This window comes from Canis lupus, chromosome 3 (assembly GCF_048164855.1).
Source record: "Canis lupus baileyi chromosome 3, mCanLup2.hap1, whole genome shotgun sequence".
NCBI lineage: Eukaryota > Metazoa > Chordata > Mammalia > Carnivora > Canidae > Canis > Canis lupus.
Window position 1 is genome coordinate 47,289,656 of NC_132840.1, and position 108,206 is coordinate 47,397,861.

Consider the following 108,206-nt stretch of genomic DNA (forward strand, 5'->3'; position numbering starts at 1 on the left):
AGGCGTACTGCCCCCTACACGCCAGCTCCACAACCCCAACAACCGCAATCCCACTCACAAACAAGCGCACACAGATCCACAATAGCCTCGAGACACAATCCTGTACACAGCACCTTACACAGGCACACAGCCCCTCGGACACACGCACCCCACATGGACGCAGTGCCACCCACGCAGTCACACAATCCCCCATAAAACGATCGCGCACAAACACAACTCCACGCAGGCACCGCATCACTCAGTTCCTCCGAGACCCAGCAACACACTCACAAGCTCGTAGCCAGGCCCCCAAACCCCATGACATTCACACGTAGGGCAGACTAGATATACACAGCCACACCGATGCACGCACGGACCTAATCGCGCAGCCAAGAGCTCACCCACGGGCTCGTAAGTCACTGGAAAAATATTAAAGCGTTTCCCTCCCTCTTCTTCTGTCTCTGACACGCGCACGCGCGCTCGCGTATACACAGACACACACACACGGGGACACTCACCCCCACCCCCAAAGCGCCTTGGAGCCTCCAAGCCGGTGACCCCGAGCCCCCGCGGTGAGAGCCGCGGGAGCGTCTCCCCGGCGCCCCCTCCTCCCGCTCCCTACCCGAGCTCACCACTCCTCCCCTCGCCTCCTCCCGCCCTGTCCCCTCCTCCTCCTCCCCTCCCCCGCGTCTGGGGCGCGGGCTGCGCGCAGCCAAGCCCCCTCGTCGCGCGCCCCTCCCCGCGCGCACCCCGCGCCCGCATCGCGCTTGCCGAGTGGATGCGGCCACGGGGCGGTCTCTAATTACCTCCTGTCCCCCGGTGGCCCGTGAATAATGGCTACTGAGGGCGCTCGCAGGGGCTGCTGAGAAGGAAACGCGGGGCGCGAGAGGCGCGGCGCGCGCGGGAGCGCGAGGGAGAAAGGAGCGAGCCCGGTGCCGCCGCGAGCGGCGGGCGGAGAGAAAGGAATCGTGCGAGCGCTCACATTTTTTTCTCCCAAGGATCTCATCTGGCCGCCGCGTTCTGGAAGAGGCGAGGGGGAGAGCGCGCGCGAGAGGAGGAGAGAGAGACGGCGCGGGGAAAGGGAGACGGCGAGACGCGCAGCGCCGGCGCCCGGGAGATCCAGGAGGAGCCCGCAGGTATTGTTGGCGGCAGAGCTTTGTGTCTTCTGGGGGCCGTGCCGGGGCGCGAGGGCTCCCGGAGCCCCCGGGCTGCCGCCGCGCTCGAACCTGCCCCGAACCCGGGGCCGCCCGCGGTGGTGGCCGCCGGCCGCGGGCACCCCTCCCGCCGCGCCGCGATCCTGGCTGGAGTTGCAGATTTGCCTATTTGGGGGTTTTCCACGCCAGTTGAAGGAATCGGTCTCGAGAGAAGGAATTTCTTTCTTCCCTTTTTTTTTTTTTTTTGTTTCTTTTCTCTTTTTTTCCCTCTCCCTCTCTCCCTCTTTTTTTTTTTTTTTTTTTTTGGTGGCCGCAGTTTGGTTGTGTTGGGGACTTCCCCCTCCCCTTGCCTCCACAATACACTGGTGAGAGGTGTCTTGGCGACTGTGGCATGGTGGAAGGCAGGAGGCTGAGATGGCGGGGCTGGTGGCCGCCGATGGGAAGGTGAGGGACGCCGGAGACGGAAGGAGTTTTGCTCAAGTTCGCAATCTGCGCGCTGGAGCCGGTCAGGCCGGGGAGGGCCGTCTGCGCACCCTGTCCTGCTCCAGGCAACCGGTGGGAAACTTCCCGCGAGCGCTGCCTCCCCGGGGACTTGGCGCCCCCGACGCCTCCCGGCGCTTCCTCCGGCCGCCGCGGCCCCTCCTTGCCGCCTGCGAGCGCTTAAGGTCGCGCTCTCCCCACCCCCGCCTTCCTCCCTCCCCCGGCGGCTTCCGGATCTGGACAGAACTGGAGGAGCAGCTTCAAACACTTCCCCTGGAGACCCCTCCCCACTCCCCGCGCCGTAGCCTGCCACACAGCCCCCCTGCCCTGCACCCCCGCCTCACGCGCGCCTGAGTGGCCAGGCTGACAATGAAATCTCGCGCCTTGCTGTCGGGGGTGGGGGTCGTAGCTGGGTCTCTCTGGGGGCTGCTGACCCAGGGCGGGGGGAGGGGAGGGGGAGGGAAGACTTCTTGGGGGAGGGGCTTGTTTGGGTTAGAGACGTTGACGTCGGATGGCGCTGTGCGGGGGAGGGGGCGGGGGCAAGGTGGGGTTCTGGGCCGGGGGTCGTGGATTCTAGCCCCTCTTGGGCTTGCTGATTGGCTGGTGACTTGAGGCACGTCGGAGGGCCCCCCCTAACCTCAGCCTCCTCCCCGCAACTCGGCCTCCTCCCCTTCTGTACAATGCGGGCTTCAGAGGTGATCCCGAGGGTGATGTGTGTGTGTGTGACGGAGTGTTTGTCTCCTGCGATCCACAGCAGACGCTGCTCCGGTGACCCGGAGATCCGGACGCCTCGCCCCCTCCCTCCGCGGTGGGGGCGGGGAGGGAAAGAAAGGGGGAGGGGAGTGGTGGGAACTTCTTTTCCCACTGGGGCCCTGGGAGGGGAATGCTAGCCCAGAGATTTTCTGGGGACCGCAGTCCTGGAGGGGGGGGCGCACAACGCAAAGTAGGGGTCGCCGGGTCAGAAGCTTCTCGGCACTCAAAGCGCCTAGATCCTTTTGCTCCTTTCGTGGGAGGGGGGGTTGTGGAGCGGGTGAAGGGGCTGGTTGGAACAGGAGTGGGGACCGAGAAGAGTCGATGGAAATCTGCCTTAATTGGATTCCCAGGCGAGCATCGGAGGGAGCCAAAGGGGGCTCCTCCTCTTTCTCTTCCAGGGACCCCAAGCTGGCAACCCAGGCAGGAGAAGGAAATCCTTCTCCCGACTTAAAAAGGGGATTCCTGGGGGAGAGGGGATGCACCTTGGGGAGGGGGGCGGTGGCGGGCTGCTTACAGGCTGTTCTGTGGCTCGGTCCAGGAATATAAAGAGTTAACCCTCCCCAGAAATCTGTCAGCCCCCACACAGCAGGGACACACTGTCGGACCCTTTGACGTGCTAACAGCGTGACACTGGCTGACAGGAGCTAGCAGATTCCATACTCTGTGCTTCCCTTCTCAGCAGCCGCAGGCAGCGGGACAGGACCTGGCTGGGTGGTGCCTCGGTCAGGGGCCTCGGGGGAAGGAGAAATCAGAGCCAGGGAGGGTACAACAGCCAGGTAGCCGCCCTGTGGCCCTGAGGGGAAAGGAGTTAGGGCCCAGGGTTAGGGAACTTGAAGTGGAATCACCCTGGGGTCTGGGGAGGGTGGTTCACACTTTGCCCGGCTCCCCACCTCAACTCTTCCCACCCACAGCTGGAGGGTCGGCGTTAAGGGTGCGTTTCTAACCCACAGCCTAGACTCTGAGACCCTAGCAGTTGAGGGCAGGTCTGACCGAGGCCAGGGAGGAGGCAGGGCTGAAACCGGCAGAATTGATTTGTGTCCCCTCAGAGGGCCCCATGACCGGACAAGTGCCTTGGTGTCTAGTTATTTGTGGGGCTGCCTCCCTCCCTCCAACCCCCACCACACACTCATTTGTTTCCTGCAGGTGAGAAGCGTTCCCTGCAGATCCGAGAGCTCTGGGGCCTGGCACATGCCCGGGCACTCAGCTTTGGCAGGACAAACGCAGGAGTGAATGAATCAGTGATGAATGAATGAATAAATGAATGAATGAAAAAAGGGGAAAGTTTCTCAATTGGAGGCATTTAGCCATTAAAAAAAAAAGAAAGAAACCTCTCCGACATACACATTTTAAAATGAGGTTCAGAGAAAATCTGAAACAGAGAGAAAGAGAAACAAGGTTACTTGACAGCAGGCTATGACAATGTTAATATTTTGATGTTGTTCACAGTCCCTGGTTGGTTTGTTTTTTAAAGACATTGTAGCCATTCTCTGTATTCAGATGTATATCCTGCTTTCTTCCTTGGCGCTAACAGGAGCCTTTTCCTGTTTTGTAACCAACTCTTCATAAACACTCTGGTTAATATCTTCAGGCTTTTCCAACTGGGGGGGATGTGCCATCATTTACTCAATATTCCCCTTTTGTTCAACATTCTGGATTCTCCTGATGAACGAGGTAGCGATTATATTTTGCACAGAGCACTTTTTTTTCTGATGTTTAAGATGATTTCCTCAAAATGACGTTGCTGATCCTGAAGACTCCGGCATGCCTGCAGTGGAAGAAATGGGCTTCTCATTTTTCCAGAAGTGGGAAACTATTCTCCTTCCTCCCTCCCAATCTAGAACCTTCTGTCAGAACTGAAAAAGAGCCTTGGCAATGAATCACCTGTGTGAGCCTCCTCCTTTGACAGAGGAGGAAACCAGGGCCCAGAGAGGGGAAGTGAGTCCCAAGGTCACACAGCAGTTGCTGGGCCTTGCAGCAGCCAAGAGCCAGCTACTAATCTGCCATTTTGATTTCTACTTGTGGGAAGAGCTCCTAGGGATCTTTTAGGCTGACCTGATCTATTACACAGATGAAAGGACCCCAAGAGAGGAGAAGCACCCAGCCTGCCCATGGCATCACCAAGTACAGCACCAGATAGGCTCCTAAGCCTGTCTCATACTTTGTGTCATGCACACTGGCCCTGTCCATGGATTCTGGGGCCACCAAAATCACTAGACTATGGTTGGCCAGCCATGGGCTTCCTGTTGTACCTCCTCAAAACAACTCCTTCCTCTTTGCCATCCCATTCTCCAGAAGGAGAATAGAGGATCCAAAGTAGGTGCAGTAAGAGGGATGGGACTGCAGATCCCAGTGGTTGTCCCCTTATGCCTGTGCCTCAGTTTACTTTTCCTAGTTCAGGGTCTGTTCAGGAGCGAGGAGCAGGTGTTGGCACAGATAGCTACCATGGAGGAGTGGGGAAGGACCTGTGTCTTCTTAAACTTTTTCTGATCTTAGATTGACCTCAGGAAGGCCCCTGGGGAGGAAGGGGAGACAGGGAAAGGGTAGAGAGAGAGGAACAGAAGGGGAGATGGGGGGGATTAGAAAAGTGGGAGGGGAGGTCAGAAGGGAAGAAAATGCAAAAATGAAGAAAGAAGAGAGCAAGTACCCTCCCCCCCCAGCCTCACTCAGTACCCAGAGGTGCCCCAGAGGGTGGGGGGACAGCCCTACCAGTGCACCTGTCAAGCTAGCCTGTGCTGGGTGGCCAGGAAAGGCTGGATGTCCTGGGTGAGCTCTGAGGGCTGAGTGAAGCAGCTGTTTGAGGGGCTCTGGGATCAGAAGGATCCAGACCAGGTGGGTGGCAGGGAGGTAAGACTTTCCATCCAAGGAGAGGGACCTCTTCCCCACTGCTGGCACACTGGCTGGCTGTCGTAGTTAAGCACAGACCTCCCATGAGCATGGGTTGTCCGGGCATTTCTGTGGTGTATGTCCGTGTGTGTCTGTGCTTGGATGCATCGCTGTGCATGTGTACACATCCATGTGTGCCTGTGTGTGCCTATGTCTGTGTGTCTGATCCTGTTTGTGTGGGGGTCAGTTTGCTGCCAGCCCGGGTGTGTGCGTGTGCCCATGTCTGTATGCCTTGGACCCTGTTTATATATTCCTTAAAGGGTCTGTGTGTCTTCCAGCCTGGGCACGTGTGCATGCATGCATGCATGCATGTGTTTGTGTGTGCACGCGTGAATCTGTGTGTATCCCTGCATGTGCTATGTCTGTGGGTGTGTGCATATGTCTGTGAGTCTCTGCTCCCATTTGTGCATTTCCGGTGGGGGGAGAGCGTGCCCTGGAGCTTGGGCACGTGGATGTTTGTCTGTGTGTGAGCACACACTTTCCTCCTAATGGCCCCAAGAGGTATCCAGGCAGCAGGCTTTTGTGCTGCTTTCAAGGTTGCGGCTGGGTGGGTGAAGAGGGGGGGCGGCCTTCTACTGGGAAGCTGGGTGGGGGGGAGGCAAAAGAAAATCTTAAAAGACCGTCTTCCCTCTGGTCTCCAAGGAGATCAGCCTGTGAAATGATCCGCACGTTAATTAAAAACGATTATATCCTGATTGAGCCATTCCTGCTCACATCCCCCGGCTGGGAAGGCTGAGACTGAGACCAGAGGATGGAGAATGGGACAGGGTCTGGCTGCAGGGCACAGCCCCTGGAGGGGAGCACACCTGGGGAGGGAGGGGTGCTGAGGGACCAGGTGTTGGGGGTATATGCCCAAGGCAGATTTGAGTTGCTTCTTTGAATTTTAAAGGCTGCCACTACTACCACCCTGCCTCCCCCAGCCCCCAGGTGGTGCTCTGTGAGGTCCTGGGAGCTGGTTGGCAGCCACCAGGTTCCATGGATACCTACTTGCGTGCTAGGCGCTGGTCCTGTTGTTTACCAGGTCCTGAAAGTCAGCGTTTGTGGTTCTGGTGTTAAAGACGAGTGACCTGGGATCCCTGGGTGGCGCAGCGGTTTGGCGCCTGCCTTTGGCCCAGGGCACGATCCTGGAGACCCAGGATCGAATCCCACATCAGGCTCCCGGTGCATGGAGCCTGCTTCTCCTTCTGCCTATGTCTCTGCCTCTCTCTCTCTCTCTGTGACTATCATAAATAAAATTAAAAAAAAAAAAAAAAAAAAGACGAGTGACCTGCATGAGATCATGGAGCCAGAAGTTAGGCACCCCAGGCTGGACCCATCTCTGACTCTAAGCCTGAGAGCCCCCCTCCCTAGCTCCCAGCTGCCCCTGACTCCCATGATGAGGGGTCCTCCCTCTGCAGGCCCCTGGGGAGCTGAGATGTCAGCTCAGGACAGGTCTTCTCATCCTCCATGGCACCCCTGAGATTATTCCTTTTTGAGGTCCAAGCCACACAGGGCATAAGGCCGTGGTGTCCATGTGTGTGGGGAACTGGATGACTCGCTGCCCCTGGGCAGCTCTGGTCTGATGCTTGTCACCTTTGCCATCCTAGGCAGGGCCTCCTCCCTCTCCGTCCCACTGTCCCCCATGAAGTGGCAGGCAGTTCCATAGCAGACCAGCCACAGGTGCCCCTTAGTCCCTGCTGGCCACTGTGTACTCATACTCCTGGGTATATGCCACCAAGAACTTTCTGGAAAAAGAATCTGGGCCTGGTCACACTCTGCCTTCTCTGGTTATCTCGCCCCCAGTCAGCCTCGCAAAGACTGCAGTAGTAGAACATAGCCATAAAAATAATAAACCAGGTGGCCCTCAACTTACAGCCCAGAATCAAGTGTTGTCATGGTTCATAAGTGATAGGTGCGTGGGTGAACTGGCTTAGCTCAGCATGTGTGGGGACTCAGCTGTCCAAAAGCATGGCTCACTGCCCTCTCCCTTCCTGTTCGACACTGCTGTTTCCCAGGCCAGGCTTCTCAGAGAGGAGACCCCACTTCAGGTCAGCCACACCCAAAAGCACACGAGAATGCTGGCCACAAGCAAGGTCTTTGTCTTTGTCTTCATTGCCTGAAAAGATCCCCTTTGGGTAATGGGGATCGTGGTTCTTTCCTAACAGGACTGTCAGAGGAGTAAGGAAAACCAGGTCAAGTTTGTTCAAGTGTCTAGCAGCTTCGGGACACACAGAGGGGCTCATTAAGTGTTCATCCATGCGCCCTGTCTGTTTAGGGCACCTGTGTGTTGACACGGCAGGGGCCTGGGGTTTGCTGGCTTCTAGGGAGGGAGACATGCTGTACTCTTCCCATGCTTTCTGGGAGACATTCTGGGGTTGAGGTGACTGTCATTTCAGTAGAAACCTCCAAGGAGCTAAGAATTTCATAGGACAACCCCCTGAAGCATGATCAAAGGTAGAGTGTCTGGGAAGAGGGAGGGGATGTTCCTCCTGGAGCAAGTTCCACATTCTTAGGGGGACCTTGACCAAGCGGAAGGTTCTGGGACCAGAAATGATGTCATGAGGAATTAGAGAGGCAGGTGGGACCCAAAAAGTCAGCATCCATCTGTTCCCAAGGTCAGAATCTGAAGAGAGGCAGGCAGATGTTGCTCATCCCACAAAAAGCCCCTTGAGCTGAAACAGACAGAGACCCCAGGTCATCCCTGCAAGGTGCCACCTCCCAGGGGCACCTTGACCCATAGGATATCTGCTTTCCCAAAAATCCTTTCCCAAGGCCTGAAATGACTTCTTTGGTCACAGCCAAGGGTCAAAGCACTGAAAGCCTTGCTTAAAATGCAAGCCTATTACCTCGCAGTAGTGATCAGAAGCTGTACTCATGTTTGCATAATGCAGGGGCCGGCAACCTCTCAGTCCCGCGGGGGCCAGTGGGCAAAACTAATGAGGGTGTGGGGGCCTGGCTGGCCTTCGTGGGGTACAGCAGCTCAGCTCCACCAGGGCGGCAGATGGAGATGCAGCCCAGGGTGCCCAGGATTCAGATGTTTACATCACATTTCCTGGTTTGTTCCTCTTGTCGCCGAATCTAGTGACCCACCTGTGGCCAAATTCACACACACACACACACACACACACACACACTCCAGCCACTAGTTTGGAGCCTCTCAGCTGAATAGCTGTTACCCAGGAGCCACTACACCTGTCCTTGAACCTCAGCCTGCAGGGCCCTGAGAACTGTGCGCGGTGCCAGCCTCACCCTGGCCCTGGCTAGTGGTCTTAGAAGTGAGAGTATGAGAGCAGAGGACTCACGCACAGGGGTGCGGGGACTCGACTGGAACAGGTCAGCCTGACCCTGGCTGTGTGGCTCACCGTGGCCTGACCCGTCTTCTACACGCATGGCTGAATTCCCACAGCTGCTGCTGTTGCTGGGGCTCGGTGGGGAGGGGGAGCAGCGGGCATCTGACGGGCACCTGGTTTATAAGTCGAGTTTCATTACTTCAGTCCTTCATGCAGCACTCAGCAGATGTTCGCTGACAGCCCAGGGGAGGCACATTGAGGCCAGGCCCAGGGAGAGTCAGGGTGGGCCTCCTGATGGAGAGAACATGGGCCCTGGCTCTGGAAGGGGAAGCATTTGACCCCAGGAAGGACTGCAGTGCTACACAGCATGCCAGGAGGCCTGGAGGCATGAGAGAGCCAGGAGAGCTCTAGAAAGTCAGAGGTTAGAAACTGGGGAGGCAGAGGCAGGAGTGGAGGCTGAAAAGGAGTCTGAAGCCTTGACTGCCAGGAAGGGAGAAGTGGGAAACGTTTTATCCTGAAGGCAGGGGACACAGCTGGAGCCCAGGCTGGAGGTGGAAAATGAGCCAATGAGGGGAAAAGCTGGAGAGAATCAGAAAAGACCCCAGGTGGGGCTGCATGACCTTTGGCCTTCGGTGAGCATCTCAAAGGCCCAGTGTCCTCTCTCAGAACTGGGGCCTCTGATTCTAAATGCTGGGGCCCAGACAGGACAAGAGCATCCTCCCTCCTTGCTCAGAGCCGTTGTGGGACCTGCTCCCGGGAAGCTGGGGCCTGGTCCTGCTCCCCAACTCCTGCCTGGGCTGCAGCTCCCCAGGCCTGCAGTGTCTGAACCCTGGGAGGGATTATTACCTCTCGATGGGGGAAGAGGTGGAATTCCTTGGGGACCAGTAATTAAAGCCCAACAGATTGTAATTCCCTGAAAGAAGGCTCAGCACAGAGGGAGGAGTGGTACCCAGAGCCCCACAGAAGACAGGAAGAGGAGCACTGGGGACAAGGGCAGCCTGGAGTCCGGGGTGACATGAATAACATCTGGAATCCTGGTATTCAAAGCGAACTTTCAGTGAGGCCTGACCCCCACCCCCATGCTGGGCCCTGAGCACTTTATTATTTCCAATCTTCAACCCTTTCCTGCTGGGGGAAGATCCCGCCATCTCCCATTTCAAGATGAAGAAATCAAGGCTTGAAGAAGTCAATTACCTCTGGCTCCAGGCCCTCTGGGCTCTAAAAAGGTGGGCGGGGATGAACCCAGGGCTGTGTTTGAGTATAGCCCTCCTTGCTGGATGTTTGTGGTGGAAGGCCCAGCAGGGCAGACCTTCCTGCACCCCTCTTGACATTCCTCATGTTTGGGGTCTTCTGTTTGTGGGAGGAGCAGGAAGATAGTGGATCCCACTGCCTTGGGGAGTGGAAGTCTGGTCATCCCAGACTGACGCTGTCGTTCACTTACCTGGTTGGTGATGCCAGTCAAGAGCTGCTCTTCTCAGGGCATCTCCTCATCTGTAAAGGGCTCAGATTATGTTAGGGTTCCTTGTAGCCCCAACAGTCGGGTTGGCCAGTAGGACAAATCCTGACAGTGGAGGTAAGTAACCCTTGAGAATTCCCTCGCCCTCCCTCATTCATCCTAGAAGTACCTTGTGAGCACTTTGTTATGTTGGGGGGGCTTCAGCTTTCACATGCTAGAGGAAGGGCTCTGGTATCATCTTTGTGTGACACAAGAGCACACAGAGGCCCAAAGAGGTCACTGCCCAGCATTCACCCCTGCCCTAACTCCTCTACTCCCCATTTCACTACCTCTTCCATATGCTCACCTCCCTTCCTCCAGGAAGAGGTGGAGAGACCAGGGCTTGAGACCCCAAACCAGAGACTGTTGGCTGATGCCTCCCTCAAATGGGCACAGTTTGACCAGCACATGGTTTTAAATATTTATTTATTTATGAGAGAGAGAGAGCGCATGCGGGGTAGGGGAGAAGGAGAGGGAGAGAGAATCCCAGGCCGACTCTGCCCTGAGCCCCATGCGGGGCTTGATCCCATGACCCTGAGATCATGACCTGAGCCGAAACCAAGAGTCAGATGCTCAACCAGCTGCGCCACCCAGGCGCCCCAGGGTTTTAAATATAACTTGAGATTTCACATAAAAATCCTACTCTTCGCATCTCTCAAACTAGAAATCCACATGCCCACAGGGGGCTGCAGGCAGAGCTGAGATGGGCTGCCACCTTCTGCCCATTTCTGTGCAGTCCCCATGCCATCAAGTCTGCCCCGCCCCCTGCATAGCCCTCGGTTCTCATCCTGGCACCCCTGCCCACCAATCTTGGGCACATTACAGGTTTGGACTTCATCTGTGAAATATCAGAACCAGGGAACTGATTCCAAACTGTGTTTTGAAGATGTTTTCCAGAAATTCTCTAGGCAGGAAAAAAAAAAAAAAAAAAGGAAAGGGTGCCCCAGGTGTAGGAACTGCCTGGGGAAAAACAGGGAGGTGCAAGGAGGACACAGAGTACTTGAGAAATACGGAGGTCTCCTTGCCTGCTACCTATGAGCAGGCTGAAGCCTGAGCGATGACACCAGTTGGACTCTGCTGGTTCCATAACAAGATTCCTTCATTCCAATCGTTCATATGCCCCTCAGAGCATCCCTGACTAGAGCACCATTGTGGGGGCTTTTCTTCTCACGCTAGTGGACGGAGAAAAGCGGAGGGCAGAGAGGTGAGGTGACATGCCCTGGGTCCCAGCAAGGCCGGGATTCTGACAAGGATCCGATTCTTGACCACAGGTCCAGTGCACATTCTGATCTAAAATACCATAAAAAATGGCTCTTAGGTGAGCTGCCTTTTCCTGTGCATTTTTTAAAAAATGCTCTTTTAGTTAATATGCGGGAGGGATTTCGATGTTCTCGTACATAACCTTTTGCTGAAGCGACAACGTGCTATAAAAGGGTCCCAGGAGAGCTGGTGTAATTTGGGCTGTGAGGGACGGAGAATACCAATGCAGACCTCTCCAGAAGGCCCGCTGCTCCTGGGAGCTGGGATACCTGGCAGGGGCAGGGCGGGGGAGGGGGGGCTCGCCTCACCTCACCATGCTGAGGCCAGGCCTGCAAGCTCTTTCCCATCCTGGGCCCTGGGACCAAGTGTTCATTTGGATCATGCTGGACTATTTGGCTTTTTTTATTCCCTCACGTTTTTGAGTGAAAATCTCAGTTCCTAGAGGAGGAGGTCTAGGGAGAGAGAGGAACAGTGTCCTGGACCTAGAGGGACTGCAAGCAGGATGGGACAGACATGGGAGCCCCATTGGTAGGCAAGAGCTGGCCAGTTGACGAGATGGTAGACAAAGGGACCCGTGCTGAGGGCACATCGAAGGGCACCTTCAAGCTCTATTCAGCATTTGCCCTTGGGCCCAAAGGATCCCAAAAGGGGGCTCGGGAGGCTTCAGTTAATTGAGGCTGATTCTAAATCGGGAGGCTTAATAAATGGTAATTACTGTCCTGTGGGAGCAGACCAGAGCTACCAACGCTGCTGGGAACACAGATCATGGATTCAGGGCCCCTTTTCCCTCCCACATACCTAGAGGCTCTGAGAACTTCCACCCACAGAGGTGTCAGGGACAGACCTGGTAGGGACCAGGGGCCACCTCCTCCCTTCCTGTGTGTGCGTTCAGGGCATGGAGGTGTAGTGTGTGTGTGTGTGTGTGTGTGTGTGTGTGTACACGCATGCTGGTACTGAGTCACCCTCCACTCAGCCATCTCCAGGTCCCCTTACCTCCCTGCCTGTCAAGGGGCAGAAAGAAGAGTCTCCCAGGTGGCGTCAGCAGGGCATGGACTTTGTGACTCCAGAACACAATGCTGTGGGGACAGAGGTGACAGTGCAAGATTTTGGTCCTATCCAAAGAGGAACTTCTGTCATTTAGAGTAGCTGTTCCAAGGGGCAAGGAGTGTCCCATCTTAACAGCTTTTTAGTAGAGGCCAAATGTGTACTTTCCTATCTTTTGCAGTTCCTTCTAAGCCCAAGTCTTAGCCCTGGGAGTCACACACACACACACACACACACACACACACACACACCCCAGTTGACATGCAGCAATCACTGAGGCTTCTCCATCTTGCCAATCTAGACAGGCCAGAGGGACTGACAGCGGGCTTCTGCACCTTGGTGTCCCCGGAACTTCATTCAGAGAGCCCCAGGGAGTGGGGATGAGGATGGTAGTGTGTCACAGTGTATGTGGTGTGATGGTGGACTCATCTGTGTGTCTGCATTGTGTGTATGCACTTGTAGATGTTCTGTGTTCTTGTATGGGCAGGGCTGCAAGTGCTGAGCGTGGTATGCATGTTGAGAGTGTGTAATATGTGTGGCTCAGAGTGGCAGGAGGCAGGCTGGGAGTATGCGAGTGTGCACTGTGTGGGGATTGGCCATCAAATGTGCATGAGTGGGATGTCTGAGTGGCTCAGTGGTTGAGCATCTGCCTCTGGCTCAGGGCATGATCCCAGGGTCCTGAGATCGAATCTCACATCAGGCTCCCGGCATAGAGCCTGCTTCTCCCTCTGCCTGTGTCTCTGCCTCTCTCTGTGTGTGTCTCATGAATAAATAAATAAAATCTTAAAAATAAAAACCAAACAAAAAAACAAATGTGAATGAGTGCACTTGGGTTGGTGAATGTGTTTCTGGCCAGGGTATATCTGTTGGGGGGCTGTGCCAAGACCCCCACCAACTCCTTCCTGGTCTCCCCACCCCAGACCCCCATCACCACCTTTGCCCCAGGCCAGACCTCAGGGGCTCCCAGTTGCCCCAAACCCTGACCACCAACACCCCCACTTACAGGAACTTGACCCCTACCAGTCCAGGTCTTGACCTCATCCTTGCTCCCAGCACAAAAGCAGGCCCAGCATGTGGCTGAGAGATCCCCAGGGGACCATAGGGATAGAGGAGGGAGAGCAAGAGGAGGCCTCCTGGTCACTGCACAGCCCCTCCCCAGAACATCCTGCACGAAGTGGGTTTCTAAGTTTCTACAGCATCTAGGCCAGACAGGGAGACCTTTCTGGAGCTGCCACGGGCATTTCCAGATACAAGCAGGGACATTTCTAGAGATGGAATGTCTTTAGAACATGAAACACAGCACGGCTGGGGACAGGATTAGGACATTTCTAGAGAGGAGATGGAAAGCATTTCTGGAGGAGGAACAGTTTAGAAGATGAAATGGCATTTTGGGAGATGAAGTATGAACATTTCTGGAGGGGGGGAGGGCATTTTCTGGAGTAACGATGAGGCCTTTCTGGATTCCAAACATTGCTAGAGATGAAACATTTCTGGAAATAGGCTATTTCTAGAGGTAAACTGTAGTACCTCTGGAAGTGTAGTGTTTTTTAAGATGATGCAGGAGTATTTCTGGGAATAAAATAGGGCATTTCTGGATTTGAGGTATTTTTGGAGCTGAAATGGAACATCTCTAGAGATGGGATGTGATATTTCTGGAAGTGGAACATTCTTGGAACTAAGATGGAGCCTTTATAGAGAGCACTGGCATTTGTGGAGATGGATTGTATTTGAAGATGAGAGAGGATTTCTGTAGATAAGATGGGACATTTCTGGAGATGGAACGTTCTGGAGCTGAGAATTTCTGGATTCAAACCAAGCATTTCTGGAGAGAAACGTGTCATTCTCAGGAAAGGATTGAAGATGGGATATTTCTGGAGATGGTGTTTTCTGGGAGATGAGGTTGCCATTGCTAAATAAAGCTGGCTGTTAGCCTCTTGAGTAGTAGGTGGGGGAGGGTCTCATGGTGGGCCAGGAACACCCCCCTACCTGTGACCCTTGTCTTATAGGAGATGGGTCTGAGGTCCAGAGGGGACTCTCCTGCCCAGGCCCACTCCTCCTGTAAGGGGCAGAGCAGGCCTTCTGGGGACCTTCCAGAGCCACCCCTTCTGGGCCTCTTTCGGAATCCTCCCCAGGGGAGGACAGGGCCTGTGAGTCCTGTTCTTGGGGTCCCTGCCCCCATCCGTGTGGGGGCCTGGCAGCCTCCAGGCTCACTGCAGGAACAGGCAGTGACTGAATGGTTAAATTTAATTTAATTCAATTTCTTTGGAGCCATCTGAGGCTTGCTCCCCAGCCCCCTCTGCCAGGAGCCTCCTCCACCCTCTCTCAAGCCAGTATCTGCCCCCACCACCACCTCCCACCTTGGAGCAGCCCTGAGGTTGGCCTTGCTTTAACAGAAGGGAAGGGGGTTCCAAGGCTGCACGTGGTGAAGGCCCAGGTCCCTGCTCAGGCCCCAGCTGACCTCGGGGGTGGTGGGGGGTGCCAGGGCACCTCCCCCCAACTCCAAGGAAGCGGCTATAGAGGCCTGTCGCCACTTGAGCCGGCCTGGAGCCCCAGAGTAATTATTTCTCTTCCTTAATTGAAATTTCAGCCTCAGTGATCCTGCCTTAGAAGTGTGAGGTGGGGGAGGGAGCCTGGTAGGGTGGGAGAGGGAGGGGAGCCCCCTCCTTGGCCCCTAGAAGGCCGGAGGCAGTGCCAGCCTACAGGCACCAAACTCTGGTGGTGGGCACAGGGTGGAGGGCCGCCTCTCAAAGAGATGAGGGGCAAGGGTGGGCTGTGGTTTGGGTCAGTTCTGGCAAACTGCAGTTAAAAAGCTGAACCTTTCACCTGACGGTCTGAGAGGAGGTGGAGAGGAAGAAGATGGCTCGAGGCAGGTGTACCATTGGGGGCAGCCTGTGCTGGGGGATTGTGAGCCAGGGTAGCATGAGGGAGTGGGCAGCCAGGGGAGCCACTGCCTCCTCCCACATCTGGCGGGGATCCGAGGAGGTGGCCTGGGGGGCCGTGACTCAGGCAGAGCAGGCCACAATGGCGGCAGGCCCAGTTCCTGGTTCAGGGCTGGGTGAGGCAGCTGGCCTGGTGGGGTGGGGTGGGCTGTGGCTGGTGGGGGCAGCTGAGGAGGCTGTTTTCCCAGCTGCGGTCAGGCTGGGCGGAGCATCCGGGCTGGGCGCTGGGTCACCACACACACACACACACACACACACACACACACAACACACACACACTACCTCTCCCCCCTTCTTCTCCCTCTGTCTCTCTCTCTCTCTCTCTCTCTCTCTCTCTCTACCTGGGTGGTCCCTGCCACCCCACAGGGCCTGAGGCCTGTCTGCTGGTGGAAGCAGAAGACTCCAGGGGCCAGTAGGAAGCTGGGAAAAGCCATGGGCTCCAGACAGGCCAAGGGTCCAGCCCTCCGTGAGCTTCTGAGTGGCAGCTCTGAGGTGCTCGGACTAAATGTACAGGCTTCCGTCCAGACTCAGGCCAACTCAGGTCCCATCACACAGGAGCAACTGTGTTCATTCTGTCCCTTCACCCCCACCCCTGCTGCTCCCAGGCCCTGGTGCTTGCCCTCAGGGTCTCAGTCTTCCCCAAATGAGAAATGGGATTTGTGGTCAGCTTGATGGGAGTTTTCAGGGCTGAAATAAGCTGCCAGGTGCTCAAGGCTGCAGGCCCAGGCTGTCCCTGTCGCTGTGGTTATGAATAAGTGTGCTGAAACCTGAGCAGGCCCAGGCCAGCACCCTGCACGCAGTAGGAGCTCAGGGAATGGCAGTGATGTCAGTGTTGTGACTGAGACGGTGCTTTCCCAGCATCCAGAACTGTCTGTCAGGGGAGCTCCCTGCCTGGGGCCTTCTCCACCCCTGGGTGGCCAGGTTTTGTGACAAGGTAGACTAAGGCCTTCTGGAGTAAACACAGGGTGGGGAGAGGGATCCAGAGGTGGCTGCCTCCTCCACACATGCGGCTCCCACGCACACACACTGAGCATCACACATCCATTAAGAGCTCTCTGGAAAACCCATTGAGGTGAGAGCCATGCTCAACGAGGCCATGTCACTGCAGCTCGCCAGACCCCTGGATCTCGAAGCTCATGCCCATCTTTGGAGGGAAGGGTGGGCTGCGGGTGCCCTCCAAGGAGAAGAGGGACAGAGATAGATTCATGGAAGGGACAGGTCAGCTCCAGGAGCTGGGGAAGAGAGGAAGGCACCAGTGCATTTGTAGTCCTGTGACTGGAGGGAGGAGAGGAGGACAGACACGGGGAGGGATGAGGATGCCAGAGATGATCTCGCAGCCAGAATTGGGGGGCCTTGGGGCCTGAGCTTGACCCCATTGAGAATGTCAGCCGCTTGCCTGGGCCGAGGCCCCCTCCGCCTACAACACTTAGGGAGCTCTGTTCTGGCTCAGCTCCAGACATACTCCAATACCTGCCCCTTCCCCTGACCTCTCGCTGCCACAATGGCCCTCCTTGCCCCACTGCTTGGGGATTTTGAGGCCTTTGGCCACCACCCGCCAGTTGCTGGGCTTGGTTCTCTGGGCAGTGGGGGTTGGAGGGGCCTGGAGCAGCAGCGAGGGCACCCCAGAGGCCACCTGGGTGGGTCCCAGGCGCCAGTCCAGCCCCTGTCAGTCGGCTGCTGAGCTGACCTTGTCACCTCGGGTCCAGAGGGAGGGCAGCCCCACCCCCACATGCACAGAGCCAGCAAAGCTGACATGACTCACCTTACTGTGCAGACAACTCCCTTTCGCCACTGGGGGGAAACAGGAAACCTCCTGGTGCTGCAGCCCTCAGCCACTGGGCATTGCTCACCTACGTGGGTCAGACCCCGTGCTGCCCTGGTGTCCACCTACAGCCTTGGGAGACCCTTTGGGACCTCTGTGTTTAGGAGGAAAGGGGGTGTACAGAAACATGCAGACTTTTGCAGTCCTGGGGCCAGGGGCTCCCAGCTCCTCCTCATCCTGGAGAAACCCTGGGTCCCGGGGGCCAGTGCTGAGCTCTCTTCCTCTGAAACACCTTCCAGAGGCTCTGAGCCCTATCATGACTGCCCCTGGAGAATTGGGGTCATGGTCCCCCCACACACACACCATGCTTCACATCCACTCTGTTGGAAAAGTGGAATGTCCCCTCTCAGCCCTGGAGATGGCCAGCCTGGGGAGAGACCTGATACTGCGTCAGGGGCTTCCTACCTCTCTGCACGTAAAGCAGGAAAGCCTGGCCAGAGAGTAAAAGAATTTGCACTAGGCACATGGCCATCAGTGGCCAGGCTGGGATGCGGACTGGCCCCCTCAGACAACAGCTCCCAGGCAGAGAGGTCCAGGCAGCACAGACCTCTGAGACAATGCTATTTTTTTGCAATTATTTCTGACCTCCTACCCCTTTGCCCACTTTGACAAGCCTCAAGGCAGACCCTCTCTGGGTTTTCCCCAGAACAAAGTGGCCACTACTAGACAGGCCAAAGCAAAGACTTCACTCAGATCAGGTGAAAGGGAACTCCATGTCGGCCTTTTGTTACTCAAGGTGGGAGCGCAGAGGATGGATCTGCCCTTGGCCACAGCCAAGAGAGGAAGCGGAATGGGCTGGGGGGTGGGGCTGAGGGTGGGGGGCATGTGCTCAAAGATAGGGCAGGAGCAGCCGCACCTGAGATGAGACCTTGAGGTCCCTACCCCGAGAGCATCAAGAGCCAAGACAGTGGTGGTCATTTTAGTATTCGGCGCGTGCAGGCGCACAGACACGTACACACACACATACACACACTCAGACGCACTCGCGCACTTGCATCTTCCCCACCACCCTCTGAGGTCCCCTCCAAGCCAGGAAGCAGAGGAATAAAGGAGAAGAAAGGGAAAAGGAGAAAAAGAGATTAGGGGGAAGAAAATCCGATTCTGGAGTTACCTTAGTTACCAGCTCTAATGACTCGTGGGGCGGGTTCGGCCACTTTCCTGCGCAAGAGGACCCTCCCTCCTGGGCCCCTCCATCACCCCATTAATAAGACGGGGCCCCTTGTTCCTGAGTTCTGCAGCAGAAAAGGAAGAATCAAGGACTTTTCAATAAGAGAGAACTCCCTGGGTGGTTTTGAATAGTTGCTTTTTGTGTGGCAGGGAGGGACGGGTCCTCTCCACCGCGCCCTGCCCTGCCCGCCTCCCTCCGCTGCTCCGTCTGGAGCCGCCTGCTCCCAGGTCTCCAGATGGATGAGCTTGTTTCTCAGGAGCCTTGTCCTTTATTGTTCCTGCCTTTCTCTCCTGACACCGTGAGCTTAGAAGAGGCCACGGGCAGCCTTTGCATCTCAGGAAAGCTCAAGAATCCCCAAGGTGATTCTAGAAAGGCTTAATCCCAGGTAGTGGGGCTCAGCACAGAGCACCTGGTTCCTGTCCTGTGCCTGGGAAACAAAGGCACGCTCCCCACATCCCTTCCCCCGGGTGCTGGACCTCCTGGCCTCCCCCAAGCTCACTGCCATTGCTTCGGTGCCAGTAGAAGAGGAGTGAATGGAGGCGAGGCTGGCCAAGGGGAGATGACGGTGGAAAAGGAGAGAGACAAGCAAATCCGTTTTATCAGACGCTGCATATCTTAGGAAAGCACATTTCAGCTCTTTTGGCTTTTGGCAAGCTGGTCCTACCCTTTAATTTTCTAATAAAAAGGAATTACGTTTGCTGAAAAGGCAGTAACCAGCTTCGTGTCAGTGTCTCTTGTAGAGACCATAATTCCCATCTTGGGTGCCTGCCGGCTTGGGAATGGGGGGGGGGGGCTCCTGTGGCCACAGGTGATGCTGCTGGGCAGGGACTTTGGGGCAGACCGCAGGCAGTGCCACGTGGCTTTGCCCTGCCTGCCCTGCCCACCCTGCCCTGGGCTGGGGGTGGTTCCAGGCTCACTACTGAGGCCCCAAGACTCATAGCAGACACTTAATAAATATTTGTGGCATGAATGAAAGCATGAATTCTTAGTGCTCAGGCCTGGGGTAGCTGGCAGCATGCTCAGAGGGTTGGATCTTTGTCGACTGAATGAACGCATGACTGCATGCATGAATCCATGCTCTCCAGAGTCTGAAGTCACCTATCTGGAAGGATTTACAAACCCCGTCCTGCTCCCTGTCCCCCCACCACCACCAACCACCCCTGGCACTGGTTTCACTGGAAGCTTGGCCAAGAATCCATCTCTTTTTAAAATATGTGTTTGTTGTTGTTTTTTAAAGCAAGACAGAACAGAAGTGTGTAAAATTGGGAGTTTCTGTCCCCACAGCTCCACGCCTGAGTCCCCAGAGTCAGGGGGGCGGGGGAGGGGGCATTCTTTAGCCCTTCCTCTTGTCACTGGGAATTTTGTGCCATAGGTCCACTTCGGACTTTAGTCCAGGGGGGACCCTTCCACACACACTGCCCTATAGCACTGTGGGGCTCCTGAGTCATCCCCCCTGCCTGCTGTCCTACCTGGGCCACGGAAGCACGCAGTAGGGCCTTACATAAGTGCCCTGTCTCTGTAGGGTGGACATGGGCACAGCATTTTTTGCTGTTACAAATACCTTCTCTCCAGTCCCAGTTTTTAAGCAAGCTCATGTAGGCAGAATACTTACCATAGGTGGGCATGTGATAAATGGTAGCCTTTATGATTTGGAAGGACTCTATACTTGGTTCCATGCCCCCAAACATCCCTTGTTCCCCTTCTGTGTGCCAGGGACCCCCACAGTTCCAGTGTTGCTCGGGGGTGAGGAGGCCCCCAAGCAAATACATGCAGGGGCACAGCTGCCCTGCCCCCCAGCAATTTGTCACTGCTGGCACCTGGGCACTGTCAGACTGATTTATGCCACTGGAAATGTCAGGGCATGTAGGATAGCAGATCTCACACACAGCATGCTTTCTGGGGCTGACCCCAGTGTGGAGGCATGGAGGCAGCTCCCCACCCCTCCCGCCCCTGCCCCATGTCCAACTCCCAGGCACTGTGCCTCTGCACTTCAGCCAGCAGATGTGGGAGCAGCTTGGGGCTCATCCAGTTGGGCACTTGGGAAGAGACACACAGAAATGCCCAGCATATCGCCCTTGGGCCTGCCTGAATCACACAGTCCCTGGGGGTGGTCAGGATTTGGAACTATAACAAGCCCCTCGGGTACCACTGTATGCCATCCAGGACTGGGAACCATTACCAGGCTTAGCAATATCAGGGACGTTCTTTAGGCTGGCTGGGGGGCTGGTCCTTTCTGCAGCTGCGCAGTCGGAGAGCTGATGGGCTTGGGGTGGGTAAGGGAGTGAGAACGGGTGAGGGGATCAGCAGGAGAGGTTGGTTACTAAGATTCTCGATTGAGCAGTGAGATAGGTCACCTTTGAGACATGAATGACTTTATGGATGGTGGCACTTGTGCCCGTGCTGACTTTGGGGTCCCTGTGGGCCTGCCAGGATCAGCCCCACTTTCTCATTGACAGCCAACTTGTCTGGGGTAGACCCAGCTGCAGTCTGGGGTATCATGGGTTTTAGGTTCCCCATGGTTCAAATGCCAGCTCCTCTGCCCTGGATGACCTTCCCTGCCCTGAGCCTCTGTTGGCTGCCCTGTAACCTGGGCCAGATCATCTTGGCACACCCAGGGTGGCCAGGCGTGTTAGCAGCCAGGAAGGCAAGCCCCTACAGAGAACAGGTCCATACCAGCTCATGTCCCCAGAGTGGGCTTGGTGTGGTTCTCATTCCAGATCATTTTGGAGAGGGACACCTGGGTAGCTCAGTGGTTGAGCATCTGCCTTGGACTCAGGGTGTGAGTCCTGGTATTGAGTCGTGCATGGGGTTCCCCACAGGGAACCTGCTTTTCCCTCTGCCTGTGTCTCTACCTCTATGTGTCTCTCATGAATAAATAAATAAAAATCTTAAAATTGATGACAAAAGGAGAGACATGATGGTTGTAAATAGAAAAGGAAGAAATGTGGGAGGTACACGAATAGGTCAGAGTCCGTCTGCACTGAGGTTTCCTTGGAGGCCAATACTTTTCCTCGTGTAACGTGGGCCTTTGAATTCTGTGTGCTCGTGCCGGAGCATTTGTGCGCACACACACACAAACTCGTAAATCTTCATAGAGCACCTACTGTGTGCAGAACTCCTAGCATTTAGAGACGACTCAGGCCTCGGCTCTGCCTTTAGGGGGCGCTCTGGGTTCTGCTGGGAACCTGATAAATTACCCTTTGATGAGGTGAGAAGGGGTGCACAAAGGAGTGAGTTAATTGCCAGGGTCGGGAGTCAGGAGGGGCTCGACAGGGCCGTGGGGTTTGAACTGGGCCTGTACGAACGCTTGTAAGTGTTAGGGAGAGAAAAGAAGGGGAGCAGGAAATGCACTCGAGGAGGGGGGGTCGTTGGGGAACAACAGGCGCTTGGGGATCCCGGCAGGACTGCGAGATCGAAGCCACCCGTGAGAGCTGGGCGGCGGCGCGCAGCGTGTGTGCGCGGGGGGCGGGGGGGCTGGACGCCTGGGCCGGAGTCTACTTGCTTCTGTAATGGGAGCCACCGCGGGCTTGAGGCCTAGAAGTGACCCGGCCCGGTGTGGGTGGTTGGCCGCGGCCGCCGCCCAGGAGACCTTGCAGCAGGGGGAGCGGGAGGGGGCAGGGAGCCCCCACAGCCTCCCCCCGCCCCCGGAGACTCGCGCGGAGGTCGGGGAGCCGCGGAGCGCCGGGGGCCGGGACGTGGCCGGAGGGGAGGGCGGGCCCGGCGGCGGGGGCGGGGGCGGGGGCGGCTGCGCCGGCGGCGATTGGACGCGGGCGGGGAGGGCGGGGCCCGGGGCGCGCCCCCGGGATGGACCGTGCGCGGCTCCTGACGTGGGCGGCCGCGCGGGGGGGCGGGGCCCGCGCCTCTCGCCTCCCGGCCCCGCGGGCTCTCGGCTCGCCGAGCGCCGGCGCCGCAGGCCCGCGTTCCCCCTCTCCGGGCAGCGCGCCCTCCGCCAGCGCCTGGCGACCGGCGCTGCACACGGCAGCGAGCGGAGGCCTTTGTGCTTTCCAAGTCCTCCTCCGGGGACGCGGGTGATGACCGAGCCGGCAGATGCCCCGCTGGTGCCACTGCCGCCACCCACCACCCTCTGACGCTCAGCTGCTCCCCAGAAAGAAAGACTTTGTCACAAAGGGAGGGAGGGAGAGGACGCGCTTCCGCGACGCGGCCCATCTGGGAGCCAACGTTATTTTCCTGATTCAAGGAAACATCTGTTCATGCCTCTCCTTTCAGAGAGAGGCAGGCGGCCGACCCAGGACGAGGGAAGCCGCTGGTTTTGTCCCTGGCGCTGGGCAAGAGGGTGGAGCACGTGGCTGAGCCCAGGACCCCTGTCCTACACCACCGTTCTCTGCCCGATGCCCACCCACCTGCTGCCGCCTGGCCGGCCGGCCTGCCTCTGTCTCTCTATGGACTTCTGGTCACCCCCTAGATGCCTGTGGCTGTCACCGCCCCCCCCCCTCAAGTACACGGGCTCCTAAGGGCAAAAACTGTAGCCTCCCCCAGAGTGACATATGTGTTTATCGAGGGACCCCTTCATTATTTCTTATACACACAAGCCATGTTTTTGAAAGATACCGCTGCCAAACAAACTGCATTTATTATATAATGATTAATTCATTGCCCCCATTTCTTATTAATCAAAGACATCCATAACTGCCTATCCGAGCTTTGGGTGGGGAAGATAGCCAGCAGGGCCTCGAGCTGACAGCCTTCTGGCCCAGAGCAGGGGCGCTGCTAGATTTGTGTCACTGTGGCCTCATTTGGGTAAATGCACAGTACCCCTGAGGTTTCTAGAAGAAATAGAGACAGCTCATGGACCCCACACATATCGCCTCTCCAAGCCCCTGGGGCCACCTGGGATGTTTTATCACCCCCTCTCCAGCCAGCCCTGAGCTCAGGCTGGCTGCTTGGCACTTGGCCACTGGCTGACCGGCGGCTTGGCAGAGGATGAGGGAGAAGGAGTAGGCTTGTCCCCATCCCTGGAAGCTGCCATTAGTGGCAACCCGGGTGGGAGATGGGAGCCTGGGGTGAGGTCAGAACTGCTCTGGGCAGAGCTGGAGGGCAGCTTGACAGAGCAATGTCCTGGCAAGCTGGTCCTAGGCACAGATGCTGGCAATCTTGGGGTTCCGGGGCATTTGAGATGCTTATCCTCTCACCTCCCAGGGGCAATCTAGGCTTGTTTTTAGTTCTTGGGATACATGAGGAGCCTGAGGTTGGGCCAGTGCCATCTACCCCTTCTTTACCCACTCATCCAACACTGACCTTGTGGCCTGGCATCCACCAGGGATGCCCCTGATCTGAAGGTGTTTGCAGTCTATTTGGGCATCTGGGACACAGGCAGATGCCCAAATAAGTCGCTGCTGTACTGTGTGGTGTCAAGCCACGGGTTGCCCGGGAAGGTAGGGACCAACAAGAAGGCACCTAACCCAAACCAGGGTGTGTGGTCAGGGAAGCCTTCCTGAAAGAGGTGCTATTGCTAAGTGCCACTGGTTAAATTTTTTTTTTATCTGCTTTTTAAATAACTGCTTTGTGCCACATGCCATTAGGTGCTTTTCACATACGTTGTCGTGTTTAATTTGCACCAACAACTCTGTGAGGTAGGAAATAGCTTCCGCATGTTCTCGATGAGTAAGCTAAGTATCAGAGGGGAGGCTGCTTGGCCAACTCACTCAGCCAGGATTAGAACTCCAAGTGGTTCTTAAAAGATGACAGAAAAGATGTTAGAGGATGGGAGGCGAGTCTGGCATGCCTGGCAGAAACAGCAAATGCAAAAGCATGGCAGTGGGAGCAGCTGGGGCATGAAGGTCTGTAATGCTAGGGTAAGCAGAGGTGGGCCTGAGTCATGGAGAGCCTTGAATGCTGGCAGCAGAAAGCTAGGGAGCCACAGCAGGTATGTGAGGTGGGCTGATGTCCCACTGCAAGGGGCTCCAGTGGTCTCACTGGGGGCTCAGCTCCCCTGCCCACACTCCCCTCACCTTCCACCCCCAACTGCTTGTCTCTAGGTACCTGGCAACAGGCATATTTCCAAGATCTGGTATGTGTTTTCTTGCTCCTGACCCTGGGAGACAGCAGTCAGGCCGGCATCAAGCATCGGGGAAATGCCCAACACATCAGGCCCCGGGGGCCTCCTGGACCTCTCCACAAATCCTGCAATGCACATCTCAGTGTCCCTGTCCATAAAGAGGTTGAATGGCAGCCAGCATCTGCCCGTCAACAGAGTTCCCGCTCTTAGCACCAGCTCACTGAGCTGCCTCCCTCCTGGGACAGTCCTGCCCGCCTCCCCAGAGAGCCAGCACTTTCACTGCTGCCTAATGGCTCTCCCGGCTGGAGACATCCTTGATATTTAGCCCGAGTAGCAGGAGCTTTAATATCAGCAACTCTCCCTCCCTGCTTCTGCCTCCTGAGCCCCAGAGACAGCCCTGCTCAGCCTCCCTCCCGCCCCCAGATATCAGGCAGAGGCCTTTCTGCCCACTGTCAGTAATATCCAGAATGAACAAGCACCCAGCAGAACCTTGCCTGTGGTGCTTTCTCCTCTGAGATCCAGAGATGCCCTGTGAGAGACTGTTACTAGTGTGGCTTCCATTTTAAAGATGAGAATACTGAGACTCAGAAGGGAGTCGATCTTTCCTCCTCTCTGTTCCAGGAAGTGGCCTGTGTTCCCTTACACCCGCAGGACCTTCACCACTGCTACTTTCTCTACCTTGAGCTCTACCCTCCCCTCTCTTCTCTCTTTTAGATCTCATCTAAGGAAAGCCTCCCTGTCCCAGTATCCCTGCCCTTAGTATTTACTGAGGACAGCCTTCCTCTGCACACTAAGTAAGCTCCACAACGGCAGGACTCACCACCCCCTGCATCCCTAGCACCTAATATGTGACATACAGGCCTTCAAAAATACTTATTAAATGAGTAAATGAGCAAATGGGTAAGTGAACCCCTGTCCTACTTAGAATAAGGCTGGTTGCAGTAACAGACAAACCTTAACATTTCTAGAAGTTTATTCGCCATGCGTGAGGGTAGCGAGAGTTTCTGGTTGGTGGACGGTTAGCCCCTGGGGTGACAGGTCTTAGCCTTCCCCTGTGACCTCACCATGGTTCTCAAGCCTGGAATAGGTGCGTCACTCCTGCTCACATTCCATTGGCTAGAACTGAAGTCACGTGACAATGCCCAGTTGCAAGGGAGGCTGGGAAATGTAGTCCAACTGTGGATCCCGGTTTTGATGACTCCAAAGCTTGACGTTCGGGTTACTATATTGGTCTCTAACCACCAGAGCCAGCCTTTACTGAGTCGTTACGGTGGTCTCACACTGGCACATTTAGTTTGCATAACAACCATGCCAGGCGAGTATTATCATTGTTCCTGTTCACAAATGAGGGGGCTGGGTCTCAGATGACCCGTAAAGGGCTAGAGCGGACTCAAGGAAGTCCGAAGTACTGTCCGAAGTAGGTCCTAGAAACACACCACCGGTGTCTCACTCCCAAGCCTCTGCACAGGTATTTAAGTGAGCAGGCCAGTGTCCAGAAGAAATAAACTGCCTGCAAGCTGAGTAGCAGTTGCTGGCTTCCCTTTGTCCTGGTCTGTGAAGGTTTTGCCCTTGCCCGGGGAGGTGGAGGGGTCCATCCCTCTGAGGGCTCAGCACTCTTCCATCACTTTAGCTGTCCATTTTTTGGAGGGCTTCTGTTCCTCACCCCCTTCCCAGCTCTGGACCTCTGCCAGGCCCCATCTATGGCTACTGGGGTAAGGCAGGACTGGCCCTCCCACACACTGGGAAGACACACACGTGGCTACCAACTATTGGCTGTCCACTCTGGTTTTGTCTCTCAACCCCTTACAATTGGCAGGTGCTCTCCTGCTGGCCTTTCTGCCACTTAGCACCCCCTGCTTCTCACATCATGCGGAGAGAGGACAAATGCCCCTAATGGGAAAGTTGCAGGGGGATGTTGGTCAGTCCTGCGATCTAGTCTGTATGGAGGACAGCTCTGGGGAGTGGCATCTTCCCAAGCCAGGTAGCCCAGGCTTCCCGGAGGTGACATTTGATTGTCCCTAGAAGGCTAAGGTGCTAGTTTTTCAGATTGAGAGATGGGAAGGGCATTCCAGGCAGGGGTAACAGCTTGTGAAAGGCTGAGGAAGTCTGGCTTCTTTGCTCCTGTCTCTGCCTTTGCCCCTAGAGCCAGGTTTGTTGCCCAGACCAGTGACCCAGGTCCTTCCAACCTATGCTGAAGAGGGAATGTCTCCTAGTCTGTGGAAGAGGAGAGGAGGCATGGGAAGAGAAGAAGAGGAAGGAGGAGGAAAGGACATAAAAGGAAGAAGGTGAGAAGGGAAAAGGAGCAAATATTGACTAGTCTTAGCACCTGCTGAGGCCCTGAAGGGGCCTGGATCTTTTTGCTGTCACCTCAGGCCTCGTCTCCTCCTTTCCCGTTGTTCACTCAGCTGTGGACACCGTAGCCTCCTTGTTCTCCATCATACACACTGATGCCTCAGGGCCTTCGTACTGGCTGTTTGCTCTGGCTCTGATTCCAGTGCTCTCACGGCAGGTAGTCGTGCAGCTGATTCGCTCTCCCCTTTAGCCTACCCTTAAGTGTCACCTCGATAAGACTTACCAGATCACCCTTTTTAAAACTACAAACCGTCTCCGTCACATTCCCACTCTTCTTACTCCAATCTGTTTCCACCAAAGCACTTAGTCACCTCCTAATGTCCTGTACACTTTACCTATATATATTTTTGCTTATTGGCTGCCTCCTTCCCTCCCGCCCCTCCCACAGTATAATCCCACCCCAAGATCAAGAGTCACGAGATCTACCAGCGGAGCCAGCCAGGTGCCCCAGACTTTTTGTCTTAAGCTGTCCTGTGTAGGGATCTCTGGTGGATCTCTAGATCCATACAGTTGGTACTCAGTAAGTGTTGAGTGAATTCAGCCCTGGGCAGACTGTGACCCGGAGGCCCCGGGTCCCGCGGCCACGTGGTGGGGGGCGGCCCAGCGGAGTGCGGGAGGCTCTGTGCCAATCTCTAGCACCCTGCACTCACTGTCGGAGGGCCGGTCCCACGACGGGGCGCGGGGCGGCTCGAGGGCGCAGGTAGTCATGGTTACAGCGCCAGAGACGCCTTGTATTTCCTGCCTTTTGTGTTCGCACGAGCCCCAGCCCCCAACCCGGGCCGCCGTCCCTGATTAGCCGTCACGCTGCGGAGGGGCGGGGCCGCCGGGAGCCCCGCCCGGCTCCGGAAGTGGGCGGGGCCAACTCGCGTGGGCGGGGCGCCCGGGCGAGGCGTGTCGCTCCTCGGGCGCGCGCGGCCCGTGATTAACAGGCCGGCGCGGGCGCGGGCGCGCGCGGCTGGAGAAGGGCGGGGCTTCCGGAACCGCAGCCCCGGGAGCTGGGTTTGGGGGTGAGTGCGCCATGATGGCGGCCCCCGACAAAGGGCGCCTCGTGCCTGCGGCTGTAGTTCCCTGTGGTCCCCCCGGGGCTGAGCGTGAGCGGCCCGACGGGGCCTGCACGTGGTGGTCCAGGCCTGCAGACCTGCCCGGGCCCAGGGGCTGACCACCGTCCTTAACGCCGGCCCGCACCCCGTTCTCTGCCCCTCGACTCCCTACTTCCCTTTCCCCGGCTCATTCCTCCCTCCGCAGGGAGCTTCCCAGGTACACCACTCGCCCAGCCCAGCCGTGTTTAACAGCTCCTCTCCTCTCCTCTCCCTCGCACTTGTACCTCTGTCTGCACCTCCTCCTCCCACACGGGACACAGGGCGTGGGGGGGGGGGCGCGGGGGCTGCCTGCGGCCTGGCACACAGTAGGTGCTCAATTTGTATTGTTGAATGAATTCATTCATCGGCCCGGCCCAAAGGCCTCCTTGGCAGGCCCAGTGCTGGATGCTGGGACTTGGGAGACAGGGAGACAGATGCTCCTTCACTCCCAGACACAGAAGAGCTTGTGTCCAAGGCCAGGCCATGGGGTGAGTGTCTGGCCTGGACCCCAGGCCGGAGGAGCCTGGGTTGGTGTGTGCCCCTGGTGAATGGCCCACTGTGTTGGCCAGATGGGGAGCCCTGGGGCTGGCCCTGGGAGGCAGGCATGAAACAGACATGAGCTGGTGAGGGCTGTGCAGCACTCCTTGGGGCCAGAAACTCCTGGGAGGCCCAGCCATCTGACTTCTCCTTTGTGGAACTCTCACCATGCCCTTCCCTGGCTTGAGGGGGTGGGAGCGACAAAACCTCCGAAGCTTCTACCCCACTCCGGCAATGAAGAGGGAGTTGAAGTCACGGATTGAGTTACAGTTATCCGTGGATATCCTTTGTGGGGTTTTAATGGACTTCAGGGTGTATATGTTGTTCCCTACCAATACCAGAAGAAAAAATAACAACTTACAGCAGAGCCAACAAGCTGGTATTAAATCAGAGCCTCAGCAGCTTTGGAGTTCGCATCAGGGGCAAATTCCTGGGGTCGGGCCACCCCAAATCACATATCTTAAGGGGTGGGGCCCAGGAATCATCCCTTTTCCAAGACTGTGGTTTTGATGCTCAGAATCTTTCTTAAGTCCAGGGTGGCTCAGTCAGTTAAGCATCTGACTTTTTTTTTTTTAAGATTTTATTTATTTATTCGTGAGAGACACACACAGAGAGGCAGAGGTTAGAAGCAGGACTCTGCATGGGGCTGCACCGGGGCTGTCCAGCATCTGACTCTTGATTTCCTCTCAGGTCATGATCTCCAGGGTTGGACTCTGGGCAGAGTGGCATGGAACCTGCTTATGATTCTCTCTCTCGGGCAGCCCCGGTGGCGCAGCAGTTTAGCGCCGCCACAGCCCAGGGCGTGATCCTGGAGACCCTGGATCGAGTCCCACGTCAGGCTCTCTATATGATGCCTGCTTCTCCCTCTGCCTGTGTCTCTGCCTGTCTCTCTGTCTCTATGAATAAATAAATAAAATCTTAAAAAAGAAAAAAAAAGATTCTCTCTCTCCTTCTCCCTCTGCCCCTCCACTCCTTAAAAAAAAAAAAAAAAAAAAAGATGAAATCCTTAAAAAAACCTTAAGTCAGTTTTTGAGAAACAGAATGACAAACATTTGTCTCCCTGAACACATTCAAATTCCTTCCCAGGCTCTAGCAAGACTCCTCTATGACTCTGTATCCCAGATCCTGGACCCAGATTCAAGTCTAGGAGTGGAGACTCTAGGGACTCTGAACCCTTTGAGAATTAGGAAACAGTTCTGCATCGTCTTCAGAAAAAAATGTGCTTGTGCACCCACATACACACAAACTTTGCATCTGATTTCAGGAAGCTCTGATTTCTCACACCTGGTTTGAGTGGTCTGAAAAGCAGGACAGACCTGTTTGGGGAAAAGCCTCCATGTTGACACCTGAACCTAGGGCCAAAGGGCACAATTGTATGGGTTGTACATTGCACAAGGGTTCCTGGCAGAAATCCAGCCTATACTCCACTAGCTAAGCTGTGCAGCCTGGTACCTGGGATGTCTTTTCCTATTTTGTACAAAAGCATCATGTGGCACACACTAACCCCCATCTTCACTTGCCCTCCTGCCTCCCATGACAACTCAAGTTAGTAGCACTAATGAAGTCACAAAAATTATGCACGTTATTGCTGACTAGAAAACCTTCCATAAACCTCATTAGTTAAAGCCACAACGAATGACCCAGCAGCCCTCACCCACTGAGGCTTGGCTTTTGGTCCTTCTAGAATCCTGGGCTTTTACCAGGTGTTGGGGGTTGCCTACAGGCTTCAGTTGGGATAGGAAAGTGGTCAAGGCACCTGGGCCTGTGTCTCAGCACAGAGTAGGGGAGAAGAATAGTAGGTAGGGGAGCACCTACTATGTAAATATTTACCCAGTTGACCTGAGTGACTCATTGGGTCCATTCTATATGCCGGGAAAACAGAGGCTCTGAGGCAGCTGGTACTAGGAGTCGAGATCTACCTATCAGGCCGACTTGATGAACAGAAGCTCGATTGGGACAGAAAGGAGGCCAAGGAGGGTGAGACGCAATCGCTCAAGCCATACCCGACACTACCTCACACCGTGCAGCTGGCCTCCTGGAAGCCTTCCCTGACCTTTGGACTGGTTAGAGGCCTCCTCTCGGCTCACAGAGCCTGGGCTTTCCTGTCACAGTGCTGCCACCCTAGTCTGGCAGGCCTGAGGATGCACTGTCTCCCCAACAGCCTGGCAGCACCCCAGTGCTGAACTGAGAGCCCTAGATGCAGGGCCTGGCAGCGTAAAATGCAGCTTTGTTGAATGAAGGGACACGTGATGAGTGGCTGATGAAGTGGGCTCTAGGCTCCTAGCGGCTCTACTTCTAGACCACCATAGGAGTGGGGTGGGTGAGAGCAGCAAGACTGGGAGGCCTGGGGGTGGGAGGAGCTGGAGCAGGAAGGAGAGGCGTAGGCCTGGGGTTAGACAGACAGGCCAAGGGGAGCATCGGCCCCTGGAGCCGACTCGAAGGGTGAGTTGGCATTTCCTGTTTGCCAAGGTCCCTGCGGCCACCCTCGGTGACCTGCCATCCCAGCTCAGGCTGCCAGACACTGAAACAGAGCTCTCCACACCGGGGTCCCCTCTCCTGGAGACCCTCAGACCCTCCCCACCTAATGGGCCACACACAGCCTCCTCAGGGACCCCTGCCCTCTGAGGACAAAGGACCCTGAAGATGTCTGGGGTCCCTGATCGCTTAAAGCCCCCTCCCCAAGCAGCACTCTCAGGGGGTGCTTTCCTGAGCCAGGAAAGGGGCATCATCCCCTCTCCCATCTCCTTTTCTGCTCATCCCTTTTAGCCTGAGCCTAGCCATGCTGTCCCCCAAGCCCTTCACCTGCAGATATGACTGAGTCACCTTGTGGTTCTCCAAACAAAGCCCAGCTCCTACCCTGCACCTGGCATACCGCAGACCTGCCCCACACCCTCTCACACAGATAACCAGTGTGTCTCTTGGGGTGCCCTCCAGCTGGAGGCTGTGTCTGGTTCCCACAGGGCCTGGCTCAGAGGAGGGCCTTACAGTATTTGGTGAGTGAGTGATACCCATAGTTTCTGCAGGGGCTGACTTCCTGGAGGAATGTGACATGGGGGTAGGGCGGGGTCCAGCCAGACAGAGCTTCTCTCCCAGGCAGGCAGGAGGCCTACCTCCCAGGAGAAGCCTCTGCCCCCAGGCACGGTGCCCAGCAGCGCTGCCAACCTGGGGAGCCCTCCATGCCCCCAGTCCTTGCAGGAGTCCCAGCAGCTCTGGAGGGTCAGGAGGGCCAGGGCGGCCTCCATTTGCAGCAGAGGTGATTATTTCAGAGCCTGTGGGTGGATCTGTGTGCCCTGGCTCCCCTTGGGATGGCAGTTCCAGTGTCCCCACTTGAGGGCACTCTGGAGCCTGGGACACTTGAGAGCTCAGTGCAGGCACTGGCGTAGGGGGTGTCCAGGGACGCCTGGGTGCAGCGTGGGTGCATGCATGCAGGATGAAAAAGTGCTGGGGGTAAGGGGCAAGCCCATGTACCCAGGCCCTTGCACCCTGCTGCTGAGCCCCATGCCCTCAGGCCGGCCCTGGTTTATGTGAGGGCTCAGGCAGTGTTCATTCCTTTCTTCCTTTCTTTATGCATTCAGCTCAGCGCCTGGTGAGCACCTGCTGTATGCCAGGCTATCCCAGGTGTTGAGGGCACAGTGGTGGCCAATACAGACAAAAACCCTTGTTTGTGAAGCTCATGTTTGAATGAGAGGCACTGACAAAAGCAGGTGAGCCAATCAGTGATGAAGCAGGGAGGCAGGATGGGGGCTGCTGTTGATGTGGTTGGAGCAGGCCTCTCTCTGTGGGGTGAGGGGCTTAGCCAGTAAGGATGGTTTTCTGGTCACAGTTATGATTCTTAACAGCATGCCCACAGCTCCTCAGAGGTTTTGGGTCCTCACGTGTTGCCCCAAGAGGATGTCTGTGGGGGAGAGGGTGTCACTCTGCTACCGGCCCCATGGCTGCCTGTGGGTCCGCACCAGGCCTGTGGTGAACACAGGGCACCAGACCCCTGCAAGGGGAAACAGAGGCCAGAGAGGGGCAGGCTTCTCCCACCTGCTTGCAATGGTGGTCAGGGTGGGCTCCCGGAAGTGTTCAGGGCCTGAGGAATGAGCCCAGACACACCTATATTTCTAGGTGGGAGATGACATGACTTTTGAGGGCAGAGCTGTCAAGGTGAGAGGGTGTTGGGGTGCCCAGGCCCAGTTTCTCTGGCCCTCAGATCGGGGGCTTGGAGATCCAGGGAGGAGAGAGCCCATCTGGCTGCCGAATCAGGAAAGATTTCCTAGCCTAGGGTGAGAGGTCAAAGAGGGTTAGGACAGGCATGAGAGAAGTCTAGATGAAAAGACCAGCGTGGGCAAAGGCTTGGTGGGAAAGCCCAAGGGGAAGGCACCCTCTCTAAAACCAGTTCAGTTTAGGGTCACCCCAGCAGGGGAGCGGCCTCGCCACAGGTGGGGGTGGCCTGAGCCCACGCTCAAGTGCGTGTGCGGGTGTATGTCTGGGGGACTGAATGGCAGACCCAGTGGCCACAGAGGGGCCTGGCCTCGTGCATCAGGAACAGCCCCGCATGCCCTTGCCCCCCTCCTGGCTCCCCTCTCCACCCCCCGCCAGGCTCTGAGGAGCCCAGCAAACGGGCCCTGCTTCCTGCCCAGCCGTGCCGCCTGCTCTCTGAGGGAGGATATTTTTCCCCCGACTCAACAACAGCCGCCACTTGCAGCTAAGCAGAAGGGAAGTTGGGACTTGCATTTTGCCTTCCTAGCGCCTGTAATCAGCCCCACACAGCCCCCGCCACAGGCGCCCATCAGTGCCGCTTCCGGAGACTACTTGAGATACACCTGCTCGCGCTAAAAGGAGAAGCAGTAATCCACCAAAACAACCCCAGGCGCAGGGCGGGAGGGGCTGAGACTTAGTTTCTCCTCCCGTGGACCGGGGCAGCGTCGGGCATCTGGATCCCGGGGCTCCTCCCCGTGGGCCTCGGCTTCCCTCCCGGCCTGGCGAAGGTGGCGGGGACATGAGCTCCCGGCTCACGCCTCTGGGCCTCCTCCGTCGCCCCCACCCTCAGCTCTCCCTTTCCAGAGACATTATAAATCAAACGGCTTAGAACGTAAGGCATCAAAAATTCTGAAACCTTCATCTATTATTAACGCTGACAGTAAATTCCCCCTCCGAGCGTTTTACATAGCAACTGTTACCAAGACTCACTGGTGGAGCTGCTCCAGCCCTCCGCATCCCACAGCTCCGGGCAGGCTGGCGGCCTCACCCCAGCCTCTCCCTGACCTGGCCCCACCTGGGCACCTGCCGGCGGCTCCCTGGGGGTGGGTGGCAGCCCCCTCCCCCCCACTGGGGAAACAGCTTCCTGCTGAAAGGGGGTCCGGGCCGCTCTCGGTGAGCCCTGCGGGAGGTGCCCGGCAAACCTCAACTTCTGCCCTGGCCATGAGAGGGGCCCCCAAGGCCCTTTAATGCAGCAGGAGCCTCCCTCCCCACCGCCCTGGCGAGAGGAGCCCAGTGAGATGGGAGGACGGGAAAAGGCTTCGTAAACTGCAAAGGGCCGTGCAGATGTTGTTTACCGACTCACCCACCTGTCAGTGAGACACTCCTGAGTGCCTATTTGTCTGCAGGCGGTATCTGGGCACCGGGGATTTAAAACAAAGACAAAAAGGCCCAGTCCCCGTCGCGTCCGGTTTGGTAGGAGACAGACTTGTCAACCCCTAATTGCATTGAGTGCGATAATCAATGTGTGTTTGAAGAGCAGGAGCAGGAGGGGCGATTCACCAGATCTGGGGCAGGGTAAGGGATCAGGAAGGACTCTTCACAGGAGCCGCCACCTGAGCAGGGTTTTGAAGGATGAGTAGGGGTGGGTCTGGCTCTTCCGGATAGAGAGACTAGCATATGCAAAGGCCCAGGGGCATGAAGCAGACCCTTTGGCAGGTGCATTATAGGCTGACCTGTTTTGGTGGAGGAGAGGACCCGGGGAGGGACCAGGAGCCAGAGGGTATAAGACTTTAGTTGCAAATTTGGGGCAGGGGGGTTTATTTCAGGACATTGGGGAGCTATGGGAGATTTAGACTGGGGAGGAACAAAGACAGATTTGGGCTTGCAGAAGAGCCATAGATGTCATCTCTCTGGTTCCAGTTTAGGGATGTTGGGGTGGGCAAATCGCTACCGTTTGCAGATGCTGTCGTTAGCACACTCATTGTCCCGGAGAGGTGAGACCACTCACCAGTCATGAAGCAGAGGCCACTCTGTGCAAGCTGTTATTACGCACTTACTGTATGCCCAGCCCCATGTTGGGCCTGTGGTCTCTGCCCTGGGGAACTTGTGGTCACAGTGGGGGGCCAGATGAGTACAGGCTCCACGTGGGAAGCAAAGCACTGGCAGGATGTGAGGCCTCTGCTCTTGGGGCCGGTGAGGGCCCCGGTGAGGGTCGGGTGAAGGACAGACCCCCAGGCAGGGAGCCTGCAGACCCCTTCCTACAAGTTCTCTCACTTACTCTGTGCTGCTCCAGAAAGCAGGACACAAACCGGGACGCAGACTTCAGCCCAGCCAAGAGGAGGCGTCGATTGGCAGAAGTCCCCCCTAGTGACGAATAATATACGTTCATTGTGGAAAATTCAGCAGATAGACAAGAGTTGCAAGAAAATAAGGCTCCCCTGGGATCTTACCACCTACCAATGGCCGGGTCACATTTTGGGCCTAGTTGCTCCAGAACCAGGCAGTTATACATTTTTTAAGACAGAAGTGGCACCATATTCCTTCTGCATCCCTGTGGTGACCTGCTTTTCTCACTTAATGCATTGGGAATAGTTCCCCGTGTCCTCACATATCCAGGGGTGAAGTTTGCCAAGAGCTGAGCCACCCGGAGGGGACCCAGCTGACCTAGAATGTTGGTGCTTGTTCTGGGGCAAAAGCCATGGCTGTCCTGCTGCTGCACCCAGCACCCCGCACAGAGGCTAGCACCCAGTAGGTGCTGAATGAAGAATTAGAGAAAGAAGTGAGTACTCCATCCCCAAAGGTGAGTGAGCCGAAGTTGGGTGGAGCCCACAGGGATGCTGTGATTTCGCTCTCTGGGGTTAAATTGAGACTTGAGGTGAGATCTGTGCTTACTAAGGGCTCCCACTGGTTAGGGTGGAGGGGGTAGGGTGTTCAAGGAGGGCTTCCTAAGGAATGCCTGGGTGGCTCAGCAGTTTAGCTGAGTCTGCCTTCGGCCCAGGGCATGATCCTGGAGTCCTGGGATTGAGTCCCACATTGGACTCCCTGCATGGAGCCTGCTTCTCCCTCTATGTCTCTGCGCCTCTCTCTCTCTCTCTCTCTCTCTGTCTCTCATGAATAAATAAATAAAATCTTTTTTAAAAAATAAGGAGGGCTTCCTGGAGGAGGCAGCCTGTGCAACATTACAGAAGGGAAGTAAATGCATAACGGTCCGTTCACTTATCTAACAGACATTTGCTAAGGGATCCCACCTGGTCAGAACCCTGTGTAGGCAGCCCTGGAGATCTTGATAGGGTTCTGCCCCACAGTGCTGCCATGCTTGGGGGAGACACGGACAAGTGCTCAGGACATGTGGGTATGTGTTCAACACTACAATGATCAAAAGGTAGGTGGGCAGCCTGGGTGGCTCAGCGATTTAGCGCCGCCTTCAGCCCAGGGTGTGATCCTGGAGACCTGGGATCCAGTCCCACATCGGGCTCCCTGTATGGAGCCTGCTTTTCCCTCTGCCTATGTCTCTGCTTCTCTCTCTCTTTCTCTCTCTGTCTCTCATGAATAAATAAGTAAAATCTTACAAAAAAAAAGAAAGAGAAAGAAGAAAGAAAGAAAGAAAGAAAGAAAGAAAGAAAGAAAGAAAGAGAAAGAAAGAAAGAGAAAGAAAGAAAGAAAGAAAAAGAAAGAAAGAAAAAGAAAGAGAGAAAGAGAGAAAGAGAGAAAAAGAAAAAGAAAGAAAGAGAAAGAAAGAAAGGGTAGACAGTGACAGCCCAGCAAACCTGAGAAAGGCTCTAGAAACCAGAGACCCAGAGGAGGCTTGGCATCAAGGCCAAAACCACTCAGACTATACCCAAAAGTTTGGCTCAGTCCAGTACCCCTTGGCCTTTTGGGAGCTTCTAGATGCTGAGGGTTGACGGCAGCTCTGTCACTGGAGAGGGGCCCATGCAGCCCAGTGCCCACTTCCAGAGCCCCCACCCCCACCCAGAAGCCATATGACTTCTCAGAGCCAGAGTTGGGATCCAGCTGTGTGTCCAGAGGCAGATCCCTTAACCTCTCTGAGCCTTGGTTTCCTAAGGTGCCAAATGATGGCTCTGCCCACCCTGTGTGGCAGCTGCCCAGGGCCATACTGAGAAAGGCTCCAGGAAGAAGCCCTCACCTCCCAGAATTTGGGGATCGACTTCTGGGAGGAGCGGTTTAGCAACAAGGTATGTCTGTAGGCAGATGGCAATAGGAGTTCAGGAGGAGTCCTGTGCCCAGAGCCCCTGGAGTGTCCTAGAACTACGTGCTTGGATGGCAGTGGCCCACGGCATTCTAGAGCACATGTTTTGGAGTCAAACAGACCTGGGTTCAAGTTAGGGCTTCCCCACTTCCTGGCTGTGTAACCTTGGGCTGATGCCTCGTCCTCTCCGTGCTCAGCGTCCTTATCTCTGCATTGAGGGTGGTGACAACACCCGTGTTGTCTTGAGTGTTGAGAGAGGGGATCCATATGTGAACAGCCTGAGCACAGTGCCTGGTGCCTAGCAAGCTCGCAAAAGCTGTCCCATAGGTCCCTGGCACATGTCCAGCTACCAGCATCGGCCCCTGGAATCACATGGCACCAGTCCAGCCACCCGCCCACGTCCTTGGCTTTCTCTGAGCACCTACTGTGCGCCGAGCACTGGGGCATAGTGAGGGAACTGGAAGCTGCAGCTCGCTGGAGGCAGACAGCTGCAGATCCTGACAGGCGAGTGACCAGCGCGACGGTGGGCAGTGGCAGGGGGCTGGGAGGGAAGCCAGGAAGGTGTCTGTTGCAAAGTCACAGCGAGAGTTGAAAGCCGCTGATCTTGAGCTGAGGTGAGGAGGCCTGCTAGCATTTTGCCGGGCAGCCAAGAGCAGGGAGGCACACCCCAGGATCGCAGCCACTATGTTCGAGGGTTGGGGGGCATGAAAGAGCCCGTAGGTGCAGGTAGCTCCTCACGGTATCGAGGACCCTGCCTCGTGGAGGTTACCATCCTTGGGGCAGACAGACAAAAAGTGATTCAACAAATACCCAAGGGAGGGCAGCCCGGGTGGCTGGTGCAGCGGTTTGGCGCCGCCTGCAGCCCAGCGTGTGATCCTGGAGACCCAGGATCGAGTCCCACATCCAGCTCCCTACATGGAGCCTGCTTCTCCCTCTGCCTCTCTCTCTCTCTCTCTCTCTCTCTCTCTGTGTGTGTGTGTGTGTGTCTCTATGAATAAATAAATAAAATCTTTAAAAAAAGTGAGGGCCAACAAATACCCAAGGGAGGTGATTTCAGAGAGTGGTAAGAACTATGGGGGTAGAGGGCTCCCTCAGGCGGGCTCAAGGAGGGCTTCCGGGAAGAGGCAGCTTTTGAGCAGAGAAAGATTTAGGGACCTGGGCAGAGGGAAGGGTGTATGCAAAGGCCTGGAGATAGGGGCCTGATGTGCACGAGGAGCCAATGGGAGCCAGTGGCTGAGAACACGTGGGACAGAGTGGGAGATGAAGCTGGAGAGGGGTGGCTTCCCAGAACACCGCAGGCTAAGCCATGGGGTTCAGTCTGGTCTGAGGGCAAGTTCTACGCCCCCGGAAGCCAGGGAGCCCTCTGCCAAGGCGGGAGAGCCAGCCCACTGTAGTAGCTTTCCTGTGTGATTTAGAGCAAGTGGCCCACCCTCTCTGGGCTTCCAAGCTCCCCTGTGGTAACACAAAGAAAGACAGGTGCCTGCTTGGAGCCCTCCCTGCTGTGACTGGCTGGGCGTTTGGGACTGTGGGGAGGAGAGCAGGTGGAGACAACTCAGTGGATCCAGAGCCCTAGGGACACAGGGTCCAGGAGGCCCTTGCTTCTGTGGCCGACTGGCTCCCTGATGCACCCCCAGACTCCTGCCCTGTGTGGCTCCCGTTCAGCCCTCTGCTGTCACCGGCTGGAGCAAGATACAGCTGAGGTTCCCCTAGGGCTACCCAGTGATTGGCCACTCCGAAACCCTGCTGCTCTGGGAGGTTCCCTGGCAGCATTTGTAGCTGGGAATCCGAGGCGGTGCTGAGCTGGGATCGCTTGTCGCTGAGCTGGGATCGCTTGTCACGTGGCCTCAAATGGAGGCCTGGGGGGGGATGTTCTTTCCCTGGGGTTCCAATCTGTATCATGTAAAATAGGTTAATCAGCAGCACTGTTTCCTTCCTTGTACCCCAAACTTCCCCCAACCAGCAGGAGGCCCTCAGGCAGGCAGGGGTGGAGGAGGCCTGTAGAAAGGTGAGTAGCGGGGAGGGGTGTAAGACAAGCCGCCCCAAGCGGCAGGAGTTGGCGGAGGAGCTTGGACACTGCTGGAGGGGGCCTAGAGATGCACCCGGCTCCGGCTCCCTCCCGGCTGCACCTGGCTTTGTGATCCCTCACGAGGGAGCCGCCTTTCGCGTCCTCCTGAGGAGCTGGAGGTCAAGCCTGTGTGTCTTTACTCCCCTCCTTGCTTGTTTTTGTGGGAAATAATGATTGCTCACTGACTCGACACCTGCCTTCAAGGAGCCGCTGACAGCAGCAAGAGGGGGTGATTCAGCTGGGGCCGCGGGATCCAGAAGGGGGAGCTGCCACAAGTGGCAGTCAGCCCCGGAGGCAGGACAGGGGAGGGATGCCATGGAGTGCCAAGGGCATAGGACATGAAAAAACAGGGTGCATTTGTACAATGATGTCCCAGCATGCTCACAGCCAGAATGTTTCTAAACCACAAAGCCAGAGAGGTTGTTGGGACAGGCTACAAAGAGCCTTGAACGCCTGGTATACCAGGCAGGATGGGCTAGTTGTGCCGCATAACGAACATCCCCCGAAAGATTAGCACCTTAAAATGGGGCTTATTCCTCACGAGCGCATTGTCTGTGACCAGGCAGCAGAGGGACTACTCACTGCTGTCACCGAGGGATCCAAGCAGACGGAGCAGCAGCCTTCTGGAACACTGGCACGTCACTGAGGGAGAGACAGAGCCATATGGACTTGGGCAGCTCTTCCCTAGAGCAGCACTTGTCCCTGTCACTTGAATTCCACTGACCAGAGCGGGCTGCACCCACCCTGACTTATGGGGGGCAGGTGCACATGTCACCCGTGGCCCAGAGGACCAGGAGATAGATATTTGCTGGTGTGCGGACATTGACCACACAGGCCAAAACGGATCCCGTGCTTCACCCCACGCCACGTGAGGAGCCTCAGGAGGCACTGAGGAAAGGAGGCTGAGGTCTCCTCTGTTTTAATGTTGAACTTTTTATTGACTGGCTTAGAGAAGGGCACAAATGAACAGGCAACGAAATGCTACAACCTGAACACAGCTTGTATATCACCGGCACTCACGGCAAGAGAAAGAGCAGTACCAGCTCCCGAAAAGCCCCCAGAGCCCCCACCAGACATGGCCTGCCCAGGATCCGTTCGTCAGCTTGCAGATTTCATCCCTAGGCGATCTCATCTGCCCATGTTCTTCCACTCGGCAAGCGGTCTTGCCCATGTTGCGTACAGCCCTCGTCTTTGCCATTGCTGTATAGTATCCCGTTGTGCACAAGTGCCAGGGTGTTCATGCCTTCACCTTTGGGGACCATTTGGGTAGTTTACAGTTTAAAGATCTTATGAGTAAACCTGCCATGAACATTCTAGAACATTCTGTGTGGCGGGGGGGGAGGGGGGATGTGCCCCTGCATAGCATTCACACCAGCCGTTTGCCTGGAAATGGAATTGTAGTGGTCTCGTATTCATGGTGGCTCCTGTGGGCAGCAGGGGGACCCCAAGAGAGTGAGCCAGGCCAGGAATGAATAGAGGTACAAAGGGTGGGCCAGGCCCTCAGCCCCCTGAACCTCAGAATCCGGAAACGTCCCCAGTGCAGCCTCATCGTCTGCCGGACTGGGCCGTCTATATTGTGAATGTAAGGTGAAAATCCTGTATTGTTGGTACCCCCTAAAATCCCGTAAAAAAAAGGCCTCCCCCATGCCATGGGGCCACGTGCTCAGCCCCAGACGATAGCCTGCAGGCCTTAGCCATGTGAGTCATGCAGTGACATAGCACGTTCTAGTATGCAGGCAAGAATAATCGTATCATATTTTAGCGCATGGCACTCACATCTGCCAGGCGCATGTGTGAGGAGCACCCCTGCCCCCCAGTCATCCAGTTGTGCCTCCTTGCCCACCTGATGCCTCCTCGCCCACCTGACATGCAAGAAGCCTGAGGCCATCCAGTGAGTCAGCAGAGGGAACTCCCAGGGGAGCCCAGCTCATTGAGCCTCCCCCTGCTCCCTGCTCCTGGCTGCACAGGACCAAGGGTCCGGGGTCACAGGCTCACAGGATGCTGAGACCTGCCGTGTTACTTCTTGGGGTTGCACTTCTTAACAGAGAAGTCAAGAGAGGGCAATTCTTTGCCCAAAATGAAGCCAGGAGAAGGGGGGTTTTAGGCTTCAGCCACTGGGAGACAGGACCGTTTGGGAGCTTACCCACCCAGGTCTGGAGTCCACCCACCCAGGTCTCTCTGCCTGGCCAGCCCTCATTCACAAGAGCTGAGCAGAGGTGGGGACCTACAGCTGGAGGCTGAGAGCTCAGGCCTCAGTGCTGGGAAGACCTGGTTCTAGACCTGGTGTGCAATGCTGGGTGGGTGACTTGCTCGTTGGGGCTGTGTCACACATGAACGTACACAGGTGCATGTGAAGCTGCTGTGTGTGGCCAACCCTCGTCCTGCCAGAACCGTTATTCCTCTGAGATCAGAACAAGGCACTGCTGAGATCCTGAGACCCGTCTGGTTGGCCAGACGGCCCCACCCCTAAGCCCTGAAGGGTTGGTGGGTGTCTGTTCTAATAAAGATATGGCACGGTCACTCTCTTGGGTGGCCTCCCCTGGCCTGGCGTCTGGGTGACCCAGAGGTGGTCCTGGACACCCCCCATTCCTGGGGAAGTGGGCCAGGCGCCCAAGGGGGGTGCCTGGGGAAGCAGTGGACGGAGAGGGGGACATTGGCCAGTCATGAGAAGAAATGAATCTTTGTCACCGACACATGTGGGGCTCTTTATGTAAATTGTTTCAGTGCCTAACAGGAAGGAGAAAAATGAGGCTTTGATGCAAGCCGCCGCCTCTCGGCCTGGCGCGATGTCACTCAGGCGCGTCTGTGGCCCGCTTTTATTAAGGAGCTGTCAGCTCTTCTCAGGCCGGAGACCCAGGGGGCTCTCTGGGCAGGAGGTGGCTCGGAGCTGTCTGCAGAAGGCCCAGCGTCAGCAGAGGGTTGCTGGGGGCCCCACCTCCGAAGGGCACAGGGGACTGTTGATGGATTCTTGGAGCACTGCACTAGGCCCCGGGGGGCTGGGGACCTAGAAGGATTGACACGGCCACCTGCTCTGGGCCGAGCAGGTTCGAGGGAAGGTGTTCAGACAGGGAAGGTGCAAAGCTGTGGAGACAGGGAAGGAGCCGTGATCTCTGAGGCCCAGACAACACTAGGGGCATTGGCTTGAGGCCGGAAAGGGTAGCAAGGAGGGTCAGCTGTTGGGGAGTGAGCAGGAGGCTGGTCTTGTGGATCTCGGGGTCATGGGGGTCTGATAGACTGTGATGTGGGTGGGATTCGAGGTTGAGGGAGGCCTCCAGGATAGGAGGACAGAATGAGGTGGGGATAGTGAGGGCCAGAGTTGCAGACCAGGTACACACTGGGACACGCATCATAGCCAACAAGACTCCCAGCTCCTGGAGCCCACACCACCCAGAACACTCAGGCTTCCCTGGGGAACCAGGCAGGGACAGCCCAGGAATAATCCCAGGCCTCCCAGGCCTGCAGAACCTTCTGAGCCTTCCACAGTGAAGCAAAGAGACACCCAGACCAGCTCGGGCCCCAAAACTAGCCTGCTGTGCTCTGGTTCTTGGGGAGTATGTAAATCCCTGCTTGGTATCTATGGCAACTCTCTATTAACCAGAACTTGGTTCCACAGACTCCTATTCCCTGTTCATTCTAAAAAACTCAGAGCTGTTGGTCTTTAAAAAAAAAAAAAAAAAAAAAAAATCTTATCTCACTGGAGAAAATACAGAAAATACCACAGAGCGAATGAGAAGGAAACAGAAGTCCCCTCCAGCCCCTCTGAGGAGGAGACGCTGGTGTGAAGCATTTTTATGCATTTCCACCCAGTTTGTTGAACAAAATTAGGATCATGTTGAACATCCGCTTTTGCATCCTGCCTTTTTCATTATGCATCAGATCGTGAGCATTTGCCTGAGGGGTGGAGAAGGGTCTTTGGAAGCAGGGCTGCTGGGGGCTGGGACTTGGGGGTGCTGCTGTGCCACATGACCTTTCGAGAGTGGGTCACCCTGCCTGAGCCTGCTTCTGCATCTCCACAAGGAGCGATTGAGGGCAGTGGGTTGGGCTGCACTCAGAGCCCATATCAGGAGTGTAGGTGTTTTACCTGCCACGGTAGCCTGTCTGCTCCGGGCTCGTGCCCCAGGAGAGCCCAGTGATGTTTGTGGCAGAGTGGGCACGCGACTGGTGCTCCTGCCTGGCGTGCAGTGCTGTTGGGAGCCGGCCCCTGGAGTCGAGGCAGCTTGGGCTCACTGCTGCTTCCAGCCTTTCCCACTGCATGATCTTGGGCAAAGATCTCACAAGCTATAGAACGGGGTAGCTGTGACAGTTTGTTGGCTTAATAGCGCCAAGCACTTAGCACATAGTAAGTGCTCAGTAAACGGGAACTGTTGTTACTATTATGAGTCAGGGTATCTGTGACCTCTTGGGTGTGACTTGTGGATTAAATCATAACTTTCCTGCAGTGTTGGGGCCTGGGGGACGTGGCCAGGGGGTGGTTGCTGGTGCAGTGACAGTCTGCTCACCAGGCCTGGCTTCGTGGGCCTGCACTCAGAAATGCCCCAGGCTCACTCTGATGCTCTGCAGTCACTGTCTTGAGATGCGCTCTTTTGGAGCAGATGCCTTGCTCGTAAGCGTGCCCTGTTCTTCATGGGCTTCTTCACACTAGCCCATGGGCTTGCCTGGCTTGGCACCCCACGGTTTGTCTGTGCTCAGGCCTCTTTGTGAGGTACAGTCAGGGCCAGGACGCCCCCTCCCGACCCCTGTTCAGAGGAGCACGCCGCCCTGTGAGGTCTGGGGCTGTGCCCGGGGCACACACGGAGCCAGGCGCCGAGGAGGGCCCCGACTGTCAAACCGGGGGCTGCTAGTGCAGCGTGAAAGGCTGCCAAGGACAGGAAGTCGTCTGGGTGGAACGCCAGCCAGGGCAGGCAGGGGCAGAGCAGGGGGCCTGCCGAGCTGCGGCCAGACACACTGGGGAGACACAAGACGACTCAGGTTGGAATCGATTGAAAGTGAGCCAAGCACTCGGGCCACCCGAGCACATGTGAGCAGGAGAGGGTCTCCCCCCATGGGTCCTCCACAGCACCCATCCGTGCAGGGAGAGAGGAGAAGAGGGGGGGTCCAGGCCATGTGCTGTGCAGGAGGCCAGGGGCTCGGGGTAGGGGCAGGGCAGCAGCCCCAGCACAGGTGGGACTTGGGCCACCTGCCTGCACAGGGAAGGGACATCTGGGACACCACAGGTGCAACAGTAGGGCCAGGGGCCTCTGGCTGTAAAGGCAGCTCAGCAGAAGGGAAAAGAGGGAGCAGAGGAAGAACAGAGAGGGAGGGAGTACTTCCTGTGCCTTCATGAGGGGAATGAGCCAGGGTATCAGAGTGCCTGCAGTCTCCCTGCTGAGGGTGCTGGCCCCAAAGTGAGATCGGCAGGAGGTGTACCCAGCAATCAGAGGGAGTCGAGGAAAGGCTCTGCCTTTAAACATCTCCTGTCGGCCTTTGTGGGGTGACGCTGACGCAGGAAGCCAGGTGTCCAATCTGAGGGTACAAGGCACCCACAAGATGTAGGAGTTATAGAAAGGGGCTGTGTGGATCCAGGGGCAAGGAAGGCTCTCAGGGACCTCTGCTGCCTTGCATATGGACCTGCAGGGTTGGAAAGGGCAGCCAGGAGGCGTGAACTGGCTTGATGCTGGGACAGTGCCTATTGGGGACAGCTGAGGTCTGATCTCAGACTGCAGTGCAGGGCAGCAGGAGCTGACTGTCTGCAGGGCGCTGGGGATGGAGAGGCCTGAGCACCACACTGAGAATGGGAACTCAGGCAGGTGAAAGTACTGAGGAGCCACTGAAGGCTGTATCATAGGGGAGTGCCCTGAGCAGAGCTTGTGACAGACCACACGGGGCTGAGGCTGGGAACCTGGTAACCCAGCTTGGAGATGGTCACGGACTTCCTTGCAGGAGGTGATGAGGCCAGATTCTAGGCTATGGCTATGAGGATGGGAAGGGGGGGTCTGATGAGGAACCCTGGGGCAGGGTACGCCCAACCCCAACCCCCACCCCTGCTCTGAGGACTCTGAAGCCTCAGAGACAGCCCACAGAAGGACATGGGGCAGAAAGCAAGGGATGGGATTGAGGAACAGTGACCCTGGGGAGGTGGGTGTGGCCCAGGGCCAGAGCCCTTTGCTTGACCCTCTGGGACCCTGGTGTGGTCAGAAGGGACAAGATTGTGATGGGAGGGACAGGGGAGTCAGTGTCAGGAGGGCCTGTGGACCAGAAGTCTGCATCTCCAGGGCCATCCTGAGCGAGGCCTCTGGCCGAGGTCCTTGTCTACCTGCTGGGGGAGGACAGCCTGTCTCCCAAAGGGCGGTGGGGCTGCCAGGCCTCAAGGACAAAGACAGGCGGGGGCAGGGGAAGGAGCTTGTGGCTGGGAGCTTAATGGCCCCGAAAAAAACCCATAAAACTGGAGAATTATGGGAGACATAAACAGAGCTGTCAGGGATTAGCCTGGGGAAGAGATGCCAGAGGCTGAGCCGGGATCCTTGCGTGTGCATAAAAAAGACAGAAGTTATAAAAGGAGGGAGATTAAGAAGATGCTGCCTCCACGCTTGGGCTCCCTGGCCGATTCCTTTCTCACGCCCCGGCAGAGGCCCCAGCCGCACGTTGACCCCGGGGCACCGGCCTGCATGGCCTGGCCTGGCCTGGCCGGGGCAGGGCCCGCCGGGGACACAGGGACCGGCTGGGGTGGGGGGTGTGGGGACTCGGCCCAGGCGGGCGGAGGGGCCGGGGAGCCAGGCCCAAGGACGGAGGCGGCGCCAGCTCTGACAATTTATGGGCGCTCACACACCCTGCCTTCATTTTCGCCTTTCTGCTGATGTCATTAGCCAAGCACTAATGGGCTTAAATTTCACCTTAAACCATCCCCACCGTCCTCAGCAGATGACAAACGCCCTGCTCTCCCCGGCTCTGCAAAGCTGCTGGGCGGGCTGTGGCAGGCAGCTTCCCCTCCTTCCTCACCCGCCCTTCTGGTCCCCAAGGAGGGGCCCCCTGGGACCCCGGGCCTGGGGACATGTACAGGTCAGGGGAATTCCCAGGGGTCTGTGGGAACCTCAAGGCGGGCAGGGCGCAAGAAAATGGGACTTTGGAGGAGGTGGGATAACACAACGTGGGGAGGAAGGAGCCAGGGCGTCCAGCGGCCCCTCCCTGTGTGGCCTGGCAGGGCTGCTCCCCTCTCTGTTTCCCAGCCCCAGGGATCATGAAAGGTAGCACAAGCCTTAGTGAAATCGTATTTTGCTCAAGCTAACAAAAATAGCAATGGCTTTACGTAGGGGCTGGCATTCCATTCCACCCACCTCCCACCCACCCACCGACTCATCCATCCACCCACCAATCAACACCCACCCACCCATCCATCCATCCATCCACCCACTCCCTTGTTCATTCAACAGACCTGCGGCCCGTGAATCCCTGGCTTGCTCACATCCATCAAAGGCCCCAATTAGCTGTTGGAGCCCCATAAGAGAGAACAAGTGGGTGATCTGTAAACTCAGTTTGTTCGAGAAGATGAAATCTTTCCAGCGGTGGCTCTGAGCGTGGCTGGGAAAGTGACAAAGGAGCTCAGGGGATGGGGGCATGTTGCATGGATCTCATGGCCCATCCAACCCTGGAGAGGAGCGTGTTGGCCTGAAAAGGAAGGACAGGAGTAAAGATAGTGCCTGCGCAGAAGAAGGGCAAGGAAGGCTGCTTGGGGCCTTCCCTGCTCGTGTTAGCACACGGCCACTGCCCGCTGCCTGTTTCCCAATGAGGGGCAGGTGCCCGAGGAGCTGGCTGGCACTTACCTGCCAGGAAAGCTGGCCTGTAGGGGGCTAGGGCCCAGAGCCACCCCTGTCCCACTGGAACCACACTCCCTCCCAAGTCGCCAGCACTGGCCTTCCAGCACCATGCCATGAGCTGGGCCCGCGGCACCAGACAGCAGCGCCAGGGCAGCCTCGGATGCTGCGCTGTCCCTGATGAGAGTGCAGGGAAGAGGCTGGCCACGTGGGCCTGGAGCCGCTGCGCTGCCTGGCCGCCTTGCCGTTGTTGGGACTCAGCCACATGCTCTGCCCCCTCAGGTCTGACCAGCTCTGACTCGCCAGTCGCCGTGCGCCAGGCTCGGGCTGGCCGTGCGCACCGCAGAGCTTCTGTGGGGCCGGCCGGGTGAGCGGGAAAGGCCGTGCCTCCTGGTGCAGGAGGCCACCATTGCTTAGTGGGAGAATGGGCTCTGGACAAACCCCAGGGTTGTCACCTCTTCTCCCCCAGCAGCATTTGGAATACCTGCTGCTCTGGCTGGCTCCCCTCCCCTAGCCTCCTGCCCCCGTCTCCCCACCTTCACCAGTCCATCATCCATCACTGTAGTGCTGGGAACTTACAGCGCATGTGTCCGATTGTGTCACTCACTCCTTTGCTAGCCCCCCATGGCTCCCCATTGTCCTGGGCACAAGGCCCGAGATCTTCAGATGGCCCACAAGGGCTATGGCACATGGACCCTGCCTGTTTCTCATCCCTCACCCCTCACCTACGTTCAACTTACAAAAGCCATGGTCACATTTTTATTACCTTCACCATCCCTCTCTTCCTTTGTGAAGTCTTTTCTAATCCCCTATTCCCACTCTGGTATGATCTAGAGGCCCTTCCTGGGCTTTGGCACTTACTGCTTCTGAAACCCACAGCTGTCTCTGCCCCTAGCACTTCTGTGGCATGCTGGGGGCTCTCAGTGACTACTTGGATGGATGGGCGTGAGGGTGAATGAAGGAATCTTGTGGTCCGTGAGGGGAGCCCATAGGTACCAGAAAGTAGTTCTGAGCCATGGAGCAAATCCTCACCCCTCAGTGGGCCTCAGTTTCCCTGCTTGTAAAAGGGTCCACCCTGTGGACCCTGTAGGTCACTCTACAGTACCTGTGGCTAGTCAGGAGGCTCAGGGTGAGCAGAAGTGAAGGCATCGGCCCAGGCGCAGCAGATCAGATGCTCCAAGGTCAGTGCGTGGGATGGAACAAGTTTTGTGGGAGCCCCTGCAGGTTCCAAAAGTCTCCCTTCTTCAGGGGAGTGTCTGGTGCCCACTGCTCTTGCTTTTGACCAGGATCCTTGCCCTGCATAGCAGGCTTAGACGCAGATGAGCTGAGTTTAAGTCCAAATGTTGCTGCTCACCAAGAAATTCCCTTTGCTTCCAGGCCTTAATTGTGCCAGTCAGCAAAATGGGGGTGCCCACGTGTTGCTTGCAATTACTCTTGGAATTAAAATGATGTGGCAGGCAGGGCACTTCTGTCAATGCCCAGCTTATGGAGGGCACCCAGGAAATATGAGAATTAAAATCCCATTGCCTGGGACAGCACCTTCTGCCCCAGTGCCTGGCATGAACATCACAGCCAACCACAACACAGGGCTCCTTCCTGGGCCCTCCTTCCCTGGCCAAAGCTGCCTCCAGACACTGAGCTCAAAGCTTCCAGATCCTAGACCCTCACAGCCATGGATTATAATAATAGTGTTTGACTTCCCCTTATTGACCTACTGTAGTACTTCTGGCTCCTTATAAGCTGTGTGACTTTGGACAAGTAATCTAACCTCTCTGTGCTTCTGTTGTCTCATCTGTAAGACGAGTTAAAATATGTAGACTGCTTCTTTATAAAAACTTTTTTTAAGGATTTTATTTATTTGATAGGAAGAGAGCACAAGTAGAGTAGCAGAGTGGCGGGCAGAGGGAGAGTGAGAAGCAGGCTCCATGCTGAGCAGGGAGCCCAATGCAGGGCTCTATCCCAGGACCCTAGGATCATGACCTGACCTAAAGGCAGGGGCTTAACAGGCTGAGCCACCCAGGTGCCCCCATAGACTGCCTCTTTTTTTTTTTTTTTTTTTTTAAAGATTTCATTCATTTATTCACGAGAACACAGAGAGACAGGCAGAGGGAGAAGCAGGCTCCATGCAGGGAGCCCGATGTGGGACCCGATCCCAGGTCTCCAGGATCACGCCCTGGGCCGAAGGCGGCGCTAAACCGCTGAGCCACTCGGGCTGCCCCCATAGACTGCTTCTTAAAACAGGGCCCTGCACACATAAGCACCCTGTGCAGATTAATCGTGAGGATGGTGATGACAGAGCACTTTCATGTCCATTTTCCTCTTGGGCCCCATGAGGAGGGTGCTATCACTATCCACATTTAACCAGTAAAGAAACAAAGGCCCAGAGAGGTGTGGTGACTCACCTGGGGTCACACAGAAAAGTCAGTGCAGGGCCCCCGGGACTGGATGTTCTTCCCAGAGACTCATGAGGCTCTGGTCTGGAAAAAGCCAGCCCCAGAGCAGGGTGGAACACAGGGCCCTTTCTGAGCCCTCGCTCCACGGGCCCGGGGCTGTAGGGGCCTCTGGCCAAGTCTGTTCCACCCGACCTGCCAGCGAGGGAACACAGACGGCTGGCCCCGCTCTGGCCACTGCCTGCCTGTGCTAGGACACTGTGTCCGCCCGCCCGCGCAGGGACCAGCTGCTCCTGGGGCCGGGGCGCCAGAGCTAGGTTCTGGTCACTCCCAGGAGCTCCTGCCCCCCTCTGGCCCCACCTGCAAGCCAACTAGGACCAGTCAGGGATTTTCCTGAACTTTCCCTCTGTTATAAAAAATTATATAAATATTTACTCTTTAGAAATAACAGCTCACTTGTTGGGCCCTCCTTTGCCAGGCATGGCTTGAACAACTGTCGACTTTCTCATTTAATTCTTACCCACCCTTTGGGGCACTTACTTTTCCTCCTGCTTCCTCCTGAGGAAACTGAGGCACAGTGTTAGAGTCGCCTGCCGGGGCCCACAGCTCAATGGTATCTAGGCCAGAATTCAGCCCCACACTCTCCCAGGCTGCTCCCCTCTCGGCCAGGCCCTTGTGGCCGAGTCTTCGGGCCGTGAAAGATTGGCCTTTGCTTCTAAGTTTTATGTGTGTTGCCTTCGTTCTGGCGATTAAAGGTTGCACGCTGTGGGTGGAAATGGACTGGAACATTCAGGGACACGTAGCACCAGGAGTGGTAGTGTGCTGGGGGTTGATCAGCAGCCCCGGTGGCAGCGGCCACTGTCATGGCTTAGGCCAGAGCCAGTCCTGGCCTGTGTGCCCCCCAAGGCCACACACCCAGAAATAACACCAACTACAGGGGATTTAGGTTTGTTCCCCCACCACTTGGAGCCTCAGGTACCCCACCACTTGGAGCCTCAGGTACCCCACCTGTGAAGTGGGGGAATGATCCCCATCGTGCCCAGTGCCCAGTGCAAGACATGGGGTGCTGACTCCTCTTGGCAGCTGGGCCTCATGCCATCCTCCTGATGAGGAAGTGGAGGTCACATGACCCTCTGGACGAGCACCCAACAGCTGGCACAGAGCCATGCCAGACCAGAGCCCCAAACCAGGCTCCTTCAGCCACCTCGCAGAGCCCAGGGGGTGGAGATTTATCCATAAAAGTGTTAAAATCATTTTGTGAGGATGACATGCTCATGGGAAGCAAAGTCAAATACACTCCTCCCTTTTATACAGTGTAGCATCTCACAACTTTCAATCCTGGGCTTTTCTCCCCAACTTGCAGACTGCGCCCCATCAGCACACGGAGCCCTTCCTTACTCTCTAGACTGCACCGTGTGGAATTCCCCAAGTGCACGTCCCTCATCCTCCTCATATGGACACTTTAGGGGATCTCCAGGCTTTCACTGCCGCCCTGTGCAGAACTCTCTGGGCCAGGCTGCAAGCAAGACTGCAAGGCAGAGAGCACATGCAGTTTTCATTTGGGTCTGTATTGCTAAAAAAACTCTCCGGAGAGACTGTACTGCCTTGCTCCCCACACCCAAACTGGCCGGGTAGATGCAGTGTACCCCATCCACACCTGCTCCAGGCCTAGAAAATCTAATTTGCTCTTCCCCATAAGGAAATCCTCAAAGGCTATGTATGTTTGGAGGGTGGCAGGGGCAGGCTGGAAAGGATGGGAGTCCAGTCATTGCAGGCCCTGAACCCCTGACCAGTGGTGGGACCTCATGAGGTGGGTTTCAGCAATCTGAGCCCCAGTGTCATCCATAAAACAAGGGTGATAATGGTACTTCCCCTTCAGCCCCCACCAGGCTGTCATGAGGATGAGATGTGTAGATGCAAAGTGCATATTGGGATAGTGCCTGGCACAAAAGGGCAGCCAGCAAGAACTGGGTGCTGTTCATCGTCAGGCTGGGTGACCTCTGTATCCCCAGGACTGCCAACCCTAGGGTCTGCCCCTGGGGTTGGTGCTAGGGTTGAGACTTGTACCTTTGGAAGGGGTCAGGGAACTGAAGAGGGCATGGGGAACCATCGATGGGAAGTGTAGAATCACTTTATCTGTGCTTCCCACCGCACCGATGGGAACTCTGGGGCCCAGGAAGCCTGGCCTCGAAGCGGTCTTGAGCTTAGCAACATGAAGCTGCCTTTTATCAGTGCATTGCTGCTGGGAAGTGATGCCAAATGCAGAGTCCTGGGGGCTGCTCTCGCCCCTGCAGGGACTCAGCTCCGAGACGTGGGGCTCAGAGCTGCGGAACCAGAACCTGGTCCTGGGTCCTCAGGAGGACAGGACAGGACCTATAGCCCTCACAGAGTCCAGCCTCCAGGACTCAGTGGGACCAAGAGCGTCCGAGGACTGGGATCTCATTCTAGCTAGAGTGGCCCAGGACCCTGTTTGATTGCAGGACCCCAGCCCCACCCCTGGCCCACTGCAATAAAATCTGCCTCTTAGTAAGATGTGTGGAGATGTGTGCTATAGTATATGAGAAACACCGGAACTCCAGCTGGGAAGATAACCCACCATGGGGGACATGACACAGTCTGGGGACAAACCTTAATTATCAATTCCCAGAAGCCTCCCAGCTTGAGGGGAGCAGTAATCATTATTCCCCATAAAGCCCTACCTGCCAGAAGACCTGCTCTGTCTCAGACACACACAGCTCCCCGGGAGACAGAGTACACTTGGCCCTTGCCCCCATGGACGGTGCCAGAGGTGCTGCAAGTTACTGCCCGTCCTTGGGCAGCTACCAGGTGCCAAGCACAGCATATGGTCCTGTCTTCGTGTTAACCCTGTAAGTGTGGTGTTAGTAAGGTTTCAGCTGAGGAAACGCAGAGCAGTTAAGTGAATCGCCCAGGGCCAGCCAGCAGATCGCGTGCAGAAGTGGGATTTGAACCCAGAGCTGTGTGGCATCAGGGCAGAGGCATTTACAGTCGGGGTGGAGCTGAGGGAAGATGTGCCTCCCTGCATCCCAGAGCCACACGGCCAGCTGCCTGTGAGCACCCACAGTTGGCTGGCCTGGCCCTTGAGAATCTGACATCCCTGGGGAGCAAGAGAGGCCTGCCGCTCCCCACGCGGTCACCACTACCACAGAACAAGCCAGGGAGGATTCTCCTGCAACTTTCCAGAACAAGACAGCGCTGGGGTCAGGCAGAGTTGGTGTACAGCTGGAAGCAGCTCTCTCCCCCAGATGCCGAGGGACTGGGGGCCAGCAGGGGGGGCAGTTCCGGCAGGGCCTGGTGCGGCTGGAGGGGAGGCCCCAGGGGGCTGGGCCAACGCCGGGACTCCCGGTGCAGGAGCTCGGCGCCCAGGCTGGCGGCAGAGAGTCTTCGTTCCACCTTGGGAGAAAAATAGTGCTGCTCAAAACGGCCGGCCACTGGCCTCCGACAGCTGCCCCTCTTCATTTTTACCCTTAAGTACCTTCACATTTCATGATTGTGTGGAATAGAGAGAAATCAGGCAGAGGGAGGCGGCGGCTGAAAACCAAAGGCAAATACTTTCCATCCTGAGGCAAGCAGGCCCAGGCTGCCGCCAGCCCAGCCTCTGGGGCAGTGACTGGTGGTTCACTTTCCCCAAAGGTCAGTGCTTCTGGTCACCAGGCTAGATGTCTGAGGGGCCGGCCAGGTCTCCCCGCCCCCCTGCGGTGGGGGGGAGGGGGCAGCAGGCCATCCATCCAAACTTCTACTTCTACTTCCAGAAGTAGAAGCTCCCTTCCTGGCAATGGGGGCGGCCAGGGCAGTGGAGGGGAGGTTAGTGGTAGCCAGGAGGATGGGGTGGCCCCGTCATTCCAGCTGTTCATCCGTAGAGGTCCCCTACTCTGCACCCAGTGGTGGGCTGGAGATGCCTGTCCTATCAAAATAGGAGCTGTTAGTGTATTGATGGGGTCAGGGGGGTATAACCACCCAGAGCTGCTAGGCCCTCAGTGAATTTGCGACCTATCCATCACAACAGCTGTACTCATTGGAAGAGCAGTGGTACAGCGTGTGAGATTTGTGTTTGGGCTACAGATGAATACACGACGCCATGCGGACTCCAGGCCTCACTGACAATAACCCTGCAGCCCCAGGAGCCAAACCCCCACCTGGGGACCCTCACCAGGGAGCCTGGCGCCTTGGGTAACCAGATCTGCCCCGAGGAGTTGGCGGGGTGGGAGTTGGTGGTGGTGGGCACTGTGACTCCTCTCTCCAGCTCCCCACCACACCAACTCCCTGTCCTTTCTTTCTCCCAAGAAAACCAGTTTCCTGAAATTTCCCAGGGAGCAAACCAGGACCTCATGATCTTGCACCCTAAAGCCCCTAGGCACCTCCTTGATGCCCAGCTGCCGGGAAGCAGAGCAAACCAGGTCAAGGCCCTGCCCACAGGGGGACTGGGAAAGGCCCCCAGGATGGCCCCTTCCACGCTCTAGAGCTCAGTTTCCAGGGCTGTGAAATGAGAGGTGACGTCATCCCCTAGAAAGGCAATTTGAGGGTTAGAAGTAAAATCTATCAAGGCACCTTGGCCATAGGAGGGGGCCAGACAGCATGCTGTCTGCTGCAGCTGCTATTATACCCAATCAGATAGTCTGAGGTTACCAAGAACTTTCTAGATCTGAGGATGGCCCCAGGCTCAGTATCTAGGCTGGCTAGGATGGGAGGGGTGAAGCTCCTTGAGAACCCCCACTCTGCCCTGCCAGAGCCTGCATGTGCTAAGGGGCCCTCTCTCTCCTGCCCCCTGGACCTGCCTCACCTCCAGGGCAGGCTGGGCCCCCCAGCTTCAGCCACTGGCCCAAAGGTGTCATCAGATAAACCCGGTGGCACCTGCTATCCTCACATCTGTAATCCACAGGCATCTTCACACCCTCCTCCCCATCCCCTCCCTCCCAGCCTGCCAGGCTTCTTACCATAATCCCCGCCAGGGGTGGCTCCCTTGGGGTGGGGGCCGGGCCCTCCCCCACCCTCCAGCTAAGCTGGGGAGAGAAATCCGGCTCAGATTCCCAAATACTCTGTGTTCTTTCCTGCCACTAAGCCAGGCAGCTCCTTGCCGCTGGAACGCCCTTCCTCCTCAGCCCACCACTCCCTCCACAGTTTTCCCCTGTATTTTGCAGCCTATGTCTTTCACCCCACCTCATTCAGGAGGGGGGGTTCCTAAGGGGGCCCTGTGCCTGTGGGTCTCCAGGATTGGGCGTGAGCAGAGTCTGGAAAATGTCAAGTGACTGATCCAGTCAAAGCCTGGAGGGGGTTTCTGAGCCCAGCCAGCTCCTCTGCTGCCCCCTCCTTTGGGGGTAAGGACAGGCTGGGGTTTGGGTGGGTGGCCTTTCGGAGAGCAAGGTAATGGGAATGGACATGAACTTCCTGCCGCCTCGCTCCCCTGAGGAAGAGGGGTGGGGCGGGGGTCTGGGCTGCTGGGCGCGAAGGGGATGGGAGGGAGGGGCGAGGGGGGCCCCTAAGGAGGCCAAGGCCGAGGGGAGGGAGAGCAGGCCGGGGAAGGGGGCCCCCCGGTGTGCCTTGGGCACGGGCGCGGGCGGGGTCCGCCTTGAAGTTGGTGTGCAAGCCCGCTGCCGTTTAAATGGTGTGTTTGTTTGGAGTGGCTCGGGGAGGAGGCCGAGATGGGGGAGGCAGCGCCCCACTTGGCGCCGCCGCCGCCGGAGGGTCGGTGCGTTAGAAGCTCCAGCTTTGTCGATGACTGAAGGGTGGGCGTTGAGGAGTGAAGGGCGAACAGCAGAGGGGGGCTCGGCGCCCCGGCCTGGCCGCCCCCTGTTTTGCGGAGGGAGCGCCGGAGCCGCCTCTCGCAGTCACGGCGAGCGGGGAGGGAGCGAGGGGACGAGAGCGCCGGGCTCCCCGCCCCCACCCCACCCGGTTCCAATATTTCGCAGAAAGGCACGCGGCTCCTAATCGGTCCTTTCCAGGCTGAGATTTAGCCGCGCGATGCCCGCGCAGGGGCGGGGGCCGCGGGCCGGGGGAGGCGCTCAGAGGCCGGAGCCGCCGCGCGAGGTGAGGAGCCCGCGTCCTCGGCTGGTGGAGCGGGCGGGCGGGCGCGCAAACCCGAGAGGCAGATATAGAAAGGGGGGCAGGTTAAAAATAACCCTCTCCGGCTGGGAAGCTCGCGCGCGCTCTCTCGCCTCGCTCGGTGCCAGAGGACTCCAGGGGAGGTGGCGTTGGGGAGGGCAGCGCGGGATTCCCCCTCCTCCGCGGGGCGGGGTGCCCGCCTGCGCGCCGCGGCTGCACGTGTGCGGGGCCGCGCGCCCGGGCCCCCTGCACCCGGCCGGGGGGCGCCCCCTCCCCAGGTCCGGGCGCAGCTGGCAGCGGCCCCCGCCCGCAGCCCCGCGCGGCTGGAGGGAAGCGCTCCATTATTCATTATTTACGAGCGTTAATAGGTTTGAGGCACGGGGGTGGAGGGGGCGAGGGCGCCGTGGGGACCGCGGCCTTCGGGGAAGGGGTGGGGGAGGGCGGGGGCAGGGCGGGGCGGGGCTGCGGCGCGGGCGGCGGGGAGGACAGGGCCCCGCGTCGGCCCCCGCGTGCCGCGCGCCCCTCCGCCGCTGGCAGCGGGGTGCGGGGGCCGCGCCGGGCGCCGCGAGGGAAGTGCGGCCCTCGGGTCGTGCCCCTCGGCCTCTGTCCTCCGCGTCCTCGGCCTCTCCGGGGCGCGGGGAGGGGGCTGCGGGCCGCACGCCCCGCCCTGCGCGCCCCTCGCGGCCGCCGCCGCGTCCCCGACGCAGCCCGGGCCTCATTTATCATCATCTCTGGTCAAGTGGAGTGTGCAAGGAACAGCTGCTTCACTCGGCTGACTTCCGAGGGCGGATACAGCGGGAATCAGGGAGATGAATGATGGGGGCTGGGGGGGCAGAGCCCCCCGGGGTCCCGGCGCAGGCAGGAGGGAGGCGCGCGGCGTCCGGCGCCGCCTCCGCCTCGTGGCGAGCGCAGCGCCCCCTTCCTGCCTCTCCCTGCGCCTCCGATCGTCGCGCGTCTCGGACGGGGGGCGCCCCGGGAGGGGGCCGGGCGCGGAGAGGCACCCCTCGCCAGCGGAGGACCGGCGGGCGCGCTGCCGGCGGAGCCCGAGGTCGCCGTGACCTTGCTGGGGTCAGCGGGCTGGGCTGCGGAGGAGGCGGCGCGGCGTCTTTGGTGGCGCTTTCCGGATTGGCGCAGAGACCCGGGGAGCGGGCGGGAGCGGGCGGGGGCGGGCGGGGGTGTGAGGGGGGAACACAAATAGAAGGTGAAATTTTACCTGCCCCTGAGGGAGTCCTGCGGATTTTCTCCCGGCAGCAGCAGGCGCTCTGCCTTTGTCTTACACGGCTGAAACATCTGTTGCAGAGGGGCGGCGAGGCCGCAAACAACCCCCACACACCCCGCGCGGCGCCCCCAGCCCCAGCTCGGCCCCCGCCGGGCTCCCGGACGCGGCGGCACCGCGTTAACCCTGCCCGCGCTGGGCGCCCGCCCGCAGCCCCTGCCGCAGTGCGCACCCCCGCGCGGGGTCCCGCCCCGCCCCCCGCCCCGGCCCCGCGTCTCGGGGGTGCCCGGCAGCCCTCCCCGCGCTCGCAGGGCTGCGTGCAGCCCACCGGGGGCGGGGGGCGGCGGAGGCGGCGGCGGAAAGGGTTAATGGCCTAGTCGCAGACCCTAATTGTCAGACCTGGGCCCCGCTTCGTTTCAATTACCCTAAGTAGAGACTGAATGCGCAATTAACGAAGTCAGCTTGCCAACTGGAAAGCCGTCCCCGCTTCACATTGAGCAGAATACTCCACCAGCTGACTTGGACTAAGCAATTTCCTCCTCTCTCCCTTTCTCTCTCTCTCTCTCCCTCCCTCTCTCTCTCCCAACCCCCCTCCCTCTTTTTCTCTCTCCTTAATAATAAAATTATACCAAGCAGTTTGCGGTGTGGCAGGCGGCCAGAAAAGCGTTTCTTTAAACGCCGCCGTCTCACAATTAGGCAGCAAGAGGATTTGACACGCCGTGGCGGCCTGACAGGCGGCTTCCTCCCCTGGGGGCTGGGGGGAGGGGGCGCCAATTCCCTGGCTCCCCCAGGTGGAACGGGCCGGGAGGGGCTGGCGGGCTGCGCCTCCCCAACTGTCAGGGTGCTGCGCAAAGGGGTGTCGGGGGTGTCGAAAAGCCGGGAAGGGAGGGGTTGTTCCCACCCAGGCTAGGGAAGGGGGGAGCACTGCCTGGCTCCTCCGGAGATCTGGGGTGTCCAACAGGAGGACCTTGACCCCTCTGCCTTTTGGCTTCCAGCTCTTGAGTTCATTTTCTGGTTGACCAAGGGGTGCAGAGCTGTAGAGGGACCTCAGCCCTGCTGGACCTCCTGGACAAGTCACTGACCCTCTCTGGGCTTCTGTGAATCCCTCTGCAAAACGAGGGGGCAGTCTGACCTAGAATATGCTCTATAGAAAGTGCCTTCTGGTGGCTCACTGCTGCTAAGCAGCTGGACTCGTGGGCGAGAGGCAGAGGGAGATGTGGGCAGCACCAGGTCAGAGACCCCTCTCCAGCTTGGGCCGCAGATGGGGTGGGCCCCAGAGGCACATGGGAGAGTACCAGCTCCCCAGCAGCCATACAGGCAGCTAACAAATCGAGGTGACTTTGCAGGATTGCCCGGGGGTTGGTGCCATGAGAGTAGAGGGCATCTGACCATTGGCATCCGGGTCACCTGAGGTGGTGGACGGAAGATAAGTGCAGGTGCCCCCACTTGCTGTGTCCTGCGTCCAGCTTCAGGCTGTTCCTTCCACCTGGTGGGCCCTCACCCTTCCTCAGATCATTATGCCCCCTCCTGCCAGCCTCCCTGGACCACCTCCACTCTCACCCCGCAGCCTCTTAGGCTTCTGTCTGCCTGCCTGCTCCGGGAGGGCAGGGGCTGTGCCATTTTTTCCTCTGGATCCTCAGCACCCCACCCCACCCCACCCAACTGTAAGCTGAACAGAAATGGGCTTGACAAGGGAGGGAGGGAGGAATTGTGACCCAGGGGGTGTGGAGGACAGCAGAAGCTTGGACTTTTCTTCCTGATTGGCTACTGTACGTGTCCTGGCTGGCCTTCAGGACTGTCATCATCACACTTCTCTTTGAGCGGCTGCCCTTGGAGCTGTGGTGAGGTTAAACAGTGCACCCAGACCAGAGCTGAGCCCCTTACCCATCCCATCTGCCCAGATGTCCAGGCAACGTTTAACTGGCCCCTACTCGAGACAGTTTCTGCACTTGGAGCTTAGGACCAAACAGATGAAGAAGACCCTGCCCTCATCAGGCTACATTCTGGTGAGGGAGGCACTTTTAAAACAGCTCATTATACCATTAATTATGTAATTACCACTGTGATAAGTGGCACCAAGGAGCCCTGCAGGGACCCAGCAAAGTGCCCAGGGGTGGGGGTGGGGAGGTGAGGGCAGGCCCTCATCTGGTGCCTGGGGTGGAATATTCCCAAGGTTCTTACCACCCCTGGGGCCCTCCGGTCTCCTGCCTCCCTGCCTTGTGGCTCCTCCACCTCTGGGCACCTCTGAGCTTTACCTTCCCCCAGGGCCACAGGCGTTCACCGTGCTGCTCCATTCCATGGCTTCACTGGTTCCTGCTGGTCTCGGGACTCCTTCCAGGGCTCAGGGAAGGTTCTGGGTCACTGACAACCTGCTAGGTGCTCAGATTCTCCTGACAAGGCCCTGGCTCTGCCCTTGCAAAGATCGCTGTGCACCAGTTACATCAGCGTTTGACACCTGGGAGCTTGTGATGAGCTGCAGCCCACAGACGGGTTCTCTTCAACCCTAGGGTGTTAAACTTTTTATTTGGTCAGTAGCATTAAGATGAGAGACTTATTTATTTTTTTTTTTAAGAAAAAAAAATCAAAAAACAAAATGCCCTCAGAGGCTCTGGCACTCGCATTCCCATGAGGCGGCAGCCTGCTGGTGTTCCGTGGGGCTCCCCCTCACTTCACTTGGGACCTGGGGCCCTCGCTTTGCCTCCATCCCCACCTGCTCGCTTCACTTGGGTGCCTCACCAGCCAGGCCCAAAGGAGATGGTTTTGTCAAATGGGTGAGGAGTTGTGGCAATAAGCCCCCATGCCCACCCACCCGTTCTCTTTACTGCCATCGACAGCTTGTTCTGGATATTTTCATAGGGTTAATATGACATTTACGCATTATTCATTCAATAAATATTTATTGTTCTGGGATATGGGGATATAGCTGTGAACAAAACCGGCCAAAATGCCTGCTCCCATGGCACTGTAGTTCTAAAGAGGAGAGGCCAGTCATAAAGCCAGCCAGCCACATGGCTTATTACAGGGAAGTGAGCACTTGATAGAAATAGGGGAGGAGCAGTACAGGGGGTGCTCTTCCAAACACTGTGGCTGGGGAGGGGTACCTGAGGAGGTGACATGAGCAAAGCCTTCGAGCTGAAGAAGCAAGCTGTGGAAATACCAGAATACTGTTCCCAGCAGAGGAGGCAGCCAGACAGGCCACTAGCTTATGAAGCCATTTTGGCAGAGCAGTCATGGTCCCTCGGGGCCCATGGGGTAGCACACAGGGACAGCTGGGGTGAGAGGTTGGGCTCTCTCACCTTTGCCTCCCCTCAGGCAGCGGACACACAGATCTTGTCCTATCCTCATTGTGCAGCTGCCTACAAGGCCAGGAACATCTCGGGAGGCCCCTGGTGGATCCCCTCAGATGCCCATGGCAGCCTCTGAGCCAGCCTGTTGGTTTGCTGACCTGGGGTCCCAAATATGTAGGCCATCAAACCGCAGGCCTCCTAGCTTATGACTTCTCAGCACTCAGGACCGCCTTGTCCCCACCGCCTTGTCTGCATTTTGACAGCAATGGGGAGAGGTGATTGCTTATTTCTGGAATGGTGAATAAAATTATCTAAAACCAATTACTGTCTGTAAGAGATTGGTGAGTATGGAGGGGATAATAGGTGAGTCTCCCCGGCCCCCAGGGGGGCTCTGGAATTGCAACAGTGTGGCTGCTGCTGAGTTCCCTCTTGCTACCCCACAACTCCCAACAGGGGGATGCCTGGCTGGCCACCTGGACCGCGGGGCCCCTCTGGCTCCGAAGGCCCAGGTCTGGGGGCCCATTGACCACCACATCCCAGAACCCACACAGCTCGGCAGTGGGGTGTGGCTGCAGAATGGGCTCAACTTTAGAAGGCAGGTACCCAAGTTGAGATGTGGGTGCTGTTGCCCAGTCTTTGGGCTGTGGGACTCCCGCAGGTTACTCCTGGAAATGGTGTTGTGGCTTCCGAACTGGGCCTGGCACTTCCAGAAACCAGCGCACTCGTGCTCGTACACCCTGTGGATGCCCCAGGGGTGAGGCATCCTCCTGGTGGGTTAGAACCCTGAGAACAGGACCTTCACCAACCTTAGGAGGGTCTCTGAGGCCTTTGCAGTTGGAACCTTGGAGGAGATAGCGTTGGTAGGCTTCCAAGGAAGGCTTTCCAAACATCTGGAGAGCCCAGAAGCCTCTGCTCCTCATTCAGACTTCCTCTAAAGAGCTCTGAGATCCTGCCTCACCTGGGGTTCCTAGCCTCAGCCCCAGAGCCTGGCCTGGGGCCTGCCCCACATCTGGAGAGAGTGCTGAGGCCATCTTCTGGCTTCTTGCACTTCTCACCCCTTAGCCTGCCCCTGAGTGTTCAGGACCTCCAGCCCCCAGGTCCCTCTCCAAGGCCCTGTAGAGGTGGACTACATGGCCTTGCTGGACTCCCATGGAGTTCTCCCGTGGGGCACGCATGGGGGCCCACAAGTGAGGAGGGCTGCATGTTGAGTGTGTTGGGGCTGTTGCCTGTATGCGGTGGTCCTGAGAGGCCTTCCTTTGAGATGGGGACTGTCTTGCTCTCTGGGAGTCTTTATGCTCCAGGATGGTCCCCCTCTGCCCCAAGCAGGGCTCTTCCCACTGGCTCACCTCCCCATCAGCCCCTAGGGCCAAAGACCCTAACCTGTCCCTGGGACCTGCAGGGCCTGGCTGTCTGTTTTGTGGACTCTGGAAGCTCATCCCTTCCCATCTTCGAGCCAGGCCCTTAGGATTCAATGGAGACCCCACAGGACAGCAGGAAAGCTGGCTAGTGATTTATTATTTTATTCGAGGTTTCCTACTTGGTATTCATCACTCACACTGATAGGGGAGGCTCCGGGTGATCCTGCCTCCTTCACTCCTCCCTGGACACCCCCGGGCCCCATCCCTAGCCTCCTGACCCAGGCAACTTTCTCTTTCCCTGTAGTTTGCAGGCCTGGAGTGGGTTGGGTTTTTACATTTTCCCCTACAGCTACAAATCAGGAAACTGGGTCATAAAACAACCTTGGGTAAGTGGATGGGATGGAACCAGTGGCCTCACAGCCACTGCTGGGGGACAGAAACCTTCCTTCTCCCAGTCTACTCTTTTCCTTCCTCCTTCTATCTTCTTCTTTGTCTCCTACCCTGCCCCTCTCTCAGGAAAACCTCCAGCCCTAGCTGGGCTCCACCGGTGACCTGTGGGAGCTGCGGCAGCTCTGCCCCCGGCCCCCACTCCCATTTCCCTGACCCGGGGCACTGGAGGGACTGTGGGCCCAGGGACAGCAGTTAAGGGGTGACAGTAAGTGGCCAGTGACCACTGCTGCTCATGAGTGGACCTCCCTGACTGGGTCCTCCCTGGTCCCAAATAAAAGGGGGTGGCCTGGCCTTCAGGGCCTCAGAGGCTGCAGAGACCTCTGCCCTCCCCTTCGAGCACCTTCTTGCTGTCTTCCTCCAGTGCCTTCCTCTGGGTGGGAGTTCTTGGTGTGGGGTCCAGGGGAGGGGAGGTACACTCTCTGGGTCTGGTCACCTAGAGAGAGGAACTGCTCTGTGGGTGGCCTTGAAGGTAGGTCTCTTGCCCTCCAAACCTCACCTTTTCCTCCAGAAGGCCAGAATAGTCAAAGTGCTAAACTGAGCAAAGCTGTACCCAGTAAGCACTCCCAGCCAAGGGTGCCCCCGCCCCAGTGCCTTTGACGGGAGGGCAGAGGGCTAGGCTCATCACCCTGGCTCCCCACCCCCATTTCCTGGCTGAGGAGATGGAGGGGGAGCAGCAGTGAGCCCCGTTGCAGTGCTGAAGGAAGTCCTGGGGCCCTGAACCTGCTCTTTGCTGTGTGCGGCCCTGAGAGCCTGTCTGTCTGAGCCTGCTCTGCTCCCTCCGAGCTGGGTGCCTGGCAAGACTTATCTTCCAGGAGTTGTCCTAAGGGACTTCTGTCCTAAGCATTTCACCTGCTATCTAGGGGACACTCCAGGCTGACTTACCCCCCCTCCCCTCAAGAACTCGGGGGCTCAGCCCTTGCCCAAGTGTCCACAAGGGCAGGTGGGGTAAGCAAGGATGGGGAGGCTAGACTGGACCAGAAGGAGCCCCGTGAGGGTGCGTTTGGGGGTGCCCCTAACGTCTCCCTCCAGCTGAACCCACTGAGGCCAAACTCCCAGTCTGTCCCCTCTGCCTCCTCCCCAGGTTCAAAGGTCACCATCTCTGCTAAAGGGGCCTCTTAGGGGCCCCTCTCCTGCTGCTGCCCACCCCTGCCTGCTGCCTGCCTATCTCCCCACTCTTTATCCTGTCCTAGTGCTCTTGAAAAGTAATCATAATCATAATAATTAATAACAACAGAGCCTGTGGCAGGCCTGAGGCAGCTCTTAAAGAGGCAGAGCCCCATTTTCTCCTGGCAGAGCTGTCGGACCCTGTTGGCTCCCAGAGCCAGAGCTGGGCGGAGAGCCTGGCTTTGATGCCATGCCTTTGTTCCTACAACCCTCCCTAACCCCCCTCCCGCCGCCTGGGGTTGGAGGGTGATGTTGGGGTGAGCATTTTTGCCTGCGTTCTCCATCAGGCACTGGGCTCTTCGTATTTTAATTGAACTGTCTTTTCTTAGAGATAGATGCTTTCACCGCATCCAGCTGCTCGTGTGTATTGGGAAACCCGCCTTTAATACAGCTCGGCTAAATTGAAAGACGCAGCAGCTGGACTGATTAAGGGGGGCGGGGAGAGGACACTGGTCATAGCACTCTCTCTTTTTAAGTGATGTTTTTGGTAATGCATTTTGGAGAATGTGAAGAAAAATAAAAAATAAAAGAAAAAGCTGTAGAAATGTTAATGATATCCACAGGACACTCAGCAGGAAATGGGAGCGACCTGGGACTCATAAAAGCCGAAATGTAATTTGTGCAGATATACGAGGCTGCGCCTCCAGAGCGGGCCTGGGTTTGCGCATTCTGGGCTCATAAACACGGGCCGGGAGGCGGAGCGCCACACTGCGTCCTCTGGAGCAGGCCCTCCCTGCCAGGGGCTGCTGCTGACCCTGCCCGCCAGCCAGTGACACCCTAATAAAAGTGACTTCCACTGCCAGCCAGGTTGTACGCCTGCTCATTTCCTCTGCCCCAGGGTGGAAGGGGGCCGCCCACCCTCCCGAGCGGCCCCGGGCAGTCTGGCCTGCACCCTCCTCTGCAGAGGTCGGAGGTTGGGAGGCACGGGGCTGCCTACCTGGCTGGGAGCCACCAGGCCAGAGCCCAGCGCCGCCTCCAGCTCCTCTGGGCTGGCGTGTCGCAGCAGGCGCCTCCTGTAATGTTTGATCCAAGCCGCCAGGGATGGGACTGAAGTGGGTCAGAAGGGCGGGCACATTTCTCCTTGTTGGGGATGCCTGTGATAAAACCCGGGAGAGGCAGGCGGGAAGGCCGCCAGGCTGTGCTTGTCGTGGGGCCTGCTGGCTTTGACGAGCTTGGTGGGCAGGGGCTGGCCTTGTGGGTCCCCGGTCCCCTCTTGCAGCAACCCCGGTGTTTCTGTGCCTGAGTCCGGGTCAGCTGACTGCCGAGGTCAGGGAAGGTGGGCCCGGGCTGTGCTAACAGGGCTCCTGGGGGCTTCTGGCAGCCCTGGACTTGCCCCGCTCAGCTGGATGGAACCCCTCCCCTGTCCCTCCCTGGTCAGCCCCAATGCTGAGAAAGGAAAGAAGAGTGAGCTGGACCTCTTGGGGGAGCCCCCCACCCCCACCCCACTTCTCTCCTCTTTCTCATATCTGTGTATGTCTCTCTTCTGTTTCTCTTCATTCCTTTCTTGTCCCTCCTATAGCCCCAGAATGTTGTGGGAGGCAGGCCACCCCTTCCCCTTTTGGTGTTGGGAACAGCTGGGAACTGGAAAGTCCCAGGTACCCACCTGGGGGCCTGGGCCTTGCTTTCTGCCCCTTGGCTCACCCACCAGCAGCATGATTGTGGGTAAATCCTGATCTCCCTGGGCCTCTCTGGCTGACTGCCAAACTCTTCGATGTGATTTCTCATGAGCCTGAAACGTTCCTTGTCCCCCCCCCCCCCCGCCACCTCCTTTGAGGGCCTTCTAGGGTGACTTGGCCAGTCAGTCAGTTAGGGGAACCTCTTAGCCTGGACACTGTAGGCCAGCCTGTTTTGTGAATCCAGTTGCTCTGCCCCAAAGGGCCCTCCCCTTCGCCGGGGTCATTTCCTGATCCAAGATCCTGCTTTGGGGCTGGTTAGACCTCGCCAGGGGCCCTGAGCCCCTAAAATCATAAACAGATGGGCTCTTGGCCTGGTGTGCCCTGGTCCTGACCCCGTGGAGATGGAGACGGGAGGGGCTGCCCAGGAGGGCTAGGGCTGCTTCCCACCCAACTGTGGAGCTCTCCTCTGTGGCCAAGGGACTGCGGCTTGGTCCCCCATTAGCATGCACTCCCTCACTCTGGGCCACGTAATCTGTTTACGCACCTATGATATCAAAACAGGAGGCAGGTGCCGCTGTCCTGCGTTACTGGGAGTCAGAGAAGGGGACGTTTTATGCCTACAATGGCTCCACAGCCCCTAATCGACGTCTGCTAGAAGGAACAGACAGATTCCAGATGGCATGGCAGTGATAGAGGAGGTGTGTGTGTGTGTGTGTGTGTGTGTGCGTGCGCGCGCGCACAAGGGCACGCGCCTGTGCGCAGGCTTGCTTGTATGCCTGTGTGTGCTTGTGCGTGTGCCTGTGTGTGTATGTGTGTGTGTGTGTGTGTGTGTACGTACGCGCACTCTCCACAGGCTTTGGTGAGTGGCTTCTCGGGGCAGGGACGAACCTTCCTCGGTCCTGGCTTGGCGGGGTCACGCTTGAACACCGCCGCACTGGGACTCCATTGCAGGACTCAGCTGGCCCCAGGGGACAGGGGAGCAGGAATCGCTCAGCTAAATGCTTCTGCTGGCAGGGAAGCGCTGGGAGTGGTGGGTGGGGTGCAGGGGAGGAGCTGGCCTGGAGCAGGGTGGGGTGGCAGCTCCCGGGGGGCGACCGGGCACGGGGCAGTGGGTTTGGGCGCCTCCCGCGGCCACCCTTGGCCGGGCTCAGCTGGCAGCGGGGCGATGTCGGAGCGGGAATTACAGCGCACACCTCCCTGACACAGAAGTTGTCAATATGTGCACAGCTGGTGGGGAGGCTCAGCAAAGGGGAGACCGTTTAGAGCTGCGGGGAGAGGGGTGGGAGGCAAGCTCTCCGAGCGGAAGGGAAATGGCCCGTCTGAATCGCTCCCCCTCTCCCTCCTCCTCCCCGCCCCCGCCCCCTCCCCCTCCCCTCCCCCTCCCTCTCTCCCTTTCTCTTTTCACAGATAACCAGCCCGAGTCATGCAGTCTTTTCGAGAAAGGTGTGGTTTCCATGGCAAACAACAGAACTACCAGCAGACCTCACAGGAGACATCTCGCCTGGAGAATTACAGACAGCCGAGCCAGGCCGGGCTGAGCTGCGATCGGCAGCGGCTGCTGGCCAAGGACTATTATAACCCGCAGCCGTACCCCGGCTTCGAGGGCGGCGCCGGCACACCCGCCGGCCCCGCGCGGGGCAGCAAGGGCCTGCCGTCCCAGCAGTCCCTGCAGGGCAGGCCGGCCTTCTCTGGCTACAGCGTGCAGGACAGCAGCCCGTACCCTGGCCGCTACTCGGGCGAGGAGAGCCTGCAGGCCTGGGGGGCCCCCCAGCCGCCGCCCCCCCAGCCACAGCCCCTGCCAGGGGGCGTGGGCAAATATGATGACAACTTGATGAAAAAGGCCGCAGTGCCCCCTGGCAGGCAGTACCCAGAGCAGGGCGCCCAGCTGCCCTTTCGGACTCACTCCCTGCATGTCCAGCAGCAGCTGCCGCAGCCCCAGCAGCCCCTGGCGTACCCCAAACTCCAGAGGCAAAAACTGCAGAACGACATGGCCTCGCCTCTGCCCTTCCCCCAGGGTGGCCACTTCCCCCAGCACTCACAGTCTTTCCCTGCTTCCTCCACCTACTCATCCAGTGGCCAGGGGGGCCAGGGCAGCGGGCAGGGCGCCCACTCCTACAAGAGCTGCACCGCACCGTCCACTCAGCCCCACGACAGGCCACTGGCCCCCAACGCCAGCCTGGCCCCTGGGCAGCGGGTCCAGAACCTTCACGCCTACCAGTCTGGCCGCCTGAGCTACGATCAGCAGAAGCAACAGCAGCAGCAGCAGCAGCAGCAGGCCCTCCAGAGCCGGCACCATGCCCAGGAAACCCTCCATTACCAAAACCTCGCCAAGTACCAACACTACGGGCAGCAGGGCCCGGGTTACTGTCCGCCGGACGCGGCCGTCAGGACTCCAGAGCAGTACTACCAGACCTTCAGCCCCAGCTCCAGCCACTCACCCGCACGCTCTGTGGGCCGCTCGCCCTCCTACAGCTCCACCCCGTCACCGCTGATGCCCAACCTGGAGAACTTTCCCTACAACCAGCAGCCGCTCAGCACTGGGGCCTTCCCCGCGGGCATCACGGACCACAGCCACTTCATGCCCCTGCTCAACCCGTCCCCGACCGACGCTGCTAGCTCGGTGGACACCCAGGCTGGCAACTGCAAGCCGCTGCAGAAGGACAAGCTCCCCGAGAACCTGCTCTCGGACCTCAGCCTGCAGAGCCTCACAGCTCTGACATCCCAGGTGGAGAACATATCCAACACCGTCCAGCAGCTGCTGCTCTCCAAGGCCGCGGCGCCACAGAAAAAGAGCGTCAAGAACCTGGTGTCCAGGACCCCGGAACAGCACAAAAGCCAGCACTGCAGCCCTGAGGGCAGCGGCTACTCGGCCGAGCCAGCCGGCACGCCACTGTCCGAACCGCTGAGCAGCACGCCGCAGTCCACCCATGCCGAGCCGCCCGAGACCGACTACCTGAGCGGCTCTGAGGACCCGCTGGAGCGCAGCTTCCTCTACTGCAACCAGGCCCGTAGCAGCCCCGCCAGGGTCAACAGTAACTCCAAGGCCAAGCCCGAGTCAGTGTCCACCTGCTCCGTGACCTCACCTGACGACATGTCCACCAAATCCGATGACTCCTTCCAGAGCCTGCACAGCACCCTGCCGCTCGACAGCTTTTCCAAGTTTGTGGCAGGTGAGCGGGACTGCCCGCGGCTGCTGCTCAGCGCCCTGGCCCAGGAGGACCTGGCCTCTGAGATCCTCGGGCTGCAGGAGGCCATTGGCGAGAAGGCTGATAAGGCCTGGGCCGAGGCGCCCAGCCTGGCCAAGGACGCCAGCAAGCCTCCCTTCTCGCTGGAGAACCACAGCGCCTGCCTGGACTCAGTGGCCAAGAATGTGTGGCCGCGGCCAGGGGAGCCAGAGGCCCTGCCTGAGTCCTTGCAGCTAGACAAGGGTGGCAGCGCCAAGGACTTCAGCCCAGGGCTGTTTGAAGACCCTTCTGTGGGCTTCGCCGCCCCTGACCCCAAGAAGACAACTGGGGCCCTCTCTTTCGGCACCAAGTCCACCCTCGGGGCAGCCACGGCAGACCCCGCCGCAGCCGCTTTTGACTGCTTCCCGGACACGACCACCGCCAGCTCGGCGGACAGCGCCAACCCCTTTGCCTGGCCCGAGGAGAACCTGGGGGACGCGTGTCCCCGGTGGGGCCTGCACCCCAGTGAGCTCACCAAGGGCCTAGAGCAGGGTGGGAAGGCCACGGATGGCGTGGGCAAGGAGAGTGCCCATGAGGCTTCGGCCTGCCCAGGCTTCCAGGAGGAGGAGCCCCCGGGGGAGAAGGCCACTGTACCTCGGGACTCGGAGCAGGAGGAGGCGGGCGGGGTGAAGGAGGAGGTGGGTGGGCTGCTGCAGTGCCCCGAGGTGGCCAAGGCTGACCGGTGGCTGGACGACAGCCGCCACTGCTGCTCTGCCACCGATTTTGGGGACCTGCCCCTACTGCCTCCCACCGGTCGGAAAGAGGACCTGGAGGCGGAGGAGGAGTACTCCTCCCTGTGTGAGCTCCTGGGCAGCCCTGAGCAGAGGCCTGGCCTGCAGGACCCGCTGTCGCCCAAGGCCCCACTGATGTGCACCAAGGAGGAAGCAGAGGAGGTGCTGGACAGCAAGACCGGCTGGGGCCCCCCGTGCCACCTCTCTGGGGACTCTGTCATCTTGCTGGGCCCGACTGTGGGTGCCGAGTCAAAGGTCCAGAGCTGGTTTGAGTCCTCCCTGTCCCACATGAAGCCGGGCGAAGAAGGCCCTGACAGTGTGCTAGCTCCGGGGGACTCAGCCACCCTGGCCCCGGATGCCTCCCTGGCCCAGAAGCCGAACAAGCCCGCTGTGCCCGAGGCACCCATTGCTAAGAAAGAGCCTGTGCCACGCGGCAAAAGCTTACGGAGCCGGCGGGTACATCGGGGTCTGCCCGAGGCCGAGGACTCCCCATGCAGGGCTCCAGTGCTGCCCAAAGACCTCTTGCTCCCTGAATCCTGCACAGGGCCCCCACAGGGGCAGATGGAGGGAGCAGGAGCCCCAGGACGGGGGGCCTCAGAAGGGCTCCCCAGGATGTGCACGCGCTCCTTCACCGCCCTGAGCGAGCCCCGCACACCCGGGCCCCCGGGCCTGACCACCACACCCGCCCCCCCGGACAAACTGGGAGGCAAGCAGCGAGCCGCCTTCAAGTCTGGCAAGCGGGTGGGCAAGCCGTCACCCAAGGCGGCGTCCAGCCCCAGTAACCCGGCCGCCCTGCCGGTGGCCTCGGATAGCAGCCCCATGGGCTCCAAGACCAAGGAGACAGACTCTCCCGGCACCCCGGGCAAGGACCAGCGCTCTATGATCCTGCGGTCCCGCACCAAAACCCAGGAGGTGTTCCACTCCAAGAGGCGGCGGCCCTCAGAGAGCCGGCTCCCCAACTGCCGAGCCACCAAGAAGCTCCTGGCCAACAACCACCTGCCGGCCACGTTCAAGGTCTCGGGCAGCCCCCAGAAGGAGGGCAGGGCCGGCCAGCGGGCAAGGGTCCCCAAGCCAGGCGCGGGCAGCAAGCTCTCCGATCGGCCCCTCCATGCGCTCAAAAGGAAGTCCTCCTTCCTGGCGCCTGTCCCCACCAAGAAGCGGAACCTGGTCTTACGGAGCGGCAGTGGGGGGGACGTGAAGGAGGAGGGGGCCGAGGACCCCTCCAGCCTCTTCAAGAGGATGTCTTCTCCCAAGAAGACTAAGCCCCCCAAGGGTAACAGTGAGCCCGCCGTGAAGCCCCCACCCCCAGAGGCCCCCGACGCCTGCCTGAAGCTGGCCTCAAGGGCGGCCTTCCAGGGGGCGATGAAGACCAAGGTGCTTCCGCCCCGGAAGGGCCGCGGCCTGAAGCTGGAGGCCATCGTGCAGAAGATCACCTCGCCCAGCCTGAAGAAGTTTGCGTGCAAAGCGCCGGGGGCCCCTCCCGGTAACCCTGTGAGCCCAGCTCTCCCTGAGAAGGACCGTGGGCTCAAGAGTGCCGGGGGCAGCCCAGTTGGGGCAGGAGAAGGTCTCTTAAATGTGGGCGCTGGGCAGAAGCTCCCAGCAGCCCCTGGGGCCGACCCGTTATGCAGAAATCCAACCAACAGATCCTTAAAAGGCAAACTCCTAAACAGTAAGAAACTGTCCTCGACTGACTGTTTCAAAACTGAGGCCTTCACGTCCCCGGAGGCCCTGTTGCCCGGGGGGACTGCCCTGGCGCCTAAGAAGAGAAGCCGGAAAGGCAGGGCTGGAGCCCTTGGACTCCCCAAAGGTCCCCTGGAGAAGCGGCCCCATCTAGGCCCGGCTCTGCTCCTGACCCCCCGAGACAGGGCCAATGGCGCTCAGGGGGGTGGGGAGGACAGCTCTGGTGGAGGAGGCAAGAAGCCAAAGACGGAGGAGCTGGGCCTGGCCTCCCAGTCCCCTGAGGGCCGGCCCTGTCAGCCCCAGACAAGGGCACAGAAGCAGCCAGGCCATGCCAACTACAGCAGCTATTCCAAGCGAAAGCGACTCACCCGGGGCCGGGCTAAGAACACCACCTCCTCACCCTGTAAGGGCCGTGCCAAGCGGCGGCGGCAGCAGCAGGTGCTGCCCCTGGATCCCGCAGAGCCTGAAATCCGCCTCAAGTACATTTCCTCCTGCAAGCGGCTTCGAGCGGACAGCCGCACCCCAGCCTTCTCACCCTTTGTGCGGGTGGAGAAGCGAGACGCATTCACCACCATATGCACTGTTGTCAATTCCCCAGGGGAGGAGCCCAAGCCCCACAGGAAGCCTTCCTCCTCCGCCTCCTCTTCCTCATCCTCATGCTCGTTCTCCTTGGATGCGACCGGGGCCTCCTTGGCCACGCTCCCTGGAGGCTCCGTCCTGCAGCCACGGCCCTCCCTGCCCCTCTCTTCCACCATGCATCTGGGGCCCGTGGTCTCCAAGGCCTTGAGTACCTCTTGCCTTGTTTGCTGCCTCTGCCAAAACCCGGCCAACTTCAAGGACCTCGGGGACCTCTGTGGGCCCTACTACCCCGAACACTGCCTCCCCAAAAAGAAGCCAAAACTCAAGGAGAAGGTGCGGCCAGAGGGCACCTGCGAGGAGGCCTCGCCGCCCCTCGAGAGAACACTCAAAGACCTCGAGTGTGTGGCCGCCACCGGCGCCACTGCCGCTGGCAAACCCCCGAGGCCCGAGGTCCCGGCCGACCCCGCCAAGCAGGGCTCGCTGCGCACCAGCGCCCGGGGCCTGTCGCGGCGGCTGCAGAGCTGCTACTGCTGTGACGCTCGGGGGGACGGTGGCGAGGAGGCAGCCCCGGCCGACAAGAGCCGCAAGCACGAATGCAGCAAGGAGCCACCGGCTGAGCCCGGCGGGGACACCCAGGAGCACTGGGTGCACGAGGCCTGCGCCGTGTGGACGGGCGGGGTCTACCTGGTAGCTGGGAAGCTCTTTGGGCTGCAGGAGGCCATGAAGGTGGCCGTGGACATGGTAAGAGTCCAGCCCAGCTGGGGTGGGGAGCTCGGGGTCCACGTGACGGGCAGGCGGGCAGGCAGGTGGACCATTGGGAAGCCCCCTCATCTTTCCAGAGCCATGGTCTGGGCCAGACACACCTACGATCACACATTCCTGTCTGGGGAGTTTTGGGGTGGAGTTGAGGCTGGACACCTGAGGCCTGCCCACCCCTGGGCCCAACTTCCCTCTTCAGCCCCTTGGCCTGCCCGGCCTGGCACCCAGCACACACACACACCCTGCACCTTCCTGCTCCAGTGCCCCCCACCCACCGCCCACCTGACTCTGCCCTGTGCCACCAGCTGACATGCCAAGGCCCCAAAGAACAGGCGGCCTCCCAAAATCGAACGTCAGGAGGGCCTTAAATGGTAGGACACCCCATTTCTTTTTTTTTTTTAACATTTTATTTATTCATTCATGAGGGACACAGAGAGAGAGAGAGAGAAAGAGAGAGAGAGAGAGAGAGAGAGGCAGAGACACAGGCAGAGGGAGAAGCAGGCTCCATACTGGGAGCCTGACCTGGGACTCGATCCTGGGTCTCCAGGAACTCACCCTGGGCTGAAGGCGGCGCTAAACCGCTGAGCCACCCAGGCTGCCTGGGCACCCCATTTCCAGTGCTCACCTGTCTGCTTGGCCACTGAGGTGGAGCTTGGGCTTAGAGAGAGAGCCTCACAGCACGTGGTCAGATTGCGGCCCCTTGGGCAGGGTGGTCTGGGGACCTCTCACCAACAGTCACAGAATGCTCAGGAAGGCCCTCCAGTCATGGAGGTCCATGAGCAAGACCTCAGGCAGCCTCTGGCTCAGATCCCCACACTGCCCATCACCCACCGTGCGCCTCTGGGCGCGGGCTCACCACTCTGAACCTGCACATCCTCATCTCTGGTGGGCACGGTGCCTCCTGGTGCATAGGGGCTGTCGGGGCTCAGTGAGGTCCTGCCCTTGGGAAGCTGGCCTGCCTGAGCGCTCAGCAACGGTCCCCTGCTAGAACCCGTAACAGTGGCCAAGCTGCGGCACGCTAGCCATTCCAGGTGCCGGGGCACCACCTTGCTCCTTACACTCCCTTAGGGGTGCAGATGGCCGGAGGGCGCAGGCAGCTGGGACCGGATGGGGGCTCAGCATCCTCTCCCTGGGCCTGTGCTCTTGCCCCCCCCACACACACACACTGACGGCCACTCCTGTGATGTGACGGCCACTCCTGTGATGTGACGTTCCCTGGCTCTGCAGCGCCTCTTCTGCCATCTCATCTCTGGGGGCCCCTGCCCCCACCCACTCCGCCCATCCCACTTCATGCATCCCCCTCCCCTTGGGACCAGCTCCTGTACCTGAGGGCCTCGGCCTCCCCTGGTTTCCTGCACCGACCTTCCACTGACTTCTCCCTGCCCAGATGTCCTGCCCAGCGGCCCCTAGCCTGACAGAAGAAACCCCAGTTCCAACAGGACACTTGCTACTTTCATGCTTCTCCTCCCCCCACCCCTGTTTCTCTCTCTCTCTGTCTCTCTGTCTCTCTCCCTCTCTGTCACTGGCTCTTGGCTCCTTCCCAGCCATCCTGAAATAGGCTCAAGTCTCCTCCATCATTAAAAAGTGATACCCTCAGATCACCAGTTCCCTCCTCCGACAGGTGCCCCACCAGGCCCCACATCCAGGACCTTCCCTGCCTCCAGGGCTCTGGGCCAGGCTGAGTTGCTTTTCTATGCTTCTCTGAGCCGGGGCTCCATCCAGTCTTTTCCAAGTCACCTGTACCCATCGTGATGGGCTAATAAGCTGCTCACCTGCCCCAGCCTGTTCTGGGTGCTCTGGTCTCACCTCAGCGACCTGCACTCACATTCTGCTGGACTGATGAGAGAGCCAAGGGTCAGAGTGGCACCGTGCTTTCCAGGTGTCACACAGCCGTTGCTTGCTGGAGCTGGAACTCCGCCCAGGTGGCCCACCTCTGCCTGCTGCGTCCTATGTCAGAAGTGGCCTAGTGGCCTCCCGCCCCTGGGGGCATCCCCCGGGAAGGTCGGTGGGGGGGGGGTAGAGGGAAGACACACCCCAGCAGGCCTCCCAGCTCACCCCCTGCATCTTCCTACCTCGCCCGAGGCAGCTCAAATGGAATCTAACAGGCTGCCCTCCAGAGATGGTCCTGGGCTAGGGCTGGGGCCAGGGTGTGAGCCTCAGAGGGGCACATTAAAGCAGCGTCTCCCCACCCAGAGGAGCAGACCATGGCCCCAGAACACCCTGGAGAGGCGGGCTGGCTCTGGGATTCCTGAGGGTCACGACTCTGTGCCCTCCCCTCCTGCAGCCTCGGCCTCCTCATGGCTGCTCCCTGCCTTGACAGCTCAGTGGCTGCACGCTCCCTTGGAGACACACAGACCTGGGTTCAAATCTCAGCTCTGCTGAGGGTGTGTTCTGTGACTCCAGCAAGTCACTGCACTCTGGGGGCCTTGGATGGCCACACCCCATCAGAAAGGCCGCAGGGCCACTCCCCAGTGCACAGGAGGGGCCCAGTCCTGGCATGCTTGTTAGTACCTTGGCCTCACTTTTGCTCTCTGTGGGGACAGCCCTCTTTCTTCTCTATCCACTCCTGAGAACCCCCACAAACCTCCTGCCCCTCACCCAGAACTACTGTGCACCCCATCTCCTCTCCGGGTGAGGCCTGCCCATGGATGCCAGCGATGCAGGCATATACCTCTCACTGGGTGTTATTAGGAAGTGGGTAGCAACACCCCTCCACCAGCCTGGGATCTACGGCAGGTCCACAAGCCCTGAGGGGGAGCAGGGGCTCAGAGCCTGGGTGCTGGGGTCGGAAGGGTGCAAGACCTCTGCCTCTGTACCTCGATTTCTTCGTGTCTGGAATGCCGCTCATGGGTTGTGGGAGGGCCTCAGTGCAAGTGAGGTGGCATAAAGCTGCTCCTCTGGCTGTTCCCCAACAAACCACCTGAGGGCTTGGCCCTGGTCTGGGCCCCCACTCCTGCTTTATTGCCCCTTTGTGGGCCAGAAATTGAGGGAATAGTTGCCCCAGGAGGTCTCAGCCTTGACCAGAAGGAAGCAGCCCATCTAAAGGCATTGTATGAAAATCTGATGTTCCAGAATATACCAACCCCCCCAACTCCCTGCACCTCCCCACTCCCCCAGTGATGGAGCCCACCCCCTCCTGGAGCAGTACGAGGTGGTGGTTGCCAGCTCAAAGCCCAGCTCAGACACTTACGTGAGCTGTGTGCCCTCAGGCAGGTTGCTCAGCCTCTCTGAGCTCTCATTGGTAACCTGGGTGGAATTATGATAGTATCAACATCATCTGGTTATGAGGAGGCTGCTTCCAGGCACGCGGGGCACATCCTGAACTACCTGTCCCAGTGGCTTAGCTCCAGGGCCTGGGCCTGCCACTGCCCTGCTCCCCGCTGTATCTATTCCCCAGCCCGTACTGCGAGGCTGCAGTTCTGGAGTCTGTGTGATTTGGGGCCCTGCCTGTCCCTCTCCAGGCCACAGATTTTGTCTCACTCTTCAGGGGCCCACCTTGGCCTTGCCCAGCTGTCCCGGCTGCGTCCCTCTTCAGACAGCTGGGCTGGGCCTGGGGCACGTCAGCTCGGCCTCTCGGGAGACTGTGTCCTCTCCTCCATGGACCTGGGGAGGGGGTGGCCTCTCGGCAGGTGGGACAGCTCCATTCTGGGCTCAGTGCTCATGTGGTGCCAGAAAGGGTAGAAGATGATGATGATTGCGTCCACGCTCGCCTGGAGTGGAAGCCTGTTTCACTGTCTAGAGTGCGGTTCCTGACTCCTACCACCTCGAGGGCTGCGGGGCGGAGCCAGTGGGAGGGACACGCCGGTGCCCTGCACACAGAAACCCCCTCAGCGCCCGCTGTAGCCACAGCCAGCTTCGCCTCATCTGCTGGGCACGTGGCGTCTGCCTCTTGCTCTTCGCGACGTCCTGCCGGGGGAGGCGGGTCCCCCTGCACAGGTGGGATGGAGAGTTTGACTGACCGGCTGAGGTTACGCGATGCAGAATGGCAGAGCTGGGATTTGAACCCATGAGGTTAGACGTTTATTGGCGAGGTTTGACATTCCCCGCACCAACAGGGTCCCCTCATCCAAGGTGCTAGCCTGGGGCTGCCACAGAATCAGCCCCCGGGGCACTTGTGCCTGGTATGGATCCCCAGGGACCCTCTCAGGGAAAGGAGGTGGGGGTCCATGAGGGGCCTGACAGTCTCCTCAGCCACAGACTCACCCCATCTTCCCTCTCTCCTCCCCAGACCTGTTCCAGCTGCCAAGAAGCCGGGGCCACCATCGGGTGCTGCCACAAAGGATGCACCCACACCTACCATTACCCGTGTGCCAGCGATGCGGGTAAGAGCCGGCCCCCGGGGCCAGGAAGGCCCTAGAGGGGACCCTGGGCACTGCCCCCTGAACTCTCTCCATCTGACCCCCTCGGCTTCCCTCCTCTCCTGCCCCAATTCTTTGGGACCTCTCTCGACTGCGACCTATACTGCAGGAGATTCATCAGTCTCAAGCCACCCGCTCTAGGAACACCCAAAGGCACCCAGTGCAGGCTGGAGGGTAGCCCAAGAGCCAGGAGCTTAGGAGTGCTTAGGAGTGCCAGGGGCTGGGGAGGCTCTCAGGCCTCAGAGAGGAAGGGGTACTGGGGCTGGGCCTTTGAAGACTGAATAGTTCACTGGGTAAAAATAGACTTCAACAAAAACCAAATGAGGTAGGAGGAGAGGAGGTTCAGTCCGGTTGGCTACAGGCAATATTAGTTGCAGGGGTTGACCCGGCCATGGGGTCTGGAGGCCGGACCAGGCCTCCCCACACCCTCTCCCCCTCGTCCCCTCCTCCCACTCACTCTCACCTGTAGCACAGCCTTCACCGAGCACCTGCTATCACCAGGCGCACGGAATAGCAGATTGCACGGGCCAGAGAGATCCGGGAGCCCCAAGCCTCATCGGCCACACAGGAAAACCCAAGCTCACACACAGTCCTTACTTCATTCAAAAAACAGACTACATCTGCGGAATCGTGGTCCTGACGAGGGCCTGTCTTGGGTGGCGTGCGAGGCCGCTCTGGCCGGGATTCAAGGCCCAGGCCATCCTTACCGTGGGTTTGGGCGGGTTCATGATGCCTGTGCACTCGGCTCCCCAGCTCGTTCATCTCTTCTTGCTGGGGCTCTTGGGAGCAGGGAGCAGTACAGCCAACACCGCCCAGGCTGTGCAGCCCCAGTCTTGTTGGGGCCAGCCCCCGCCCCAACTCTGGCCGCCTCCCCCTGCCCCCCTGCCCCCGCCTCATGGATGGCAGAGCAGAGACCACTTCCAGCAGGCCCTCCCACAGCCTGGGGACCCCTCCTCCGCACCTGAGTGCCTGCTGGCTGTGCCCCGGGCCAAAGGAACCCCTCCCTGTGCCACCCCACCTGCCCGCTTGGTCCGGGGCCAGCAGTGGCCCCAACTAAGCCATCCACAGGAGCACATCAGGACCAAGCGGTGACAGTTCTTTGGCCGGGGTGAGCTGCTAGCTCCGAGCGGTGAGGGGCTGGCTAGAGCAGGATGTGGGGCTCCTCATTGGCTGCCCTGCCGCTCTGAGCAGCATGGACCAGATGGACCAGATCTTAACGTGGACTCGGCCACCTCCCCAGACACGTGCCCTTACCCCAGTGACAGCTCCCGCGAGTCGCATCCCTCCCTCTGCCATGATTAATGTAGCCCCCAGTCCGTGCCAGGCCCCTGCACGATCCCTGTTGCCTCTTTACAGACAGGCCGCATTACCCGTGGCCGCACTGAGCAGCACGGACAGACCAGGCCGTGCCCTCTCTCTCAGCCCAATACTGTCCAGCCCCTTGGGGTCTCACGTGTGATTGGGAAGGACAGGAAACTCATGATCCTTGCCCACAGTTCTGGAGACCAGACAGGGTGGAGTGTGCATGTGCCATGGGAGAGAGACATCCTGTCTGAGCTGGGAGGGAATCTAGGAGGGCTTCTTGGAGGAGGAGGTGACATTGGTGCCAGGCCCGGCCAGGTCAGAGGAGGTACACAGCAGCTGGTTAGTGGTGGAACGTACATACCAGGCTGTTTGAAATGACATCTTCGAAGGATCCCCCCATATAATAGGGATGTCCATAGAGCCCCAGGGGTTGGTTCAGGAAGGGGGCCTGGAAGCTGGCCACGTGAGACACTGACTCGATCACAGCTGATGGCATACAGCAGCCACCCCGGTGGGGAAGAGGCTCGCTGCTGTGGAGACTTCAGGGGCACTGAATGCTCTGGCCTGAGGCTGGGGGAGACAGAGGGAGGTGTGGGGCCAGACGCCCGACCTCTGCATGCTGGGGGGCGGCTATGAGGCAGGACCGGGCTGTGCTGAGGCTATATGAGCTCCTGGGCTCCGGCCCCGCTGGCCAGCCTAAGGGCCCGTCCCTGGTGACACGGCGGTCCCTGGCACACTGGGCTGTGCGCTCTGCCCCTCCAGCTCCCTGTGGGCACTCATGCCCCGTGGGCTAGGCTGCACACCACACAACTCAGTGCCCTGCCCAGATGCCCTGGAGACTCCACTCTGCCCCAGAGGAGCTCCCGAGCCGCTTTGCAGAGGCCAGGGATTCAGGGCGGGGGCACCAGCCAGACAAGCTGGGAGAAAGTGAGCCAGGCAGCCAGAAGGCGAGGTGACCGGGTGCTCCAGGGTGGCAGGGAAGGCTGGCCAGGGCGCCCATGGCCGAGCAGGAGGGGCGGGAGAGCAGAGGATCTGAGGGCCTGGGCAAGCCATCCAGCGTCTGGCAGGCGGGAGCCCCAGGCCTTCATCAGACCCGTGCACCTACCCAAGCCCCAGATCTGCCAAGCAGAGGTCTGTGGGGCTCTCCAGGTGTCAGGCTCTTAGACCTCAGGGCACCGGGGCTGCCCCCCTCTACCCTCCCCTGCCCACCCCCCCACCCCCCGCAAACCCAGTCCATTCAACCCCATTGAGGAGCACCTCTCTGGGGCTCAGTGACTCAGAACCGTGGGCAGAAGCCCACATGCCACGCGGCCTGTCTCAGCCTTTCCACACTCGGGGCCTGGGGCCACTTGGGCAGCAGGGCCCCAGGCTCCCCAGGTGCAGACACCAGGACAGGCACCAGGAATGGATGACCTGGCCCTTCCCTCCCGCTCCCCTCAGCATGTCCAGGGTGGGTGTTGGGGGTTGCCCAGCAGGCCGGCTTTGGAAGCGGTGACCTCCTGCCCTCCCCTTGCAGATACCCCAGCCCTTGAGGTAGGGCCTGCAGTGGGGTGGGGGGCAGGGACACCACGTGTGCAGCAGGCCGGGTTTTATAGCTCAGTGCTCTGCGGCGGCTGTGAGTTCACAACCGCTTTGGGTTTGCCCGAGCACAGGGAAGAGGAAAAACTCATGATCTACCTCCAGCCGCTCGCCCTAAAGTGCAGAAACTCACAGGCAGTTTCCAGTCTGAGGCTCCCCAGCTTCTGGCAGGGGTTGGTTGGAAAAAAGGGGAGACAGCCGCAGGCCTGGAGCCTTCCCAGCCCTGCCCTCGGCCCGTGAATCTGCCCTTGCCTCCCCGCCCTGCTCACCAGCCACCAGGCTGTCCTGATGCCCGGCACAGAGCCACAGCCTGAGCAGGAGGAATGTGCTGGAAGGGGAGGACCTGCTTGGCCAGCTCAGGCCTCTGGCTATTTATGGGTTTGGGGTTTGTTCAGAACAATGGCCAGCCAGCAGGGCATGGGAAGGAGGGGGGTGAGCCCAGAAGGCAACTGGCAGACGGGGCCTCCTGGGGCAGAAGCCAGGGCCTCCCGAGATGGCAGCAAGCAGTGGAGTGGGGACTTGCTGGGATAACAGCACACCCCTGGGCCAAAGTGGGCGGCAGGAACTGGCCATGCTCAGCCATCCTCTGTTCCCCTGGGCTGACCAGGGCCAGCTGGGATTCACTCAGACCCAAGTCCCCAGTCTTCCCCCTGCCCCAGACTCAGGTCTGCCTCCCCTTCTCGCCCCCTCCCTGCCAGGGACAAACCCACGACCTGAGTGCACACCCTGAGTCACACACGTACAGGTGGCTTATATACGTTGCCCTCCTCAGTCCCCATGCTAGAGACACAGGTGGCATCGGGCTCATTTTACAGATGTGGAGACCAAGCTCAAAGAAGTAGCTGACACTTGAATCCAGACCGGTGACTGCTCCGCCCCGTCCATCAACCCACTGGGTATCAAGGCCTTCTAGGCGCTGGGCATGCATCCGGGGCAAAAGGCAGAGCTGGCACAAAGGCACGAAGCTTGCCTTCCTGTGGGCCAGAGACCTCTAGGAGGAAGTGACAAGTGCAGCCAAGCGAGGATGGTGGGGCAGGAGCGGGAGAGAGATGGGTGTGGGGGGGTCTTCTGTAGCCAGGGAGTCAGGGCTGTCCTCCCAAGTGACCTTCCAGTGAGAGGAGAGCAAGCACCCACCGGCCGGTGGGGCAGGAGGCAGGTGGAGGCCAGTTTAGCCGTGATGGGAGTTTAGACCTTGGAGAAGTTCAAGCCAGTCTGCTTTACTTTTTGCAAAGAAGCTCTATAGCCCAGGGTATCATGGGCACTGGGTCCCCTCCCCGCCTGGCCCCCTGACCAGACACCAGCAGCAGCCCTAACCACCCAAACTTCTTTTCGGTGGCAGGTTGCATATTCATGGAAGAGAACTTTTCTTTGAAGTGTCCCAAACATAAGGTAGGTGACCTCAAGCCTTCCCTGGAGGGGGTCCTGGCTGGAGGGGAGCCCCTCCCCTCTCCCCACCCTGCCCTGCGGACCCGCAGCAGGACCCAGCCCCTACCTGTCCACCCCAAAACCTTATTATTCGCGGTTTATCTGCAGCCTTTGGGGCAGGTTGGCACACGCTGATCATAAAGACCGCCTTATAACGAAACAGGTCCTGAAGGAGGGAGCCACCCCGGGTGAGGGACAGGAGGGGCAGGCAGGGGCACGGGACGATGGGCACGGAGGCGACGGAGGCAGGGTGGGGTAGAGAAACATTGGGCTTGACCAGAGGCCTGGGGCCTCCCAGGGAGACTCGCGCCCGGGGCCGGAGCCACGCCGGGGGCGGGGCTGGGAGGAATTAGCCCCGAGCACGTGTCCGCCGCCCGGGATAACCCGCGCTCGGGCGTCTCTCCTCCCGCAGAGGCTGCCGTTGTAATCGACCCCAACGGCCGGAGAAGCCGCCGAAGCCCGCCTGCCCGCCCGCCCGCCGCCGCCGAGGAGAGGAGCCGCCTGCGCAGCCCCCGGGCCTTTGAGCTGCTCCCAGCGCGGGTCCAGAGCCGATCCTTGATCCGGATTCCGGATCTTGGATCTGGCCGCCTAGGGCTGAAACTTGCGGTCCCGGGTTGGTTAGAAAACACGTTCCGGAGCCGCCTGCTCCCGGAACAGGACGACACAGGGCGTTCCCGCCCACACCCCGGGCCAGGCTTGGAGAGGGGGAGCCCGCGGAGCGGCCAGACTCCTTGGGGCACCCAGGCTCCGGCGGGGATTGGAGACGCCTTTAGCCTGGGGACACGCTTCTCCCCTGGCGGTTCCAAGACGACGTGGCACACATTCCACGTGGGTGCTGCCGCCGCCGCAGCCGGCGTGGCCTGCAGCTGAGCGCCTGGGGGTGGGGGTGGGGGTCCGAAGGGCCCCGGAAGTGGCGGAGGGCGGCTCCAGGCTCCGAGGCGAGGGGTGGGGGTGGGGAAGGAGCCCCAGCCTTTCTGGAGAGGACTAGGCCGGCCGCGTAGGGTAGGAGGCCGGGGGCTTGGGAAGGAGCCTTTCCAATCGCGTGCCAGCGCCCTTTCCCACCCGCCCAGCCTCGGCCACCACTTCGCGCGGTTTGGGCAGAGCCGGGGAAGTCCCGGACCCATGCTCAGGGGGTGCGGGCTCCCCGGGGGTGGGCGGGGCTGGGGCACCCCCTTGGCTTGTGTCGTCCCCTTTCCAGTCCTCCGCGCCACCCCTGGAGCGCCCCCGGGAACACGAAGGAAAGGAGTGGCGAGCAGAGCGCGCCTCCGGTGGACGCGTGGCCATCCCTCTGCAGGACCACCCGCCTCCGGGGACCGCAGCGCCCACTCGGCACGGGAGCAGAGACAGCGCTAGATTCGTGTACAAACCTGTGTACCCCTCTATATATATGTTACATAGAATGTATATATGTTGGGAACATGCTCGCTTCTCCCGTGTGTCGCCGCCGCCACGCGTCGTGCGTCCCTCAGCACGGGGCCCTTGCCGGGAAGGGGGCCGCGGCGATGCCCGCCTTCCCCATGCAGCCACCGCGGGCCCAAGCCAGCCCCCGCCAGTCCGTCCGCCTGTCCGTCCGTGTCCTCAGCTCTGTCCACGCTTCGATAGGCCTGACGCAGCCCCCAGACCGGGGCCGCCCTAGCAACTTCCTGTACATATGACTGTAAAATGGTAAACGTGTGTATTATATCTGGCCTCGTTATATAGTGTATATATATGTATACATATACATATATATAATATATATGAAGACTGTAAATGTTAAGACGACTAGTGTTCTTATTAGTATATTGCTTCACACTGAAGATTGTGTGTATCGAGCTGTTTCTAAAAGATGTTTATTTTCCTTAAGAGTAAAAAACAGTCATTGCATTCAGAAAAAAAAAAAGTCAATAAAGATACAACGATTGTTTTGGAAGTTTGCAGCCCGTGGATTCTAACCAGATTCCGCTGGGAGAAGGGGCCAGGCCTTAGGTGGGGCGGTGGGGGCTGGGGGGCTGGAGAGGAAGGTTCATCAGGGCACACGTGGGCAGTCATGGATTCTGGTTGTCACTGCAGGTACAGAAGACAAGCCCCTGCTGTGTGGACACCGATCCACCACACTCCCTGTGGCCTCAGGGTCTCAGGTTGTGATGGGGGCGGGGAAGACTTCCCTAAGAACCCAGGACGGGTGGGATGGAGGAGGTGAGGCAAATGACCCAGACACGGGGATACCAGACTATAGCTCCTATCACAATAGATCCCTAAGGCCACCATGTCATCCCCGCCTGCCAGCCTGGGCACTGATGGGAGTACAAGCAGGGAGGTGGGAAGGGGCAGCTGAGACCACAATAGCCCTTAAGGATTAAGGGTTGATACAGCCCAACCCTGTGGCCCAGAAATGGGCGGAATCCCGGTCACCTGGAGGTCCTAAAGGGACAGGACTCCCACATGGAAGGGGAAGTTTCTGGCCATTAGGACTGATGGCAGTGGAAACCTCTGTCTTGGTGCTGGGGGTGAGCCAGGAGGGGGAGGCCCAAAGGACCCTCTGGTCCCCTGGTCTATCAGCTAAAACACACACCCTCCTCCCCCAAGAAACAAAACCCAGATTATAAATAATTTCATTTTTTATTCTCTGTACAAAACTTCTCAACCTATGAAAATAAAGTTTGCAAAAGGCAACGTAACACTTGAGCCTTAGAGGTCAGGAGGCTGGTGCACCCTGATCTACACTATGTACAAGTCTCTCCAGAAGGGAGAGAGGCGCCTTGGAGTAGGCCCCCCTCAGCTCAGTGAGATGTACCCCTCCCTGACGCGGGAGAGGGAAAAGCCACTCGGTGCCTGCAGGGCAAGGAGCCCCTGCAATCCCCCGATCGGCCACCAGAGGTCAGCACCACGCTGGCCGCCGCTCGTCGCGTTGGGGTGCAGTGGGGGGGCTGGGGTCGCGCCCCCTCCGGCCAACCAGGTCAAGAGGCAGCAAAAGCCCCTATGTGCCTCCCACCCCCCACCCCCCCCGCAGACAGTGCGGTACGTAGCTGCACCGTGGACACTCGGGGTCTCCAGCGCTGCCTCTGGCCGTCGAGGCTCCGGCCCGGCGGGGCCGCGGACGGGGATCTAGCTGGAGGTGACGGTGGTCCCGCCGCCCAGGCGCATGAGCATTTGCTGGCAGTCGTGCAGCAGGCGGCGATCGCCAAGCTTCTCGAGCGTGCGCGCCGCCTCGGCCAGCATGCCCACGCGCTGCCCGGGCGCCGACAGGAAGCCGGGAGGCAAGTAGCAGGAGGCCAGCAGCAGGGCCTCGGCGTGCTCCCGCCGCGTGGGCCGTGGCTCCAGCTCGGCCACTGCGCCTGCGCAAACCGCAGGATGTCAGGGGCGGGGCCAGGGGGCCTGGCTCCGCCCACCTCCGGCGCACAGGCGGGGCCTGTCGCGTCCACGGGACTCGCGCATAGTCGCCCATCCCACGGGTGACGGTGGACCCCGTGGACTTTCTCGGGTAGGATATCGCCATCAGGTAACCACCACCAAGTCCCTGGGTCTCTGCCGCAGACACAGTAGCGCTGGGCATCCATCACACTTTGTTCGGGCTTTCCCCACCCCCAGCCCCGGAGCAGCGCCACCCTGGCCCCGCGCACCTTTGCCGCAGGGGCCGGCCCTCCTCCGCAGGCTGCGGTCCAGGAGCTGGTGCGTCCGCGTGGGGCTGGCCCCTGCCATCAGCCGGGCCGTGGCCTCGTGCAGGAACACCTGGGTAGGAGGGGGCCAGGAGAGTTGGGGTTCGCGCCGGGCCATCCCTCCCTCCCCTGCTGCCTCACATCCCCACTGGGAGCCGAGGGGCCCCATGGGCACTCACCCTCCGCATGGCGGGCCGGAAGCTCTGTGCCAGACGCCTCAGGCCGCTCAGGTCCCGCTGGAAGCCACGCAGTTCGAGGGCAGAAGCCTGGGCCCCGGCGCCCGGGCCCTGCGAGGCCTGGGTGGGTGCGGGTGGCTGCTGCCGCCGCCACAGGCTAGTTCGTGCCACCAGGAGCAAGTCACACAGGAGCAGCTGCATGGCCTGGGGTGGGGGGCAGGGAAGGGGTCACGGGGGTGGGCTCCGGCTGTGGGAGGGGACGAGTGGGGGCCCGCGGTGCCAGGGGCCGGCTCCGGGCTGCACTGCCGAGGCACTGCACCCGCGTCACTCACGTGCAATGCAACAGCAATGCACCGCGGGGCCGCCCGCCTCTTCAGGCCCCCACGCCTGCCGCCCGCTCAGAAGTGGCCTCGGAAGAGGCCTCTGCCAGACCCCTCACCCCACCCGTCCTCCTGTGGGGGGAGACTGGGACCCGAGGGGGGCAGCCGCTCTTCCACCGGGACCCAAGCCTTAGCCAGAGAGACAAGGCTGGCCAGGGCCCCAACCCCTACTGTCAGGCTGACCCCAGCATCTTCTGCAGCCCAAGGGAGAACATCCAGGGGATGGCAAGGTGGGGACCCCCACCCCAGACCTGCCAGGCCCCCGGCACCACCCCTCACCTTGTCAATGGAGCTCCCAGCTGGTGTGGTCGCCAGGCTGTCCTGCAGGTACCCACTAGCCTTCTCACAGATGGCCAGGCTGGCTGGGCCAGACTCTGCCTTCCCGCGGCCCAGCAGGGCCCGGGCAGCCTTGAAGGAGTGCAGAGCCGCCCGGGGCAGGGGTCTCCTGTTGGGGCCAGGGCAGAGGACTGATGGTCAGACATGGCCCAGGCCCTCACTACACTCCCCACTGCCCTGGTTCTGGCTTCATGGGGAAGAAAGGGTGGTGACCCTGACTGCACAGAAGGCTGGAGAGTCCGAGAGAATCTGGCCTGTACTCACTCAGACTCCTGCAGGGCACGGGGCAGGTGCTCCACCAGCGGGTATAGCCGCTCGGCCGCCTCCTCATCGCGCCGCAGCCAGTGGATCACCATGGTGGTCAGTGAGGCCCACCACTTGGCCATGGGGTCTGTGCCTGCAGGGAGCAAGGGGTGTAGGTGGGGAGGCTCCCAGGAACTCAGCCACCCTGCACCAGGCTGAACTGGTGTAGAGCTGGGGCCGAGCCGGGGGTCCCCAGGGCAGGGGTCTGGGGGCTCACCAGTGGTGGTGGCCATGCTGGAGCTGATGGAGAAGCTGCAAGCAGGAGCCCCGGCAGCATCAGAACAGCTGTTCAGCAGCTGTAGGTACCCAAGGGCGTCAGAGAACTCCCTGTGTCAGAAGAGAGGCCTGGCTATCAGGACAGGTAAGCCTTTCCTGGGAAAGCCTCAGCCCTCCTCAACCCCCACCAGAGCACAGCCTGACCTCCCAGCTCTGTGTCTCTTCTTGGCAAGCTGGTGGGAAAACAGACCCCAGGGGGGAGTGAGATGCGCCTGAGGCCACACAGCGTGTGGACAATAGCCCAGCTCCCACCACCCACACGCGGCCCGGTACATAGCCACTCTCAGACTCTCCCGTGGAGGGCGCTTGCCTGGTAGGGGAGCACAGGGACACTCACCTGTCCCCGTCAGCTGATCCAGGGCTGGGACTGGGCTGAGCCACACAATTCAATGCCCTCTCCAAGAGATGTTCGCGGAACAGCTGGGTCACCTGGGCCAAGGGGTCCACTGTGGGAAGGAGTGGGTGAGCAGGCTGGCAGGAAGGGCCCTACCCCTCCTCTCCACACCAAGGGCTCTTTCCTGGGCACGTGGGTGGGACAGATAAATCCTCCCGGCCTGCCCTTGGATAGGATAACCAACCCCGGACAGTATAATCTACTTAATAAAACGCCTTTAGCAGCTCTGTTCTTTCCATCTGATCTCTTTACTATACAATGGTCTTGCCTGGGATCACCTCTCCAATCAACCACCTGCCTCCAAATTCCTGTCTCCCTCTTTGCTTCTGAAGAGCCCCAACTGAGACAGACCCAGCCTTCCTGCTCCTGAAGCCTCCACAGTAACAACAGATGGGAAGGGGACATCAGAGACGCAGGGATAAGGGACAGGACAGGAATGAGGATGAGGAAGGGGAAAGGGGCACAAAGGAGGGAGGGGGTCAGGGGATGGGCATGGGGATGGGAGAGCACCTGGGTTGCCGGCCAAGCTGTACAGGCTCTCCCTTGGGGCACTGCACACGGCCCAGTCCCCATCCACGAAGAAACGGTGGCCCACAGGGTGGCATAGCCACTGCATGGCAAGAGGCACCGAGCCGCTCTGTGCCAGGCAGGCCTGGCGGGCACTACTCAGGAAGAAGCGCTGTGAGGGAAGGGAGCTGGGCTGTCACAAGGGACCCAGACAGGGACTCCAAACCCAGACCAGACCGAGGGCTGAGAGCCCAGCTGGGCCTGGAGACCATCTGGAACCCACTGCCTCCTCTCGGGCAGCCCCTTGCCCAGGGAGCCACTGGAAAGAGCTGCAAAGACAAGTCCCCAGCCCTGCCCCCACCAGCCCACCACCCACTCACTGTCAGAAAATGCAAGGCCCTCGGGAGACTGGTCTTGACCCTCAGTGCAGCGGCCACATAGATCTCAGCCAGCGTGGCCACGGACACGGCATCCCCTGCGCATTCCGCCAGGTTGAGGGCACTCAGTGCCAGATTGGCGGCAGTGAGGTGCCCACCTGTGTACTTCCCTGAAAGATGGGCAGGCCATAAGGCAGGGGCATGGTGTCAGGGCAGCGGGAGCCCCTCCAACCCAGCCCCCACCCTTCATACCCATGGTATGCAGCTGGTGCAGCTTGTGGTAGACGAGTGCCGCATCCCGGGCGCTGGTGCGAGCGTCCGCCTGCAGGGCACAGTCCCTGTGCAGGCCCCCTGCCCGGCCTGCCAGCCATCGGCCCACCCAGAGACGCTGCAGCAGGTGGCGGATGAGGTTCCAGAGTAGGCTACAGGCCAGGTCCAGGTGGGAGGTGGGGAGTGGCCGGCCCAGGGCCCGCAGGGCCAGCCACAGCTGCTGTGCAGCTTGAGGAAAGTCTCCCTGGGATGGGGTTTTCCAGGTGAGCAATGGAGGGTCAGAGCATCTGAGCACACCATACCCCTCCTGCTCTGAAGATCCTCCCACCTTGGGCTCCCCACCATGACCCTGGTGTCCCCCAGTCAGCAGGAGTCTGCAGGGTAGACAAGAGCAGGGAGTATGGGGCAGGGAAGAGGAATGCCACCCAGCCCCTGCCCAAGTGCCACCCCAGGTCCCGGTCCCACCCAATCTCCCAACCCCCAGTCCCTGGATCCAGCCCCTTACCCGGGCCAGGTCCAGGTCAGCCTGTTTGCGATGCCTCCAGAAGTGCACAGCAGGGCCAGAGTGGGGCCGTGTGACCGGCTCTCCATAAATGAAGAGAAGCGCCAAGGAGGCGAGCACCAGCAGCCCATTGGTTAGCCAGATCAGCGGGGGCAGCAGCCACGGGGTCCAGCCAGGGCCATCTAGGGGCAGACAGAAGGGCTGGGGACCCGGCTCCATAGGCTTTGGATAGATACCTGAGTACCCCTTCCCCCTACCCCAGGGATAACCTGGACTGGGCCTATCCTACCTCTGCCCTCGGTGCCCAGCACATTGCGGCCAGGACCATGGTAGGTGCTGCCGGCATCCGAGGGGCTGGGGGAACCCCAGCTGCCCAGCAAGGAGGCCAGGGGGTTGCAGGAGAGGCAGAGGAAGACAAGGGTGCACAGGGCCAGGCGGGAGCGGTCCAGCATACCCCGGCTGTGGGGGGACAGCAGCTGTTCCGGCTTCACCTGGAAGGGTTGGGCAGGTTCGCCAGGGCAGGGCACAAGGCGCCCAGAGAGGATGCAACAGGAGGGAGGGATGGGCACCCTACCCAGCCTCACAGTGGGAGCCCCCCACGTGGCTACAGGCCGGTTTTTCTGTCACATGGGAGGTGGGATACATTAGGGGCTGCTTCCTACGCCCGTCCTGGGGCTCAGAGATTGAGGGGGAGACAGATGGGGGGACACAGCAGGGCCCAACCTGGCTATCCTCAAAGACTGGGCTGTCAGGCTCCGAGTCACTGCCACTGCCGGCACTGCCACCGCTCTTGCCTCCCAGGGACAAGGGGCTGCTCTGAGACGGCGAGCCAGCGTCCGAGGGTGGCGGGCTAAGTGTGTCCACCACCTCAGGCTTCCCGCTCTCCATGGGCACGTCTGTATTTCCTCCTCCGCCACAGACTGATACCAGGTCCTTCAGTGACTCTGCAGGCCCAAAAGGAACAGGGCCGGGGGTGAAGGCTAGATACCCCACCCCGAAACAGCTTAGGGCCCTGGAGAGGGCGAACTGGGAGTCGGTCTAGCTCTTGAGGGCCAAGCTGGGGCCCACATCGGGGCCCTTAAAGGGTCAGAGCTGAAGGGGCAGGCATGAGAGTTGGGGTGGGGCAGTGCAGAGCCAGGGGCAGGGTGACGCCAGGACTCACTGCTTTTGTGGGCAGCAGCGCGGAGACTCAGGTTCTCCTGCTTGAGCTTCTGGTTGCTCTGTTGTAGGAAGCGGATGTAATCGATGGCCTTGCGCAAGACAGCAGACTTATTCAGCTGCAGGGGGTGGGAGGGAGAGAGAACAGGGGGCCAGTCAGGCCTGGCAAGTGGGCACCGAGGCAAGGGGGGGTGGGGCTGCCTCACAATACTGCTACCTCAGGACCCTTGCACTTGCTATTCCCTCTACATGGAATATTCTTCCCCTAGTAGAACCTATCTCCCTGGATAGGCATAAGAATTAATATATCAAAGGCATCCAACAGCATCTGGCTCACTCCCTCACCTCCTCCAGGTCTTTGCTTATGTAACATCACCTTTCTGAGGTGCTTCAGATGTGCAGCTCTCACCGCCCCTCTTCCTGCTTTGTTTTCCTCCACAGCACTTATCCCCATCTAGCAGCTCTAACGCTTACTTATTTATCCTGTTGATCATCACACACCACCGCCCCCCTGTCACATCCCCCCTAGAACATCAGTCTCCAGACAGCAGGATTTTTGTCTGTCTGTTCACTGCTGTATCCCCAGGATCCAGATTAGCCCCTGGGACACAGGGTACCCTCCATAAGGTTCAGCCGAATCAATGGCACTGGCCAGGCCCAAAGAGTTGCTTAAGCCCATGGCCCAGGCTCAGTCCTGGTTCTTCCGGTCCCCTCCTTCCCCGGGGTCAGCCCAGAGTGTCTCTGAACGCCTCGGCCCACACCTTTGCTTCAGTGCCCACCACCAGGTCCTTGAGCTCCACGATTTTGTCGTTGATGGAGGAACGGTAGCGCTTCTCAATGGCGTTGTGGGCTGTGCGCTTCTCACCACGGTTCTGAGCCGAGCCCAGGGCCTTGCCACCAGCTGCTAGCCGGTTGATGGGCAGCTTCTCAGTGTCCACTACCAGAGGTACCGTCGCCAGGATAGTTCCTCCGCTCACCAGGGTCTGAAGGGCCAGGCACAGGTTAACAGCTGGGCATGCTCATGCGCAGAGCCCTGACTTCCTGCCCTCCCCATGTTACCCACCTGCAAGGGCCCCGTTTGTACAGTCGTGCCAGGGGCCAGGGAGCTGATACCCGCTGCCTTCACAGTGGTTGCCATGTCTGTTTTCATGGTTGTCAGAAGCAAAGAGTCAGCCTTGATGAAGTGGGGCTGCAGCAGGACCTGGGAGTGGGAGAGGTCTTAGCCAAGAGCTGTGAGTCTGCACCAGGGGCTGCCACCTCCCCGACACCTGGCCAGACCTCCTCACCGGGACCTGCTGGATCTGCGAGGTCACAGTGGTTGTTCCGGGGGCTGCTGTGGGGTTGGCTGTGGCTGTCAACAGAGGCTGGGGGGCCGCATTCTGGACCTGGGTGTGCAAGGAGACGGGCGGGACCCCTGGCAGGGAAGCCAGTGGCAGGCCAGGCAGCGGCTGCGGGGTGCTCCCTGGAGGGGTCCCTGCAGAGATAAAGGCTGGGGCTGCGGACACAGGCTGCCCTAACCCCTTTCAACCCACCCCTCAGGACCCTATCACCCTATGACCTGTGATGAGTCATCACCCCTCACGCTTCAGTTTCCTGTGGGGACAACCCCTGCCTAGAGCTCTGATGCAAATGTGCTAGCATTCCAGCCATGCACTTGTCTCTGGAAGGGCAGCACTGATGTGGACACCCCGGCAGAGTGGGAGGCAGCGCTTCACCCAACAATAGCAAGAACACAAGCACCGCTAGTAACAGGGGCGTCTGAGGCAGTAGAGCAAAGGCCCGATCTCTAAAACCTGCAAATTCCTCTATGGAGGCCACAGTAGACCCTCCTCTCTGTACTCCTGTTGTCCCCTCACACACACCCTTACCTGTGGAGAAGCCTCCAGTGGGGCCGGGATAGCCCAATGCAGGGGCAGAGCTGAACTGTGGTGGGGCTGGAGCTGGGAAGCTCTGGGGCAGGAGGGACCCTGGCAGGGGCTGCGGGGTTGGGGGCTGCAGGATAGTCAGCGGCAGTGGCTCCTCCTTGATGCCAGGCCCAGGGGAGAAAGCAGGCCCAGGTGGGTACATCTTCAGTGAGGTGGGGGCAGGCTGGGGAGGGGACGAGGGTGGAGGTGTCGCCTTGGGTCCCCCAAGGAATCCATCCAGTGGAGAGCTCATTGTGGCAGGAGATGGGGACAAGCTGCCTGGGGAGCTGGCATCAGGACTGGCAGGGTCTGTGCCCCCTGCCCCACCCCCGGCATACGGTGGGTCGAACAGGCCCGGGAAGTCGCTGTCTTGGTTGTTGATGAGCTGAAGCATGTCTGGAGAAAGAAGAGGCTGAGTGAGTGACAGTGGGGCAGGGGGCTGGCCCCAGTATAGGGCATCACACACTGCATGCCTCTTGTCCACACAGCTGGATATGTGGGGCAATGATGCAGAAATAGAAAGCCACCCACATGAGCCCATGCTCCCAGACACGCAGCCCTTTCTTGGGCACCTGTGACATCTGGAGCAATGCCTGGTGCTTCGCATGTATCAAACAGCCCGTACAACAGCCGGACGAGGTCAGCACCCCATGAGGCCCATTACCTTGCCCCACACCTATGCTGAGGCAGAATTGGGGTCTGGATGCTAGACGGCTGACTTGAGAGCTGCCAACACCAACCCATTCCTCCGTGGAACAGAACGAGGCTTGGGGCTGACCCAGCTGCCGGCCACGTGTGTGCCAACCAGTGTGTCCCTGCATGTTCTGGGCACGAGCCCAGACCACGTCTGTGGCCAAGCAGCCTCGGGACCAAGCCATTCAAGGCTTCAGTTTCCCCCCTATAAAACAGAATGCTGGCCGTCCCGACTCCTTCCTCCTCGTACAGACTGGGACACACTCCCAGTGACTGCTTCAGCCTCTCCCCTAGCTGGCGGGTGACGACTAGCTGCCTCGCTGTTGGCCTGAGGCCCTCTAACCCACTAGGGACAGCCACCCACTGGGTTAAAGTGCTCCACAAGATCCCCAGTTGGCCTGGGCCAACTGCCTCCTCTCACTGAGCCTCAGTTTCCTCATCTGTACAACAAAACAAGATGAAGCCCTTCATGGCAGGGCTGCTGCGAGGCTTGGCAGAGCAGGAAGCTGGCCCGCAGCGGGCCTCACGGTTGCCTGCCTCCTGCCTACTGACAGGTGGCCACGCAGGGCAGTTTCTGCAGGAGGGGACCTTCCTCCGGCCTCCCAGAGCCCGTGATGGGGGTGCCAGGCTCGGTCCCCCTGGGCCCTCCAGGGCAAACACCTTGTGGGCCCTTGGAGTCCAAGCCCAGCCTAAAGGCTTATAGCACTTTCACTGGCGGGGCCCTGATCCCTCACCCCCACCCTCATGAGCCCCTCTGACAAGATGGGGAAACTGAGGCCCTGAAAGCAAAGCTGACTCAATCCAGGACTGGGGTCCCAGATTTGGTTCGGGGGGACAGGGGACAAGTGGCCTCCTCCCTGCTTCTGCCCCCGCTGCCTCAGAGCGGGGCCGAAGTCGTTGGAAAGCCGCTCTCTCACTCCAGGCGCCGGGGTGGGGGTAACTACTGAGGGTGGGGGCGGCCCAACTCCAGTGGGCGCCGGCAGCTGGCAGCGGCCCCCGCCCCCTCGGGAACCAGCTCTTTCCGCGGGGAGTCCACGGCCGCTGCACACACACGCCCCCCTCTGAGGAAACCGGGGATGGTGACCCCGCCGCGGAGGTGGAGGCTCTGTGATAAAGGGGTGGGGAGTCCTCCAAAAAAATACCTTCGAATGTGCAATCCATGGCTCCGTGGCCCGCGCCCGCCGCCCCTTCGGGGCGCCCCGGCGGCTGGCCTGCCGGTCTCCGCGCGGCGCCGACTTCACCTGTCAGGGCTCCGCCGCGCTATAAAGCCCGCGGAGCGCCCCGCCCCCCGCAGGCCCCGCCCCCGCAGGCCCCGCCCCTCGGGGCCGCGGGCCGGGCATGGGGTGAGCGCGCGCGGCCAATCAGCGGCCGCGCCGCTGCCTCACTAGGGCCCCGCCCCTGCCCCCGCCCCACCCCCGACGGCGGCTCGAGCTCGGGTTTCACCCCGCGGCGCTGAATGGGGCCGGGGTTACTCGCGGGCGAGGGCCCTTAACCCGCTCGGCGCCGACAGCCGCCGGGGTTACTGGCGGTCACAGCCCCCGCCACGCCCCCAGCTCCAACCACCTCCGTTAGCACTTCAGAGGAGGGCTGCGGAGTGGACGCGGGGCCGGGAGGCCCCGGCACGGATGCCCCAACACTCTTTACAGACCGCTGGCGCTCTGAGCAGGTCTCCACCGCTAGGCCTCAGTTTACTTCTCTAGACAATGGGATCATCACATCTCTCTGGCCTCGAATGGGAGAAGTGAAAAAGAACATGGGTGCAGCGCTCAGGACCACGAAGCGCTGAATTACCGCCAAGGGCTGCTGGTGGTGGGTGTGGGGACCTCCTCTTCCTGGGGCACCCCCCCACCACATGGACGCCTAAGAACAGGTCACTGCCAGGAAACTGAGGCCCAGCGTGAGGGATCCCCTCCTCCCAAAGTACACATTCCCATAATCCTTGCACCTGATTCCTGTCTCTCTGTGCAGATATTCTTTTGCCGAGAGACCTGGGTCTGGGATGGGGGGAGGGGGTCTGCAAAGTCAGCTCTGGCCCCTGAGGTCTCACAGCTTGCTCCCAGCAGTCCCTGAGGGCCAAACCTGGCTCACTTATTGCCTGTAGGGTCCTGGGAGGCCAGGAGACAGCCTAATCCCTGGGACGGAGGGTAAGGAAGGCAGGGGTGCAGCCCTAGGGTGACAGGCTCTGGAGGTCTTTTGAGAAGGTACCTAGGAGTGCCTCCCCTAGGCAGGACCTCTGATTAAGGTCAAAGTTCGACACATACAGATGAACAAAGTATGGCCAGCTGCCCAGGTTGTCACCTTGAGCTCTTGTGGCCAAACAGACCCATAGCAAGTCCTGCCCCAGCCTCTGGCTCCCAGGCTCCTGTGGCCTCTAAGGGAGGATGAAGCCTGGGCAGGCAGGTATGCCAACTGAGCAGCATGGGCCAAGAGGGACTCCAGCCCCAATTTCTCTCCCTGTCCACCAGCCTAAACAAGGAAACTGCCTCATCTCCCTCACACACATCCAGTTCCCAATCTTTCTAGAACTTTCCATGCCTTTGTAGGGGGTGCCAAGGATAAAGAACTTCTCCTCCAGCACTTCTACCTCCCTCTCTCCTCAGCTTGTGGGTGCTCACACTTTCCCTCAACTCCCCCCCACAAAAAAAACAAAGCACTGCTGTTGAAAAGGCTCTGACCTCACCAGAGTAACAGAAAACAGGTTAGACACCAAGGCCTGAATTCCAGGCACCAGTTTCAAAAGCAGACCCTCACAGCTCTGTTTTTTTCTTACCATGGTCCCCACTTGTGCAGCCCATACTGTGGCAGGACCTGCAAGTGGACCAGGGCCAGAGACAGCCCTGAGGGTATAAGCCTGGGCCACCCCCTTCCTGTCTCATCCTTCTCTTCCCTTCACCACATTTTCTTGCCTGTTTTCCATTCCTCACATCTTTATGCTTTGCCCCAATTTCATCCTGAGGTAGGAGGGAGAATGGTTGGTCTATGTCCCCCTGAGGGTAGCCCGAGTCAGGGAAGGCTTCTGAGATGCAGCAAGAAAGAGGGCCTGGGTGCCATGAGGCACCTGGTGGCATATAAGGGGCCAGCCTTTCCCTGAACTTGGCCTGAGCAGCCCCCCATCTCTCTCCTCTGGAGCTTAATCTGCCAGCAGAAGCTGGGTGCCAGATCTAAGACTGGGGTTGGAAATATGAGAGCAAACCCCACAGCCCCCTTCCCCCATCCATCCAGGGGGCAGACCTGCCCCCTGTGCCTCACTTGCCATGTCATCTCAGGCAAATCACTCCCTTTCTCTGAGCCTCCACCCCATGTCTCCAGAGGTGACACCGGTGAGGTTCTAGAAGGACAAGTGTGTCTACTGCAGCATTATTTATGACAGCCAAATTATGCAAGCAGCCTAGGTTGTCCATCAACAATGAACGGATGAAGAAGATACAGTGTAGACACACACACACTCACACACACACACACACACACACTCTCACTCTGGAGTATTACTCAACCATAAAAAAGAATGAAGTCTTGACATTTGCGACACCATGGATAGATCTACAGGGCTACAAGGTGTAATACTAGGTGAAATAAGTCAGAGAAAGACAAATACCGTATGATTTCATGCATATGTGGAATTTTAAAAAAAATAAACAAAGGAAAAAGAGACAAGCCAAAAAACAGACTTTTAACTCTAGAGAACAAACTGGTGGTGAGCAGAGGGGAAGTGGGTGGGGGATGGGTGAGGTAGGTGATGGGGATCAAGAGTACCCTTAGCATGGTGAGTGCTGGGTAATGTATAGAGTTGCTGAAACACTATACTGTACCCCTAAAACTCATAACACTGCATGTTAACTTTAAAAAATGAAAGTAAAATAAAATAATAAAAGCAAATGTAGGGATGCCTGGGTGGCTCAGCAGTTAAGCGCCTGCCTTCAGCTCAGGGGATGATCCTGGAGACCTGGGATCAAGTCCCACATCGGGCTCCCTGCATGGAGCCTGCTTCTCCCTCTGCCTGTCCCTCTCTGTGTCCCTCATGAATAAATAAATAAAATCTTAAAAAAAAAAAAAAAGAACAAATATATCAGGGCACCTGGGTGGCTCGGTGGGTTAAGTGTCCAACTCTTGATTTTGGCTTCGGTCATGACCTTAGGGCCGTCAGATCAAGCCCAGCACTGGGCTTCATGCTGGATGTGGAACCTGCTGAAGATTCTCTCTCTCTCTCTGCCCTCTGCTCCTGCCCCTGTCCCCAGCTCATGCTCTTACTCTCACTCTCTTCCTCCTCTGCCCCCCAAGAAGAGCAAGTGTATGAAGCACCCAGCATTCAGCAAGATCTCAATAAAGATCAGTCCCTTGGGATGCCTGGGTGGCTCAGTGGTTGAGCATCTGCCTTTGGCTCAGGTCCTAATCCTGGGATAGAGTGCCACATTGGGCTCCCCGTAGGGAGCCTGGTTCTCCCTCTGCCTGTGTCTCTGCCTCTCTCTCTCTGCATGTGTCTCTCACAAATAAATAAATAAAATATTTTTAAAAGGGGGAAAAAGGGGGGGGGGATTAGTCCCTGTACAACAAATGGAATGGTCTAGAAATGTTAAGGCAGGTAGTGAGTGGCCTAACACTTGCAATGTTCAAGTCGGAACTCCATAGACAATGGAGCTTGTTTTTTTTTTTAATTTTTTTTATTTTATTTATTTATGATAGTCACATAGAGAGAGAGAGAGAGGCAGAGACATAGGCAGAGGGAGAAGCAGGCTCCATGCACCGGGAGCCTGACGTGGGATTCGATCCCGGGTCTCCAGGATCGCGCCCTGGGCCAAAGGCAGGCGCCAAACCGCTGCGCCACCCAGGGATCCCTGGAGCTTGTTTTATGGAGAGAAAATCAGGCTGGGACTGGAGTGAGGCAGGAGAGGTACCCCTGCCAGCCCTGGAAGCCAAGACAGGGCCCCCAAGGCTCCATGGCTCCCATCTCATGGATGATTCTCCAGTGAGCTGAGCCCTGGCCTTCCAGCAGAGAGGGACTCAGTGTGGCTCCTGCATGCACTCCCCAGAGAACAGGGAAGAAGAGGCATAGACTCTGAGCCTCAGTGGGCCCACCTCACAGCCCTCCAATCGCTCACCTTCCGCACCTCCTCCCCAAGCCTGGATTCCTCCTTTATGCTCTCCTTTCCAGTCCTGCCCTGATTCTATCAGGGCCCAACAGGAAACCTGACCCCCTTTCTTCCTTGGCTCTATCTTCAAACCACCTTTGGAAGGCAGATATGGGACAGGCTTTTATTCTCTGGCCTGTTTATTTTGTGAGGCCAGGATGCAAATCTTGGGAGGACCCAGCACCACAAACTGGCAGGACCCCGGCTCTGATCATCACAGGAGCCTCCCTCCCATCCAGCCTGTATGGGCCTTGAACCTCAAACAGGCTCTGTTTGCACGCCTCTCAGGATAGGGAGCTCACCACCTCCCTCTCATGGCCTGGTCAATGATGCCTAGATTTGTCTCTCTTGACAATATCCACTGTCTTTTCTTTTTCTTCTTCTTTTTTTCTTTTTTTAAGATTTATTTATTTGAAAGACACAGAGAGAAAGCTGATGGAGAGGGGGAGAGGGAGAGAGAGTCCTAAGCAGACTCTGTGCTGAGCACAGAGCTGGAGCCAGGGCTCCATCTCACGACCCTGAGATCATGACCTGCACTGAAATCAAGAGATGGACACTCAACTGACTGGGCCACCCAGGTGCCCCACTACTGCCTTAAGTGTCTACTGTGTATTAGGCCTGTGCCAGGCACTGGGGCTACATGGACACTGCACGGAGACCTTGCCTCATGAAGCTTACATTCCAGTGACCAACAGTCAGCAAATACCTGGAAGAATGTGGGTGCAGATGCTGATGGGCACCACAGAGAAACTGAGGCAGTATGAAGAGAGGGTGAGGGGCCACTACCGATGAGATCAGCAGCCAGACTCCCTGAAGAGGCAACATCTGAGTAGATGCCTGAATGAAACAAGGGAGGGGGCCAGGAGGAAGGAAGGCTTCGGGCAGAAGGGACAGCAAGTGCAAAGGCCCTGAGGTGGGAGCAAGCTTGGCATGAGGCTGATGAGACGGCAAGGAGCCCAGGGTGGCTGGAGCAGAAGGAACAAAGGTGGAGACAGAAGTCAGGGAGGCAGCCAAGGAGCTGGGATTCCAACAGGAGTTTGTCTGTCTCCTGAGCCAAGGACACCAATACTCCAGGAAATGGGCAGGAAAGGGGTGTGCAAACTGCCCAGCGCAATGCAAATCACAAAGGGTGGCACAAGTGTGAAGAACAGGGAACGGTATAAAAGCAGCACCAGCGCAGGAGAGGGCATGGGCAGGGCTTATGGGACCCCTGGAGCGTTGCCTCTGCCCACTTCGGGATGGGCTCAGAGCAGGGGTGGGCATTCACCCAGCATCCTGGGAAGCCAGGGCTATGCCCTGCCTGCCACTCATCCCTGCTGCTCCTACCCATGCCTCCTCGATCCTCCTGAGGACTCAGGTCAGCAGGTTTGCATGTCCTCAGCTAGTCATGTATGCAACAGAGACAGACTGCCTTTGTGCACTCAGGGCCTCCTGGGGGGGGCAAGTGCCTCTTCCTGGAATGGGATGGGCCCATGGCTGGAGCCCCAGGTGTACCTGGGCATGAGCCCTCTAGATGAACAAGGAAACAGGCTCAGAGAGAGGCCACGTGTCCAAGGGCCCACCACTGCCAAGTAGAGAATCTAGGACTCAAACCTGGGTCAACCGACCCGAGCCCACACTCATCAGCTCCAGCCTGCCCAGGACAGGAGACAGCCCCAGCCCCAGCCTGGCTCTGCCCCAGCCTTCTGGCAGTGTGCATCTCAGGCCACAAGGTGTGCGTGGAGGCTCAGCTCTGACACTGCCCCTTCCTGGGCCTTCCTGACCACCGTTAGCGGCCAGGCCTTGGCTGGGAACCCCTCAAGGCAGGGCTGGGGCTCGACCAGCTCATGACACCAGCAGCACTCAGCACAAGGCAGAGCACAGAGGGGACCAGAGTCAGGGGTCCACATAGCCACCACCACCCCCCCGCTGGTCTCCAGCCACAGGCCCTCGCTGTGACTCACCATCACTGTGATCATGCAATTCAGTGCCACCATGCGTTCGCCCAGGCTGCTCCCTCTGCCAGAAATGTCCTTCCCATTATCCTTTGTCTACCTAGCAAATTCCTGCTCCTCTTTCAAAACTTGCTCTGACGTTGCCTTCTCAGAGTCTCCCCTCATCTGTGTCACCCCACACACTAGCTCCCCTTCACCCAGACCAAATGACCCTGCACATGACCTGTAAGATGGCCATTGAGCAAGATGCTGGTCAGCACCAATTCGGACATCTTGTCATAGGTGTGGGCTCAGGTCACATACTTATCATTCAGGCAGCTGAAAACCAACCCATGGGACTGAACAGTGGCAATCTGGGAGTTGTGTCCTATTGCTGAGCAACTGTTCCCGGTCTAAATAGTAGTGCTGCACATTTCTTTATATAAATTATATCTATTTCCCCTTTTTGAGTTTTTCCCTTGCAGCCCATTTTAAACCTGAAGTGGGCTTAGTATGGGCTGCTCCCTGGCAAAGAGAGACACCCTTTAGAACCTCCCCTGCAATGTGTTTCCTCATTGCATCACCAGCACTGGGTGTTATAATTTTTACTTAATTTTGGTTGCTTTGTTTAGTCCTGAGAACTGTGTGACTGGAACCTCAAAGGTGCTTTAATTTGTATTTCCAAGGCTGCCTTGAGATGTTTTGTGCAACAAACTATCACATGACCAGAGGCTCACAAACACCCGCTGTGCCCCCACCCTCCTCTGCCAGCTAGAAACAAAGCTTCTTCAGCAGATTCTTCTGCCTGGGAAGCAATCCTTGCTGGGTCTGGCCTTCCTGCTGCTTCTACAGGTCTCTAACTCCTTCATACCCCTAAGTTACCACCTGGCTTGAGCCACAGGTTGGGCAGCTAGGGAACTATGGTGAGTCAGGTGTTTCAAGATCTCTGATCCAGGATGCCTGGGTGGCTCAGTGGTTGAGCATCTGCCTTCGGCTCAGGTCATATTCCCAGGGCCTTGGGATCAAGTCCAGTGTGGGGCTCCCTGCTCAATGGGGAGTCTGCTTCTCCCTCTCCCTCTCCCTCTCCCCACTGCTTGTGCTCTCTCTCTAATAAATAAATAAAGTATAAAAAAACAACAATAACAACAAAAACCTCTTTCTCATTTGTACTGCTGGGTGAGGAGGTGACAAGGTATCTCGAAGTCTCCTTCCAGGGACGCCTGGGTGGCTCAGTGGTTAAGCATCTGCCTTCAGCCCAGGGTATGATCCTGGAGTCCCAGGATTGAATCCCACATCAGGCTCCCTGCATGGAGCCTGCTTCTCTCTCTGCCTATGTCTCTCATGAATGAATAAATAAAATCTTTTAAAAGAAGAAGAAGTGTCCTTCCAGCTCTACTCTCTTTATCTTTAACAGTAGCTAAGGACAGGGTGCTTGCTTCCCTAGGGGTCAGGCAGAGGGAGAGGGGAGGGGCGCCCAACTAGCCCTGACCAGCCCCACCTTCTCTCCCAAGCAGAGACCCAGAATCAAATGGTGGCCACTCAGGACTTGAAACCATAGCCCATAGAGACTTCCAACATAGGCTCCTTGGATAGTCTGCTAACATTTGTTAAGCTGAACATATTAGGTGCCAGGTCCTAGTTAAGTGATCTAAATTGGTTGAGGGCTACTATTGGCCGTGTGCTGCTTAAGCCCTTGACCTAAATGAGCTCATCTGATGCCCAAAACTCCAAGAAGATGATTCTACTATTATTCCTAGTACCTGAAGGCCAGAGAGGTTAAGCCACTTGTTCATGGTCACGCAACAGGGGTTGAATCTGAAGACCCTGGGCTCCAACGGGAACCCCAGAGCCCTAGGAGGGGGCGGCCTTGCTGGGAGATAACTGGAGGGTCATTTAGGAGGAAAGGGTGAGCTTGAGCAGTGTTCCAGGTCAGGATGGGCCTTTCTAGGCCACCAACTCTTCCAGGTGGGATGGACCCCCATGCCTGCCCCACCTCCCTCCAAGTCCTAGACCCAGTTGGGGAACCACACACAACTGGACCCAGCCTCAACCCCCCTTCCAGGAGCCCCAAACCCATTTCTGAGGCTCTCTCCCCTGCCCTCACACAACCCTCTTCGTGTAGCCACATGGGACTTAGGTCTCAGAAGTATGCCATCTCAGACCTGACTGGGGTTCAAAGGTCACATCCACAGGGCCTGTGCTGGCAAGAGACAAAGCCAGAGATACTTCCTCTGGCCAGCACTGCCATTCCCACCTGAGCTGCACCTGTTGACAGGGCAAAGTCCAGATGCCAGGCTTCTGTCTAATGGTGACCCTACCTGGGCTGACCAGGTCACTCAGGATGTTTGTGTCCAGAGAGGTGATCATCGGACAGGAGGTAACTCCCAGACATCTCAACCCACTCCCAGCATGCTTCTCTCCATCCCCCAAAGAGACAGGTCCGGCAAACCCTGCAGGTCTGGAATGCAATGCTGAGACATGGGAACATTATCTTGGGGGCACTGGGGAGCCACGGTCATTTGGGAACTGAGGAGTTCTATGCCCAGAGCTGGGAGCTGAGCAGTAAGCACAAACTGTGTTTCCTTTTTCTTTTCTTTTTTTTTTAGAGAGTGTGTGGCAGTGTGCATGCATGCAGGAGGGGGAGGGTGGCGCACGGGCAGCGGGAGAGAGAGAGAATCTTAAGCAGGTTCCACACCCAGCATGGAGCCCATGTCAGGGCTCGATCTCACAATCCTGAGATCATGGCCTGAGCTGAAACCAAGAGTCAGAATCTTAACTGACTGAGCCATCAGGCGCCCCTTGAGCCGTGTTTTCTAAGAAGAGCCCAAGCTTTTCCCACTGGGGAAAGGACTGGGTGTGAGATGCCATGGGGAGAGGCGGGGGCTGGCTGAATGGCCCCCAGTGGGTTCTCTCCACCAGGACTGGCCTGGACCCAGAAAAGTGCCAGACGCGCACGGGCCCTGGGAGCAGGCCCTCCTGTGGTTTATCTAGGCGCCTGGGAGGGACCACAGGGCTGCAGAGCCCCAGAAAGCACTGCCTGGGCCGAGCTGCGGTGGGGAGGAGTGAGACCCGGCAAGGCTACCCTGGCTACACAAACAGTGAAGGTGGGGGCATCCAGGCAGAGGACAGATGGACCGTCCTACCAAACGCTTCAGATAAACCACAGTCCCCAGGGCGACTCCTCAGCCAGGCCAGCATCCCCCCGCAACCCCATAGGTGGGGAGGGCCCAGTCAGAACCCCATCTCCGTTCGCCTCTTCTGCACTTAAAGCAGGTGCGACATCTGATATATTAATCAGCGAAGAGGGGATGCCTGCCTCGGGCTTAACAATAATCACAAACATGGCACAGGGCTGCGCTCAGGTCCCCTCCACCCACAGCCACAGGGACCCCAAAGCACAGGGCATACCAGAGGTCATGGGGCTGGAGCTAGGTCAGTGCCTTCACCCACAGAGCTAAGGGCTGTGCTGGCAGCTCCACCCCAATACCCGTTCACATGACAGAGGGTTTGGCAAAGGCAGGCAGCAGGGTTGGGTGGGGCTCAAGGCCCTTAGCCTGCTCCCTGGTGACAGTCTCAGTCTCATGACTCAAAGGCCACTCTGGACTGGGAGGGTGAAGCAGCCGCTTGGCCTCTGACCTCTGTGACCTACTCCCAGGCCCCCAGCATAGCCCCACGTGGAGCTGCCTCCTGGGTTCTCTGTTCTTTTTTTTTTTTTTTTTTAAGACTTTAAAATTTACTTGAGAGAGAGAGAGTGTACACACACATGCGCACCCGAGTGAGGGGAGGGGCAGAGGGAGAAAAGCCAACTCTCTGCTGAGCATAGAGCCCAATGCGAGCACAGAGCCCAATGCATCTCACAACTCTGAGATCACGACCCTAAGCCAAAATCAAGAGACACTCAGCCGACTGGGCCACCCAGATACCCGGGGTTCCCTGTCCTATCGCTTTCTACCCCTACCCCACTCTTAGGAGCTGAGCAGATAAGAGCATGGGCTCTGGAGTCCACCGCCTAAGTATGAATCTTGGCCCTGCCATGTTCTGGCTGTGTGACCTCAGGCAAGTCACTTGACCTCTCTGTGTGCCTCAAGGAACTCATCTGTAAGATGAAGATCTTAAGTCTACCCACTTAAGGCTGTCGGGAGGGCTCACTGGTCAGCTAGAAGCCTAGGATACAGTTGTGATCCTCTGTTGTGATCCTCTACCTCAGCTGCCAGGGGGAGCTTCCAACATATAAACCAAGCATAGCACTGCCCTGCCCCCATGCCCTCAAAACTCCCCACTGCCTCTGGACCCAGTCCATCTACCCCTCCAGTAGTTTGAGGCCTGCCTGGCCCACCTCACAACCGTCTTTCCTCTTAGGGACCTGGAGACCTTCGGGCCCTGCCCGTCCCACCCCCAACTCACTTCTCTCTAGACCTTGAATCAGCCTCACTCCAAAGGCAAGGTAAAAGTCTCAAAATTAGGCCTGTCCTCTGAGCATCAAATTCCCCTCCCAGAGCTTCCACCTATGAAACTAACAGAGGATCCATCCAAGCAAAGACTGGCCTGGGGTGTCTACTGCAGTGCAGTTTATAAGAACAAAACAACATGGATGTCCATCTGTGAGCAAACCAGGGAACTTGATTGTTGTCTGGCTGTTGACATGGAACAAAGCAGGTTACAATCTGTTGTGAGCCAATGGACCCTATTCTAAATTGTAAAAGTATAGATTAGCGGTTGCCTGGGACTGGGTGTGGACCAGAGAGTGGTTGTGAACAGGCAAGAGGGATCTTACTGTGGTGATGAAAATGCTCTAGAACTAACTGGTGATGGTCACACAACTTAGTCAACGTAAAAACTTACTGTACACTTAAACTGGATCAATCTTTTTTTTTTTTTTTTTGGATCAATCTTATAGCAGGTAAATGATACCTCGAAGGTGTTGTTTTTAAAAAGTAGATCATGAGTGTATAGTCATTACACACACACACACACACACACACACACACCAGGAAACAATCCAATCCCCCACATAATTAACAGAGCTTATCTCTGCATGACCGGTTTAAGGAAGATTTTATTTTCTCTTTTTGCTCACTTGAACTTTCTAACTTTTTTACAATGCAAAGAGATTTGTTGTGTAATTGGGAGGAAAAAAGAAAGTTTGGATAAAAACCAAGAAACATCCTGCCGTGGTAGGCAAACTTCATGGCCACCCCAGCAAGAGGCTGCAGTTGTCTGCCGTCTCTCCCAGATTAGAGCTGGTGCCTAGGGGCACCTGGGTGGCTCAGTGGTTGAGCGTCTGCCTTCAGTTCAGGTCGTGATTCCAGGATCCTGGGATGGAGTTCCGCATCAGGCTCCCTGCAAGGAGCCTGCCTCTGCCTCTCCCTCTGCCTAGGTCTCTGCTTCTCACTCTGTGTCTCTCATGAATGAATTAAAAAAAAAAAAAAAATCTTTAGAGCTGGTGCTTAATTGCCCCCAACCCCAAACAGATGCAGGGGCCTGGTCCTTGGGCCTCAGGACATAATGCTTCTGCAAATGAGTCCGTGAAAAAAGTCTATGCCAGACCTGTGGCCCTGATACACCTGCCCTGATTCTATTGCCCCAACTCCTCTAGGAAGGGAAGCATTCATATCCCGAGTGGGAAACAGGCTCAGAGATTCAGAGAGCTTGGGCAGGATGGCAAAGTAAGTGAGTAGTGTCCAGATTCAAGTCCCGACCCCAAAGCCCAGGAACTCACCACCTGGTCATGTGCCTTTCAGGCTGTACCCAGTGGGTCCAGGGATTTTGGAACTGTTGGTTGAGTCAGGCTTGGATTTCTCCAGGGCCTGGGGTTTAGGGTTCATCACTCCAGGGCAGGGCCAAGAGGAAGGCTGATTTGGGAAAGCCCCACAATTTAAGTCTCTCCTCCCAGACCCTCCCCTTGCCTGGTCCACAGGGAAGGCAAGCTGATAAGGCCCCAGGCTGGCAGCCAGCTGGGCTCATATGCACCGCCTCGGTAGGGCAGGAGTGAGTGAGTTAGAAGTGTCTGTTTGTTAACCTCAGGTGGCCACAAGCTCCATGGACACGACTGTCCAGGTAGTCGGAGGTCTGTGTCCTGTGCTCTTGGCTTCAAGTTCCCCATTGACCAAGTGACACTTGGCCAGTGATGCCGAAACTGCAGAGCAACCATGGAGGGCCATTTGCTGGGGGCTGTGGTTTGTCCTCTCTACACAATGGGGCAACAGCCTCCCAACTGGGACCTGCCGCACTGTTCTCAAACCCCTTCTCTGTCTAGCAAACAAGATACTTTTGAAGGGGTGAGTGCACCGGCTCTGCTCAGCAGCTCCACCACAGCTCTGCCCTCTGGCGCAGAGGATCCTGTTTTTTGCCAACTGTCCCAACCTCCCCTCCTGTGCCTTCCTCTTAACTCCTCAAACTCGGGGCCTTGGCCCGTGCTGAGCCCTCGGCAGGCTGGGGAAACATCCTTCCCAGTGGGTCCTGACGCCGACCTTCAAGTCTCAGCTCAAACGTCTGCTCTGCTCAAAGAGGTCTCCCCCAGGGATCCCTGGGTGGCTCAGGGGTTTAATGCCTGCCTTCAGCCCAGGGCATGATCCTAGAGTCCTGGGATCGAGTTCCGCATCAGGCTCCCTCCATGGAGCCTGCCTCTCCCTCTGCCTGTGTCTGCCTCTCTCTCTCTCTCTCTCTGTGTCTCTCATGAATAAATAAATATAATCTTAAAAAAAAAAAAAAAAGAGGTCTCCCCCACCCCTGCACCACCACCGGGCAACTAAATATCCGTTTGCGGGTTTTCTTGAGAATTTCCGTGCTCCCAAGAAAAGGAGGAGCCCAGGTCGATCTGTGAACCCCCGATGCCTAGTACACGGCCTGGTATTCAGTAGATGCTCACTAAACGTTTGCGCCAGCGAGGCCCATCCGGGACTGGGAGCACTCGCCGGGGGCGGGAGGGAGCGGGAGGGAGCGGGAGGAGGGGCCAGGAGAAGCGCTGCGCGCATGCGCGTGAGCTCCGCGCCGAGCTGAACTCTCGGCCGGAGGGAATGACCGTGAGTAACCCCGCGCTGACGTCAGGGCCGGGGCGGGGGCGGGGCCTCGGAACCGCCCAGGTCTCCCGGGCTCGCGGCGGCCGCCCCTGGACCGAGGACTCCCTTGCCGCGCCGCGCGGGGCCCCGGACGCCCAGAGGCGCACGTGCCCGGCCCGGAGCCTCCAAGAGACCCGGCGAGGCGCGGCCCGAGAGGCCGGGGGGGTGGCGCAGGGGAGGATCGGCGCGGTCTGCACAACGGGGCCCACTGCGCGCAGCCCAGAGGCGCGGGGGAGCGCGCGGGGAAGCCCCGCGCACACAGCACAGAGCCGGGACCGGTGCCCGACCCCGCGCCCCGGGAGACAAAGCCCCACGCCGCCGGCGCGCCACGCTCGCGCGGAGCCCAGCCGGCCCTTGACGTACCTTCGATGTCGGTCAGCAGCGCCGCGTCCAGCTCGCACGGCTCGGCCAGCGCCTGCTCCAGGGCCGCGTCGCTGAAGGGCGGCTCGTCCATGGCGCAGTCGCCTCCTCCGGGCCGCCCGCCGGGCCCGCCGCCGCCGCGTACGGACTTTCGCAGGGAGCGCCGCGTCCGCCGGCCCCGGCCCGCTGCCGCCGCTGCGCGCGTCCGCGTCCCCGCCCGGCCCCGGTGGCGGCCCGGCGCCCGCGAAAAGTTCCTCGGAAACTGGGTTCCCCCGCTGTGGCTCTGCAGGGAGGGCGGGGCGGGGGCGGGGCCCTGCCGAGAGGCCCCGCCCCCGGGGTAGACGGGGCCCCACCCCACCTGGAGAGAGCTGGGACCCGGCTCCGGGGTCGGGCTCGCAGACCTACCCCCAGCCCGCCCCTCCGCCAGTGCGCCCTCCAGTCGTTCCTTTTATCCGACCCCTGGCACAGCCGCGTCTGGCCCACTGCAGCGGGGGCGTGCGGGCAGGCCTTGAGCCTTCTCGGCCTCAGTTTCTCCCAACACCAAGCAAGGGGGCTGGGTGAAGCTCCGGGACAGGGCCTGTCCAGGAGCTGGAGGGGGCTGGGGCCTGGACAAACCTCACTTCCTAGATTTGGCTCTTTAGAACAAGACAGATCTGTTGGAGTGATAGCTCTGATGACCTGCTGTGGGCTGTCGGGCCAACTCTTGTCCTCAATTGCATCAGCTCTACCTGGAGCTTGGTGATGCTTCTCCATAGGCTGCTTGGGAGATTAGTGATTGCGGGGGGGGGGGGGGGGGGGGGGGGGGCTGGGCCTGTGAGATCAGCCAGCCGCCCCGCCCCAGTTTCCTAAGATCAGATTGGGCTCTAGATAAGGGGGTAGCCCAAAGGGAGCCTGGAAGAGGCGAATCTCCCTTCCTGATTTAATCTCGTTTCCTTCCAGATCCAGCTGTGGTAACAAGGGGGGGTTTGGAAGCCAGTGGACCCAGTCCAGTCCCCGGAAGTAGGCTGGCCTCAGTACCCAAGAAGACAGGAAGATCTAGAGAGTTCTAATTGCACACAGCTACTCAGGGACAGCCACAGGCTTGGGCCCCAGGGCTGACTTCCAACTCAGCGCTTATCCCTGGGATCAGCCTAGATGGGGGACACAAGGAAGAGGTGGGCTGTGCTTTACGCTTGAGCCAGGCTGCCCTGGATCACGACAGGCTGGGTGTGGGTCAGAGGAGGCAGCTTGGCTGGGAGACTGCCTGGAGACTGAACGAACCCTGGGCCCTGTGGACTGAGGACAGAGCTAGGTGGCACGGGTGGGGGGAGGGTGTCCCACTGAGGTGGCTAGAGATCAACTAGAACATGTGAGTATATGAAACTGGAAAGGGAGTGAGTTCCTTGTCCCTGGAACTATGCAAGCAGAGAAAGATACTCCTGGTGCCGGACAGACAAGGAGATCCATCACAAGTGGGACCCCCAGTCTCTCCTAGCCCCTGGCATCAGTAAGTCATGCCATCCTAAATACTGTCTTGCCCAGACTCCAGATATAGCCTGTCTGGCCACTCCTTCTGAGGGAGTAAAATTAGTGGTGCACTTTAGAAGGGGGGTGCCCTGGCTGGAAGAGGACTTGAGGCCCAAGTCCCAAGGGATCAGCCCATATATGCAGCTCTTTGTTCCCCTCCTAGAAGTGGCTGCTGTGGAAAATTACTCAGAGGAGGGGCGGCCAGGAGCTGTGGGGGTCTCCAAACCACATCTCCCCCACCACCCAAGTGGCCCTGCTCTGGGATCCACCCAGGGATCCAGAAGAACTTCTCTGGGAGAGCACAGAGGGATCTGGCTTCTTTCATCCTATCCCCCACCCCAGACCCTACCTACCACCCAAGCAGGAGACAAGCACCCAGGAGGCCTTGAGAATCTGGTGACTTCCCTAAAAATCCTAACATCCCTTCCCAGAGAGAGGATTGGGGAGAGGAGCGGGTGCTGAGGAAAGCCTCTAAAGATCACTTTTTCCAAAGTCAGAAAGTTGGTCTGGTTTTTCACCTGCTTGCTTTGTGACCTGGAACCCATTCACTTCACTTTTCTGAGTCTCAGCTACCGGATTGTAAAAGGAGAATAAACCTTCCTGCAGTCACTCTGCAGAGGCAGGTAAGGTGTGTTGGAGTCATCATCACAACAGACCTGCCTCACTATTCTTTCAGTGAGTTCACCATATATGTAAAGAGCATGATTCAACAAATATGCATGCCATAAACTGCAGGAGTGAGGGGAAAGAGAGTAAGGCAAGGTCAACAGACTTGCAGCCCACACTAGAAATGCCAATTGAAACTGAAGCCTGGGCAGCCCAGGTGGCTCAGAGGTTTAGCGCCGGCTTTAGCCCAGGGTGTGATCCTGGAGACCCGGGATCTGGGATCGAGTCCCACGTCTGGCTCCCTGCATGGGGCCGGCTTCTCCCTTTGCCTGTGTCTCTGCCTCTCTCTGTGTCTCTCATGAATAAATACAATCTTAAAAAACAAAGAAACCTGAAGCCTGGCGGAAGCCCCTCGGTGGGGCATAGTTGGGGTGAGGTGAGGTGTGTTTTAAATCTTTGCAATCAAAGAGACACAACTTTGTTTCTTTCACAGCCGCAGATTATCAGGGCAATTCTCTCTCTCTTTTTTTTTTTTAACCAGGGCAATTCTCAACATCAGAGTGGGGAAGGACGGGATGGAGGCGACAGTTCTTCAGGGAAACCTCTTGGTGGCTCCTCCCCCTAAAGAGCCTGAGACCCCCAAACAAGCCCCCCAGACCCCTCTTGGCTGGGATGATCCGAACCCACAGGAGTGCCAGGGCCCGGTGGTGGGCCCCTCTGCCCTGGAGTGCCCAGGAGGGGGGCAGGGGCCCCGGCCCGGCCAACAGTGATGCTGGCATGCTGTGCCTGCCCTGGCAACCATCTTTGAGCGCTTACCAGAATTAACCCAAGTATTCCTCCCAACAGTCCCAGGAGGACCGGGCTGCTATTCCCATTTTACAGATGAGAATACCGAGGCACGGGGAGGCAAGGCGACTTGCCCACGACCTCACGGCGCTGTTGCCCCTGATTTCGCCAGGGTCTGGGCTGCCGGAGGAGAGGCGCTGGCTCCTCACCCGGGCCGGGCAGCGGCCGAGACCCAGGGGAGTTGGGGCGAGGAGCCAGACAAGTCCCGCCCCCGCGGACCGCGGCG

General features: G+C 58.6%; 2 protein-coding genes across 11 annotated transcripts; one reads left to right on the forward strand and one right to left on the reverse strand.

Moving 5' to 3' along the window:
- The first annotated feature begins 977 nt into the window (after positions 1-977).
- On the forward strand, positions 978-81,563 carry RAI1 (retinoic acid induced 1). 6 transcript variants are annotated; one of them, XR_012028266.1, is made up of 7 exons: positions 25,363-25,577; positions 26,406-26,547; positions 65,420-70,967; positions 75,214-75,307; positions 79,042-79,122; positions 79,566-79,615; positions 80,064-81,563. XR_012028266.1 is itself a non-coding variant. In XM_072820854.1 (6 exons), exons 3-6 carry the CDS (start codon positions 65,436-65,438, stop codon positions 80,076-80,078), a joined length of 5,691 nt encoding a protein of 1,896 aa, XP_072676955.1. In that variant the 5' UTR covers positions 25,364-26,243; positions 26,406-26,547; positions 65,420-65,435; the 3' UTR covers positions 80,079-81,563. The 6 variants fall into 6 exon arrangements, 5 of the variants coding, with proteins under 5 accessions (XP_072676954.1, XP_072676956.1, XP_072676955.1 ...); XM_072820854.1 differs by lacking the exon at positions 79,042-79,122 and having other exon boundaries at positions 25,364-26,243; XM_072820852.1 differs by lacking the exon at positions 79,042-79,122 and having other exon boundaries at positions 25,364-25,730.
- Positions 81,564-82,233: 670 nt separating this feature from the next.
- On the reverse strand, positions 82,234-105,182 carry SREBF1 (sterol regulatory element binding transcription factor 1). Of its 5 annotated transcripts, XM_072820859.1 has the most exons (20): positions 105,026-105,156; positions 91,708-91,806; positions 89,837-90,268; positions 89,255-89,442; positions 89,032-89,169; positions 88,730-88,951; positions 87,973-88,087; positions 87,534-87,754; positions 87,100-87,301; positions 86,814-86,992; positions 86,291-86,552; positions 86,042-86,208; positions 85,665-85,833; positions 85,098-85,206; positions 84,702-84,811; positions 84,446-84,578; positions 84,125-84,290; positions 83,469-83,669; positions 83,254-83,362; positions 82,234-82,968 (listed from the first exon to the last, which is right to left on the reverse strand). In XM_072820859.1, exons 1-20 carry the CDS (start codon positions 105,114-105,116, stop codon positions 82,739-82,741), a joined length of 3,543 nt encoding a protein of 1,180 aa, XP_072676960.1. In that variant the 5' UTR covers positions 105,117-105,156; the 3' UTR covers positions 82,234-82,738. The 5 variants fall into 5 exon arrangements, with proteins under 5 accessions (XP_072676960.1, XP_072676958.1, XP_072676959.1 ...); XM_072820857.1 differs by lacking the exon at positions 91,708-91,806 and having other exon boundaries at positions 105,026-105,181; XM_072820858.1 differs by lacking the exon at positions 105,026-105,156 and having other exon boundaries at positions 91,708-91,842.
- Between the last annotated feature and the right edge of the window lie 3,024 nt (positions 105,183-108,206).

What these genes read in the sequence shown, in the direction of transcription:
- RAI1 (XM_072820853.1), top strand. Translation starts at nt 65,436, where the DNA reads ATGCAGTCTTTTCGAGAAAGGTGTGGTTTCCATGGCAAACAACAGAAC. An exon ending in TGAAGGTGGCCGTGGACATG is followed by an intron (nt 70,968 to 75,213) that starts GTAAGAGTCCAG and finishes TCTCCTCCCCAG; the next exon opens with ACCTGTTCCAGCTGCCAAGA. An exon ending in CCCGTGTGCCAGCGATGCGG is followed by an intron (nt 75,308 to 79,565) that starts GTAAGAGCCGGC and finishes TTTCGGTGGCAG; the next exon opens with GTTGCATATTCATGGAAGAG.
- SREBF1 (XM_072820856.1), bottom strand. Translation starts at nt 105,116, where the DNA reads ATGGACGAGCCGCCCTTCAGCGACGCGGCCCTGGAGCAGGCGCTGGCC. An exon ending in CACTGGAGGCTTCTCCACAG is followed by an intron (nt 89,443 to 89,836) that starts GTAAGGGTGTGT and finishes TTATCTCTGCAG; the next exon opens with GGACCCCTCCAGGGAGCACC. An exon ending in GGATCAGCTGACGGGGACAG is followed by an intron (nt 84,812 to 85,097) that starts GTGAGTGTCCCT and finishes CTTCTGACACAG; the next exon opens with GGAGTTCTCTGACGCCCTTG.